This window comes from Camelus dromedarius, chromosome 13, assembly GCF_036321535.1.
Source record: "Camelus dromedarius isolate mCamDro1 chromosome 13, mCamDro1.pat, whole genome shotgun sequence".
Lineage (NCBI taxonomy): Eukaryota > Metazoa > Chordata > Mammalia > Artiodactyla > Camelidae > Camelus > Camelus dromedarius.
In genome coordinates, this window is record NC_087448.1 from 58,810,210 (window position 1) to 58,936,571 (window position 126,362).

Sequence of the window (126,362 nt, forward strand, 5' to 3'; positions counted from 1 at the left end):
ATGAGAAGGAATTGAAAGTCCAGTTAAGTCACTCCAAATAACATATGGCTTTTTCCTACGAAGATTAAGAACAGTTTATATGCCATTTGTTTTCCAAGGACAGGGGTTTTTTTTGTTTTTGTTTTTTTTTTTGTGTGTGTGTTAAACTGAAATCTAAAGTAAGGTACATTGATTTACAGGAAATTGTTCCTTTATACATGAATTCATCATTTACAAATACTATTTCAGGGGCCGGATTGAAGAAAGGCTTACATTTTTCAAGCCAACGATGTCATCAACCATCTCAGTATCTGTTTATAAACAGTCCTTCCCAATTTGAGGATCCAAGGCTCACAAAAATATTTGTTTTAAATCGTTTCAAATAAGCAGCATAGAATTCAGCCTTAGGGCTCACTTCCAGGGAAAGCTGTATTCACTTACATTTCACAGAAAAAGAGAAGGGCGGGTGGGGGTGGCGAGAGCATAAAAGGAGTTAGGAGGTTCACGCCGTTTTCCTCGGAAATTGGTGTTGGCTCCGACTAAAAAGGAATGATGTGTGTCCCCATCTCCTTTAATGTGAGAACTTTGAAAATCCCCCAGAATTTTCCATTTGCCACTCTGAGCTCACAGACAGCCCTTTTATTGCCTAGTATGTTTGTTTGCAGATCTTAAAATGTCCATATGTCATGGAAGATATGAGCCCGTGATGACAGGTACTGAGACATGTCCAAAACCCACTTTTCCAGGGCCCAGGGCCTGCGGTTCAGATTTAAGGGTGATGCATTCCTTGAGGGGAATCAACAGCGAGCATGGCCAGTGGCTGGGACAGGGCTCCGTCCTTTCTGTTTTGCCTGAGGTAAGATTGCAATCAGATCGAGACCGTCTCCATTTCCCATTCTCCTAATCCAAAGCCTTTTCTTCTTTTGGTGGGGAAAGTTTTCTGCTTTGGGGGAAAGGGCTCAAAGAAGGAAAATGTGTTGCGAACACCAAGAGGCGGGCGGATTCCCCGTCTTCAAGGGGCGTGTCCACCTGCTGCGCGTCCTTCAGGATGTGGGGTTATCAGCTAGTAGAGACACAGTGGCAGGAAGTTTAGGGGTGGAAGGCACCTATTTTACTTTTCTCTGTGTCTTTCCTTTTGAGTTTCAAAGAAAAATATTCAATATCCAATGCATGCGTAGTTCAAAAAGCCTGATGCCTTCCTGGAAGCCACAAACACTTCAACTGTGACCAAGAAACACCACAGTTTTGAAATTCCATGGAAGGTGACTGTGGCAGGGAAGGCATTTCCTGATATTCGACCAGGATGCTGGTGACTTAGATTTCATCTGCCTTCGCCTTGGCTATCTAATCCTATGCCAAAATGAAAAGAATGCAGGCGTCAATCGTCAGCCTCCATTCTGAAAGCTTATTTTTTTTTATTTGCATTGCCTTGAAAAGAAGATTTGATCTGGGTTGGTTTCCAGATCAGTACTTCATTATGCTTTGCTCCCCTGTGCCCGATCTCAGCACTGGGAGCGCAGGTACTATCACGGGCAGAGGAAGGCAGTACCGGTCCCCTGGCTTCGTTTAGGGCACAAGGAACAGTCCCTCTTACCCCATCCTCTGCACAGTCCACAGCCGACTCCACCTGAGAGAGAAGGAAAGGGCGAGGGAAGCTTCTGCCCCCTCCCACCCTGCCCACGTTCCCCAAATACAACCAGCAAGCTCCTATGCCAGTGGCTTCAGTGTCAGGGAGGAAAGATCCACCTTGTTCTGCTTTCCAGACAAATTGGACGGTTCTGATCCATGACTCATTGTGTTTCACTCGGTCCTCCCCAGAATCTCATCCTGCGTATTCTAGGACCAAGTTAAAAACTGCTCATTAAGATTGTGTTTGCAAGAAGCAACCAGATAACCATTTTGGCTTAACTGTCTGTGTTAATTCAATCTATTTGGTTGGGGAGGAAAGAGGCTTTTGTTTGTTTTAGTTCAGGTTGTTTTTTTTGTAACTCTAAATTAACTAGGTTTTTTTGGGGGGGGGGGTTAAACAGAATTTGCATAATTGAATTTACCTGAATTTTTAAAAATGGAATCCCATATATTTCCACTTCCTTCATCTTTTTTGCTTCTTTTCCTTCTTTTTGATTATGTCGCACTCCTGTTTACAGACTCACATAAATATCTCTTTTTTTCTCCTTTCTTTCAGGGTAAGACACGATAGGTTTGGGTTTTGCATTCTTTCATTTCAAGCCTCATGGACTTTAATTCTCTACCTAAGTGATGGTAACTCTGGCCCAGAATGGCCTCAGATTGCTCCATTTGTCTTTTCCAAACCTTTTTTATATATTACACTATGAAGACACCCTAGGAGGTAAATTAGTTTCTATTTCCTTCATTTCACAGATGGGGAGGCTGAAAGCAGGGAGAGACTGTGGGTAGAGACCAAACCAGAGGTAAGCAGTGATTCAAACTCCCAGCCGTTGCTTCTCACACAAGGGCGTCCAGCTGCCCCCCAAGTTCTCCATCGAGTCCCAGTGACTAATAGTCCCTTTGAGGACCAGTTTCTTCCAACTTCTACATGAGAAGATGCTCTATTCCAAAGCCCTGGGCACCAGACCTCTCCTTCAGTGTACACTGTTACGCTGGGACCCCATTTGGGTCCAGATAAAATTGTTCTTTAATTGGTCTTGGGTGGTTACTGTTTCAGGATCCCCGACATCCTTCCTCCCATCCCAGATCCCCAAGAGCCAAAAAACAACATGTTCCCTTCTGCCTGCTATTTCTTTATTTAACCTTCCTGCCAATCAGATGCTTACCATCCCTTTCAGGTCACGACAGAAAGTTTTAACTGCGGCGATTAGCACAGCTCATCAACGGCTACAAGAACCTGCTGGAATTTTCCTCAGAAATCAGTGCACTCAGCTGTGACGAGCTGATTGAGATAATGAGCTGCAAGATGAAAATTAAGGAATAATAGAATGGATGTCTTTTTTTCCCTCCCACTAAGACACAAAAGAAAAGCAAAGGGAAAAAGAGAAGGGGGAGGAAACTAGGATCGAAAGTTTGTTTTCTAAGACATTCCTCGCTTATTTTTTTTCCCACCTAAATCTGGTTAAGTCCACCTCCATCCCAGGCTTTTGCAAATTTCTACCAGTTGTGGTTTCCTGGGCTGACGAAGAATATCTTTGGAGGAATGTGACTTGAATTTGTCTTCGGCTGCGAGTCTTAAAGGTTCAGTGCCAACAGCTTTTCTCCAAATCCCTTTTCCTTCTACCCCTCCTCTTCCAAAGGATCAGCTTTACTATTGGCTTTTGTTTGGCCCCGGTACATTGTATTAGATGTCTGGGCTTTAGTCGTTGGCACGCAGACACGACCCACGGTGCTCATTTGCCATTGTCCCCCCAGAATTCCAGAGGCATCTGGGCCACCTGGCCCACTGTCCCCCTCAGGGGCACCCAGGCTTTCCACCTGGGGACCCAGTGAATCAAAACAAATTCCCACGGTGCCACGTCCCGGCCCAGCCCCCATCCTCAAAGCAGGATGGAGCTGGGTTAAGAGACAGGCTGTCTTGGAGATTTTGTTCTCTGAAGAAACAGCCTATCTCTTAGGGAGAGCAACAGAAGTGGAAATCTTCATCTTTTTTGCCTTTTCACACAGTGAACTTCAGTTATGAGAGTGTGAGGTTGCAGTGGAGGCTCAGGGAGATGCTGGGTGCACAGATGCTCTGTGCACATGTGTGTGTGTTGTGTGTGTGTGTGTGTGTGTGTGTGTTACTAAGGTGGATGCTAGTGAAGAAGATATAATTTCTGGTAAATATCTCAAAAAAGTTCTTTTGCAGTTGCAGACTGTTCACATTCAAGACACTTTAAATGCAGAGACAACACTTTCCTAATCTTAATTGACCCTGCGCCTTATTTACTGAATTGTCTTTCATCTTAATGGGTAACTTTATGTAAAGGCCCACATTAAACTTTTATGGTGTTTATTGCCCAGATAACTACACCGCTCACCTCCAAAATACAAAATGCATGTCCATATTTACCTACATAGATCAACAGCCTGAAATGAAATACATATATGTGTGTATATATATATATATATAGTCATCAACAGCTTGAAACTAATTAAAAGTGAGGCATAAATTGATTAAGTTTCACATGAAAAATATTGCTTTCCAAATGTCATTTAAAATACATATATAGTAAAACACATATATATGTATATATACACACACACACACACATATATAGAAAAAGAGAGAGGGGGAGGGAGAAAACATTAACGTTGTGTGCACATTTCCCCTTTTCTCATCTAGTTTTATGCTATTTTCTTCTTGCTTTACCAGTGAAAGACCCCACTGAAGAGACAAGGCAGCTGAGCAATGGGGGAAAAGCCCTGGACTGGGTCCCGGGGGTCTCCCCTACTACCTGCCCCAGCAAGGCTGGGTTCCGCTTCTTCAGTGACCTCACATTGGCTCCGTGGGTCACTCCTCCCTTATCCTCACTAGGAGTCGTCTTGTGAGACTTGAGACTCTTCCCTCCTCCAGAGCCACATTGCTGACGGGAGTGCTGTCCACAGCTCCATCTCTAACACTGGGGAGTTCTGCTCAGGAGGCCAACGTCTAGGCTACGTGTCTAAGTCCTTCAGTGCACTCGTCTCCAGGACAGATACAAAGAGGACACCATCACCTTCGTCCAACATGTCTAATATTACGTACCGCCAACCTCCTTCCTTTCCCGAGTTAGAGCTTCATCTAGCATCACCCCTCCTCATCCTGCTTTCTCTGTCTTCTCTCGTATCTAGCAATCTCCCCCACATGCAGTATCACATCTTCACCCTTACAGAGGCAACGGCCACCTGCATTCCTTTTATTCTCTATGAAGATTCTCCAAGAGCTGGAGTAGGTAGGAGAAGAGCAAGGGAAAAATAGAAGGAACGAGAGTCCTCCAACTACCCGCAAACAGGTCCTTTAAAAAATTGAGTTGTTTTCAAAACCTTCAACATTAAAAAAAGCATATAATACATATAATACATACCACTGTGAAGTTTTAACAGTTTCCCTTTTAAGCCAAGAGGAAACAATGTTTGGGAGCCAACAATTTAGAAACATTTGTCTTAATGGGTAAGTGCATCAAACAGCATTCTATTCCAGTGGTTCTCCACCAGGAGCAATTTTGCTCTGTACTCTGACCCCAACACACGTTGGCAACGTCTGGAGACTTTTTTGATGGTCACAACTTGGGGGGGGGGTGCTACTGACATCTAGTGGGTAGTGGCCAGGCACACTCCAAAAAATGATTTAATGCACTGGACAGCTCCCCAGGACTAAACGTGATCTGGTACCAAATGTCGATGGTGCCAACATCGAGAAATCCTCCTCTATCTTCTTTAGACAAACAACAAAAAGAGTAGGAACTGACTCGTTAGGAATTGCCTTCACAATCCTTAAAATGTGTCATTTCAACTCCAGATGAGTCACCTGCTCAGGGCTGGTCTCCTGGAGACAGACGTCAAGAGTCCAGTCTTCCTAGTCCTCTCTCCTTCACTCTTTGCCTTCTTAACTATGCCAGTTTCTCGAGGCACCATCTCCCCGAGCAACTGGACTAATTCTGCCCCCTACCTATGATTTAAACAGCTGGAAGTTTGACTTGATACGTAGAAATCAGGAGTCCTGAGGAAGCAACACTCTGTGCAGACACTTCAAAATAGCTTGGCGCGAAGTGTGTCAAGTGTCACTCTAATCATGAACATCAGGGAGTTCAACGTTCCAAGTAGAATCTGAAGATCTGACAGAAAGTCCTTTGTTGGTTTGACCTTACACGAAAATCAGAGTTAGAGGCAGTCAAGTTTACACCACTGATGTGTAAAAATTTTCAATAAGAACGCACTCCCCCTCATTTTAACGTTGAACCATCACCCCCACGGCGTTCGGGTCCTTTACACCGATTTACTACGATCGCGCTACTGCTTCACTCTCTCTCTTTTTTTTTTTTTTCTCCCTCCAATATAATGTGGGAAAAAGGCTTTTGTGGACATTCCTACTGTGAATATTTGCATTTTTGAACATTATCTGAGCAGCACCGTGCTCCTCGCACAACTGAGATCACAGAGGCTTGCAGGTGGCAATCAGGGTAATTTCATACAGACAGGAATTACTGTGCTGAGCAGGGAAACACAGCAATGGCACTCTACAGTGTGAAAGGGATCAGCCGGAGAAGTGCAGTAAGAAGCAAGCAATTGTCCAAGACAGTAAAAAAAAAAAAAAAAATGAATTTAGAGTTTTATTATTCTTATTAGAGCCATTTGTATTTTTCTTGTATATAAATGAAAGTTCATATGGGCGTGAATATATATACACACACGTGTATATATACCTATACATGCATATATATATTCCTTTTGAAGCTTTCCAGTTATTGATACTCAGATTCTTACCAGGAGTAACTGCACAATGTGCAGTAATGGGCATGATGAAAATGAGCCCCTAGTAAGTGGTCTGAGGCTTGTCAGAAGCTGGACCACTGATTCCAGACCTGGACTCACCACAGCTCTGAGAAGGAATCAGTCTCTTCTCAGTGCACACGACATAATTCCATACCAAAGTATTGTTCTTTAGAGTTTTTTTTCTTTTTCTGTCATCCTAGACCCCAAAGAAGGAGGTACAGTTGACTCTTGAACAGCACGGGTTTGAACGGCACGGTCCACTTGCACGAGGATGTCCTTCAGCAGTGAGCACTGCACTACCGCGCGATCCGCAGTCGGCTGGGTCCAAGGGTGTGGAACCTGCATCCGGAGGGCCGACTAGAAGCTGTACACGGACTTTCGACTGCACGCAGTGCTGGTGCCCCAGTCCCTGCGTTGTTCGAGAGTCACCTGCATAAGTTATCAATTCTCAAATTTCTAAGTCTTCCTTAATCATGTGAATAATCAATGAGGTACCTCTGCCCTAAAGAAAAGGAGAAAATACAGATGGTGACAAGGAACAGCTGTGAGAAGGGAGTGATGTCCAGCAGGACCTGATAGTAAAGACAAGGCCGCAATGTCAGAGGGGAACGTTTTCTAAAACAGATTTCAAAGCATCTGTATTTTACTTCAGCTTCCACCCCTCCCTTTCTTGGGATAAGCCACTTCTTTGAGTCTCAGTTTCCTTCCCTGTAAAACAGGCTAAGTAAATACACATGAGAGAGCTTTGGAAAGGCCGAGGAGGCGTGCATCCCCACCAGGTGACACTCAAATTGGGATTCTTGGAAGACTATGAACGCCTGCCAACTGCGTCTCATGGCCATCCTTGAAATGTTCTTTGCTGGTCACCCTTCATTTCACAGAATCAGCATTTCCACTTTCATGGAAAGGGCACGTCCCACCCCAATTTTGAGGACTCTCATCCAACTATCTTATGAGCCCCAGAGTCGGGGTGGGAGCACGACAGGGATGACATATACCTGAAGTGCAGTGGAGGGGGTGGCTCTCTCCGGGCACGGATCAAGGCCAGCAGGACCTGGGGGTCCTCCTCCCCAGACGTGGTCACTGGCAACTTGTCTTCTCCAGGAGCACAAGGCGCAAGACGCCCTTGCTCAGTGGTGACCTCTGGGTGCTGCCTAAGAAGCAGAGGAGTAGAAGGCTCAGAGGGCTTCCAGCGGGATGTCAGAAACCCTTGGCCTCAGAAACTTGTTAGACTCTATCACTTGGGCCGGGGGGACCTGGTTTAGTATGAAGAACATAGGTGTTGAAGTGACGTGGATTAAATTCTCTAACGTCACTGAGAGATGAGGTTCCTGGCCTCAGACAGGCAGTTATCGGAAGGACTAAACGTGACAGTGGACCTACAGCCCCCTTTTCACACTGATCACTGGGGGCTCCCCACCCCACGCTGGGCTTGTGGTTCATGATCTTCCCTTCATGCAATAGGCCCATTTTAAAGGACCTGTCTTAGCAGTGCACCCTCCTGGGGAACATCCACGATGCCTAGACCACACACCTGTGTCTCTCCTCACCTGCTACCTGGTACTTCCTCCCACTTCCTGCTTCCTCCTTTGCTTAACCGTGTAGCCTTTCTATCCTTGTCAAAGGAGAAGTTAGAAAAAATTAAAGTTCGGTGAAACTTCAACTAACCCACTAATCCAATGGCTAGCTGCTCACTTAAAAAGATTTACTGAATCAGGGAGGCCCCAAATTGGCCATTTTTTAAAAAAAGGTATATACAGATTTTCTTCATCAATGTTTTCTCTAACCTTCTTTACATTAAAAAAAAAAAAAAGGCTGATTTTCACATGAAACATCTGTAACAAAGCAAACGTAGAATTTCAAATGACAGATTTATCCTGAGAGGTCTCTCTGAAACAGTTAGCTTTTATGGACAAAGCCCCCTGAAAGTAAAACACACCAGGGCTTCGATACAAAATTATCAGCATCAAGAAGGCCCAGGCTCGAGTCACCTGCGCTTTCTGTGGTGTTACACCACGTAAACGGGCCGGCCTTGTGGATTATCTTCATTTCACTACAGAAGCTGTACTGAGTCATTTGCTATCTTGGTGCAGGATTTTCTTTCCTGTTTTCATATTTATAAATTTGTCCTCCTGGAAAATATCGAGGTCAGTTTCTGCCATTTGCTGCAAAATGCGGAAGATTTAACCGAAGGTGATGTTGACGATGCGTGCATCCAAATATAGATCTGGGTCTTAAATATTTATTTAAAAACTGAAAACACTTAGACGGGAACACATACAAAGGCACAAAGTAAGCAAAACAAAAAAATATGTTTTCTTAACCCTCAGTGTCATGCTGTCTGAGGCGGAAGGATCTAGTCTCTGTGAAAACTGGTTTTTGGTTAATAATAGATGAAAATACAAAGCTAGCACAACAGCTAACAAATTAAGTTTTCAAACAAACAGGGGTTTTTATTTAGTTGCTGTTTTGTTCTTCTGGGGATATACTTTTTTATTTTTTATTTTAAGAACAGAAATACTGAATCCAACTCCCAAACTATTTTGAAATGAAACCAAAAAATCACAGAAAGCTAAAGCTAAAATGGACCATTTACAAAGCTGCTTTTACGCAGTCGGGTTATAGCTCTGGATTTCCAGCAATTTCTTGGGCACAGCGAGGAGCACAGGATGGAACCCATTAGGTAAACGTGGGGAGGAGACATCCATGAACGGTGGTCACTAATCGTCCTGCTCCTTTTACAGAAACATGTAGTAGGAGACGATCTTCAAGTTAGAAATCAGACTCAATAAAACCTAAAAAACAGAGATCACCTAGAGAGGGTGACACATAAGGATGAAGGTGCAATGGAACGAGTAAGAAAGCGTTGGCTTGGAGGCTAGAGGTAAATGGAGAAATTCTGAGGAAAACAGAATGAACCACAATTCAGCAAAGGGCAATAAAAGACATCCCGGCACATGCAAGGACCCAGAAGATTTAGCATCCATGCATCCTTTCATAGAGAATATTATCTACTTAAACAAAGGAATAAATCAAGCGATAGACTAAGGAAGCAGTGGCTCCAACAATAGAACTGGGCAGGGAAACCCCTGGGTCCCTGGAGAGCAACACATCCCCGCATTAGAGAAGAGAAAGGAGGCCCCTGGGAGCAAGGTTTCCAGGAAAAAAAGGAAACTGATGGGTCAGCTGAGCTAATAAAACTTTTCTTCAGATTTGACTCCTTTTTAGCATTATTAATTTTTGTAGTAAAACATACATAACAGAAAATGTACCATTTTAGCCATTTTTAAATGTACATTTTTAAGCTCTGTAGTAATAAGTACATTCACATTATTATGCAACCAACAATAATCATCCAACTCCAAACGTTTTTCATCTTCTCCAATTGAAACTCTCTACCCATTAAACACTGACTCACCACTCACCTTTCCCTCAGATCAAGGTAACCATCATTTTACTCTCTGTCCCTTAGAGTTTGACTCCTCTGGGTACCACACAGAAGTGGACCCATATACTATTCACCCTGTTGTGCCAGGCTTATTTCACTTAGCAAAATGTCTTCAAGACTCATCCTTGCTGTCGCCTAGAATTTCCTCCCTTTTCAAGGCTGAATAATACTCCATTGTATGCATATACCACATTTTGTTTATCCATTCATCCACTGAAAGACACTTGGGTTGTTTCCACTTTTCGTGTATATTCTATAGATTTTCTTTGTGGCTACCGTAGGTTTACTATAACTAAATTTATAATAATCTATTTTAAATTGATACCAACTTAACTTCAGTCACACACAAAAGCTCCATTTGTAGCTCCATAATCACCTTATGTCATCGACGTCACAATCACATCTTTATGATGGTATTATGTAGTCATTAACATAGATTTATAATGATTTATTACACATTTGTCTTAAAATCCTATTAAAAGAAAGTGGAGTTACAAACCAAAATTACTATAATACTGTTTTTTATATTTATTCATTTATTTACTTTTACTGGAAAACTTAATATTTTTGTATGGCTTCAAGTTTCTTCTACTGTTCTTCTATATTAGCTTAAAGGACTCCTTTTAACATTTCCTATTGGGCAGGTCTGGCAGTAATGAACTCTCTCAGCTTTTGTCTGTCTAGGAATCTGTTCATTTTCCCTCATTTTTTAAAGACAGTTTGCCATACATAGAATTCTTGTTAGACAATTATTTTTTTTTTCTGTTGGCATTTTAAATACATTCTCTCATTGCCTCTGGCCTTCAAGGTTTCTGCTGAAAAATCTACTAGAAAATCTGATGCTCCCTTGTACATAATATAACTTTTCTCTTGCTACTTTCAAGACTCTGTCTTTAGCTTTTCACAGTTTGACTATAATGTGTCTGCAAGTAGGTCTCTTTGGATTTATCCAACTTAGATTTCAGTGAGCTTCTTCTAATAGTATATCCATGTATTTCCTCTAATTTTGGAAGTATTCAGCCACTAATTCCCCAAATAATCTGTCTTTTCTTTCTCTCTTCTTCTGGAGTTCCCATGATGCAAATATTGATCTTTTTTATGGTATCCTGTAAGTCCCTTAGGTGCTGTTCAATTTCTTTTTTTTTTCTTTTTGCTCTTCAAACTCAGTAATTTCAAATGACCTATCTTCACACTGATTATTCTTTTGCCGTTTGAGTTTGTCTTTAAATCTCTCTAGTACATTTTCAATCAAGTTATTGTATCTTTCAGCTTTGTTTGGTTGTTTTTAAATAATTTCTGCCTCCTTGTAGATGTTCGCATTTCATTCACACATCGTTCTCCTGATTTCCCTTCGCTCTTTGAGCATACTTAAGATGGTTGTATTAAAGTACGTCTAAAGCATATGCTTCTTTAGGGATTGTTTCTGCATATTTATTTTGTCCTTTTGAATGGGTCATATTTCCCTGTTTCTTTTCATACCTGTGATTTTTTGTTGAAAATTGGGCTAGAAAACAGCTACCTTTTCCAGTCTCTGCAAACTGGCATGGAAGACTTTTACTCATTTGCAAGCCCCTGAGCCTTTAGCTCAGTCGAGGATGATAACTTAAGTTCTGCCATCTAAGGACACAGTGAAAAGGGGACTGTGGACAAGCCAGGAAGGGAATCCTCACCAGAAGCTGACCGTGCTGGCACCTTGACCTTGGACTTCCAGCTTCCAGAAACTGTGAGAAAATAAATTTCTGATGTTTGTCATCTAGTCTATGGCATTTTGTTATGGTAACTCTGACTGACTAAGACAGTGTTTATTGAGCACTTGCTATGTGCCCAGTACTGGGATAAACAGTGAGCATGAAAGAAAAATAAGACATAGTCTTTGATCTTAGAAATCAGAGTCCGGCTTGGGCAACAGATATATAAACCAATAATTTCAATACAAAATGATTAATACTTCTGTAGACCAAAACAGAGCACCGTGGGAATACTGAGGAGGAAGCCTTTAAATCTGCTTATGACTGAATGGATCTATTTCATGTCTGAAGATGTTCTTAAGTCCTTTACAATTATGAAATCCCAAGGTCTTATATAATAGTTTCCATATTGTGAGTCTGAGGTCATTCTCTTCCTGTCCTTTAATGGGAGATGCTTCAGTGCATGAGTCAGCCTAATGGAGTGGTTCTGAGGATCAGATGAGGTAAGGCATGGGAAGCACATGGCACATGGTAAATGTTCATTAAATGTCAGCCTGAGTAAATGCACTGCAGAATCTTACCGGATAAGACGTGAATTAAGCAAGTCTTGCAGGGTGGAAAGTGGGGTGGAAACATTTTGTATGGGCATTGGAGGAAGATAAAATTAATCTGAAGGTAATCACAACTCTCACTATTGCCCCAACAGAAATTGGCTTAACACCGTTCAGGGGTGTGATTCAATAGGGTGCTTTTGTTTTTGTGTTTGTTTCTTTAATCCTTGATGGAGAAAAGGGCCAAAGCGAGTAGATTTGGTTGGACAGAAAGGTTTTGGCTACTGGTGGTGGGTTCTGAAAGGGTTTATTGATCCCTAACACTAGAGCGTTCATGTCCTGAGAAAAGGGCTCCCCTGAAACCTTGACAAGCCAGGCTGGCTATATTGCATAAACAGTCCAGTTTACTGTTAGTATATAAACAGTGCTTTGGCATTAATATAGAAAATCTGAATCAGAGGGTCCTATTCATAAATAAAATATTTGGATAAGAAGCGAAGCCATCACAGAGTTAATTTGTCTGTAAAGTCAAAAAGAAATGAGAGGAATAAACAGAAAAGCTGGCATCAGCATCGGGTAATACTTTGGATATATGGCAATTACCTGGTTAATGTAGTCAGTGTGGAAAAAATTCAAGAACTCCTCCAAACTGGCTTCCACACTGACTGAAGTATTCAAACAATGAACAAATCTCTACTCTGTGTTGGGTAGATGGGTCATGCTCAAAATATGTAACAAAATAGTACAGTACAGAAAGTAAAATTCAGAACAGACACTTGCCCAATCAGATTCAAGGTCATCTGCAAACCTGTGCTTCATCTGTACCTGTGTGTGCCCACCGACTCTCAGCGCTGGGGTAGGTACCATCTCTTGTCTCTTTTTCTTAACCACTCCTCCATGAAAATGGACTCAAGATGTTTTACCTAAAATTTCGATGATCCCAGCTGACCCTCTGTAACCAACAGTTTAACCACTTACCAACTAAAATGTCTCCATTCTTTTGTGGCAGAGATATCTGAGTGAGGAAGAAAGGATTTTTTAAATTATTAATGTTAATGCTCTGGGTCCTTTCAAAATAAGGCATTTAGAATACCATTGGAATTACAGAAAAACTGCAGAGTAGAACAACAGGGAGCAGAAACAGAACTGCAAGCTTCAGCCATGGCAAACTCGGAGGTATGTGTAATCCTGAAACATGGTACATACAGAGAGCTGACCAAAGCAGGAAGGACCAAGTACCCCGTGGGGATGCTCAGAGCTGCAGTTCTCAGTGACGCAACAAAGTTCAGCTCTGTGAATTCTGTCTCTTAGAGATACAAAATCAGCCATTTCTTGTCTGAAACAAGAAGCATGCACTTTAGCAAAAAATATACATAAATGATCAGTAAGCACATGCATAAGCCCTTAACATTGTTCGTTAGTCACTGGGGGGGTGCAAACTAAAACAATGAGATAACATTACTCCTCACCAGTTGAACAAAATTAGAAACTGAAAATTAAAAACAACACAGCAACTGTTGGTAAGGATATAGAACTGGAATTCTTATAAATTGTGGATGGGAATATGGTAAAAATCACTTTGGGCAAAGTTCTGGCAGTGTCTTGTAAAACCTGCACTCCTAAGTATTGACCTAGGAAAAATGACAGCTATATTCGCAGAACTACGTAGACGACACTGCTCACTGCAGCTTTATTCAAAATGTCTGCACCAGGGAAAAGCTTGTTGTCTGTTAATAACAGGAGACCAGGGGCTACTACTAAGCAGTAACAAGGGAAGAACTACTGACACAGGCACCAACATGGATAAGTCTCAAAAACAGGCTGAAAAAAACAACCTTGCACAACAGAGTGCATACTGTATGACTACATTACACGAGCTTCTGAAATAGGCAAAACTAACCTATGGTGAGAAAAAATCAGAATAGTGCTAGTCTCTGAGACTGAGTCAGAGGGGCGGGAGAGAAAATTCTGGGGTTAGGTTCATATTCTATATCTTGATAGGGTCTCAGTTACACATATGTGTGTATTCGTCAAAACCTAGCAAAGTATACTTACGATTTGATTTTTTTACTGTATGTAAATCTTTTACCAAAAGAAAAAATGGTAGCAAATATTTAACTATTTTACGATGTGTACATGAAATAGGGGGAGTGAACTGATGTTTGCAATTTACTTTGAAATGAGTCAACAAAGTAAATAAGATGAATTGCTGGATGGATAGAGAGATAGACATGTCATAAAACAAGCACAGTAAAGTGTTACTGGAGTCTCTAGGAGGTGAGTAAGCCTATTTGTTTCCCGTAAAATTATTTCAACTGTGTTCTGTTTAAAATTCACTACAGTAACATGTTGGCGAAAAAATTTATCTCAAGAAGCTAGAAAGTAAATGATAAAAGTAAAGCAGTAACAAAAGATATGATAAGTTTGAAAATTGAGATTCATCATTTCAAAAAAAAAGCAATACAGTTAATTAATTCAAGGGCTATATATTTTAAAAATAATAAAATGAATAAACAATTACCTAATAAAGAAAATAAGTATTAAGTAGAAATACACAAAATCAAAAGTAATAGAAAATGATCATAGATACAGACTTCAGTGGACTCAGACAAGAGTGGTTCAAATAAATTTGGGAACCAAGATGTAATGCCCATTTATTAAAATAAAAATTTCCAAAAATGACACCAGAAGAGATAAAAATCTAATTAATTTAAAAATGTTTCCATTATTTTATTCAACATTCTTACGTGCTATGTAATGCAAAATTGTTTTCAGATATATAACACACCATATTTTCATAAGTAGAAGTCTGTAAAAACTTCCTGCAAAGCTAGGCTATAAAAATTCCACAAAGATGACATGCAAAAAAAAGGAAACCCGCAGACCACAGTCACTTAAGAATACCAAGGCAATACCTTAAATAAAATATCAGCAAACAGAATCATCCAGTAATGCCTAGATCATTAAATATTAGGAAACCTACTACTATATAACTGTAGAGCATCAAATTAATTAGTTGAAAGAGAAACCTCATATTATTATCTCCATAGATGCTTAGATCCAAAGGTCTTTAACACAACATAATACCCATTCCAGATAAAAAATGTTAAATACGAAAATACTAAAAATAGCTGCTTCTTAACATGAATTACGCACACATACACATATCTGTATTTAATATCTATTTAGATATTGATATGTTATATACCTAGATACAGAGATAGAGAAAAAGAGAGAGGGAGGATGTATGAATGTGTGTGTGTGTGTGTGTGTGTGTGTGTATGTGTGTGTGTAGAAATACCACCCTTTGCTAAAGCATTATCTTTAAACTCTGGAACAAGAAACCATGTCCTTTGTCTGCAGTATTGTTTACAGTGTTCTACAGCGATCAGTCACTGTAGTTAGACAATAGAAAAAGATAGAGGTATAAAATTTAAGGAGACAGAATTATTTTTGCAGGTGATGGGACTGTTTCTCTGGAAACAATTATTTTCTCTGGAAAGCCTACGAAAATCAACTGAAAAATACATAATAAATAATAAGAGAATTCAGTAAAATAGCTGGGTAAAAAGAACAGTCTTCACTTATACAAAGAACAACCAGGCTGATGACATATTAATGAAAGTAGCTAGAAATAAGCCTTTAGGAAAACCTTAAAATGCTACTGAAAAGCATAAATAAAGACTTTAAAATATGAACATACAGTCAAATCTTGACTAGGAAGACAATAGTATAAAGATGTCAGTTCTTCCCTGGTCAATATATTCTAATTTAATTTATTCCCAACAAAAACACAAACAATATTTTTCACCACATAAGCCGATTCTCATGAACTATGAGAAATGTCTGAAAAAGTGATGAAGAAGGACAGAATCTAGCAGATACTAAAACACAATAAAAAGCTATATTAGTTAATTCATGAATTCAGTAGATTCTTGAATACCAGATTTATGGTTCTTGAAGAGTTAGATAACCGAGAAAAACATTACAAAGGCCAGAAATAATAAGGAGGGAAACAATGATAGCTAGTATTATATAGAGTTTATTATATAACAGGCAGCATTTTAAGCCCTGCACAATATTTCTCTTGCATTACTATGTTATCAGTAATCCTATGAAATTACTATATTTGTTCTCACTTATTGGATGAGGAAATTGAGGCAAAGAGATTAAATAATTTATTCAAGCCATTAGGTAGTGGAAGAGCTCAGGTTCAGACCCAGACAGATTGCCAAGCCCACACTTTCAAATGGTCGTTTACTGCCTAAACACATAGGACAACTGAGTGTCTGATAAAAGTGTACTTCAAATCATTGGGGAAAAGGTCAATTACTCAACACATCATATCTGGTTAAAAATAAAGTTGGTTCCCTGCCTCATCCATATAAGGAAAATCAATATCAGGTAAGTAAAATATTTAATATGTAAAAGATAAAAAATTGTAAGACCAAGTATATCACTACGGCATTATCAGTAATAACAAAAGCAAAATATCGATTACTTAAGAAGTAGATTATAAATTATAGTAAATCCATACTAAAGAATATGGTATAGTCACTTAAAATATTGGGCAGTATTTTATATACAGCTGTGGACTATTAGGCACAATTCTTCCACCCAGGAAGGAAGGAACTGAACACTGAATAGCATGCTATCATTCGTTTTCAGCACAAGTGTGAGGGTCCGAGTGCACGTGTACAGCTTCTGTCTAACGCGGGCACAGGAACCAGGCAACAAGGATTGCCTCTGGGGGAGAGAACTTTGATCATGAAGGATCTGGGTGAGGGGGAGACTGTATTTTCATTGTATGTCCTCGTGCACCTTTTATGTTTTTAATACACACGTGATTACCTATTAATAAATATTACAATTTAAAACCCACAACTTCAAGGGAGGACATTTTAATCATCCTCTGCATGATGCTATCTCTGCCAACTGAAGTAAGCAGCTTTTGTGACAACACAAAAGGGAATTGTGACGTTTAAGAGAAAAGGAAAGAGTGGCAGAGAAAAAAAGGTGGCGATAAATGGATCTTTAGGGCTTAACTTTCTTTAGGTCATTCTGTCTATTAACAATCTATGAAAATTAAAGTCATTTAGAAAACAACACACATTTAAGACAAGAATATCGATAATTAATAATAACTAACATTTAACTGGTGTTAGTTTGTCAGATACCACTTTAAGTGCTTTTAGTATATTATGTGTTTAATGTTCACAGCAACCCTACGTGCTATATGGGCATATGATTGTCTGCATTTTTCCGAAGAGTAAATCTGAGTTCCCATTTGGCTCATTCCCATCAAATAGAGTATGGTGTGGACGAGGGCAGATGACAAAACCATCTGGCCACACTTCTACAAGCCAGGGCACTGGGCAGAGTTTTCCAAGACCTCATCACCTCCCACACCTGGAATGGTTCCAGAAACACAGGGCTGTGCACAGGTCACAGGATGATGACGATGGTCCCTGGGGTGGCCTGACCTTGAGCAAGCGTCAACATTCAAAGACAATGTTGCTGATGGTGCAATTTCCTGCTTTGAGTGCTTCACATTCCTGAGCATTCACAGTGAGGGCTAAGAGAAAGATTCATCCAGGACCACATACTGAGTACAATGCAGTGGTGGACCAGTGAAGATGGAGAGGGCGATTGGGCACTCTGCTTACAGCTGGTTATTGAATAGCGGTGACAGCTGTCACACAGGGAAAGCTTTAAGCATGGCAAGTTAAGACAATCCCCCTCCATAATACCTTTTCTCCACGCCTCTTTCCTAAGTGCCTGAAATAATCCACAAGGAAGCATTGCTGTCTGCCAACTCCACTATTTAAATAAAAACAAAATTATATACATATATGTATATATTTGGCTAACACTAAATAGAAGAGTGAATTATTCTAAAAGTGCAAAAGCACAGAAGTAAAAAAAAAAAAGGTAAAAAATAAAAGCACAGAAGTGTCAGATATTTATTCTAAACTTTACTATGTCTTTTAATAACTCGGTGCCACTAGGCAAGTTTACTTAATCTGAGTTTGTTCCCATCTATAAAATGAGGCTACTAATTCTCATTTCACAGGGTTGTTGTGAGAAGTAAATACAGATACACACACACACTCCGTCTGATACAGAATCCAGTTCAGTGTTAAAGCATCCAGTTAAATGTTCCACTAACATCAGTTTCCTCCTACGCTTTCCTACCTAATTGACCCCATCTTCTTGGCAGGCAATGCAAAAGCACTTTGCTGAAACCAGACTTGACCCTCTTGCCTGGAACTGGCCCTCTGTGCAGTGACCACCACGCCCTTTTATTCACTCCACTCCCCTGACCCTTGACCCAGTCTGCTCACTACAGTTCGTAGCCTGCTGAGCTAATCTCACAGTGAAAAGAGACATTTCCTACCTTTGAAAAAAAATGGGCAGAGGACCAGCAGACTTGTGGTGCCTTCCATTTCCCATCTGTAAATTTCTCAAAATACTTTCCAGTAAGCAATCTCCAAGGGCTCGTAATGTGATTAGTAATATTGTGTCTCAGTCACTTTGGTATTTCAGACGAAAGAGTGTCTTAAGAAGGTACAGTTGTTGAATTATGAATGGGAAGCTGGGTGATCTGTCTTCCTTCTGTTCACCTGGATGCTAGAATCTCAGAAGGGTGACGGGAATCAACTGGTCACTTAACAAGTAAAAGTTTTGCTTCAATCTAGCAATGAACTAACAGTGCTGCTGTGGGTAAAATCCAGTGTCACCGCTGGCATCTGGAGACCTCAACTCAGCAGGGCTAAAGACAGTGGGCATCACAGAGTGGCTCTTCCTGGGGGCACTTTAAAACGTGATTCTCAGTTTCATGTTTGTCTGAAAATCCTTGCTGCCAGTTGAATCTCACAAGTGCAAGTGTGAGTGAGTCTGACTTTCTCTCTGCAGAACTTGCTTCACTACCCCTCTTACCCTACTGGGGCGGTCATTTTCTAGAGGTTGTTTTCTAGATTCCTAAACTGTCCAGTCCTCACAACCGTGCCCCCTGCCTCCGCTCCCCGCCCACTGTCATCAGAGCCACATGCCCTTTTCCGGGCTCCCCACTATTCTTCACCCCATGGCAGGCAAATTACAACAGGCAGAGCCGGTGCTCCAGACTCCCGCTTTATCTGCCTCCACACTTCTTCCTCTGCCTGTTCACGCCGCTGCAGAGGTCTGGACCAGTTTCCTGTAATCTTGGAGGGGAAACCTTGTCCTCCTGAGCCTCGTTGTTTGGGGTAGCTGATTTCCTCCTCTGTTCTCACTTGGGTTCACATAGCATCCTCTGCTCAGCCTGCTAGCCCTCCTCCAACAGTGAGGTAGGAGCCTCCTCTAAGCCCCAGGATTTAGGTGCGCTCCTCTGCTTCCTGCTGTCGGAGTGCAGGATTTCCGGAGCCAGGGATGTATACATCGTGGAGGCACTGCTGGGCTCTCTCCTGTCCGCACATCACAGGGATCAGCCCACTCTCTGTACAACACACTGTATTTATATCCCAGGGTGCGGAGGCCGGTCCTGGCTTTGATATATCATTTCCTTCATCCCCCAAAGCTGAGCAAAGCGGAAAATCCTTCATCCTCCAAGTACTACAGCCCCTGCTCTCTTCCTGCTTTGACTTAAGGGTGGCCTCTCTGCTTCAATCCCTGAGATGGACGATTTAGTTAAAATTAAGGATGAGTTAATAGCTAGAAAAGCGAAATGTTACAGGAGATATAATCTTTCAGCTGAAATCTCTTCTAAGTACCCTCAATATTTAAAACATCAAGTGACTTGAAAATAAAAGGGTTGGTAGATATACTTGAATTAGAATAAGTTCTCTGATCTTTTTGAATTCTGACAGAGAAATTTAAGTAGACACTTGTCAGTTTAAAATATGTACTGCATATATGAGAAAATTCCTGAATAGTAACTAGAAAATGACCATCGAGATAAGTCTACTTTAAATCTGGAGAGGTAACGTTTACCAGTGGAGACCTACAATAAAATATAAAATTCCTCACGTGGTCCTAAAGCAGGAAATCCAGTCCCACTACCTCCATCCCCCTACCATTTGCCCCAGTGTAGCCCGCAAGTCCCAGGTGCTATATGACAATCTGAAGGCAGCTCCTAGCTTCCCAGCCTTGCTACCAGAGCAGGGACTCAAATACGCCCCTCAAGGTCACCTTCTGTGCCACTGCAAGGCAACCGTCCTGCCACCAGACAGCCCAGAGAGGTCCTCTGGTGGCCGCGCAGTGGCCATGAAGCTGAAGCATACTGCCACGCTGAGGGCCCGAGGCGGGGCCTCCTCTCCAATTCCTGCGCGTTCTGTTGCCGACCATCAGTAAATTTCTCAATAATCCCCCTCTACTAGCCCAGTGGCCAAGGTGCTCTTGTCAGTGAGAATATTTATTTCTGTTTGAGAAATAAACGTTTCCTGACAAAGGGCATAGGATTGAACGATACAGCTTTGTCTCCACCTGCAGGAATGAAGAGACTGAATATTTTTGTTGTTACCTGAAAAAATGTAAGGCTTCTAGGATCACCATTAAAAACACGGAGCGTCATCAGTACTCGAGCTTTACCCACATTCTTCTATAACAAAGTAATGACTGGATCCAAACGTGAGCTAGTATGCTTCTTTTTTGTAACTTCTTACTGAACTTATTAATATACACAGAGAAAAATTCACCATGGCCAGCGTACAGTTTGATGAACTATTACGAAGTGAACACACTGGCAGCCATCATCCAGAACAAGAAACAGAACATCAGCAGCCCTGCAGAAGCTCCCTTACAAACTGCACTTATTTTTAAAGCCAGAATTGAAAACCTTAATCTTTAACCTGGCCATCAGTACATCCTAAGAAAGAGAGGAAGCTACGAGCCACAGACAGACTCTCGCTCCCTAAGCAGCCTGGTCCAGGAGGGGCCCCTGAGAGGCCATCGCCAGCCCTACAGTGAAGGGGCGAAGGCAGCTAGCTCCTGTTACTGTGGCTCCAAACATGGTCAGTTCATGGTCATGTGCAAGGATAGGTCTGCCCTCATCTTCATTAAGCTAAGATTCTGTCCTAAGACTCAGTCCCGATAAAAATGAGGCACATCAAGGTCTGTCCTCAGAAAAACCTCTCTCTCGTGTACTTCTTGCAGAATCTTGGCATGTAGCACTTGGGGAGGATGCCCAGCTGATCTAGACAAGAGTGGAGGTACCCACAGGTCACTACAATCAGAGTGGCCAACAAGCTACACCCACAGCAAGTTAAGAGATCCAACTTCTTTGTTTATGACCCAGACTACAACGTCTAACTAAAATAAATTTCCATCTGACTTGAATTATCCTAAGCTGCCTATTGTCCAGTGTCTTGAAACTATTATTTCATGCAGTTTTGGGGGTTTGTGGTTGCTTCAGACAGGAGAGCACATCCAGTCCCTGTCACTCCATGTTGGCCGGAAGCAGAAATCTGAAGAGTCAGTTACATTGTCAGTCCTCCAGCCTCTCAAGAAGAATAGGCTTCCCTAAATGCAGAGCATTTGGCAATTCTTGTGCTTTGCTGTACAGTGGGTACTGCTTTTCCACCCTTTACCAAATGCATGTGGTTGCTTGTTTTGTGACGACGTCTGCAGATATTGTCAGACTTAGATTTAAAGGCAATTAACTATCCCACTGATTCAGCTGGGGAAATAAACAAACTCACATCTCAATGTTAAGAACCTCAGGGAAAAGGAGACAAGAAGAGAGGAGGAGGAGAAGGGGGTTATGACTCACAACAAAACACGACAGGATCTGTTTTCTTTTTAGGTTTTAATTTCTAATATTCTTTAAAGTCATTGTAAAAAATGTATTTGGACAGCTGTCACTCAAAGAGTTAAGCCAGACTCCACGGGGCACTCAGGAGGCTGGTGACCCTGCCAGGTGCCTTGGATAAAAGGGAGGTGACAATGTGTCTAGTACATCCATATTGTGGGCGCACTTCAGCTACTCACACCCAGACAGAGGAAATGGGGTGGGGGGAGTGGAGGTGGGGGAGGGATGGGGCTGGGAAAATGAATAAAAAGAGAAAATGGCCCAAAACTCTGCTGTGGCTCTTCATGTGTTGAAAGCCTGCATTGTGTGAGGCTGTGAGTCAAACTAAGAAGGTTATTCAGCTATCACAGACTGCATCTGAAATATGAAATCGTTCTATTCCAGCCTCTTTGCTTCTCATACTGCGGAAAAAAAAAAAAAAAGCCCTTCTCATTAGCTACCACTTTTAAAATCATTCCACATTTTCAGGGAAAATAATTTAATTTTTTAAAACCTCTCTCCTCTAATCTGTCAACTGAATTTGCACATTCCGGTGAGTTGGGGTGAATGCTCGGTCTTAATTTGATGTTTGCCAAAACACCCTGTAACAAGCACCCATGGATTATGTGGGGAGCAGCCCTCACCTCCCCTTCTCTTCTCTAAAACAGCTCCCCATCCCCCAGATCCTTCACCGCCACCTCTTTTCCTTGGATGAGAGCCTCACAGTGAATAGGAAACATTTTTAAGAGAGGGGAGGAGGGGTTGTGAAAGAGACTGAGAGGCCAAATGGGGCCTTTGGAGGAAAAAGAATTCAGAATGGCTGGTATAACTCAATGGCACTCACTGTTGCAGAAAGGAACGGACTTTTTACTTAGTTAGCAGCAGTTCATCCCGTGTCCTCGTCTAATTGGAGGACATTTTCCAAGAAGAAAAGAAGGGTCGTGGTTCACAGGCACGCATCTGCGCACGGTGCGGGGCCGTCCGCCCTCCCTGCGTAGACCTTTGTGCGAGGAACGGGCTCCTCTCTTTGTTCCTCAGCCCGGTTCCCGGGTGGCATTCTTTCACGGGAATAAACACCGGGGGAAATTACATGGTTTGTAATCCACTTTAAAAAGGTAAATTTTGCCTGAAAATTATGTGCTAGAACTTGGTCATAATATTCCATATCCAGATATCTTCAGCTCTCCCTAAGTAATAGAGCACATAGAAAATTCCCAGTGTTGGTCCTGAAGCTGAGTCTTCCGTTAAGTTAGTGGAGAGCGTCCTATCTGGAGAAACTACATTAATACGAATATCAGACGAGAAATAAAAATTTTCACTTGTATTAAAATCTATAAATGACTTGGACACTGCCTTTGAATAGAAGGGACATTTCTTTCAGGGAAGGGGCAGCCACCATGCACGCACGCTGGAGGGTGACTTCCACGCTTCCTGGTGGTCTCGCCTTCCTTGTAACGAGTCATTATGTCGCTTTATATAGCAGAAGAAAAGCTCTGAACTTCTAACTTTGATTTGGTTAGTTACTGGGACTTGGGGTCTTTGCAAATCCTTTCAAACTTCTCTCGTTTTGAAGAAGTTCGCAAGCTCGCTGGTGTGGGGGCTGTACCTGTGAGGAGCGAGCAGTGATTTTGGTTTCTAGTTGGAACAGTCAGTGCATTTGTGAGTAAAAAGTTCAAAACTCTGTCCTCATCCAACTTCCTGACACGTGTTCTTGGAATATCACTGCGAATTTTGACTGTGGCAAATTAATCTCTCTAAGATCCTTCATGGGTTAAAATTCTACTCATTCTGTGGCCATCAGAGAGTTTCTTCCAATTAAGGAAATATTGTGGCTTGCTCACACTAGATACCTTAATAAATATTTATTAATTTGATTTCTCTAAGGACAATTTGGTAGCCAGGTTCCTGAACATCCCTGCACCATTTGTTCCTGATTGCTCAGTTCTCAGAGGTGGGACTGAGGTGGGACTGAGGTTGGTGATTTTGAAGTGGTTTCCGGCCCTGGATCCCTTTCCTGTGATGTCAGAGACACAGCTTTTGGCGGTGACTTCAGGACAGAGACCTGGAGAAGCCCTGGCTCAATGAAGCCACCCTAAGAATCTGAAAGGATCTATTCAAGGGTTCTTGGTTGGCTCCTACTGGCTCAGCTGAGACTTACACCTCCGATTTCTGCAGGACCCCTCGGTGCCATTTGATCTTCCTCATCTCCATGCCACTGAACCTGAGAAGTTACCTAGCCTGGCTGACTTTCCAGATCACGGCCTCTGGCAAGACAAGGATAACATGCTGCCTGGCCTGGACCCCGAGCCTAGGCAAGAAGAGCATCTAGGTTCATCAGAGGCCAACAGGAGGGTACAGCTCTGTTGCTTATAACAATGATCAATTTAAAGGGAGCCCGTGACTGATACCAGTATAAATTGTTCTCGCCTCCAGATGAGTTCCATCACACGCTAGAGGTCCGGAATAGAGTTAGTCATCAGCAACAGTTGCTAATGTTTACTGAACTCTTATTATACATCCTGTACTCTTTTTAAAAGGTCTTTAATTCACTTTATTCTTAAAACTCTATAAGGCAGATACAAATATTATTTCTATTTTACTGATGAGGAAACTGGAACACAGAGATCTTTAAGTAAATTGCCCAAGGTCACACAGCGTGATGGTGCATAACAAAGTTATGTGTACAATTCTTTGAAACTCCTCCCTTCAAAAAGTGGAGTATAATCTTCCCCTCCCTTGATTTGAATCAGACTTAGAGATTCAGTTCTAATGAACAGAATGTGGTATAAGAGATGGAACATGCTTCCTAGTCTAGGACAAAAGACATCGTCCTTTCTTCCTAGCTCTCTCTTGGATTGCCCATTCCGGGGAAAGCCAGTCATCACACCTTCAGGACTCTCACGCTGCCTGTACAGAGGCCCACGTGAGAGGACCGACAACTGGCACCAATATGCCTCCCGTGTAAGTGGGCCACCCTGGAAGTGGGTCCTTCTGCCCCAGTCAAGCCTTCAGATGACAGAAACCACAGGACACATCTTGAGCCAGAACTGCCCAGCTTAGTCACTTCTAACTCTCTGACCTACAGAAACTGCGAGATAGATGTGCACTGTTTTGAACTGCGAGGTCTGGGGGAATCTGTTATGCATCACAGATAACTAACACATGTCACTCTTGTAAGTGTCAGAGCCAAGATACCGACCCAGGGGAGCTGAAGGCAGAGCCCGCAGTTTACCACTATGTCATTCTGTCTCTTCTGATGCAAAGGAGATTATTTAATGAGCTTATAGTTTGAGAGAAAAGTGTTCAATAATTGGGAGGACTATTACATCCAAGCTGCAGGACAGTCTAATGTGTTTCTAAACACTTAGAAACTCGGTGATGGCAATGCACCCATCAGCTACAAATAGTCACTCCTTTCCTTGGATGTTCTGACTGAGACCTCTTGCCTTATCCTACTTCTTCTAAACTCCAGGCAGACATTGCCTTTCTATTACTTCAGACAAGCCTGTCACAATATAATTAATCAGACTGCAGCTTCTTTTAGTGCCATTTCCATCCTGGGGGCACACCAATAATTACCTTAATCAAATTGGACTTGTATCAAACCTATCAACCTCAAGCATCAGCCCTCTTTATCATCTACTACTTTTATGCTGGGAGGAAAATATAAGCAACTCATTACCTCTGCACGTGGTTCTTTCCCATTATGTGCTGATTAGGACTGCTTGGCTTTCAAGAGGTTGACTCTCTGCTGCCACCTTGCTGATACAGTAACTATTAAATGTCCCCAGCCCTGGGCTCTGCCCAGATTGGGTGCTCAGTAAGTGGCAGTTTGGTCTCTCTCCCATCACTCCCCACCTATGCTCTTAAGAGAAAGTCTGTCTTCCTCAGAAATTGTTAGACAGTTGTCAAATAACCATCATTTGACATAACCCCACTGGCCACAGCAAACATGTGTTCTCCAGGACCCACTTTTCAGTATCAAGGTGCCTGGAACATCCATTCAGAGATTTAGAAGGTACTTAGTAAGTAACTTCCTGATTACTTAAGAGTCAAGGGAGACAGATGACCTTAAATACATTCCAATCAAGAACAGCTAATCTGACCCTGGAACCCCAGTGCTCGCTGCCTCTCATCAGGACAGATGCCACAGCCACAGCCTCTCTGCGTCCACTCCTGGGTGTTTTCCACACAGAAGCCATGCCACCTTTCTGCTTCAAACCCACAACAAGGTCCACGTTTTCCACCAGGTAATAAAGAGCTTTCTACAATCTGACCCTGGCCTACGTTACCTCTTAACAATCCTTGTGTTTTTCAACTTAATAAGACTGAACTCTCTGATTTCTTGGGCAACCATCCTCTCTAACGCCACACACCCTTTCTAACTCTTTAAAGATCTGGTCTAGAGTTCATCCATCTGGGATATCATCCTCCCACTCCACTTGACCTCTGCCCTTGCCCCTTCCTCTTCACTGCTGGACCCTCATCCTTCATGCTCCAACAATACTCTAAAGATAGCCCCGTGCACTGGGTGTGCTATGTTGGCATTGTCTGTTTGAGTGATCGTTCCTTCCAGTACATTAGAAGCTCTCCGTCAGCAACTGCAGGATCATATTTAACCTTGCATTCCTGGTGTCTGGCAAATAGTAGGTGCTTAATAAGTGAGATAATGTACACAAAGGATTTAGCACAACACCTGATGTAGTAAGTTGTCAGTTCATGTTGTTGTTAATTTGTTGAATGAAACTTATGGTTACTGCTCATCTATCCACAAGCAAAAAAAAAAAAAAAAAAATCGCCTGCTTTCTTCCTGGCAAAAAATGAGGAAAGGCTGAATGAAAAGTAAAGAAAGAAACAAAAAATACACAAGGAAAACTGAAGAATCTAGAGACACTAAAGATAAGCAATTAAGTAGGCTAAATCAAATGAGATTAATGAGAAAGTCAAACAAAGCGAGGGGAATTTGTCAGACTTTCCTAGCAGGTCTAGAGATAGTCTCCACTTGGAAAGTGGCTTTGAGGGAAGCGGTAAATTTCCTTTAACCTGAGTCACTAAAAACTACACCAGACAAACCACTTAAAAGTATACAGCAGTAGACATGAGGGTACAGGCAAGGGTTACTGGGCTTTTTCATCTTTAATTTCTCTGATTCATTCATAAAATATTTATAATAAGGCTGCAAAACATTTGTTACATCTTTTCCTATTGTTCGCCTTCGTTTTTCCAGGGGGAAACATGCACGGTATTAATGTTTACTCTGCTAAGATTACCAGGCAAGGGGGCCGGGCAACTCCAGAGCGGCTCATATTTCACAATAACACTGGAAAAGATAAGAGACAGCCATTTTACTGGAAACTTTTTTGACACAACCTGATTATTTTGATTAGGTCTATATTGGGAAAAAAAAAAATCTTGGGGCAGATTGCTACTGGGTGTTTGTTGATTTTTTCTTTGAATAAAATTGGTCAGAATACATTTTCTTAAAATAACAGCCACACATGACACACAAGTCGGACGTTCCAGCTCTTGCTCCCTCACTGCCCCCCTCCCCCTCCCTCTGCCCCTTTGTTTCATCTAATGCTTCCTAGAAACAAAGCCAGAGGCCAGAATAAAAGAGCTGATATTACTATTCTCTTGCAGTTTGTTTTCTTAGCCTTTTAAATACAATCATATTTTCCCAACTCTTTGTTGATCAGAATTTTGCCTAAAAAAATATCTTCCAGAAGTATTTCTGAAAAGATTCTTTAGAATATTTCCAGCTCTCACTTTAGCTGGCATCTGGATGCTTTATTTTGTTTTGATATATTAAAATGCAATCCTACATTAAAAAGAACAAGTTCTTAAGGTTTTTTGACCCTTGCGAGCACTATCTAAGGATTGTTAGAGGTGAATGGGAACCGGGGGTCTCCAGCACAACCTTCTCCTCTTAGCGATGAGGAAACCCAGTCCTCGGATGTACAGGGGGGTCACAAAGCTAGTGTGAGTCAAAGCCAGGACCGGAACCCACATAGCCTCACTCTTCGTCTAGAACTTTTTCCGCTGTACCAAGGATGAAATGGGTAGAGATAATCGGACTGTGTGTTTTTTCTCTCCAATCTAAATTACACGAATGTGACTATAATGAAAAGAAGACCAGCTTGGGGGAGAGGGTGTAGCTCAGTGGTGGAGCACATGCTTAGCATGCACGAGGTCCTGGGTTCAATCCCCAGGACCTCCATCAAAAAATAGATAAATAAATAAACATAATTACCTCCCCGCCACAAAAAAGAAAAGAAGACCAGCTAATACCCCATGAATGCTTATTTGGTGCCCTGCATTATTCTACCCTTTTTATGTGTTGTAGTCTGAATCCCCAGACCATTATCCCCATCTCCCCAGTGAAGACAATGAAGCACAAAAAAGCTACATTATTTTCACAGGGTCACCTGCCTTAGGTAACGGATGACAGAGATAGGATGGGACTCCAGGCCTTGGCTCCATAGACCATGCACCTACCCATCACACCTGATGGCCTCTCAGTAAAAGCAGACCTTCCTCTGGGGCTGGAAAAGCAGTGGAAATGCCTATCCCCCTGTCTAAATTGATATTTCATTGATATTTCAGTGTCATAATTGTGGCTTTGCATTTTCATAACCCCTATTTTACGTAATCATTACTAATGAACTTGCAATCACTCTCTCAGAATTTCCTGAATATAATCATATTAATTTCTCAATAATGTGCAATTATGAACTTTGCAAATTTTGCATCTTTTTAAACTATCTAGATATAAAAATATTTAAAAGTTTGCCCCAAACAGCTGATAAAAAATAATGATAAAGATCTACAAAAGTATAAAAATCTATAGAAAAGAAATTTCTTAACGTTCAGAGCCACAGATCAAACAGAAGAGCTTCTGAGAAGAATATAAGTAGCACCAACACTAAATACAGTTTTCAGATTTTTTTCAAAACCATTATTTAATGTGTGTTACATTCTGTTCTAAACACCAGAAACAACCGGCAACAATTTACAAAAAGTAACTTTCTGTTAGAAGAAAGGAGCCTTCAAAACGTACATTTATAAAGTTTTAAAATTATATGAAGTTTAGGAAAGAATAGAGAATACAGGAGACTGAAAATTGAGACTAAGCTTTCCTTTGGCAGCTATGAACTTGGGGCTCACTGGTGTGTGCTCTATAAATAGCACGCTCAGATTTGCCCGTTAATACGGTTAGGGAAGCAGCTGGCTGGGCCCTTTCCTGCAATTGGACAATCTCGCTCTGGGAGCTCAGGGACCGCTTTGGGGTTTGTCCGCGCAGCTCTCACCGCACACGTGTGGGTGTTCACCTAGCCTTTTTACACTCATCGACCCAAGCTTCTTACAACCTTTATGTTCCCTTTTGTGATGAGCTCTTGGGTTCATTTCAGACAATAGTTAGAGATCATGGAGCAAACCAAAAAGTCAATGGATTCGTAAGTTCCATTTCCACGTTAGACTGGAGTACAGGGGTAAGTCTTACATGGGCTGCCACGGCATTTCTTATTCTAAGGAACGCATTTACTTTTAAATAATAAGCAGAGGATTATTAGGTGGATGCTTTTACAAAATGACCTGCCTTAAAAGAACCCTGACTGAAGTCAGCCTGGTGCAGAATTTCTGCATCCCAATGACTGCTCTAGACAGCGGGTAAGAGACGGTGGCCCAGCTCTTCGCGGACTAGGCACTGCCCATCTCAAATCAGACAATCTTCAGGTCAGAGTTTTTGTTTTGTTTTGTTTTTTTCTGGTTCTAATCAAAGCGTAGGTGGAAATGGATAATCAGCTTCTAATTACTGAAAAATCATGGTGTCCCTGGCCTCTTTGGTTGTTAGTGGAAAAACGTATAAATGGCATAAAAATCTTTCTCTTTTTCTGTCAGAAACCTCCTAAGCAAGCTCCAGGGCGCAAGGCTCTCACAGTCAGGGGTTCCAGATCACACGAAGCTCTGTCCCTTCAGACAGCCAGGGAAGTCCATTTGGAAAGTGCTCTGTGCCGCTGCAACCCGGGCCCAAAGACTCGTCCCAAGAAACAAGTATATATAAATATCCCAAATGAGCTGCACCCTGGGAAGACCAGTCTCCTTCCTCTGGTTGCCTTGGAGACAGATTTGCTATTTTTCCCTTCCTGTAGTGAGGATGGAGGAAGAGTGGAGAGGTAAGAAGAGCAGAGAGGGGCAGAATTGGCTTTGATCCTCGCTCTGCCACTGGGGGAAGCCGCCTCACGAACACGGATGCTTTGGAAAACCCTTCAGTTCCTCAACAGGGGCAAGGGGGCCCAAGATAATTGGAAGAGGGACATTTTTCTGTTTTCTAAAGGGACGGTAATGGGGGGTCAAGTACGGAACCATCCGTAAGAGGTCAAGAACTGAGATCTCAGGCCAACAAGGGGAGTGGGAGAAGGGTCCCCGAGCCAGGAAATAGGTGATAAATGGTGTGACTCCACAGTGCCGGGGAGCAACTTTAGAAAAGTCTGTTTCAGGTGTTTATTGAGAACTCCTCTGACATTCAGTGACCAAGTCAGTTCAACTATTCAGGGGCTGGTGTCCCTGCAACAAACCCAACGTGAGGCCCAACTCCTGCCCTCAAACAGCAGAGAGCTGAGGAAGTAAAGACCACAAGCTCCCTGAGGGCAAGAACCATGTCTATAAGGAAGGAAAGGGCTGGTGACGTTGTGTTTACTCCCCCAAGAGAACAGCCCAAATCAGGGCACAAATGGGGACTGTCCTGCAGAGACCAAAACCCGGGCCAACACACTTCCTCAACTCCGTGCTCCAGCGCCCAGTCACAGCTCGCTGTCATGACCGTGCAACAGGACCGACAGCAGGGCAGGGTCTCGCTGGGGAGACCCGGGGCAAGGCCAAGGCTCACCCCCGACTATACCTCCATCTGGATGCCGCCGGCACAAACACACCTGGCTGATCTTGCTCGACATCAAGGCGATGTACAGAGAAGCAAGGTGACCTGCAGGGCGAGTGCCTTTCAGCACCTGTGGGAAGTAAGCCAGAGAGACTACTGGATCTGTGACCTGCCGAGTGAGAGTCCGAGGGCAGGATGGGCCCTGAGTCACTGGGAATCGGGGTGGGTCTTGTCCCTCAGCCTTGTCTGGAGCGCCACAAGCAGTGGCAGGGCCATCCTCTCGCTCGCCCACGTGGGTGGTGGGGCCTGCAGCAGAGCCACAGCTCGGCCCGCACTGTCAGAGCCGCAGCTACAGATGACATGAGGTGCAGCCAATGCCTGAGCCCCAGAGAACACAGAGGGTTTTGTTTTGTTTTGTTTTGGTGACAGTGAACATTGAAAAGATGATTAACATTATCAAGTGAGGTCTTGTAGAAACAAGAGGCGAAGACAGCAAGGCAGTGGAAATTCTTGTAAAAAAGCCTCCCAGCAATGAAGTTGCAGGAACTACACGCTTCGATTGTCACCAAACTTTTCAGTAATTAAAACCTAACTGGGAGAAATTAACGCCCGTGATCTTAAGCCTTTTTCATTAGGAATAAGCATTTTAGAATTAATTCTTGAACCATCAAATTTGACAGCAAACTTTGTTCAGTATTCTGGCTAATGGCTATAGCCCCCTCTGGAGACACAAATGGATTTCTTTTTTGTTTTAATATAATCAAGTGGATTAAATAATATAGAAAGGAAAAATGAATAAACACACTGTGGAGCATTACACAGTAAGGCATGGTGAGGCAGTGGGGAAGGCACTGGATCCGGTGACAGAAGACTTGGACCTCAGTTCACAGATATTAGATACTGTACTCAAGTAGTTCCCCACTTTGCAGATGAGATAACTGAGGTTTAGAGAGAGCAACTCATTTTTCGAAGGTCCCGCAGCCAACGTCTGGAATTCATATCTAAAAAATGCTCTTAACTATTATGTCACATTGGACATAGACAGTTGGGAACCTGGAAAATTGCAAAAGATACTGCCTGGCTGCAGGGAAGCTGGCTCAACCATTTTGGAAAGCAATTTGGCACTCTCTTATAATCTTGAACGTTTGCATGCTCTACAATCCAGAAATTCCGCTCCAAGATAGAGAAATTCTCATGCACTTGCACTGGTATGCGTACACAGGAATGTTAGGGAACCACCGTTCACAATGCAAAACAAAACACAAACAAAATCTAGAAAAGCAAAAGCTCATTGGACAGGAGGATGAACAAATAACTCGTCTCACACTGGGACGTTAAACAACAGTGCATGTAAAAGAATTGCGACTTGATGGAGTTGCAAAGATGATTTTAAACATTACACTATGTGGAGAAGTGTGAGTTACGGAAGGGCCACCTATGGAATGACACCACTTCAGTAAAACTCAAAGTAAGCAAAGCTAACAAATAACAAATGAAGATATATAGGTGATAAAACTTAAAAAATCAAGTGAAAGGTAGCAACAAAATCTAAGCAAACAGCTCCCTTTAAGGGTAGGTGAGGCTGGAATAAGCAGCCACGCTGGATGCAGAAGTATTGGGAACGTTCTAGTTATTAAGTTGGGTGCTAAGTCCACGGTCACTGCTTTGTTACGCGTCTTGCTGCCATATTTTACTTTGAACAAAGTAGACATCACATAAGTAAAACCTTTTTAAAAGTTAACGCTAGGACTCACCAGCAAAGGTAGGCTGGGCACACAGGAGCCTCCGCCTTCCACCCCACCCCTGGGTACCTAAAGCCTAGATGACTGTAGGAAAAAAACACCAGACCAAGATGTATGGCCCTGATAATCCAAGTCTGTTTTTCTGGCCCTGGAAGGGCCAGAAAGCTAGAAGGGTACTTGGCGCTCTGGGGCCTGGATAAACAAGCCCGCCAGCACAGCAAAGCAGATGAGAAAGATCTAGGCCACCCACAGCAATCAAGAGCTCCACTGGGTGGGCCAGAAACGGCCACTGTCCCTTCCCTGTGGCAGCACTAGGCCACCTTTGGAGAGCAGCAGGGGCAGTAGGGGTGTCCTGTTCCAGTGCTCAGAAGCCCAGCCACCCAGCTGCCCCCGGGGGCCAGTGGGACATCCACACCAGGCTCTCCCGCTGAGGCAATTTAAGTGAGTGGATAATTGCACAAAATAGAGGTAAAATATAATTGCCTCATTAAAATGAGTTACTAAATCTCATTGTGCCTGGGTGTGAAGGAGGAAGACAGGCACACATGTGTTAAACTGCCAGAAAAAAATAAAATGGCATAAATGAATGTGAGTGGGAGTGATCTGGGAGTGCCTACCTGTGCCTTTGGGTTGGAGGAGCCCTTGGGGACGTGGAGTCCCCTGAAGGATGGGTTAGCTGCAGCGCAAGGCTGCTCTGCACAGTGATGGCTCAGAACTGGGACTGACTAGTGGTACCCAGGTCTCATCTCCCACTGATGCGTCTCCATTTTGGAAGATAAAGCTCTAGTCTTGTATAGGAAAGGTCCCTGTCCTTCCACTGCCTTCAGGGTTCGTCCCGGCATGGCTACCAAGCAAGCTATACAACTGGCACTTTTCATGCCTTCGTGGCTGAATTCAGAGGGGAAGTTGGGAGCTGTCTGCCTGTGCAACAGGGATTGATTCTGAGGATCAGAGAGTGACCACAGGGGGGAACACTCCCAAGAAGCCAGCCTGTAAGGAAGCCCCTACAAGTGACACCTTCCCCTCCTCCCCTGAAGTGTGCACACGACCAGGCTCCAGCTAGACCAGGAGATGCTCTCCCCATTAACACACAGGGCAACAGCGCTTTTCCTGCCTCCCAGCTGGTGCACCAACCTCAGTGCTTCCATTTCCACCCTCCAAACCTAAATGCCCCGTTCAAGAGTTCCTTCCTAAAGGGAGAAGACCCCAGCTTCTCACCTCTTCTGGAACATTTTAAAGAAAAAAAAAAAAAAAAACAGGTATTCCTGAAAGTAACTCTGAGTTTATTATCCCAAGAGCCACAAGTGATCATGCCTCACTTTGTTCTTAAGTTTCTAACAGACACTCAGTCTGGCAATCAGCACAACATAGGTGCAAAGTTAAGTTTTGTCTCAGAACGCTCACACAAAAAATGTCGAGACTAATGAGTGATTTTCTTTTCAGTATTAGAAAGAAGATAAACATTAACAATATGGTGTCAGTAAGGGCCTCTAATAAGACCCCAAACCTGCTGCAGAATCCCACAGTCCATGAGCGTTCGGCATAGGCGTAGCTTAGGCAAAGGATGGGAGACGACAAACAGAGGAGGAAGGGGAGAGAGAAGGCTTGCAAGCCCCAGCCCTACCCCGTGCCGAGAACGCTGACGGTGGCCCATCGCCCTCATCAGCCTGCGTGACTCACCTCTGCTGGTAAGCCCTTGACTTCTAATGCAGATTTGTTTCTATGCATGATTAAATACTCTCTTGATTCCTCAGATAAGTTCAGAAGTGCAAAAAAGGAGGAGGATAAGCTTTTTAATTACAAGCAATTCAGCCTGGCAAATAGGACTCTCAACCTGTCCAAGTCCTGGACTTCAGAACCTCGCCAAGATCCCCATCTGCTTCTTCTGTGGGGGCTTGAGGAGGGGGTGCTGATTCAAGTTCCCACAGAAAGAATTAGAAAATCTTGGACCAAGTGCTTAGCTCTAACAAATAAAGAGCCTCAGTTCTGGATAAAAGTCAAATTGTTAAGAAATTGCACTGCTCTGGTTTTTTTTTTTTTTTTTTTTTTTGGTTTGGGGAGGGTGTATTGTGAGACAGGGCAGGATGGGGAAGAGACAGAACCAGATTTCAGCTCATCTTGATAAAATTTAGGAGTTACAAAGGCTACTCTTGTTCCCTGTTTCCCCAGGTTTTTCTGGGTACAGGCCAGGGGTGCCTGGATGTCCTCAATCCCCTGTGTGGCTGTCCCTCTCGCACCCCGTGCGCAGTTTCCTTGAGTGCCAGAATACTCCAGAAGCCTCAGAATGGAGCCCTTGAAATGTTATGAAACAGGAATTGGCAGTCCTCTCCCTGCGAGCTGCCAAGCTGGAGAAGAGGCTCGGGGAGATGGAGGCACAGGAAAGGTGAACGCAATGTGTCAGCTGGTGTCATGAGTCAACTTGTAAGGTGCCTCCAACTGTGCACCCACCACTCCAGTGGCAGGCAGGTGGAGGGCAGATGGGCAGGAAGAGTGGGGACAGAGGCAGCACGGGGGAGAGTGTCTAGAAGCCGGTGGTGGCCGGGAGGCAGCTGCCAATTCTCAGCCAGGCTGGCACAGCGACCAGGAAGTCTGGAGTGCCACCCTCTGGTGAGTGAGCCAGGGGTTGGTTGCTAAACCCTGAAACAGAACTCTCCCTCCAGGCACTTGGCATTTGAGCCCTAATGGTTTTGGCACTTGGCCTAATTGCTCAGAACATGTGCTCAGTTAGAGAGTAACTCCTTCATCACACTCAGCAAGTGTCTGCACCCAGCACAGAAGCTGTGATATTTTCATTCCAATAATTTCTTTGCCGACCACCAAAATTCCATGAAAAATTCTCAGAAGCTACTGGATATAAACTAATGTGAAACTCAGTTTAAGTTTATGCTTCAGATTATGGATAGTTTTATAAACAGCAGAATGTCCACCAAGCAAGAAAACTGCCTCCTTATTTTGTTCAAGAAACTATCTAGAACGAATGTTGCCATGTTCAGTGATAAAAAGGGTTCACCTTTTACCACCTCAAACACCTGGGAGCTGGAAATCAAAGTGACTTACCTGCTTACACTTGTTAACGTGGTTATGTAACATAGCTCACTGTGAGATAAGGTCATTTTGGTTAATAAAATCAGATTACCTCCAGTATATAAGACACCAAGATGTCTTAGAGATTAAAGTCATAGGCTGGTATTCAAAAATCAGTAAGAGCCAACAGAATCCAAGTCACCCAACCCAGGGTTTGAGAGAGAAGGACAGAAGTGGAAAATACAAAAGTGAGGATTTACTTAATTTATTGTGGGATCAAAGTGACTGATGCTGCCACTAGTTTATACATCAGCTTAATTGGTAGTTCATTTTTATAACCGTGGAGTAGAACACAAAGAGTGGTACGTCAAAGGAGCACGGCAGAAAGAAATCTACCTCATCATCAATTATTCTTTCTAAAAGAATAAAATAAAATAAAAATAAAAATAAATTTTATTGCTTAATTCCCTTGCTAAAAATTTTAAGAGCAAAAATGCAAATAACATATTTCTAAGTAATTAATGGTTCAAAGAAAAAAAATTATAATGAATAAAATTTAAATATCTAGAAATGGCGTCAAAACATATAAAGCACAAACTGACAAAACTAAGAATTATAAGCCAATCCATAATCATAGTTAAAATTAAAAAAAAAATCTCAGAAGCTGATACAACCTTAGGTCAAAAATCAGGACTATAGATGATCTGACAAGACTAACAATGTTTATCCTTTTAACACATGTAGAACACTGCACCCAATAACCATAGAACACATCATCTTCAAGGACACAGGGGATATCATTCACTTAAATAGATCACATGCTAGAACCTAAAGTAACTACAAACAAGTAGAAAAGGACTGATATACAATATATATTTTCTGGGTACAGTGGAATTAAGCTCCAAATTAATAATAAAAAGATAACTAGGAAATCTAATGTATTTGGAAACATATTTCTAAATAATCCCTAAGCCAAAGAAGAAATCACAATGGAAATTAGAAAATACTTTGAAATGAAAGATACTAAAAATATGACATAAAAAGTTATGGATATAGGTAAGTTTGTGTTAGATGGAAATACAGATGAACATATTAAAATGAATATATTACAAAAGAAGAAAGTCTAAAAAAAGATGATATAAACTTTACTTCAAGAAGGAAGAAAAAGAAGAGCAAATAAAATACCAAGAATGTAGAAAGAAAGAAATGATACAGATAGAGGGAAAAAAATCAATGAAATAGAGAATAAACATAAAATGAAGATAATCATGTCAAAAACAGGTTCTTTGAAAAGACTAGCAAAGCCTAAAACTCTTAGCAAGATTAACAAACAAAAAAGAAAGAAAACACAAATTACTAATACTAGGTCCACAGACATTTAAAAAGATGACAATAAATTTAGATGAAATGGATGTATACCTTGAAAAATAGAATTGATCAAAACTGACACAAGAGGAAGTGGACCATATGAATAGTCCTATATCTATTTAAAAGTTGAATCTGTAATTTAAAACCTTCCCACAAAGACATCTCCAGGTAAGTTAGCTTCACTTAGAATTCTTCTAAACATCTGAGGAAGAAGTAACAACAACAAACTTACACAAAATATTCCAGACAAAAGAAGAAGGGAGAATATGTTCCACTTTGTTTTATGAGTTTAGTACAACCTTGTTACCAAAACTTGACAAGGACATTTTAAAAAGGAAAATTACAGAGCAATTTCTCTCATGAAGATAGATGCAAAAATTCTAAATAGGATATTAATATATCAAATCAAGAGATAGATAAAAAGAGATTGTACATTATGACCACTGGGTTTATTACAGGAATGCAAGGTTGTATTGACATTTTAAATTCTCCACATTAAGTAAATAATGGGGGGGGGGTACCATATGGCTATCTAAATAGATATAGAAAACATTTTTGATAAAATTTAATATTCATTCATGATATAAAATAATTATAACAAAACAGAAGGAAACTTAGTTTGATAAAGCTTATCTATAAAATATCTACCTAGTGAAAACTTTCCCTCCTTCCCCACATTTTGGAAAAAAGACAAGAGTGATCACTCTTACCACTTCTTTTCAAAACTTTAACATTGTACTGGTTGAACATTATACAGGGTCACAGAGCTAGAAAGGATAAAAAGAAGAAATAAAACTGTCATTAATCACAGACTATGTGTGGAATCTATAAAGTTCACAAAAAATCTAGATTTAAAGTTTAGAATTGGTAAATTGAGCAAGGTCACTTGTCAATATACAAAAATAAATAAAACTAAATCCAGCGGTTTATACAAAAAGATAAAATAATATGATCAATTTAGAATTATCCCAGGAATGCAAGAGTGGTTTAGCATCAGAAGAACTATAGATGTTGTTTATCACATTAACAAATAAAAGAAAAAAAGCCATATGCACATCTCAATAGATTCTGAAAGTCATTTAATAAAATTCAACACTTTTTCATAATTAATAACTAGAACATTAATAATTACGAATATAAAGAATTTTCTCTCTGATTAATCAACTGAAAACCTACAGCAAACGTAATTCTTAATGGTGAGATATTATGAGCATTATCTTAAAACTGGAATTAAGAAAAGTGTCCATTATCATTGCTGTTACATTGTGCTGGAGGTCCTAGTCAGCATATTAAAGCAAGAAAAAGAAATAAAGGGTATGTAGATTGCAAAGAAAGAAACAAAACTGTCATCTAATCTCAAATAATATAAATATCTATACAGAAAACCTAAGGCAAAATCACTGAAAGTAAATGAGTTAGGTGCTTGGATCGAATATAACCAACATACAAAAATCAATTCCATTTCTATATATTGCAGCCAATAATTTAAAAATGTAACTTAAAATAGATACCATTTACACTATAAATAAGAACTGTAAATTTCTTAGGGAAAAAATACCAACATTTTCTTAGTTTGTACAGAGAAAATTTCAAAATTTTCTAAAGGACACTGAAACTACCCTGACTTAGGAAAACTCAACACATTCATGAGTTGGATTATTTACTATCATAAAGATATTAATTCTATCCAAACTGATATATAGATTCAAAGTAATCTCAACCATACTCCCAGTTGCTCTTTAAGAAGTATAAGCTGATTTTAAAATCTAAGTGTAATAGCAAAAAGCCAAGAATGCCCAAAGCACTCTATGGTGAAGAAAATACAGTGGAGCATCCTACCTTATATCAAGACTTACTATAAAGCCATAATAATTGACATACTGGTTACTGGAGCAGGAAGAAACAAACCCATGAAAAGAATGCAAAAAAGATTCAGAAATGTATCCACTTACACGGGAATTTGATAAATGGCAGAGATGGCTCTAGCCTCAACCCACCATCATGACACACAGAAAGTAGGAAGCAATGCTAATTCGGCACCATCTCCCGAGACCTGCGGTTACCAAGAGCAACACATGGCTAATGATTTACCACTTGCAAAGAGAGTCTTTCGGTAAATCCTGAGTGAATTTTCACATTTTTTGGTTTCTGCACATTCCATTATGGCTTATTATTGTATGATTCATTACATTAACCTGTTACTATTCAGTAGATAAGTGATTTTCTTCTTTGAAAGATTCAGTAAGAAGGCAGGATACCTTGAGATGGTGTTTTTGTGTTTGTTGTTTATTTTCATTTTTAATGACAGCCTTCTCATTTTTGAATGCTTGTTTTGGTTACATGTTCGTTAAGAAAAGGATCTAATGCAGTTTTTAAGCAAGAAAGATTCCTGGTCTGCTATTAAATACATACAGCAAGTCTGTGGAATATTAATCAAATCTCTGGTTTCCTTTTTAAGACTTGGCAGCTAAGGCAAGTGCATTTTTCTACCTCAGTTCAATCCCCATTACCATTTTATATTCCACCGGAGGCCTGGCTAGCAGCAGCAGCCAGCTCCTCGGAATCCTGCAAGCTAGGCTCATACGCTTGATTACCCCTAGAAAGGCTCCTGCCATCTCAGCACAGGAGACCCAACTCTCGATGCTGGCCTGCATGAGAAAAATCACTCTTGTTTCTTGCCATTTTGCATTCAGTAGGCAAAAAACTAATGCTTGCTTCAGGGGAATTTCAGATCTTGACATTAATGGAACTAACAGAATACTCAAATTAATTTCCTGGTGGCAAAGCTATAAAGTTTGAAAACCCTAGGTTGGCTTGGACTTTCCACTGTTTCACTGTGACACAGTGACAAAACACTGTCAAAACTGATACATTCCCTCAGAGCAAGAAAATATTTCATAAGGATATTTTTGACTCAATCAAAACTTTTCCCCAATTCAGCTCATTTTATAAGCTTAGCACCATTTACTTTTTACCTATTAAATTATCAGTGCTAGGAAGGTTTTTATTTTTAACATTCACTGGCATTAATGTTAGAGGCATTTGATAGATTAGTGTGCTGTTATTAATATGATTATTCATTTCTTAAGCCAATTTATAGTAATTTTATATTTAGATCTGTAAAAATACATGATTATATTGCCTCCAAAAGCACATTCTGAGAAGTAAATATGTATTTTCAAGACAGTTGTGCTTAAATACAACTAGAGCCCCAAAGTAACCGTATGTAGGCCTATTTATAATTGCTAATGGCATACTTAACTAATCAGAAAAAATAAACTGATCTACTGCAAGCATTCAATATGATTATGTGCCTGCACTGTACTTGTATTTTTATTTAAAAATCCATGTTGTATAAAAGATAAAAACTTGTTGCTCAATGCAAGGCCAGAATGATTTACACTGATGTTTCCTCCTGGGAGTTTTAGTTTTAGCTTTTACATTTTGATAAATTTTAATTCTGAGTTAACTTCTGTATATGGTATGAAATATAGGTCCAGCTTCAATCTTTTGCATGTGGTTTTCTAGTTGTTCCAGTGCCTTTTGCTAAAAAATCTATTCTTTCCTTATTGAATGGTCTCAGAAGCCTTGTAAAAAAGTCAGTTGACGATGGAGGTATGAGTATATTTATGAACTCTAAATTTTATTACATTGAACTATATGTAACTGAACTATCTTTATGCCTGTATCACACTGTTTTGATTACCATGGGATTGTAAAAAGTTTTGAAATTGTTAAGATTCAAGACTGCTTTGACTATTCATGGTCCCCTCTATGTCCACACGGATTTTAGGATCAGCCTATTTCTGCAAAACAAAAAAGGCAAATGACATTATGACAGAGGTTGCATTGCAGCTGTAGATCAATTTGGGGGAATATTGCTATTTTAACAATATTAAGTCTTCCAATCCATGAACATCAAATGTCTTTCCATTTATTTAGGGCATCTTTAATTTCTTTCAATAGTGTTCTGCGGTTTTCAGTGGAAAAATATTTCATTTCCTTGCTTAAATCTAACCCTAAGTATTTTATTCTTTGTGGTGCCACTATAAATGGAATTTTTAAAATTTTAATTTCAGATTGCTTATTGCTAATGTTTAGAAATATAACACTTTTGCATATTGATCTTGCATATTGCCATGTTGCTGTATTATTAGTTCTGACAATTTGAGATTTTTTTTCACTCTTCAGTATTATATATATCTGACCATAATCATCTGCAAATAGACATAGTTTTATTTCTTCCTTCCTAACCTGTGTGCCTTTAATTAATTTTTCCTTACCTAATTGCTCTGGCTAGAATTTCTGGTACAATGTGGAATGTAAGTGGCAAGAGTGTACATTCTTATCTTGTTCATGGTCTTAGCACGAGAAGTTTTTAGCTTTTTATCATTAAGCATACTGTTAGTGGTGTGTTTCATAAATGTCTTGTCACTTGAAGAAATTCTCTTCTATTCCTAGTTTGTTGAGTGTTTTTATTTTAGAATGAAAGGGTGTTGAATTTTCCTGCATCTGTTGAGGTGATCATGTATTTCTTTTTCTTCATTTATTATATTAATACGGTATAGTACATGGATTGGCTTTCTATGTTAAACTGACCTTGCATTCCTGGAAGAAATCCACTGAATTGTAGCATATAATCCTTTAATATATTGCTAGATTCTTTCTGTTAGTATTTTACTGAGGATTTTGTGTCAATATTCACAAGGGATACTGGTCTGCAGTTTTACTTTTCCTGGCTTTATTATACCAATAACAAATACTGGCCTCTTAGAACGTTGGGACGTGTTCCCTCCTCCTCTTCTTCTTCTTTTTTTTTTTGGAAGAACTTGATAAAGATTAGTGTTAATCCTTTAAATACTTGGTAGAATTCACTAGTGAAGACATCTGTTTCTGGGCTTTTTAAAAATTAGACGTTTTTGATTACTGACTCAGTGTCTTTGCTATAGGCCTATTCAGATTTTCTATTTCTTCTTGAGTCAGTTTAGATAGTCTGTGTTTTTCTAGGTATTTGTCCATTTCATCTACATTATCTGTAGTATTGTTAGCATCTTTATTTCTGTAAGGTCAGTAGTAATGTCCCCTCTTTTCATACCTGATTTCAGCAATATGAGTCTTTTTTTTCTTGCTCCAGCTAAAGGTCAGTCAATTTTAAATACCCTTTTCAAAAAACCAACCTTTCTATTCCTTATATTCCTACTTTATATTTTTACATACATATTTAAACACCTCTCTACATGTGATGCTGAATGGTCAGCACATCCAGTGACTGAAATATTCTTCTCAGCATGATAAGCAGGGAGCACTCCTATAAACATCTTCGTACATATATGTCTTTAAACACCTGTCTGCATGCATCACACAATGGTCAGCACATACATTCTCAGAAATAACACTGCTCTCAACATGCTGTGTAAGATACAATTTTTTTTATAGTGAAAATTTTTATATTTAGAATTAGCCAGCTGGACTGAGTTTAGATGATTCCAAGTTTGTTGGCAACATCCAAAGCATCATAGTCAGGAGCCAGTCGTACATGTGCCTTCTTCTCTCCATCAGGCCTGATCAGGGTGTTGACTTTAGCCAAGTCAATGTCATAGAGCTTCTTCACAGCCTGTTTGACCTGGTGCTTGTTGGCCTTGACATCCACAACGAACACAAGTGTGTTGTCTTCTATCTTCTTCATAGCTGACTCGGTGGTCAGGCGGAACGCGATGATGGCATAGCGGTCAAGCTTGTCTCTCCGAGGGGCGCTCTTCCGAGGATATTTGGGCTGCTTCTGAGCCGCAGTGTTTTGGGCCATCGGAACATGGGTGACGTCTGGATCTTCTTTTTCATGTGGCTGTGGACGCCTTTCAGCACTGCTTTCTTGTCCTTCAAAGCCTTTGCTTTGGCTTTGGCTTTGGGAGGGGCGGTGGCTTCCTTCTTCGCTTTCGGCGCCATCTTCGTGAAAAGGTAAGACAATTTTTAAAACATCTTTTTCACATGTACTCAAACACTTCTCTACATGCATTACAGAATGGCTAGCACATTCATTTCCTGAAATAACATTTGTATTTCTGTTCTGCATTTTCTCCATGTCTGCTATAATCTTTACTGTTTCCTTCTTCTTGCTTTCAGTTTTGTGTGTTTTTTTTCTTCTAGATTTTTAAGGCTTAAAGTTAGGTTATTAATTTATTTCTTCTTTAATGTAGACTATAAATTTCCCTCTAAGCATTGTTTTTGCTGCAACCCATTAAGAACTGGTATGCTGTTTTACACCAAAATTTATATCTCAAGTTTTTCTCTAATCTCCTTTTTATTTCTTCTTAGACCCACTGGTTATTTAATTAAGAGTATATTGTTTAATTTCCACATATTTATTCATTTTCAAAATTTTCTTGTTACTGATTTCTAACTTCATGTCATTGTGGTTGGAGAATACATTTTAATCTTTTTAAATTTACTGAGACTTGTATTGTGGCCTAATATGGGCTCTGTCTTGGAGAGCACATGCCCTTGAGAGGACTCTTGGACTCTTGTTGGATGGAATGTTCTGTAGTTGTCTGTTAGGCCTCCCGGTTTCTAGTGTTGCCCAAGTCTTTGATTTCCTTGCTATTCTTTATTTCTTTGCTAATATGTGTTACTGTCAACTATCCTTTCATTTCAGCCTCAACAACTTAAACATTCCTTAAGCATCCTTCCTAAAACATTCATTTGTGACAGGTGTGATAGTTGTTACCTGAAAATGTCTTACTCTCTCCTATATTTTCACAGGCAGTTTTGCTGGATATAGAATTCTACCGTAACAGTCGTTCTTCCATTGTTTAGAATATGTCATCCAGTGCTTTCTGGCCTCTACAGCTTGACGAGAAAACAGGTTAAGTTATTCTTATTGAGGAATACTTAACAAACAACGAGTTCTCTCTCTTGTTGCTTTCAAGATTCGCTTAGTCTTTGGCTTTTGATTGTGATATGTCTCCGTGTGTATCTCTGAGTTTATCCAACATAGAGCTTAATGAATTTCTTGAGTGTGTATATTAAGTTTTCCATCAAATTTGTAAAGTTTCTTTAAATATTCTTTTGGCCTCTTTCTCCCTCTCTATTCCTTCTGAGACTTGTGTGATTGTTGATAATACCCCAAAGGTCTCTGAGGTTCTGTTTATTTTCTTTCATTCTTTTTCTTTCTGTTCTTCAAACTGGATAATCTCAATTGACCTGTCTTCAAATTTGCTGATTCCTTTTCCTGCCTGCTTGAACCTGCTGCTGAACTCCTACAGAACTTTAAGTTTCAGTTATTATACTTTACAACTCCAGAAAACTTTTTACAATTTTTATAAAATAACTTAGTAATTTTTATGATTATAACTTTATAAAAAATTTTGAAATTTCTGCTTTAGTGATATTCTCTATTTGGTGAGATAATGTTCTTATAATTTCAGTCCTTGAACATATTTAGAAGAGCTGTTTTAAAATCTGTCTAGGAAGTCCAACACCTGGGCTTCCTCAGGGACAGCTTCTACTGACTGATTTTTTTTTTCTTCTATGTATTGTCCATACTTTGGGGAACTTGCCAATTTTTTCTTAAAAAGTGGACATTTTTAGTATTATGTGCCCATTCTGATGTGCTGGGAAATCAGATTTTCTCACCTTATCCCACGGTTTGTGTGATTTTTATTGTGAGTGTTTCAGTAACTTCTCTAAACTAATTCTGTAAAATCTATACTTTGTTGTGTGTGACCAGTTAAAGTGGTCCATTAGCTTAGTTGTCAGCTAATGATTGGACAGAGATTTCCTTAAATGCCTGGAACCAAAATCTCCCCTTTGCTGAGATTTTCTGTGTGTGTTAGGGCATGCCTTCAACCTCCAGCGAGGCAGCTTCTAGCTTTCCTTCAGCCTTTACTTCCTGCTTGCACAAAGACTCAAGGTCAGCCAGACGTGAGAACTTAGGGTCTTCTGGTCTTTCCTGAGCATGCACAGTCCCAGGCATGTGCCTAGCCTTCTAGATTGCCAAGAACATGTCAGAGTTTTTCAAAACCCTTATAAGAACCTCATTTCTAACCTTTCTTCCCAAGCTTTTACCTTAGTCTATCATTGGTCCCAACTTCAGGCAGCAGGGAAATGTCCTCCCCCTGACTGGCCCCTCCCCCTGGGTAGGGGCTTTGGTACTGGGCAAGTTCCAAGTTAGGCAAAATAAAAATAAGGTTTTCAAATGGGTCTTCCAGGAAGACATGAAACAGGTCAAATAAGGAAAATCTTCACAAAATCGGCCCATTCTGCTTTCTTCAGTACCAGCTATGTGGGGTGTTATTTACAAGCCTATTGCTGCATTTGGGAGCAAAGTATAGGACTAGCTTAAGTTAAAATACCACAAAGCATGCTGTTCTCACCAAGATTCAGCCTGTTTTTTTTTTTTTTTAATATGCATAATCAGACCGCAGTGAGCTTTTAGTTTCAAGAGTTCTGAAATAGTTGATTTTGACAGTTTTTGGAGGCATTTTATTCTTTTAGGGAAAGGCAGAATTTCGGAATTCTTTAACCCAACATTGTTGTTGATGTCCCCATCCTATAACACAATTTTGCATCTTAGTCAAATAGCTAATTAATGTAACCCAGTCATTATGATCATCAAAGAATGAAAAATGTATGGTTGTTTTAAAACTTTTTTTCTGTGTCTCAGCCTCTTCAACCTCAAGTACATACATGTGGCTGTCATAAAGAATGATGTTAGTTCACTTTTTCCTCTAAAAGCACAAGCACCCTATCAAACTACATTGTATTTACTTAAAATACATGTGATTATCTCTGTGCAGAACAAGGAATTCAATGACAAAGCACATCTTAGTGAGCTTTTAAAACCCTGGTGCTTATCACAGAGCCTGCCCCCAGATGGTGCTTAATAAATGTGTTTAATAAACAAGCGTAATGTAAAACATTAGCTAACATATATTTAGTTCTAACTTTACCTCAGATCTGTGTTAAACAAAATTGTTAATTTTTAAAAATTGTGAGCTATGTAGACAAGAGTTCATGTAACATGTACATAAATTTTAGAGAATAAGCAAGTGAATCCTCAAATACCAACAATCTAGAGTAAAAATAGATCACTAGTAAGTTCTAAAACTCCTGTGAGATAATCCTGAATTCTATGCTAATCATTTCCTGTATTTCCTTACAGCTTTACCACATGTGTACCCATGAATAATGGGTTATTTTTGTTTTACCCTTTATTGGACTCATACTATATTATTCTGTGATTTTCTTTTCCTTTTTTTTTTTAAACATGTATTTGGAAATCATTTCATTTTTCACCACCATAGAGTATTCCACTATATAGATATATCTAAAGACATTTAAGCTAAGAGCAATCAGAAAAGGTTAGGCTATGCTGAGATAATAAAAGACTCCTAAGGGGAGGAAAAAAAATTGAGGACCAAGTCCTAGAGTATGCCAACTTTTAAAAGTTACAAAGAGGCAAAACAAAAACAAAAACAAAAAAACAGGGAGGGAGATTGAGAGGGGTTTGGCCAGTGAAGTGGAAGGAAAACTAGTAAAACATTGTGTCAGAGAAGCCTAGGAAATACAGTATTTCAAACAGAAGTGTGTGGATTGCTGTTGAGAGTTTAATAAAATAAGGGATGAGAAGAATTCATTGGGTTTGACAACACACAGTGCTATGAAGATCTCATCAGGGATAGTCGTGGTGATGCTGAACCCACATGGGGCTTATTTAAAGACATAACGGCAGCAGAAATAGAAGACGGCATGTGTAAACGACCATAAAAAACAGCAGAGAAATAAAGGTGTTAAGATCTGGGAGGTGGAAAGTTTTTAAGAAGAATATAGACACTAGAGCATTTGTGCATGCTGTCGAGAGTAATCCTACAGAGGTCACAAGCTGCTGGAGCAACATAAAGGTTTAACTCAGAGAGACAAGTCTCTGACGGTGAGAGACGGGAGCCAGAGTACAGAGAATGGGAACAGTGTCTCCAATACAATGGAGGACAGACGGAGAAGGTGAGTGCAATAATAGGAAGGTAGAAAAATGAGGGAGATTAACTGAACAGCTTCTGTTTTCTCAGTGAATTGTGAAGGTCATTAACTAAGGGTGGGGGGTGGAAAAATCATCTTGAAAAGTGAGGAGGTAAGTTTACGAGAGAGAGAAGAATTCCAAGGCAATACTGAGTGTCATCTGAAGACTGTGATCATGAATTGAAAAAGTCAATCAGTCCATTTGCATGATTTTTCTCAGGTAACATTCACCTGTTCAAGCACAAGCACAGAGAAAGAAATGGAAAAGTTCAACCAGAGAAGATTCTGGACAGGCAAGTATCTTTTTTCTCCGAAGGAAAGGCTGATGTGCTTTATTTACAGTTACACTTATGCCACCTCAAAACACAAAGTAGTTCAGATGCAAACGATGACACACATAGCAAACATAGTGTTATCCTAATGAACTAACACTTACAATCTTTTAATTTAGTTCTCAAGATCACACCAATACCACATTCTGCTCATCAATCTTCCACTGGTTATCTCAATTTGGCCCTATATTATACTTTCTTTTCTATTAGCATATTTTCTAAAAACACATTGATGAGAGGTATAAAAATAATACAACAATCACTGTTCTCAAGACAGTTTAATATTTTATTAGAAAAAACTAGGTAAAAAGCTAAATATACTTTTTCCCTAGAAAGCAAAGGAATTCACTAAAGATAAGCAATCTTCATAACAGATATAAATTATATAAAATTTAAGCTATTTACTTATATCATACTTTATTTTCTATCTTTTATATATCACACATATTCACTGAAGGAAAAAGACTTAAAATACAGATTAATACCAAAAGAGATGATATATCATCAGGTGCTCCAAAAAATCATATTAATATAAACAATTATAAATTTCAGATAGATGAATAGGCCAAGTTCTGTAAAAACTAATTTGTTACGTATTCTGTATTTGCTATATAAATATTAATTTTGTCTTACTATTTTCCAAAATATTTCAACCTAATCATTTTCCTTATGCCTCATTTTTCTCACTTATAATTTAGGGACTTACCTCTTTTTATAGATTTACCAGAGAATATTTCGCTAACAGCAACTGTCCTTAAAATCTCACCAACAAACGACAAGTCACATCAAACACATTTAGATTTTTTTTTACAAAAACAATGACTTTGAAGCTTACGCTTGGTAAAGTTCTAAAGTCAGAGCCAAACAATTCTTTGCAAGGGGCCACCACAGGGCTAGACGTACCATCAATGAGCTATTGCTACTCTGGCATTTTCCCTCCAGTGTTCGAGCAGACCATTATTTCTTGGTCGGAACACCATTTTGCAAATGGTGCATTTGGAGTCCACGTTGTGTAACTAAATACCTTCCTTTAAACACTAGACTTCCATGCAGCACAGGATGCCTACAAGTCTAACCCCCATCTGAAGTGCTGAACCTGACTGTGAATTCAGTTCATGCCATACAGACTAGAATCCACCTTTACACTACGTCTCTCTTTTCCTATTTTTACTGAATGTGTATTTCTGCTCCTCATTTTAAGTATACCTACTTACAATAACTAACAAAAAAGCAAATAAATCTTTAGGTATAGAGACATTTATTAGGTCATATCCTCAAACTAATTCTTAAGTTTAGATAATTTTTTAATGTACAGTTAATTTGGAGCTAATCTTGTAAAAAAATCTGATACTACTGTTTTTCCATATATTTATATTCCAGAATTGAGGGGAACCTGCAGAGCTGAAGAGACGGTTCGTAGAGAGCAGAGCATCTCCACGTGGAGCGCAGATACTGAGCAAGGCTGACTCAGGTCAACACCTGTTATGTAATTCATGTTATCGTGACCAAAGCAAAGCAATTATTGGGACCTACATTCTTATGTCACAAAGAAAATTTCAAACGTAAAGATTAACAGACTAAAAACCAAGAAAACCTTCAGTGTTTTAGGAACGCAGTATTTTGCTACCACAGTCAAAGAAAAGAATCACGAGAGAAGTGCCTGCACTTGCTGCGGTGATCGGTGCAGAATGCTCTCTGGATCCCTGTATCCGCTGGCCGGGTTCACTACGGCCGCGTACACGTCACCGTAGGCCCTGCAGACGAGCTCAGTAGACCGCTTTGTGATCTGCTCTCTGTTGATAAACAAACAACATGTGAACACACAATCTGAAGTGAGATGCTAAAAACTGTGAGAACGCTTCACACCTGAACCAACGCATTTCACTGTCATCATTATCACATGTATGTCATTAAAAATCACTGTGCACAAGTTAGTTATTTTGGCTTTGGAAAAAAAGGTTTTGCTTGTTTTTTTTTAAATCCTGTTTATTAAATCTTCCCTATTAGTTTGTAGGCTGTAGGAAGGCAAGGACTGTGTTTTGCTCACTGCTTTACCTTTAGGGCTAGAACAGTGCCTGATACGTAGTGGATTACTAGACAAGAAACAGAAACCGTGACCCACCATCAATGCATTGATTTTGCAAATGCGACTGATAACACAAAAGCCTTAAAGAAAGAGGCTTACAATTAGCCACATTTATCAACATTTCAAATCTCAGAATAACTTACAATAAATATACTGTCCTTTCACCTACTGCTTCTTACACTAGAAACCACACCTAGATGTCTCATCTCTCACAAAAATGTGACACCTGCCTACAGCAAATCACAGCATTTTCCCAAATACGCATTTTTATGTAAGCACGCAAAATAATAGAAATAGTTTTAAATAAACTGAAGCAAATGTTTAGAAAAATAGCATTGGTTCATTAAATCTGTGTGAACTCTTGCTGTTTTCACTTTTACTTCTTGTCATCCTCAGCTATTTCTGTATCACCATAGCTGGTGATGAAAACACACTACTTTTTTCTGATTTTCACAATAACTAAATTAAAAGTATGTCTTTCAAGCTTTACTCCCAAATGTACTTTTCTTGTTATGCTTCCTGTTTTTGTCAATAGTGTAGCCTTGGCTCATTACCTCAGTTCAGACCTAATGAACTTTGCCTGGAGGAAAGAAGAAAAACTCCGATCCCCATCCAGTCTCTTCCACATTCAGTGTATCATAAGCACCGCTGTTCATCTTGAAGCACACGTTTTACCATGTCTCTTCTTAACTGGGGCCTTTCTTCAAGGAGCTTCAGTGGTTTCTTCTGGTTTCAAGGTCAAAATTCCTTACCCTATCACTCAAATCCTTTACAAACCCTTCTGTAGCACTACTCGCATTCTGCTCCCGCCAGTTCTCTCTGCCCTGCTCTTGCTGACCCCCAAGCCTTTGCTCACTCACATACTTTGATTTGCCTAGAATGTCTGTCACCCACCTTTAAATGACCTTAATTCTCAGTAAAAATGTACTCTCATCCATGAAGTCTTCGCTGATCCTCAGAGCTAGAAACAATCACTGTTTTCAGAACATCCATGACCAAAGTAATACATTTGTGAGAGTATCTGTGAAAATATGTGTATCTGTGGTCTAGAAAAGAACAAAACTAGTTGGAAGGAATGAAGAGGACATCCACTTATGACCTTGGACCATCATCAGCACCCTGTTCTGATGGGATCTCAAACTCCTGGTGTGTTGGAGCAACCTGACATTTTCCAAAAATTGCTAAAGCTTCCAAAACGAGAGTGGGTAGAAGGAAGACACACCGAGTAAGTTCTCTGAGCGGAGCGGAGTAATGCTACTGGCTCAGCACTACCTTCTCTCGTTGAAGGGAGGATGGTAGAAACTGGTTTGGAAATCTACTTAGTTAGATGAGGCTCTGACATAATTTTTTGATCTATCATTGATTGGTGATCATTCATATAATTAATTGAGCTTAACAATAAATGCATCAAAATGATGCAAAAATTATTTTCCATAAATGAAACAGCTGAAAAATAATATTTTTAAAATTTGTTAAATTCAATATACATTTGATACCCATTTTGCAACAAGTTAAATGACCGATTTTAGATATGGCACTTTTAGTTCTTTAGTAAATGCAGTAGGATTTTTGGAGGTGTATAAGGCATTCATTACTCACACCTCAAACTCTAAAATCTATACTCAATCTGAACACAGTGTATACTTACACTACATAAGGAATACATAGAAACAAGGATAATCCTACTCGTAAGAAGTTTAAAATCAGAGTAAGGTATAACTAATATTAAATACATTAAAAAAATCCAGTTACCAACTGGTAAATGTAGAATGAATTATTGAAAATTCTGAAGTAATAAATTTTAAATTCTAATTTCAAGTACAAATGATGAAAAATTTTAAAGTTATTAAAGCTTAGCTGTAACTCAAGGCACATTTCTATTTATAAGCTAAACTAGCTTATAAAAATGTCTATAATTCACAATATAGCCAAAAAATCATTATAAATCTTCAATGGAGAAAACCAGAATATAGCAATATTGCTGAGACACAAATAATTAAATAAAATCAAGCCAATAAAACCAAGCAAGAGCTTCTCATTTATTTTAGATGTTGCTGTTTGATGCTATAGGGCTTCCCCATTCTGCTCCCCAGTTTAAGAAGCCACCAAGACAGGGGAGGGATTAAATTAAAAAACACAGCTGTGCTGAACAAAATGAGAGATATCAGAACTCACAGACAAAATGGTCTTTCATGTAGTGGGAAGGAAAAAGGGCAGGGGAAAGAACGGTTCCTCCTGGCCTGGCAGCTGCTAAAGCCAGCAGGATAGAAATGCAATGGAAAGGGAATCTGAGTCAAATTCAAGATGTAAAGAACAAAAACTGACTGATCGTGATTCCATATTCCTGGACAAATGTTGAGTTCATTTATCACTACCAAAGCCAGTGCAGGTCCACACCCTGATGCTCACTAACGTTTTTCTAATGAATTATACACGGTAGAGTTACAATGGTATCGTGAAGGACAATACTGTCAGAAAATCTTGACTCCAGTTAAGTTCTGCTACTTACTGCTGCCTTGAACACGTAATTTAACCTTTCCAGGACTAATTTCACGACGGTAAAACAAAATATTGAACTCGACAATCTTTATAAGACACTTTCAGCTTTTAAATTATATCACTTCATTGAGTTAAGAGCATTTTAATGAACTGTTTAAAAAAAATCTCCATGTGCCTATTTATACACATATGTACACACACACATAGATGTGTGAATATAGCAGTACACCACATATCAAAGATAATCATATAGCTAACGTGCGACCAAAAAAAGAAGAAATGGAGAAGATGAGCTTGTTACACAGTTTTACAGAAAGGCAACATATTTTAGTTACTTATGTATGGTAATACTATACATTAAGAAATTTAATTGTCCAATTATAAGTGTCATAATGCCATAAAAATCTAGTATTATAAATCTCAAAAATACTAATAAAGATTAAAGTATAGCTAAATGGAGATATCATTCTCATTTTAAAGTATGTTCAATGAAAATAAGTGTATTTGAAATAATTATTTAAAGTACTTGGCTGTGATAAGAAATGAACTGCTTACTTCCAGAATCAGTGAGCTTGTCATTAATCAGTACTTTAGGATTTTGGTTGCCATAACAACATGATACAACTTTCATCATTATCATAAACCCAGCACTTCTAAAAATAACATATTTCAACAGTCAGGTTCTGTGATCACTAAAATTGAGCTTATTACAGCACCACAGTTAAGAGTGCAATCAAACACACCATAGGATAAAAGGTTTAAGCCTGAAAAACTAAGGAAAAAAGATAATACACTTATGAATAGCAGATTGGTTTTAAAATGTACATTTCAATTCTTCTTTATCACAATATAAACACCAAAGATGTCATAATGGGATGAAAGATGTGATTCACAGTAGAATTAAAGCACATGTTAGATGAGACCAAGTCACACATCTCACAGGAGTCTCATCTACCACATATATCTAACATTTTTGAGCTTCTTCTAAACGTAATAAGACAATCCTAATATAGAAAGAGTTAATAAAAATACAGCACAGGCTAATGTTAAAGACAACAGGTTACAGAATCAGAAATATTGGATTCTAACCTTGGCTCTGCTTCTTGCTAAATTATCTGACCTTGTTTCAATTATTTACCCTTTCCAAAAAATGTCCTCTTCTGTAAAATGGAGATTCTAATTTATAGATTTATTGAGAGGATTAAGTGAAGCAATTCATTCAAGGATCACTCCAGCTGAAATGCTAAGATTAGATTGTAGAGGGTAGTACTGGGGTGGTGGAGAGGGCAAAGGCGAAAACAACAGTTTCAAGGCTAATGTGAAAACCCAGGCACAGACGATACTACGCTGGACCAGAGTGGTAACTGCAGAGATGGTCAAAAGTGACCAGAGTCTCCTCTCATATATTTTTTTCTACATACGTATTTAATAAAATGGTCCCATCGCAATTTTGAGTGGAGTTATGCTGAATTTACAGATTACTACATTACATACCTAGCTAAAGAAGAATACCACGTGACCATGTTGGAACATTGGAAATCTACAGCAAATGTCACACTCAATGATAAAACATCAGAAACACTGTCATTAAAGTTAACAATAAGATATGCATGCTACCACATCTACTATTCACTTTGGAGGGCCTAGCCAACAGAATGAGTTGAGTCATAAATGATAAAAAGAATTAATGAAATTCATTAATTTTAGATATCTGTACCAAAAACCAAAAAAAATCAAGGTAAACCACTGACATATAGGACTAAGAGTTTAGTTACCTGGCTAGATTCAAAATTAACATATAAAATTTAGTACTTTCCCTATATACCAGCAACATCTAAGTAGAACATGTAATGGAAAATAAATTATCACAATAGCTACAAGAATTGTTTCCTAGAAATGAGCCCAATAATATACATGGAAAATTGTATTAAGAAACTATAAATCTTTATTGAAAATTCTAAAAGCAGCTCTAAATAAACAAGCATACCATGTTCACAGATGGGGACATTCACTAGTGGCTTTCTTATTTTTTTTTTCATTCGTACATAGCCTGGTAAATGTTTCATACGCATTTAAAAAGAACGCTGTTTTCTGTAGTTGTGTGTGGTACTTTCTTTCTGTTGGGTTGAGCTGATTGGTGGCAGTTCAGTTCTTTTACACCAAACTAGTTTCCTGCCGGCTTTTTCTATCAATTACTGAGAGACAAGGGTTGAAATATCAAAATAAATGTGAATTTACCTATTTCTCAATTCTATGAGCTTATATTTCATGTTTTTTGAAGCTCTGGTATTAGAGGCCCATATTTACTACTATATCTTCTTTGTGAATTGATTCTATTATTATTGTGAAATGTCCCTCTTTTATCTGGTATTATTATCTGTCCATTTGTCTACTTTTTCTGATGTTAATATCAGAATATAGCTACTTCCACTTTGCTATGATTTTTATTTGCATGGTGTATCTTTTACCATCTTTTAAAACTATCTGTGTCCTTATATTTAAAATGGATTTCTTATAGACAGCAGACAGTTGGACACGCTTTTTCACCCAATCCAACAAGCTCTGCCTTTTAACTGGAGTGTGTAGTCCTTTCACATGTAATATAGGTACTTGTAAGACTGAATTTAACTCTAGCACCCTGTAACTCATTTTGTATGTGTCTCATCTGTTCTTTTTTTCTCCTTTTCTGCCTTCGATTTTTTTTTAACATTCTATTTTATCTTCTCTATTGGCATGTTAGATACTTTTTATTTGTTTTAGTGCCTGCTGTAAGGTTTACAATCTACCTTCAAACAAAATTATATATTTCATGGGTAACCTTATAACATCACAACACTATAATTCACTCCCACTCCATGTTTTGTGTCTTCATAGTCATAAACTTTCTCTTTGTTAAGAATGTCACAATTCACTGTTCGTATTTTTGTTTTAAACCGTCAAAACTATCTTTTATATTTAGCATTTCCTGTGCTTGTCATTTCTCTCTGCAGATAGTTCTATTCTGGTATCATTTTCCTTCAGCCTGAAGAATTTCCTTTATCATTTCCTGCAGTGCAGTATAGAAGTAATAAATCCTCTCTACTTTTGTTTACCTTATCTCAAAATGTATTTATTTCACTTTCAGTTTGAAAGATACTTTAGATGAATACACAAAGTCGAAACTGTTTTATCGGTCAGCCTTTTAAAGATGCTATTCTATTGTCTTCTGGCTTGAACTGTTTCTAACAGGAAGTCAGTAGTATACTTATCATTGTTCCTCACAAATAATATGTCTTTTTTTCCTCTGGCTCCTTAAGATTTTTTCTCTATATCATTGGCTCTCAATAATTTGATTATGGTGTACCTTGGTACGGTTTTTCTTGTAGTGGTTTATTTAGCTTTTGGGGTCTCTGGGTTCATGTTTTCCACACACATTTGAAAAACAAATATTTTACATCTCCAAATTTTTTATGCCTCAATCTCGCTGTGACACTCCAGTTATACCTACATTAGAATGCTTAACAGTACCCGACAATTCATCTAGACTCTTGTCACCTTTTCTCCAGCTTTTAATTTTTTCCTACATGTGCTTCAGTTTGGACAGTTTCTGTTGTCCTCTCTTCAAGTTGACTGATCTCTCTCCCTCTAGAATGTCCCACTGGCAGTTAAGTCCATCCAGTGAGTTTTGCATTTCAGACACTGTATTTCTCAGGTCTAGACTTCTCATTTTGAAAAATTTCTAATTTTTTCTCTCAATATAATGTTTTCCTTTAAGTCCTTAAACACATTTTAAATAGCTGTTTTAAAGACCATATTTGCTAATTCTGTAAACTCTGTCGTTTGTTTAAGTCTGTTTCTATTGACAGATTTTTTTTCTAGTTGTGGTTCCTATTTTCCTTCACCTATTTGTTATTTCTTTGCATGCTCAGCATTATAAATGCTGTACTACACTGTTGATTGTATTTGTTGTGATACTTACAAGTGCTAAGCTTTGTTCTGGAAGGCAGGTAATTTAGTACAGATCCATGTGATCTTTCAGAAGTTTGTTTTTAAGCTTTATTAGTGTGAGTCTAAAGTAGCCTTTACTGTAGGACAGAATAAGCACACTTTTAAGGCTTGGATTGATCAAGGTCTCTAAAGCACTGTGTGAGCTCCAGATATTTTTCAGCTCACAGGTTTCCAGTAATTGTTATTTCTCTGGTAGTCTCACCCTGCCACCACTCCCAAATTGGCTTTATTTTTGTTTATACATGTATTCCTGAGAGTTAAAGACAGGTGGCTTAAAAGAAGGCAGTTAAATAAAAGTGAGGAAAATTAAGTAGTTCTCTTTAAAGATATCTGCTCTATTTCTAGTATATATAATGGAGGAAGATTCCTGAATAAAAGAATTCTCAAAGCATATCCACTTTCCTACATGCTCACTTTAGGAAGCATCTATAGTCCCTTTATTTCTTACTCACAGAAATAATTCTGATTCAATAAAAAGACATTGAGAGTTCTTTATAAATATGCATAATTGTGGTTTCTGTAGTCCAACCTCTATTTTTATATCATTTAAAGGTGAAAATTGGAGTTTGGCATTGAAAAAAGAACGTCCTTCTAATTCATCAAAAGGAAGGAAGGAAGTATTATTTAAAACTATTTTCATTTTCTATTCCTTTCTTCATTTTCTATATAACCTTACTTCCTGCTACTTAAACTTATTCAATAATTTATTCCAAGGCTGAGGTGCTTAATCAAAATCTCCTTTGAAAGGCAGTCAAACTATCAGGAAGAAAAAGGGAGACAAGAATGATAGGTGTCCCAAAGGTACTGCAACCACAGAGACAAACAGTTCAGGCAAACAAAACAAAATGAGGTATGAATAAAAGAAAGTTTTACATTTCAAAGCTCTATTTCAAAGAAACAATCGACATTTTAAATACAATATGAATAGAAAGAAACTGAGAACATAAAGATACGAGATTATTTTTGCTTAAAAATGAATTACCATTTTGAAAAGGTTCAAAGTTAAACTAAATGAAAGTTATCTATTATGTCAAATGCTTTATAAATAAAAGCAAATATATACTATGCCTATACAGTAGCAGAAATAACAACACAAATTATTTCTGAGAATAACAACCTGTCACCAATCAAGAAAAGGGAGAAAAAGTAGAGTTAGAAAATCTGCTTTAATGTTGAATCTTAAATGCGTAAAATGCTTTATATTTTCATAGCAACTTGATTTTTAAAGTAAGTAGCCAAATTGATACCATAATTTCTTTTCTTCTAAAAAAAACTCTGAAAATATATTCATAGGTTACATTTAATTTTAGAATACTTTGCAAAAAAATTTTAGAAGTTGGCTGAATTAAAAAAGAGGTAAATAGGTACTGAACAATTTCTAATTCTTAGCTGTACTTTCATTGTTTACATAAACCATATGCATATCTCAATTTTTAAATGTCATTATAATCAGTATGAATTTATAACAGGATGACAGGTACATACTATAAAACCAAAACACTAAATTAAAAGTTTATTTTCTTAAGTAATGTACCAAAAACTATATTCATTTGACTTTATTAATAAAATAACAAAATTAAATTATCACTGTTAAACAATGGAATAAAAGTAAGTGAAAAGTTAAAATATGTTTTCAGTAACAGAACACAAACATTTGATTTGAAATGTTATTTAAGCTTTAGAAAATCTGATAAGTCCTCAGAGATTATGAATTCAGACAGATCCATATAATTCAGTTAACTTTATTTTTAAATTGTTACTAAGATTAAGAAAGGAAAAAAAAATCTATTAAGAGGTTATCCCTGAGCCCAAGGACATGTACTTACAAATAAATGTCTCCAAACTGCCCTCTAAAAGGAATGTACTAATTTATACTCTCACCAGCAGAGTATATAAAAATGCCCATTTTCTCAGACCATTCGATTAGAACATGACAACAAATTTTTTTTTCAGTCATCTGATAGGCAGAAATTCTCACTGCTGTTTTAATTTGCATGTTTTGATAATTATCATCTTCTCATAGATTTACTTGCCATTTACATTTCTTCTGTCAGCTGTCCAAATAGTGCATATTTGGTACTGATTTGTGGGATCTCATTCTCTATTAAGGATAATATACTAAGGATAATTGGTCTGTTACATAATTTGCAAATATTTTTCACATTATTGTTATATTTTAACTTTGTTTATATTGGCTTTTTCTGTAAAAACTTTAAAGTGTTATATACTCTGTCCATTTTTTCCTTTATGGCATCTGGACCATATATCATCCTTTAAATACATTAAAATTTCCCCTCAATCATTATACAGTCAGACCCTAGTATCCAAGGGGGGTAGGTTCCAGGATCCCCTCAGATATCAAAATCCAAAGATGCTCAAATCCCTTATATAAAATGGCATAGTATTTGCATATAAGCTCCACACACCCTCCCATATACTTTAAATCATCTCTAGATTACTTATAATACCTGATACAATATAAATGCTATGCAAATAGTTGCCCATGTGCAGCAAATTTACATTCTGCTTTTTAGAACTTCCCAGAATTTTTTTTGGCAAATATTTTTAATATGCAGTTGGCTGAATACATGGACATGGAACCTGCAGATATGGAGGGCTGAGTGTATTATGAAAAGAATAATGGTATGTTTTACATTTCGTGATGCTCCGAACAACTTAACATTTAAATATTAATTACTGAAACATGTGGTTAAATATAAAAGAACTCCAGGTATTTAGTTAAAAAATTAAATAATTTGGAAAACACACAATTTGCATCACAGCATAATAAAATTTGTTCTCTAATCTCTCAGATCTTTATATTTCTGGTTATATTGATAGTATGATTATCCTTTAAGACAATAAAATATAAAAGCCAAAGAAAAATTAAAATGATTTATGCTGGCCACACTTAATATGGGAATTTCCTAACTCCAAAAATGGCCCATCCCATTTCCAGTCGATTCTAATTGATATAAAATTCTTTCTCATCCTGAGCCAAAAGCCGCCTCCTTGCTCTATGTACTGCTCTCCAGAACAGAAAATAAGTGGACCACCTCTGTGCCAATACATCCCTTCAGACAGCTGAAGCATTTTTTCCAGGTTTGATAGTTCTTTATCATGCTTTTTAATATAAATATTTGTTTATGTGTGTAATTGACATGTCATTATAATTCCATGAAGACAGTCAAAATGTCTTTAAATCTTATTCCCTAGTGCCTGATACATAGAAAGCACTCGACATACTAGTGGAAAAAATGTACAGATTTCTAATTTCCTACTTGTGAACAATTTTGTCAGTATTTTTCTTAACAAATCACATAGTATAATCTCTTACTTTCTTCTAATTTGTAATATTCTAATATTTTAATGTGCAGTTCTTTGTCTCGAACACATTCCTGATAAATATGTGATACTGAACAATTTTATAATATATCTACAGAAACTGCTTAGGTCCAAAATAGTCTATACAGTAGGTCACCTATGTTGCACAATGAATATATTATTGATCTTTCATGACATAGTCAATGCCATTTTAACATGTGTTAATTTGGTATTATAACTATGCTCCAATTATACAATTCATATTATTTTAAAAAATCATTCACTAAAAATAGACGTTTTGGAGCTACATACATGTAAAGGGTAAGTATGAACAGGATAAGGTCAGATCTCTTAGGGGTGCTGACACAGAGAATAAGGTTAAGAACTACAGATCTTCAGTGGCAAATCTCCTATTCTTGAAAATAATTTTTTTCTAAGAAATGTGCTTGGTATTAAAAACGTGACTCTTTACCAACTAATTGGGACCAAAAAATACTTACTTCACTGTGGCACTTAGGAGAAAGTTCAGCTGTGGCATTAACAGGTTGTCTGGGGCTGACAGATAGCGATCAAACTGAACCTAAATGAAACAGAGATGCAAAACGCAAAGTGCATACAACTGTTAACAGACAGTCCAGGTAATCAGCTCTTTTAAGGAGCAAATCGGAGGAAAACTCCCACATTCCAAATAACGAGTTCTTTGTGATCAAAATGAGTTAGTTCTCACACCTTCTATCTAAAACTCACTGTCAACTCTTTAATATAGTCAGTATCAGCAATACCGGCTTTTAAGATTCCGAATCCAAGCCATTCATCTCAACGTCCCTCATCAAAACTTCTGAGTCATAATACTGAAAGTAAAGTCATGAGATCTCAAGTCTACCTTACTTTCTTAAATCCAATATATTTGTTAATTATTCACTCATCTATTCATTCAACTAATATTTATCAAGTGCCTGTTACTGGTAAGGTACCATGTAAGGTAACATGAATATAATGGCGAGCAAAAGAGGACCGTCTCTAGTTTCAGAGAGCTTATGGTCCAGTGAGAGAGGTACAATAATGTAAATAAATACATAATAACAAACTGTTAAACGCTATGAAGGAAAAACAAGGTACTATAAAAGCGTAAGTCAGGAGTCCAAGCCTAATCTGGGTGTTTGCCAAAGCATTTCTGAGGAAGGACAATGCAGTGAGATCTCAAAGATGAACAGGCATTAGGTTAAGTGTGTGTGTGTTGGGGACATGGATGAAGGCCTAGGTGAGAATGAGAGTGGCTACTAGAGATCAGTTCATGTAGGACTTGTGTGCTCTTCTAAGAGTTTAATTCTTATTGCAAAAGCATTAGGAAACCATTGAAGGAGAGAAATAATCTGATTTAAATTTTAAGAAGCTAAATCTGGCTGCAGCAAGAATGGAAGGGAAGGTTGCAGTAGCAGATGCAAGGTCACCGCAGAGGTAGCACTTTGCAGCATCTTAGACAACAAGGGAAGCGGGTGGAGAGAAGAGCAGATATCTGAGAGCGCTGGAGAGCAAAATCATCAAGATTTGGTTAGTGATAGGATGAAAGGGCTGGCTCCCAGATTTTGGATCTACGTAATTTAATTCACAGTATTACCACAGTTCATAACTGAATTCTTTATCCATTTATTTAGTCGTGTGATAACTGCATCCCTTACTAGATCATGTCTACTTTCACTCCAGTTCTTCGCATGGTGCCTACATGACAGAAGACCCTTGGTTAATAACTGTTGCAATAATAAGTGGATAGGTGCCCTTACACTTTCTGAGTTAAAAACACTTGGAAAAGGACCTGGGGTTGCAGGTGGCGGAGGAGAGTTAGAAGAGTTCCTTCTGGGACATGGTGAACCGATGTGCCTTGGAAGCTTCCAAGGTGGTGTACCAGACAGCTATATATAAAACAATGGATCACACATAAAACTCAATCAAGATTTTGTTCCTTTAGAGAGACTTAAGGTATTCAACTCAATTGTTTTTTAAAGACCAGGCTTACGTAAATCTGCAATGGGGTTTAAATACATTTTGTGGGTTTATACTGTGAACTGGATATGTGTCATTGGGGAAGGAAAAACAGGGAGGAAACACACATTTACTGAGTACTAACTAAGGTTATAGATCCTTGTGCAGAATGATGTCCTGATTTTTTGGGGGTGGGGGGTAAATACCATGAAGTGGAATTACTGGGTAGTATGCTGAGTGTATATTTAACTTTCTAAGAAACTTAACTTTTTTTCAACAAATCGAAAATTTACTCATTTTCATTTTTGAAATTTTAAAATTAAATCTTTGCATTTCCACAGTTTTACTGTCATGTTTGACATACAGAAGTAATGACATACTGTCTATACATACTTTTATCATATGTTTAGTTACGATATTTAGTGTTTTTAAAATCTACCTTGTCTAATATCAATTCTGTCAGCTCTGCATTCTTGGCATTTGTCAGGTATCTTATGGGCCTATTCCTTTATTTTCAGTTAAATTTAGCTCTGTCAGATGATAGCTAGGAAAGCCTTGGCATCAAAAAATTCACCCAAGAGAATTACTTTTTAAAGTCAAACCACTGTGGTAGTGAGAACTGAAACACTTAGGACAGGCAGTATGTACGGTAGGTAAGAGCACAAGTGCTGGGTTGACTGGGGCTGTCGGGGGATTAAAGAGTTAATACACAAAAAATGCTTGTCATACTCAACATACGTTAATGGTTGGTGTCATTACTCATCGTTGCTGTTATTACTACAAGCAGTGGTATAGTTATAAAGCTTCCAAAGGGGATCATTCTGATGAGGGCTAAATGTCACCCAATTGACAGCCATATACACACATGCACAGTATATACTTCAGATGTGGAGACACGCTACAGAGTGGCGCTCATGCAGAAAGGGATGGGCAAGCAAGCTCGTTACTAGAAAAGAAGGTAATAACGTGGAGATTCGGTGAGGATGACACTCAAGAGTAGCATATTATTTTAAGACTGGAATCCAATTTCAGTTATCATCTCAGGAAGAAGTCAAGAACTACAAGCCAAGGATGACTGACAGCTGGAAGTCTGTAATGACATATAGCCTAACTGCTTCATGTCTGTCATTCCCGGTTCTTCATCAGGTTAGGAGGAAAACTCTGAAACTGAAGAAAACCTAAACAGGAACGATGAAACCCTTAGGGTATGGTGGAATATTACTACAAACGTATGTCTTGGTCAGACCCCCTTAGTTAAAGGAATACGTGTGCAATCACTATGCCTGGACCCAATGTGAACACAGCATATCAAGAGGTAAAGTTAACACATGGGAGAAAATAAGAATAATGTTCCATAAGGAAACCTATATTGAAATGCTTTATTATGTACTTACCATTGCAGCCTTCAGTGCCACAGAATCCAGGTTGGGCAAATTAGCTAAGGAGCCCTAAAAAGACAGAAAGAGAAAAAAAAAAAAACCAAGAAAACAGGTGCTATACATTTCAGTTCACTTATGAAATACAGTCCATTAGTAATACAGTCCATGGCCCAAATTAAAAAATTTAGCTTATTTCCAAAGAACTCAAATGTCACATCTTCAACCTCAGTTAGAACAGGGACTCTTATCTGTTCGTTTTTGTATCACTAGCACAAAGGCACTCAGTAATACTTGCTGGAGGGAGTGAGAAGCATGTACGCTTATTAACAATGGAAATAGCAGGATACTTCAGATTAACTCCTAAGGAGAAGAAAAGGGGCGGTGAAGCCCAGAAACGGCAGTGCAACATGGGGGCTTTAGAAGTTTCACTTTGACAATTTTAGACAGTATAAAAGGCTGCAGAATTGGTTCCTACTGGTAGAAATTTGCTTACTACTTTAACAAAAGAAAAAATTCAAAATTTGTGATTTTTGAGAGCTTCGCTTAAGAGTTCCTGGGCTATAAAATATTCTTCATACTAATGTCATTTAAAATAGTTTTTCTGCTTTTTAAAGAAAGATACCTACATGGTTTTCTAGGGGTCACAGTACTCCACTTTCTAATTCTAAAGGAGTCCTATAACTTAAGATCCTATGCTAGCCCCAGAAGTATTTACTTTTCCAAAGTAATAGAACATGATTTGCTAAATTAAAAAGGGGATGACTGATATTTACACAGTAATCTAGACATTCAATTAACTGACAGTGATAAAGGACTCTGAAAATTTTACCAATATGAATATCCTTCAAATATTTTATAATACTAATTTTTGTATAAGTTCATTACTTTTAACCTGAACTATTTGTAGTAAAAAGGATAGTTAATACTTTGGGAAGCTTTACTATATCTTAGGTAGTCAAGAACTATACGTGTAATATCTCACTTAATCTTCAGAACAATCTATGATACACGTTATTACCTCCAATCTACAGATGAGGAAACACACACAGAGAGACAAGTCACTTTCCCAGTGAAAAACTGCTATTAAGCGGCAGAGCCAAGATTCACACCAGAGTCTGCTCTAGAACCCACACTCTGAACTGACGCATCCAATCAGGAACATCCTGTGCTTACCTGTTCAGGTTTGTGCTGCTGCACAGTGTTATAGATGTAACTCAGGCCTGCTCTAGTTAAAACGTAAGAGGCTTGCTCATTTATAAGCGTGTCCAAATGTGCTTCAATCTAAAATAAAACAAAATTGAAAGAAGTGTTTTAAAAGAAGAGTAAGACTGTGGAGAGCCGGCTGCTTCTACATAAAGGCTCCTCCTTCCTCCAAAGAGGAAGTCCTCTTACAAAAGGGAGGGAAAGTCTTACTTAAAATGATAACCAAAGAGGGTTCCAGGACTAGTCAAAAAATTTGAGTTGCTTCTCCGCTCTTTTAAAAGCTGGTATTAAGCAAATCACAAGCAAACAAATAAGAACTACTCATCAACAACAACAGCGTAAACCACACTACTCGGGAAGGGTTCTGGGAAGACAAGGACCTGAGGTTCCTCACCTGCGCACTGCCGCAGGCCCCCAGCCAAGCCAGCACGCCCTCCGGAGACACCTGGCAGAAATCCCACGGGGGCCGAGGCAGTGAGGCCTCGTGAGGACACGGCAGGCCTGTGACAATCAGGGGACTGCTGAAGACCCAGCAGAGCTGGTCAAAGGCTTCGGGCTGGGGAACCGCCCAAGACGGCCTGGCTGGCAGGGGTGAGCTGCACGTGCTCACCGGCTTTGTGCTGCCTTTGGGGAGGCCACCTAATGCTCCGGGGGCAGAAGCCGGGGAAGGAGACCCCCCTGGCGGGATGAAGCCCTTCCTAGCGGGGAGAAGTCTGCTGCCCCTTCCTCTTCCCAGCACAGGCCTGGAAGTCTTGAGGCCTTCCTTCTCCCCTCACCAGATAGTTCCCTGGGCTCTACCAGTTTGTCGGCCAGCAGCACAGGACAGATACTATCTGTTACCACCTGAATACTTGCCAGTGTCCAAGTAACTCCAGTAGCTGAGCCCCTCCCCTCAAAACTTACAACTGATTTAAAACAGGTAAGTAGGCACCAAGAGGAAACCCACCTGAACGATGGGAGCAAGTATTTTTTCCTGAGGCAACACTATTGAAAGACACAGAGTACTTTAATTTTTTTTTAAGTGCATGGCCAAGAAAGTACGATTAGAACCCTTACTTAATAGACTTAGTGGAAATCAAAGAAAAACAAGATTGCAAATATAAATATTTAAGGAAAGAGTTACTGCAAAGAACCAAATTAGTACCTGAAAGAAAAATGGAAGAATAGGAATACAGAGTAAATATCAAAGAAATACACTAAAGTGAAGAGATTTAAAAAGAAACTAAAAGACAGATTCAGGAGATAAAGCCAAGGACAGGAGCTTCAGAACATAAAAAGTAACAGATGGAGAAGTGATAATTAATTAAAGATAACAGGAAACTTCATTAAACTAAAGAAAGGGTTGAATCTTCACACTGACAGGACTCTGTAAAGTCCAAGATGGAAATAATAGAAAAAGAGATATACCAAAAAACACCGTGAGGAAATACATGAACTCAAAGGAAAATACTCATAAGCTTCCATATGAACAGAATAAGATAAGAATCACAAACAAAAGAGAATCAGATTAGGCTGAATTTCTTTTCTTTTTTTTTTTTAGGCTTAATTTCTTATTTTAAATACTGGAAGAAGCTAAGTAGAAGTGGAAGAAAATTAATAAACTATTGGCAGAAAAGGTCTGAAAATCAAGAATCTTTTAGTCAACATGGTAAACTGTTACTGCGGGGGCCGACGCCTTCCAGCATCCACATCCTGGCACAGTCCTCTCGCACACTGCCTGTGGGCTGGTCCACGCAACCAGCACTGGCCACCAGCCTCTCAGCAGGCATGACGCAAGTTCAGGCTTAATGAGCAATTACGTGGTGGGGCTTGTCCTCTTGGAATGCAAATAATGACTTTGGAATATTTAAGAAACAAAGATAATTGGTGACAAAATAGATTATTGAACACCTGATATATCTGCACATCTTGAGAACAAATTTAGACAAATGGCAGAGTTTGGAGTTGAATTAGTGATAAATACAGTAAAAAAACCAATGAATTTAAACAAAGTATTAATTACACATAAATTTAAAAAAAGCAAGAAAGGAAAACTAATCATACTTCATTATATTTCTTTTCAAAGAACTAGAAATTAGAAAATACCATAAATTTAGAGGTCTCAAAACTCATTCCTTTCAAAAACTCAAAACGTGACCAATCTGTACTATAGTCACTGCCAAACTGTCTATATACTGCTGATGACAAAGGAGATAACTTTTTGGTTTTTTTTAACATTAGATCTACCAAAAGTCACTATTTCAAAATCAGAAGCCAAGTATCTGGTAAATTTTATAAATGGCTTTGTTGTGACTCTTAAGTGATCCCATTTGGCTTATAGGACTGGAGCTCTCGGTACAACGAATTGTAATGTTTTGCCTAACACTGGTTTACACAAAGATAAAAATATATCTGTCCTCTGCAGCACCTTCTGCACTAGCTACACAGCTTGAAAAATGCAGCACATTATTCACAGTTCAGAAACTGAAATCTGCATACAGAATAATGGTTCACATTTGTCAGAAAAACTTCCTTCTACCATCCCATATTATGGCTTGAATAAAATATCTTACCCGTTACATATTTTGGCCCCTCCAAAACAACGGAAATACTGAACATGCTTGAGATGTGGCGGGGGTTGGGGGTTCTATCAGACTATCAAAAGGAATTCACAGAAATTAGGTCACTGAAATTAGCTTAAAGTCAGCAACTGAGATCACGGATAGGAAAAAGATTTCATCGCAGTGAGCAGGCGCTTTATGGCAAAACTAACCTGAAACTGTAGCATTTCCAGACGTCTGTCGGTGAATTCAAACAGCGCTAAAGTGGTCTTCATCATATACAGTGAATTGACCATGAACGTGGCCATGTCAGCTGTGCCTAAACTGCTGGCTGACACGGTACACATCTGGAGGAGAGGGTCCAGGACACATGATAAAACCTAGAAATGAAAAATAAAATTAAATGTTTTCTTTATTTCCCAAGAGTGAAACAGGTCTGTGTTAAGGGCACTTCAGATTGAATGCCAAATTAATAGGAAGGGGGCCAACTTACAGAAGCACATAAGAAAAAGATTAAATGGCATAATAACTGTAATAGTTTAAAAATAAGCATCCTCTGAACACTTTTTAAAGATAACTGGTTTAATATTTGAAATAAAAAGCAATGAGAGACTGTCAAAATATATGGGTTATAAAAGGTCAGAATTTCAATAGAATGTACAATACAGGAGCAGTAAGAATCACTACAAATGACTGTACAGTGTACCTGCACAAAGTCAGCCTGACGGGCATCCAGAGGTACGACCGAAGAGTCGTGAGATGCTAACACTTCACGCAACAGCATGAGCGTCTGATTTAACGCAGAACTTGGTCCAAGATCAGGTGGCGGGAGTTCAACCTAAAATAAAGGACGATTTACCCCCTATTTATATTTTTCTACTAAATTTTAGTGTCTAAATAAATGCCAGTTCACAGTAAAATAATACATATAAAAGACATAAAGCACTGGCTGACACATTTCAAAATCTATAATTTATCTGTAAGTTATCTTGTACTAATCAGCACAGAAAGCGACACAAAAGTTTTTTGTTATTTTACCTCACAATTAACATATCACAATTAGAAGTAAAGACTTGGTACTTCTAAAATTTAAAAAAAAAATTATGAGGAAACTTAGCAGCCTTTGAATTGTAGAATTATATTTTCATATGGATTTGAAATGACCCGGTTTTGTTTTTTAGATCAAGTCTTAAGAAAAAACCAGTCTAGAGACCAGCACTTCACAAACTATAATATAACTGAGAATCACCACCCATACTCATGCCCAAATCTCAGATATTTTGGCTCACTATGTATACGTATGGGGTCTAGAAATCTTTCAACAAGCACCTCAGGTGATTTTCAGGACACTGGTTCACGGGCCGCACACTTAACAGAAACAATACAACATTGCCACCGAAATCTCGGGTTCTGGAGTTAGAGATTAATTCTACGTTTTGTACCTACCACTTACTAGCTTGTGACCTTGGGAGAGTTATTTAAAATCACAGAGGTTCAGAGGGATTCTGTAAAGATTATAGGGGATCACTGCATCTCAACTACTGAATAACTGGCTAAGTTCATTACCTCTACTGGATGGTATCATGAGATCCAAGAGGTGCCTGTGATTTTTTTTAAAAACATTTTTCAATATACTTATAATATATATAGTCAGACTTTATAAATGAAACAAAAGCTAGTACTTAGAAATCCATGTAAGGCACCATACCCTTGTGTCAGGTACACAGGAAAGCATAAGAATTTTAAAATATCAGGATTTGTATTAAGAATGCTTTATGTATAAAAGTTAATACATTAAAAGTGACAGCAGGAATGGCAAAGTATGGACCTCCAAAAATCCTCCCTCCTTCCTAAAAGCAACAAAAACAAAAAATTATGAGACACGCCAACAAACAAAACACCACAGTCATTTACAGGAAAAAAAATCCCGATAATCAATAGAAACTTTCCCTGAGGAAGCCGAGATGTTGGAAATACTAGCCGAAGACTTTAAATCAGCTCTTTTAAATGTGTTCAAAACTAAAGGAAACCATGTTAATGAACTAAAGGAAAGTAAGAGAATAATGTCTTATAAAATAGAGAATATCAATAAAGAGAAATGGTAAACAAACAAACAAAAAAAACCTGCCAAATAGAAATACCGCAGTTGAGAAGCACAATAGCAAATAAAAAATTCACTATAGGGAGTCAACAGATTTGAGCAGAAAGAATAATAAGTGAACTTAAAAATAGGTCAATTAATATTGACCAATTTGAGGAACAGAAAGAAAAAAAAATGAAAGAAAATTAACAGAGCCTCAGAGACCTATGGGGCAACATTAACAACAGCAGTACAATGAGAATCTCAGGAGAAGAAATAAGGGAGGGAAGTGCAAAAAGAGTATTTGAAGAAATAGTAGCAGGAGATCTAGCAAGTCCAATTAAAAAAAAAAAAATTAAACTAAATACCCAAGAAGTTCATGAACTCAAAGCAGAACAAACTTAAATAGATTTACACTGAAATACATCATAATCAAACTTAAAAGACAAAGATAAAGAGAGAATCTTGAAATCAACAAGAGAGAAGTAACTCATTCTGAACAAAGGGTTCTCAATAAGATTAACAGTTGACTTCTCATCAGAAAACATGGAGACCAGAAGGCACTGGATGACACACTTGAGGGCTGAAAGAGACTGTCAATCAAGAATTCTATATCCAGCAAAACTATTCGTCAAGAATGAAGGAGAAATTAAGACCTACCCAATAAACAAAAACAAAAGCTTTTTACTAGCAAACCTGCTCTGCAAGAAATACTGGAGGGAATCCTTCAGGCTAAAATGAAGGGACATTAGACAGTAACTAAAATTTAAAAGTTGAAGAGAAATCTCTTTTATCTCCTTCAACTAAGGACTTTAAAAGCCATGCAAATTTAAAGGTCAGAGCTTTCCATAGTTAGAGCCAATGGTAAATGATACAGGGAATGCTACTTGAGCTCACTTCATTGAACAAACTGCCCTTCCATAAGGCACTTTTACACACACTCATAGGTGAGATCAGCAACAGGTCAGAATCACACGTCTAAAGCAAAGTGAAAATTATAGCAATTGTCAGATAAACAAGATTTCAGACTTTACAACTCTATCCTAGGAATAATGCAAAGGAAATCTAAAGAAGAGAATGTCTGATGAATATGCTTCCATTATTTCAATTTAATTTCATCTAAGTGAATTTTGTTTCTAACGGTTAAACATTACACAAAGTAAATCTTTCTCTATTTCTTCTGAAGTCCCTCTAATGCAATCCTGTGCTTACTTCATACTGACCTTCTATCATTTGTATCTACATATATTTTGTATTTATATATATGGCTGTAGAGCCCAAACACTAGAATTAAGTGGGCTTTGTGATTTAGAGAATCTACAAAAAAGTCGTAGCAATTGTTAAAAAACAAAGCCTATGAACTTCCTGTATAACAATAATTACAATACAGAAACTCCTATAAGCTTTGATCTGCGCAGCAAATACCAATCTATTTACAAGTACTTCCTCAGAAACCAGTCACCACTAGCAAGTGAGTGGCAGATGCATCCTCAGAGTATCATGAGTAGGAGGAAGAGGTGTTACTATTACAGCTACTTGGACTCAAGCTAACAATAGAAATTTTACACACTGGTGGAAAAACGTTGAAGAATATGTAAACTTTTGCCCTACAAAAAAAAATATCTCCCTCATGTTCTAGACTGTGTGCTATTAACACCAAGCATGTTAATGTCAGTAAATGGACACACATCACTGATTATGTTCAAAGCATACACCCTTAGGGACAATGAGCAAACACCTTAAAAAAAAAGCCAAAGAAGGTCGCTAAATTAGCTATGAAAGTGTGTAGCTCAACAAGGTCCTATTGTATAGCACAGGATCAATATCTTATAATAACCTATCATGAGAAAGTATACATATATAGTTATACATATACTACATATAACTATACTATATAACTATATATATAACTACATATATATCACTGAATCACTATACTGTACACCAGAAATTAACACAACATTGTAAATCGACATCATAAATTGACTATACTTCAATAAAAAAAATATATAACATTAGTAGTCTTCAGAAAAGTACAAATCAAAATGAAATACCACCACACAACTTCCACAATGGCTAAAATTAAAGACTAACAGTAACAAGCACTGGAGAGGATGTGGAGGAACTCAAATTCCCATACATTTCTGGTAGGATAAACTGGTACAACCGTTTTGCAAAAATGCTTGGTAGTAGCTATGAAAGCTATCAATCCTATACCCCAGATATTCTATTACTGTATATACACACAAGAGAAATGAATACCTACATCCACCAAAGGACATGTACAAGAATATTCACAGGGGCTTTATTTACAATATCGAAGAACTAGAAATAATATAAATGTCTAATAATAACCTGTAGTAAATTTATATAATAGAATTATTAAACAATGATTTAAAAAATGAACTACTGCTAAACACAACATGGATGAATCTTATACAATGTTAAATGAAAAAAGTCAGACTCAACAGAGTTCAACACTATGAATTTATTTAAATATATTTCAATAGCACACACAAATAGGAAAAAGAAGTCAAACGGTTGTTTACTCTGAGGGGTACCAACCGAGAAGGTGTGTGAAGAAGCTTTCTAAGGTGCTGGAGGTGTTTTATATGTTGATCTGGATAATGATTAGTGAACATACACAAATACAAAATTTTAATGAACTTTACACTTAAGGTCCGTGTACTCTTAAGTTTTATCTCCATTTACAATGAAAGTTCATTTGATCTTTTGTTGTTTATATTATATAAATATTGAGAATCAATGTTTTATAAAAATATCTAAAATTGATAAAAGTGATTAATAATAATTATAATGTACAAAAGAACTTTATGAAAGATATTTTCATAACTTTTATGTACATTTTCCAATTAAAAAAGCTGAAGTATAAGCAAAAATTTCACATTTAAAAGCATTTGGTCTCCTGGAAACTTCATATTCTATATATTAGAACCTCATTCTTCCTGTGTTTACTGTGATGCTTTGTATCCCTTTTGTAAATAGGGGCTTTGACTTTATTAGAGGAAAATGGAAAGGCTGCACCATAAAAACTCTAAAAACTGTTTTTACCACCTCATTCCACTGCCAACTTTAGCTTTATTCTTTCAAATATCTTCCATTTAAGGTCCCCTAATTTTCCGTACTGTAGCTTCTTAGGCCACTAACCCATCTGCTTTCAAAAAATAAAAACCAAGCCAAACAAACAAACCCTCATATTTTTAAACTAATTTCTTCATTCTGTATATAGATTCCTTATGCTCTGTCTCTAAATATACATATGTTTTAGAAATTGACAGGGAACAGAACTGAAGTTTTTTTAAACCACTTTATTGAGGTAAGATTGACATACAAAAAGCTATGAATATTTAATGTATGTAACTTAATGAAAGTATTGATACATGTATACCTGAAACCAAGTCTCCCTAAAACCGAGTTCCCTTACTCAGTTTATGATGAACTTCTCTAACCAAAACTGTATTCTCTTTCTTGTCCCACTCTCCTTCCCCTCAGGACTGAGGAGTATCAAAGAAGAGGGAGGATCAAAACCAAGCAGGATCCTGTGGGGCCTTCCCAGGTACAACAGGCCCTCCATACCCCCATTTCTTGTTTGTAGAACAAAACACTTTTAGTCCCCCCTAGGCCTAGGTCCCTGAGTACCAAACAGACCCAACTAGTTAAGGACTAGAATAACAGAGACACAGGACTCCGGGTTCCTCCTGAATCAGCAGGGTACAGATAACAATCTGATGCATATCTCTGAATTGTTCCGGAGAAACTAAGATCCCCCACCCAGGGAGAGGATGGTGAGCGCATGCTGACCATTAGCACCAGACACTAGACTGGTTGGAACGAGAAGGCTGAGATTCCCAAACATCACCTTGTTACCTCACTACCAGCCAATCAGGAGATCCACCAGCTCATCACGCATCCTAGGACCCTCTTCCCTAACACTGTCTTTAAACACTCTTGCCTGAAAGCCATCAGGGAGTTCTGGTCTTCTGAGCATGAGCTCTCCATCCTCCTTGCTTGGCACCCTGCAAATAAAACCTTACTTTGCTGCACTCACTGTCAGAGTTTGCCTTTCCAGACCGTGGGCCCATGAGCCTTTGCTCAGTAATATACCCTTGAAACCATCTCTACATCCTATGCTTAAAACATATCACCTCCAAGTTTCCTCTTATTTATTTATGGAATTAAAGTTTTTAAGTCAATCAAGTTATTCAAGATAAATCTAAGAGTGCAAGCTAACATTTGTTTGAAATAATTTCAAATAATTACAGCTTGTTTCACATACTTTTATTTAAAATTTAAAAAGCATTTCAGCTGAAAACATTTTGTTTTTCCTGGCAGAATAATCTACAAGAAATAATGTAAAACTCAAACTATCCATCTAAAACAGCACTTCTCAAACTTTAACAGGCATATGAAGGACCAGGGAATCCAGCTAAAGTGTATATTCTGATTCAGTAGGTCTGGGGCCTGAGATTTTTAATCTCAACTAAACTCATAAGCTCCTAGGTGATGTCCATGCTGCTGGCCCAAGTACTACAATTTAAATAGTGAAAAGAGATTCTAGGCAGTAACCATATCCTAGAATTTAAATCAAAATTTAAAGGACTGTTTAGGTTTTTTTTTTTTCAGTAAGCTGGGCAAATCAATCCTGACTATTATTAATTTGATAGGGGTTTCATTTATGACATACTGTATCTTTTAAATTAGAATTGTACTATTACTATAGTGAACAGAATTTTAGAAAATGTCTGTCTAGCTAAAATTGATACGACATTGTGTCTTTTGTAGTACAGAACATATTTCCTTTTAGACTTTGCTAGATTTGCAGTTATGAATGTTTCAGGAGAGCTTGATTAGGATGGGAATACACATACTTGAATACTCAAGTGCTTCAAACTGCTTTGTTAGGGAAAAGGTACATCGTTCAATAAAATGATGTCCTTGAATTTTTTTTTCATACTAGATAAAGAATTAGTTCCCAAATATGTCTTTTTAAAAGCACAGAAGGAACCATGAAAGGAGTTCATCTCTGGCTATACCTTTATTTTAAAAGCGGTTCTTTCCAACAACTTTACTATCCATTTAAAATTCTATTAACAAAAATTTCCACTTGGGTGCTTTGCTAATGAAGACCATTCTGCAATAAGTGTCATTTTCCTCATAAGGCTAGAATCTTTTTAAAAGAGATGAATGATTTACAAGGGGAAGAATAAGTGAAAGATATAATATAAAATATGGAACATTAAAATTTGGCAAAGAGAAGGTAACTCTTGAAAGAAACTGGAAATAGTTGTATATACAAGCAACACATAAGCTATAAAAAGTATTATATTCCAATCTCAATATTAAAATATCCCTAAATGTGACCCAATTCATATCCAAGAAAAACATTTCAGGGTACAATTACTAATGATAATGACAACAAAAATAATAACCAAAACCTATTCAATGCTACAAACTCAAAAAGGCTGCAGTATTAATTGGGACTTCATACTTTCAAATTAAAATTCTTTCTTTCCCTATTTTTACCCTATTATGTTCTAGGTTCTAACTGGAAGATTCAGTGTTTAAAACTTGCCTTTTATTAGTCATTACATTTTCCTATTTTCTTGCAACTTTAATTAACTGAAGAGAAATAAAGTATGTAAGAACTTAGTGGGTTTTTCTGAGTAAAAATAAAGTAAATGGATCAACACTTGTGAAAAATAAATAAATGCTTCCTTTCCAACATGGACAAAAATAAACTTCAGGTAGATTTAAAATTTTGATACAAAATTGAAACTACAGAAAACCTAAACATAAATTTAAATGAATTTATTAAATAATCTAACATTTTCCCACTGATACATGATTTGTAAATACTTTCTCCCACTCGTGGGTTGCCTTTTCCCTCTGTTGATAGTGTCTTTTAATGCCCCAAATCTCTTTAATTTTCACGAAGTTCAATGTATCTATTTTTCCTTTTGTCATCTGTGCTTTTGGTGTCATATCCAAGAAGTTACTAGATCCAATGTTGTAAAGCTTTTGCCCTATGTTTCTTTTAAGAATTTTTATAATTTTAGGTTTACATTTGAGTCTTTGATTCATTTGGGGCTAACCTGTATATAGTGTTAGATCAGGATCCAACTTCTTTCACACGTGGATCCCCAGTTTTCCCAGCACCATTTGTTGAAAAAGATTGTCCTTTTCCCATTGAATGGTCTTGAAACTCTTGTCAAAAAACATTTGATCATGTATGCAAGGGTTTATTCCTGTGCCCTCTATTCTATTTCACTGTTCTAGACATCTGTCTTTATTCCAGTACCACACTGTTCACTGTAGCTTTGTAGCAAGTTATGAAATCAGGAAGTGTCAGTCCTCCAGCTTTCCTCCTTTTTTTTTAAAACCCAAGATTGTTTTGGCTATTCAGGGTCCCTTAAGATTTCACGGGAATTGCAGAATGAGTTTTTCTACTTTTGCAAAACGTGTCATTGAGATTTTGAGAGGGATTGCACTGAATCTGTAGATTGCTTTATATAGAATTGAGATCTTAACAATATTAAGTCTTAAAATCCATGAACATGGGATGTCTTTCCATTTATTTGTATCTTCTTTAATTTCTTTCAGCAATGTTTTGCAGCTTTCAATGTGTAAGTCTTTCATCTCCTTGGTTAACTCCTAAGGATTTTATTCTTTTTGGTGCTATTATAAATTGAATTGTTTTTGACATTTCCTGTTTGGATTGTTCATTAGTGCACCAAAATGCAGCTTTTTGTGTGTGTGCTTACTTTGTATCCTGATATTTTGCTGAATTTATTTGTTAGTTCTAACAGTTTCTGTGTAACCAAAAATCTTTAGTGTTTTCTACATAGAAGATAGTATCTGCAAACAGAGATAATTTTACTTTTTCCTTTCCAATTTGGATGTCTCTAATTCCTCTTAACTACTTGCTCTGGCGAGAATTTCTAATACAGGCATACCTTAAAGATACTGCACGTTTGGTTCCAGGCCACTGCAATAAAGCAAGTATCTCAACAAAGCAAGTCACATGAATTTTTTGTTTCCCAGTGTATATAAAACTTATGTTTAAACTATGCTGTAGTCTATTAAGAGTATAGTAGCTTTATGTCTACAAAAACAATGTACATATCTTAATTTAAAAATACAAAGCAAAAAACAATTACAACGGTAATGCCCATATTGCAATTTGCCTCTTGTCCCCATCACATGAATAAAATTGTTATAAGTCATGGGTCATCTGTATACTGACAAAGGTAACAAACCTGCTATCCTCACTTTATGAGAATTCTTCATACAGTATCTATCATCAATCATGCCCTCCTTCTTGAAATTCTATTGGTTTTTCTGATGAAACTCTTCTCATTTTTTTCCTGCCTCTCATCATCCTTCCTCAGCATCCTCCCATGGTTGGGCTTATTTTCTTCTTTTAAATGTCAGTATTTCTCAAGACTGTCTGTCCTGGAAGATCTACTCTTATTAAACATGATTCCTAAAGACCTCATAAAAATCCATGGATTCAACAATCTTTTATATGCAAAACTCCCTGAATTCAAATGTATATAGCTCCGTACTAGATTAGACTTGACTGCAGGCTATCCCACATGTATCTTGTCTAACTTAGACAATAACATCTTTATCCCCCAAATTTCACACTCTCTCTTTATTCAAGTTACCTGGAATCAATACTCCCAGGTTGATAACACAGGAATTATTTTAGATCTCCTCCATCTCATTTACCCACATTCAATCAGTCACCAACTTTTGAAGATCTGCCTTTACCCCTCAAGAATCCGTCCCTTCATGGCTCTTCCCAGAGTCTCTGCCTTGGAACATGTATTTTCATAAAAACTACTTCGATATTCCCTTAATTATCCTGTCTGCAACCTAGCCTATTTACATGCCACACCACTTTCCAATGATTTTTTTTAATAAATGAAAAATTTGTTTATTGATTACCCATAGCTTGTGCTCTTGGATATTCTATCTGTCTCCTCTGCTTAGGATGACCTCTCCCTACCACCTTTCACCTACCTCATCTACTATGCCCTTCAAAGTTCAAGCCTTGTGGCTCCCTCTCTGGAAGGCTCCCTCTCTGTAAGTGTATACTATACATATCCTCCTCCTACTGTGCTAGCATAGCACCTCGGGCATGCCTTTCCTAAAACCTGTGATTCTACAGTAGTCACAGAATTTATTTGACAATTTTCCATGAAAAAAGAAGCAACCCAAGACCAGCAGACGGCTGTCTGCCCTTGTATTCTCATCAGCAAGTATGTGTCTGCTCATGTGCAAAGTCTGTACCACGTATGAATGATTTTAGAAAAACTGTGTCTAAATAAGAACTCATATAAACATATCTATAACTAGAGTTGATTGACTATTAGTAAACTGGTACAAACAGAGGTACAGAAAAATGTATAAGAGAAATATTCCAGCTCCACAAAATCATGCTGTTTTTCCAAAAAAATTTAAGTCATGCATGGGGATCAGAAAGCAGATCTTAATATCCTATTAAGGCTTCTCTAAGATTAAAAATGTAAAAATTGACCAGGTACTCTGGATTGGATTGCTATTGACTGTTCCACACTATATTACAAACCTGTGACTAATATAACCAAGTTGTTAGATAGAGTAGTATAATTAAAAAAAAAAAAAAAAAACCAGGATGGTGATTGTGATGCATCCTTGAAAAACTTTTCAGTCTTCAATAATCAAACAAAAATAAAGAAGGATTTGGTCATTGTAAATCCATTCCTTAAGGTCTTGCCAATTTATTCCTGCATAACACACAGCTCAATTTAAAATAGTAGCTCTCATAGAACTCTTCCAGGTTTTTGCTGTCATTGTTTATTTTTGTAGGAGTTTTCTGTTATCTTGCTTGTTTTCACAATTCATTATAGTATACAACTTGAAGGAACAAATTTCCTAAGGACAAAGCCGTAACAAGAGAGTGTAAAAATATAAGTAAGATGTTTAGAAAAAACAGTAAGTAAAAGTTCTAGTTTTCCAATCTATATGTCATTTTAGCCCTGACCTAAATATTGTAAGTCTGCTTGAATTACAAAATTTTGGTTATAGAAAAATGGTAGTGAAACTAGAGCTTGAGATTCTATCTCCAATTATGACTCAGAGTTACACTGTTCCAGGAACAGACTGTAAACCTAGATCCAGTAAGCCAGCTCAAAATGAATTTTGTTGTTCACAGGAAGAACTCGAAAGTACACTGTATGGAATGGGAAAAAACTGTCACCAATGTAAAAACAGTGAAACAGCATTTTTAAATGTGAAAGACTCACATTCACATAGTTTAAGAATTGCATTTTTCAAACATACCTTGTCCATTAATTTACTTGCATGAAGACTCAAGCTATTGAAGAATATTTTTTTGCTCAGCAAATGCATTTCTTCAATGGTAGTCAGTAATGTAGTTGCACTATTTCCAACAATGCCACTTAAAAGCAAAGAATATTTCAGATTGCAAAACATGCTAAAACAATTCAGTTCTTTAACTGAGTATAAGTGTTTAAAAAAAGATCTAGATTTAAACAAAAGTTTTTATATAGAATATAACCTGCAAGTTAAAAACAATTATTGTAGTTTCATATTAAAATGAGGCATTTTTTTCAAGTTAGGTGACAAACAAATGAAAACAAACTACAGTGTCTTCAATATTTCACAATCTCAAAAAAAAAAATTCACAATCTCTTTTAGAAAAGCAGTGGGTTAGAACACACTTACACTATGCAAACCCATGCTCCTGTTTTTCCTCTCTTATAGTAAATGTATGTCTTGATTATCCAAGAAGATCTCATTTTAAGGAAGCCATTCCCTCAACAGCTGTATTGAGAAAATATTTTATTTACTTAAATTTTTTTTTTGGGGTGGGGGTAATTAGGTATTTATTTCTATAGAGGTACTGGGGATCGAACCCAGGACTGCATGCATGCTATGCACTCACTGAGCTACATCCTCCCCTGAGAAAATATTTTCATTTTATTAATACTGAATTACTTTTTAAATTAAAACTGTTATGCTGTATCAACAACACACCAGTAAATTATAAAGTTTCTCATTTTTCATACTGCTGCCTAAATAGCAGTATATTTAGACTAATTATGAAAAATCTGGTATCATTTAAAAATAATTATTAGTACATTCCATAATTCTCTATTTGCTATCACAAGGATATTTCTTAGACCCATTCAGTAGGGTTTTCCCTTTTGGGCAGGATGTAAGACAGGCATGTATATAAAACAGTCCCCAATTTTATTCTCCTATTAATGTACTGAAAGTGATTTTAAAATATGTTTTTAGAGGAAAAGTTTTTTGTTGATGCAAAAATACACTGTAATCTGGTAGGAAATTATAATTTCTAAAGGCACAATAACATCTTACTATAACTACAAACATTCAGATTGCTGAAGTTAATATAATGGCACTAATACATATCGGTAGATAGTAAGCAAAACATACAGCAAATTTACTGAGAACTGATATATAACATGATACATTATAAAAGCAAGTACTATGTATTTCAATACATTTTAAAACTAAAATAAATTTGAATGAACTCGTACATGGTTAATGCAGACAAAGCAAATTATCAGTTTTATGTACTACATAAAACATGAAAGTATTTCAGTAAAAAATATTGTAAGCTTAACACGAAAATAAATTGGAAGGTGCTCCCACACATGCCTATTCATATAATAAAGTAAGTATGTCTTTGAATAAAAGAATGATACATCAAGCAAGGGGGGAAGAAGAGTGAATGAACACAAACAGCAACTGATATTTTAATGAAAAAACTGGAGAGACATCAAGATCCATTTACATTCATTTTTTAAAATGTGGAGTTATCAACCACATTTTGCAGGTACTCAGATCCAGAGTTTACTAATGTTTACTGAGTCCTCGCCAGGTCCCAGTCACTGGACTGAACACCTGTGGATGCTACTTGTATTCCCCTTCATATTCCTACCTAGTGTGCTTTTACTCCTATTGATTGTTCGGCTTTAGGGATTATACACAAACTCCCTGAGGCAGAAGACGAGTTAAATTATACAGAGCTCCTCCCCCATCACAATATACTCAAACCCCATCTTCCCCAGGCTTCCTAATACAGTTATACCCCAGGGCTCTGGTAAATAGTCAACGTTTACATTATTACAAGCGTGTAAATACTCATCAGGGAACCCAACACAAGGGAAAGAGCAGGCTGCTCAAGACGACAAACCTGAGTGACAGGTGCGTGGTAGGTCTAGAGAGCAGCCCGGGGAGACTGGAGACACAGGACAGGGGCTCCAAGGGGACGTGGGGAGAGGAGAGGGAGAGAAGCTGGGAGGACCACTTGATGTGCGGAGTCCACCTGGCAGTTTGGGACTGAAACCGCACTACGGGCAAGGAAAGCAAGCAAGCACAGACACCGAGCAATTTTCAACCACAGAGAGAGAATGTTTTACAGGAAAGGAAATGTAATCAAAGTACGCTGGATTTTTCCCACATCTCCCTTTTTGGGGTTTTGGCAGAATCTATCCTCTAGGAGTTTTAATGCAAAGGGGGCAAACATTTTTTGAGAACTTGAGTTTTTCCTACTTTCCCCAACCTCACTGGATATTCCTCCCCAGTTTTCTTTGTTTCTTCTCTTCTTAACCTCTAGACACTGATCTACGCTCACTTCTGATGTGATTTTACATGGTTCTATGGCTTCAAATACCTATACGCTGTAAGTTACCAAATTAATAGTTTCAGTCTTTTTTTTTTTTCCTGTGTTCTCTGCTCACTTGACATCTCCTACTGAATGTTCACAAGGACACAGAATCTGACTCAGCCAAAACTGCAGTGAACTCTTCATCGCCCACCCACCCCCGTCAACACGGTCCTCTCCAGCACTTCCAGTCTCAGCACATGACAATACCATTTTCATCTGGCTGTTCAAATCGAAAGCCAAGAACCTGACTCCTCACTCACTCCATCAGGTTGATATGTAAGTACTATTAGCTAGAACATAAAATATCTCCAGAACCAACTAGTTCTTACCACCTCCAAGTCTACCAACCTAGTCTGACTCGTCCTCACTTCTGCTCAGAACCACAAACTGCTTCCTAGGTACCTTCCCTGATCCCCTTTCGTCCCACTATGCTACACGATCCACACAGTACCCAGAGCCCCTTCCTTACATCATAAATCGCTCCCGTCACTCAGAATCCTCCCACATCATCTTTAACATACTGAGAATAAAATCTAACTCCTCACCATGGCCTACAGAGTCCTACATGTGTCTGGACTCTGCCTCCCTCTTTGATTTTATCTCCTCTTAACTCCTTCCAACTCACTCCCCTCCCACCTCTGGCATTCTTCTGGTCCCCTAGAGTCCAAGCTTTTCCTGGCCTTGGGCCCAGGGTGTGCCTCTGCCCAGGACACTCTCCTTCAAATGCTTTCCACACCCGGCTCCACGTCATTCAGGTCTCTGCTCAGTGGTCACCTGCACCAGCAGGCCCTCAAAGGCAGTCATGCTCACGTAACACCTACTCACACAAATCCCTCCCTGTGTTTTCTAATGCCTTTCTCCCGCTGTATTTCTCCTCAGTGCCCTTGCTGCTATTTAAAATTATTATTTGATACTTGCTTGTCTGCCCCATTAGAATGTAAGTTCAAGCTCTGTTTAGTTCACTGTCATTTCCTTAGCACCTAGAAAATGACATTTATAGTTAACTTTTCAGTTGACTACATGAGGAAATGTGTTAACAAGCAGAAAAAGTACATGCAAAAAATGTATCAAAAGATACTGTCATCTTCAAAATTATCATCTTCAAAGACAGAAAAATTATAATTCTCAGAGCCTAAAAAAACCTATCATCTTCAGAATCCAAATGATTTTATTCTTAGCACTCTCTTATCATTATCTTCAAGTAAGAAATTTCATGCAGCACCATCATGGCATAACTAAATAGATTATTTAAAAATTATTTTACCACTATCTTTTGCATAATACAGCATTAGCTATATTTCAGCTGCTCCTGTGTTTTCTAAATATGCATAATTTTCTTATTTTAGGAAGCCTAACACATTACAATTGAAACTAATTTATTGCTTTTGAGTCATGGACAGTGGTGATAATAAATATATATCTACAATGTTAGACAACTAACCCCAGTCCTATCTCTGATCAATTTTGTGGCCTGCAGCTTATTAGTTTTGTTGAAAAATCTATCAATAAGATATGAAATCTGACTCTTAGCTGTGAGTTTTGGGTGGCTAATCTCAGCCACCAGGAGGCAGGTAACACCACTGCCACATTCTTTTGGTGCTTCTTGAACTAGTGATCCCTGTGCCTCTTCTGGATCTGTTAGTTATAATAACCCTCTTGGATTTTAACAACTGGCCTTCTGTTCCTGATACTGGCATTCTTGATAACAAGTAATTTTAAAGCATTTTTTAGTAGACTAATATAAAGACTATCAAAAACAGAGCCTGGAAAAACACTGAACACAACTACACGTGTAACATGGTCTTATAGTGGCATTTTCAGTTAAGGCTCAAGTGTATGTACACCATCAACAGATATATGCAAAATGAAAATGAATGCAAATTTGGGAGTCAAAGGTCATATTTTAGATAAGGCAAGTGGTTCCTAATCAGATAAAGCTGCTTTTATTTAGAGGAGGTAAAGCAATGGTTTCTGTTTTATCACTAATGGAAAACTAAATGTTAAAGGTGAATTTATGTTATTTACATCCAGAATAAGACATTTCACTAATTACGCCCTATTCTGAGTATAATATGTAGTTGCTTTAGGTGTTGTGCATCTTTTACTAATACAGGAGGACTCAATAAACACTTGTACAGATTTACACCACTCCCTAAGTTGTGTGTGTGCTAGTGTGTGTGTCTGGTTAGGCTGGGAGAAGAAAGGGAGAAGGAAAGGCTGCACCTCAAAGTACAGCACGTATAATGCACAGAAGATGAGTCACATGGTGTGGAGGCTCCGCCAGCTGGTCATGCAAAGAGAATGTACACACAAAAAATATTACACTGGGTTCTAACTGAAATGAGGTATCACATCGGACTTAACGAGCACATTTAAACATTACACTTACCTGATTGTATGGTGGTAAAATTTAAGGAGGTTAGAAATTTTGTATAATAAAACTGCTCCAGGTTCAGCAACTATTACTTGTTCAATTCGAACCTATTAAAACATGTGAGAAAAAAATAAACATTTCTTAAAAGTGTAACTTCTCTTCATTAATCACATGTAGTATGAATAGCATTAAAAAAATTAAATTTTATCATTGCAGAAATCACAAAATTCCTTTCAAGTTATTTCTGAACGTTAAATTACAAAGCATGGTAAAATAACACAAACATTTTAACACAGATATACGCTACAAAAAAGTGATCCATTACCTACAGAATTTGGTTCAAGGCAGTTGCTATGAGAAACTCAACACAGTGATTAGATCATCTTTAAGTTTTTCACCAGCACATAAGGGACTTTAGCTCAGCACTAAACTGCAAAGAAGCTGTTACATTCTAAAAACAGATTATCAGTGAAAACGTACTGCTCTATGGACAAATATTCAGAAAAAATTTCTTTAATTCTTATCTTTAAACTACTATACCAAGTTTCTTTTTATATTAATTAGAGAATAAGAAAGCAGATAAATCTCAAATTAGCACTAACATAATCTGTCTAATTATACTACTACCAGGGCAATATCAGATCTAGTTCAAGATTAACTTGATCTGCTCAAGATTAACTACTCAGAGTCCTTTCTAATTAAACCCCATCCCTCACTAATCTTTCCCTTACTTTATATTCCCTAATTAGTAAATACAATCTAAACCACACCGGGTGTGCTTACTTACACATTCTATCTATGCTTAAGCTGCTGGTGACATTGTGTCTCCTTGTTTCCGACCTAGATTCTAAATAGACGTGTTTTCTGCTTCTCCTACATTTCTGCAGCATCTAATAGAACAGTACGTTTGCAACAGATGTTTAATAAACACGTTTGAAAGCACTTAGATCTTGAAGTATAATACCAATAAATGTGATCTGCTAAAATGGTATTTTATACATATTAAGTATATATGAGTGTACAAAAACCTGTTGTATAGAAACTGATCTCTACATTAACATGTTTATGAAACTGACACACCTTTCGGCATAAGGTAACAGATTAGTTAACTACCACAATATTATAAATCATGAATGGCATTTGAATTTAAAAACTGTAATTTTCACATTGTAATTTGTTTCTAGGTCCAAGGCCTCAATAGTGATTTAAATTATATATCTTATCAATAAAAGTGATATTTTCTGAATTTCAATATAACTATTAGGACAAAATATAAAGAGTGTTAATTGCAGACAGCTCTTCCCTAGCAGATTTATAACACCATCTCAGCTATCTGGCAACCTGCCTTCTAGAATTTTCAGGCATGGAGAAAATACTCTTCATTCCAACTTCCTTAAGAAGAGAGAAAGAAGAGGAGAGGGGGAAGGAAGAAAGAGAAAAAGAAAAGGAAAACAACATTCACCTCTTCACACATACTAATGGTTTGGGGGAAAGCGGCATCCTTTCAGCTGCAGTGAAAACAGAGCAAGGCTGAAAACTCAGGAGACTTATGTACGACGCACCAAGACTGGTTAGTTTACCCACTGCTTCAGGAGGATTATGTAAGAGACCAGACCATTTTCAGCAAAAATCAACAGTCACAGGAAAGACACAGGAGTTAAGAGAAACAAAAATAAACAAGTATAACAGACCAAATGGGACTCACGGTGGGGACGCCAGCAGAGGGAAACGGTCAGCTGAGCTTAAAAGCAGGGATGGGAGTAAGGGCTCAGCCAGGAGGTGCCTGCAACAGCTCCTGGCACAGAGTAAGCACTCGGCAAATCCTAACTGTGTTAGACGCAGCAAAGATGATAAAGGCAGACATCGAAAGCAGCACACATGGGCTGGATGGAATGTGACCACCTCGGGGAGAGGGGAAAGGCAGAGCAGGGCTCTCCACGCCCAGGCAGGCGGAGAGCGGCAGCAAAGGCGAGAGGAGAAGAGGCCGCACTTGTGGGGACGGGGCAAGGGAGAGGGAGGACTGAAAGGGACAAGGACAAACCCCCTTTACCAAAATCAGACAGCTGCTCAGGGCAGATGTTCGTCCCCAAGCTACATCAGCAATCCCAGGGCACTGGGACTGTCTCACACAGGCAGCTTTCACTGTCTGTTCCCTGCCATTTATCTTTGCATGCACACCTATTTTCACAGAAGCCACCATAGTTTAAGAAGGTCAGGAGCATACAATAGACTAAAGTTTTTATTGAAAGAGATAAAATTCAAATGTCAGCGATCTAGAACATTCACACAAAAGAAACAACATTTTACCTATGGACTTGAAAAATAAAGAGTAAGTACATTAATTTTGAGGTTTCTAGCTACAACTGTGAGGGAAGGTATCTGCGAAATCCCAGGCCTGACGCTGACGAGCCACAGAGCCCTCCCCTCAGTGCATGTGACTTCAAGTTCAGAGCACAGATTTTAAAACTGGAAGTAACTTTAGAGATCATGTCCTAACGCATATATTTACAACTATATAGTCTAGTACCTATGGAGTTTCACTTTGTTAACACTAAGAAAAGGTTAAATACAGGGGAGAGTAAAACAAATACACAGTTTTGCAAGGATATCATCCCATCACTACAACATTTTCTTTGTTTCAAACTCTCATCTGCTTTGAAAAGAATTCATTACCACAAAGACAAACGGTTGAATAATAGAAATTTAGCCAGAACATCCAATATTACATGCCACTATGAAAAGTTTAGCCACTTACCAATTAGGAAAAATTTTTGGAATGTAAAAGCAGGGAAGTCACTAAGAAAAATATTCCAAATTATAATTGAAAAAGAAAATATTAAACTAAGCTTTTTCTCAGCTAACAACTGTATCATTGAGAGCATCAGATACCCAAATGAGGTCATACAGAAAGAACTGTTAGTATAGTGTAACACTGTCTACAAGTGCACAGAGGAAGGGAAGAGTTGCTGGATCATGTACCGCGTCACTGCGTCACTGCTAACTTGACGTGTACCTACTAGTGAACACCTGTTAAATATTCCCTGGAGTGTGCAATAAACAGATACTACCACATGGAAAGAGCTAAGGTTCTGTCACTTAAAAAACTGAAGGGATTTTTCATCATTTTACCATAAAAATATCTTTGCTTGCTTACTAGTTTTCTTCACCCTTTCATAGCTTACATTAATATTTCACAGAAAGTCACAATAATGCCCTACAATTGTTACTGATACCTTTCTGGGCACACACATTGAAGGAAAATGAAATGAGTTCTAAGTACATTTTAAAACAGAGGCTGACTGGTATATAATTTCTTTATATAAGCAGTGGGTGTTATTTTAAATGTTTTTAACATCATAACATTTCTTACTCAGCCCAAGACAGAAAACTCTAAGGTTCATTTCAACCCTCAGATTCTAGAATTACATTTTATACAATTACTTCATTAAAAAAAAGAAAAGAAGGAGTAAGCAATATAAGGAATATAATACCGTAAGTAAGGTGCGTTGAGAGGATGAAGATAAGGCAGATAAACTACAACTTATCACCAAAAAGACCAGCAGTTTCTTTCAACCATGTAGTTATAGAAAGGATGAAAAGTATAGAAAAAGAAACTTCTCTTTATTCTCCTTTTCTACTTTTATCTTTTCAATAACTGCTAGTATACAAAACAAGCAACATTTATGAGTACAAATGTCTAAAAGTCAACTATGGCAAGTAAATGTTTCATTTGGGAGAATTAAAATCAGTTCAAAATATTTTGCTATGTATTTACTGAATATGCAATTGGACCCTAGGATAATCAAGTTATAGTAGTAATTTAACTTGCAAATATAATCAATTGTCACAGATATGCCACTGGGATTTCCTTGCCTAGGACCAAATAGCAAAGAAAATCGTAGAAACAACAAAACTTGGTTTTAAAATTTAGTTCTTGGTAAGAATAAACCATAAAACTCCTGGATTAAAATTTCCATATAGTAAATTGAAGTCAGTCAACAAGGAAAAGTAAAAGAACAACTGCAAAATATTCTGGAACTATTCATAAAGAAGAATAACATTTGCTGCATGCATAGGAGGTGCCAGGAACCGTGCACATCACCTACACACGTCTCACACTGACTCCTCACAGCCCTTGATGGCAGGTATTTTTATGTACCGGTTCAACATGAGCAAATTAAGATGCAGAAAAGTGAGGCAATTAGAACAAATAAACGTAATTAAGTGGCAAAGTAGACATTCTAACCCAACTTTGACTTCAAATTCTGTTCCTGTACTATAAGCAGTATTGATAGTAATACTTACACACATTATTTTATCCTTATCATTATTTATTGTTAGAATAAACAAAAACATTTACTATGCTTGAAGCAATAAAGTAAATAAAATATGTTTTTAGTAAATTTCTGTTTAGAGTTCATAGATTCATTATTTCAATTTAATAGACATTTTCTCAACTGATTAACATAAATTATTATAGGAAACAAAATATGTACAAAATAAGTGAATATATGCAAACTAAGAATATTTCAAATTTTCTTAGGGAGAAAACTGGCAATGATTAGTTTAAAATGTGTTTTATTATCCTACACTAATGTGTTAATTTGACAAAGTTAAGCAAAAATTCAAGCTGCTATGAATTTCTTTAAACTCAGAATAAGGCAATAATTTAACCAGATACCATAAAACATATTTAAAAACAAAATATTTTACCTTTAGAGGTCTGCACACACCCTCAGTAATATGTCCAACAACTTCCTGAATATTCTCCTCAACACCTACAATTATATGACATAACTGAAATTTTTTTCTGTATTACACTGCTTCACGTAAGTTCAAAAAAATAACAAACACTCATACATATGACTCATGGCATTAATAACATTGAAAATAACCATAATAATATTTAAGTTCAAAATCTTTTAGGACTTTAATTACGTTAATGAGTTGAGGGTCCTGTTAATTCATTTGACTGTTGATTAGTGAACATTTTTCTTTGTGAAAAAGAATAAATATTATGAACCACAGGAAAAAAAGACTCTGAAATATATTAACTGAAGGAGGTGATGTGAAGATGTGCAAGCTTTTGTTCCACAAACACCTTATTCTAGACAGTAGTGCTAAGCACACAAACTGAAGGTATAAAGATGGAAAACACACCTTGCAATCTAATGGAAAAACTGACATTTACTAATTACCGACGATTAAGGTCTTGGTATACACTGCTTGTAACCACCTTCATTTTTACAGATGAAGAAACTGAGGTTTAGAAGAATTCATGCCATTTCCACAGAATAACCTATTTCATCTAACTCCAATTATTTTCTTCCCACTTCTTAATACTGCCTCTCATGCATACTTTACTAACATTTTTAAAGAAATACATTCTTTTAAACTGGTAATTAGGGTAACAGAAGACAACTTTTAAAAGTTCAGACTTTGTGCCAATCAGTCATATATGCTGAACCTAATCTCAATATAAGAGTTAAAAACAAGGAGGTTAAGTCCTGCCACCAATTTGTACACTGGTCTCTCCTGCAGATGCGCTGAACCGGGATGATGGGGGGCCAAGCTATGCAAAATAGCCAAGTGACACCAGTCACAATAGCTCTCTTCATTTCCTATCAAAAACAGAACATCTTAACCATCCACTAACTCCTTCTACAAAAGGCATCTTAAGGTAGTCACAACTAAGAAGATTTGAAATTCTGTAAACAGACATTAGCAACTCAAAAATAATAATTTTTTTCTCTTGAAATCAAGACCAAAATTTTAAGTACATTTAGTACATAGGTAATTATTCAAAAAACTTTAAAATACTCAAGTGAGAATGAAAAAAGGGGTTGAGCAGTAGAAATGAAAGAAGTAGCAGCTTAATGCCCTTCAGTCACTTGGCCTGTGGACTCACACATAAAATGAAAATAACACCACCTTTTGACTTTAAAAGGTGGCGGCACAGGAGATCTGAGATATTCTACCCTAGGCACTCCAGAAAGGCCGCAGCAGGGAAGCAGAAGGGTCTGGGCTTACTGTGCAGGGTCCCTAGGGTTCAGTATTAAAGTATGATCAGCTGTGTGACAAGAGGAAAATGACAGAGAACAAAGTCTCGGGGGGGAGGGGGCAGGAGAGGTGGGAAGATAATCGGGATGCTTACTGTGTTACCTATGTGTGAGGACTTAACCCCCACGAAGAAAAGAGCAGTAAGAACAGAAACAGAGACGTCCCGTGCGACTGACCACATTCAGGCATTAGCAGTACCAATCGGAAGACCCACCTTGTGTAGTTACGTGCTTTAAGAGAGCTTCAAGGTGTTCTTTTTCAGAAGCAGTAGCCTGATGGAGCCAAGCCAACATATCTCCTACATATCTAATAAAGAACTAAATGTTAGTAAAAACGTCCTTCAGGAAAACATCAAATACTCCAATGCTGTCTGACTACTATACCTCAAAGGATCATGGGAGTGCATTTCAATGGGTCTAGGTGTGCCTCCTGGGCCCCCTCTTGTAAGAGCATCAATAAATCCACGAACAACTGTACTTCTTCTGGCTGTTCCAAACTCATCTAAAGTATACCTAGAAGAAACAAGTTATATGAAAAACAGTGATTTTTCTTTCTAACGGTTACATCAAACTATTCATGAAATTTCCGAGATGAGCAAGGCATCTGAAGCCTCTTTAAGCAATACTGTTTTAAACAACAAAATATACTTATGAAATAACTTTATCATAATGAAAATGCAATCTAGAGGCCCATCTTTTTACTCCTAAGAAAGAATGCTGGGATTTGGGAACAGTAACAGAGGCGGTGGCAAAAAGGGACAGAGCAGTAGACTTGGTAAAAGTAAAAATCAGGGCAAGGAAGCAATCCTGGACTTGAAGGTTTCAGAGCCCCTCTCGTCCAAAACATGATGCTCCACTGTCACAGAGGCCGTGATACCTAATTCTCAGAGGCTAGTTACAGTTAGAACCTTGCAAACTGAAATTAAGACTTTTCCTTCCACATTTAGGAATTCTCATTTATATATTTTTTACCATTAAAATTTGCCCAAAATATACTATCCATATTTAAAAGCTTATTTTGACTCCAATATTAAATTACATGTTCCTTAAATTTACTGACTATGTATATAGAGCAAATAGTTTCTTTTACAAGTCATTCATTGTGGTTGGAAAAAAAAAGACATTAGAAGTTGAGGAATCTGTAGGGAAGGAAAGTTTTGACCTGGAGGATCAGACAATTTGGGGTGAAATCATAGGATGGCTTAGAGTTGTCAAGAATGCCTGTTTCTTTGACTAGAATCAGCCTTTGTTTCCCGTTATCACCACTCAATGCCCAACTGAAAGTTCTGTTATAAAAGTACACAGGAAAGCAAAATATTTTTTCATAGTCCAATGTCAGCAGATTCCGGACCAATTAACTTTTAAATCTCTAAACAGTATTCTCCTAAATGCTGAGAATTATTTCATTATGCCACATATAAACAAAGTTACCAAAATTTCCCAAAGGTTTCCAAAATAATTAATTTCTTAGGCTATACTGTTTTCTTTAATATGCAACTGATTTAATGAAAAAGCCACAGTTTTTAAATATAAGAAAGCTGGAAGAGAGAATATTTTCAAATAACGGGAAAAGCGTGAAGAAGTGGTCAATAGCTCTAAATTTTGAAGACGCTGAACCTTTTTAAAGGACTGTTCTCTAGTAACCAGATCATGTTTATTTGCGGTTTTCTCTATTTTTGGTTAAAACGAAATGGTTTTGAAATTCCCTGCAGTGACATACCAGCAGTATGTCAAGATGAAAACGCAGAATCAAACTAAGTTGTGCTGAAGTGCACAACTGCCTTCTGTTCACTTTCTATTTTTTAAAATAAATTAGAACCAAAATGCTTACTTCTATTTTTAACTCATGCTCTTAAATTATAAATGTTTATTTTGAAGAATTCATTCCTTTAAATGATCAATTCTATGAAATGACTTATGATCAGATGACTCCTTATCATAGCACAAAATTCACAAACTTTTAACTTCTTAAATATATAAAACTAACTTGCACTCTCAGGACCCAACTGGCTACACAATAAATGAAAACAATGTAATCCCTGTTTCCAGGACTATTCATTGTGACCACAAGTTACATCAAAAACCAGTGAATCCACTGGCATTTTAAATGGGAGGGGGGGCAATTTCAAAAGCCTGATAAACACTAGAATCTAATCTATATAATATAAAAAATAAACACACATAAACATTAATGCTAATCCTCCTGAACAGATATAATTTGAAGAACAGCATGAATTAAAATGAACCTTCAATGATATCTGAAGACATGAAACATCTTGAGATCACAAGACACACGAAAATTTCTTTGACCAAAAACAGATTCTTTTCCAACAAAGGTCAAAAACTGAAAATGTAGCTTTACTAAGGTGAATGTTACAATTACATAAACATTCTAAAATGCTTCTAGTTAAAATAAAAATTTTTAACTCTCCTTTTTTATGTCTAGCCATAGCAAAAAAAAAGAAAAATTCTGGTCAAAAAGCAAATTAAAAGATGAAAAATTTTTGTCAAAAAAATTAGAAGATAAAAAGAATAGTGTAAAAGCCTCCGTAAGAAATGTAACAAAGAGTGAAGAAAAATCAGCGTTGTTCATTGTACTACATTCTTTAATAACTTATGCACTGAAGGAAAGACATTATCAATTTGTTCATCCTACTTAAATTTCTTCCTGAAATTTCTGTACTTGATTTATTAAAAGTTAAAATAAGGCATTCACATCCCAGTTACATAATACCTAAGAAAAACAAGAGTATGGCAGCTTTCCCCAAAGACTTCGGTAGCTGACATTTTCTTGTACGTGATACCTACACATTTGAGACACAATAATGAATAGTGAAGCTTTTGCAAATTACTTAAATCAAGGGCATGTAGCGCCATCTGGTGGTTAACATGAAAATTGTTAACATAACAATTTTCCCAAATTGAAAGAAAACACCACTTTGAAAATAGATGATTACTGAAGATGAAAGGCCAATTTTCTCTTTTTTAGCACTCATCTTACAGTAATCAACTGGCACTAAAATCCTCCTTCTTCCCCATTCAACCTCAAATGCCTCTTACAACCTTCCACATTGCACCACTGCCCCCACCCCCAACAGGTCCCTGTGGAGGCAAGTCTTCACCTATTTTAGCTCTATTCTTTCTTTCATGCGTTTTGCCTCACTGTCACGTAGGCCCTAAGTACTCCTCTCGTCAGCTGACAACCTTCCATCTCTTTTCAAAATAAAAATAGTAGCTAATATTTTGTGATGAGTAAAGCATTATGCAAAACACCTTATGTGAATGTTCTAATTTAATCTTCACAACAACCCAGAAAGATAGGCACTATTTTTATCCTCATTTTACAGCTTAAGGAAACTGAAGTGCAGGGGCTTGTCAAGAAATCTAATTTAGAGCCCACCTTTTAGATCATTATGCAATATTGCTCCTTTCCAAGCATTGATCAAGAAATAAAATTTAGAAAAAACATATCTACATGGTTCGAAGTCAGCTGATCTTCCCAGAAGCCCAGTAAACACAAAGGCATTTTTTTAAAAAGATTAACCTCCTTGTGAACAAATATGAATCTGCAGACAATGTAACACATCATTAAACAAACACCAAATCAAACACCAAGTATTTCAAATAGAAAAAGATTCTCATTATCAAACAGCAATACCTTATGGTGAAAAAGCTGAGACAGAAACGTGCAGGTCGGTAAAGGTCGCTGAGCCGGTGCTGCACGAGGAACGCCAGCCGATCACGGCGCCGCGCAGCCTGCGGGCGGGGACGCGCCAGCCCCTGCGGCCGACCCCCTGTGCAAGCTTTGGCCGTTTCCTAAAGGCACATGTTCCTCCTCAAACCACACCTTTGCAACCTGCTCTTCCCTTGCCTGAGATGTTCTCTCTTCCCTTCTTTTCCTGGAAAATGCTTGTTAAACCTTCAGCACTCCCTTTACACCTATTTCCTGGAGGAAAGTTTCCTTTCCCCTCTAGTGTTCACCTCCTTCTCCACCACAGAATACTTGAGTCATAAGCAGTTCAGACAGGACTTTCAGAAAAGCAAATAATATATCCAATAAAGTGGATCTGTTTATGTCTGGTTCTATAAAATACAGCAATTTGAAGGCAATGTTTTATTGATGTTAAGTCTGTTGCACTTAGAACTGTGCTTAACTCATAGTAGTAACTCCTCGGTAAGTGCACTGGAATGTTGTATTTTATGCAGCTGTCCCAGCACTGGTGTCTTGGAATCTTATTACAGGACAAGTAATGTTCCAATCAGAAAACAAAGTAAGAAGGAAGTCCTCTAAAAATATGTAAGCATCTGAAAGGCATGACTCAGAGCAGGACTGAACACCTATGCAGGAGTACCCTGGCTTTCTGCTTCCTGAATTTTAACTCCCCACTTGGTTTTCCTATTTTCATACTATCCCACGCATTAAAAATAAAAAAAGTATTTACTTCTATTTTATATGAAAAATAAAATTAAAATACAGAATAATAAAAAAAAAAATGTATGTTAATAATGCGTAAGATCCTTAACCTAAAGCATTATCACCCATCTCTTGGCTGGCATAACTTACAGAATCAAAAACCTGAACTCTTTCTTATCTTGAGTTCTACGATGGAGTCCTGATTTTAAATTTCTTTTTTCATCTCTGAGTAATTACATTTTTCAGTCTATTTAACCTCCTTCTCTCCGAAGCAAGGATGATACAGGAGTTTTAATTACACACATTTCCAAGTTGTTAATGAGAAGACAGACTGGGGAAAAGCCCTTGACCTCTACATAAATAAGTAGTCTCCATAAAAGGACCCCTTGGTTTTTGTCTCCATGTTGCATTCTACAGCATGTAATATGCAAATAAGCTGATGCTCCAATGGTTCCCAGATGAGACAAAAACATCACTGTAAATTACTGTATTGCTCAAACTACTGTATATGAATTTGATAATACTGAAAGTTAATATAAATTATCAAAGAAAAGGTAGGGTTTTTTTTAATCAGGAAAAAACCACTCACTTATATAAGACAGGTCTATCCTGCAGGGCTTCCATTGCCTGAGTTAGTACTGGAGAAATGTCACATGATTCTTGTGTCAATGTTCTGCATTCACCTGGAAAATAGTTAACATTGTATTATAACACATGTTAAATTAAAACTAGGTCTCTATTATGTCCCTCATACGCCCGAGTCTAAATACTGCACGAAAAAAATCCTCGGAAAAATCTAGAGGACACGTCAATCAAAATCTAGCCCATGCTATTAAACTAAAAATTTAACCTTAAATATTTATAAAACTTCAAATGACCACATTTGCTATCTGATATACCACATATTTTATTATTATAAAAAACTACAGTTCTGAAGAAACCAGTAAATGGACAAATATGCACTAAATAACTGCAATACATGTGGCAAAGTCAAGGAGGGAAGGGAGAACTAAATATACTATCAGTTCCTTACCTTGGGAGCAATCTGTAAGCAGTCTGCTCAAACTGTTTATATGGGCAACTAATATATAGTAATAGGATAATTTCAAAGTAGTTTAGACTTTAAACTTTTAAAAATCTCAACATGTTCTTTATTTTACTATTTTAATTTTATCCATAAAATGCTTATTAAATATCTATTCTGTTGAAAGATCTTATAACTTGTTCAGAAATTCCCAAACTTTTGGTATATGAGGAACTCACACTAGCAGTGTATTTCCTAGTGTGTACTGACTGAGAAAAATATAATCCATGTATGGAACTGGAGATATCTCATGATGACTCCAGAGTCCCTAGGAGTCAGAAAGCCACAGTCTGGAACTATCATGTTAGATAGATGTCATCGGAGCACAAAGAAATGTGAGGCAATGTCCTTGCCTTTAAGAAAACAGAAATCTAACTGGAGAGCTAAGACATACATATATGACAAGTTAAGTATAGAGTAGTAAATTGTGAAATACCAAATAAATATTTTCAGCAGTTAGTGTTCGGAGATGGGAAAAATCACTGATTTAATGTAGTCATGGAGAGTTCCAAGAAGATATGAAACCCAAGCTTCACTATGAAGATCGAGGGAGGGTTTGGATATAAAGAGAGAAAGCCAGACAACACTCCAAATAGGAGTAAATAGCACAAACAAGAGAGGGAGAAAAATAAACAGGTTTCAAAGCTAAAGAGTAAATCACGTGAAACAGATAATAAAGTTTTCCAGTCTAGCACAAGTGCCAGGTAACTGGATTTAATCCCAACTCCTTCCAACAGTCAGCTGGTAGCACCTATTAAAATATCACGTGCATGTGTTCCATTCTTTGTCTTAACTACCTACTTTGTTTTCAACAGGTAATTCTGTGAACAGACTACTGAAACATTTTAAAACAAAGCTAAAGTAAATAAACCATTTGTGGTAGGCAAAATAATGGTCGTCCAAGGATCCCTAATCCCTGAAACCTGTGAATATGTTATCTTACGTGGCAAAAGGGACTTAGCAGATGGAATTAAGATGACAGATCTAAAAATATGGACATTTTCCCAGATTACCCAAGTAGGTTCAAGGTAATCATATAGATCTTAAAAGTGGAAGAGGCTAGCAGAAGTGTCAGCTACAGATATGAGATGGAAGAAGAGGCAGGAGAGATTCAAAGTGAGAAAGTGACTCATTGCTGGCTTCGAAGATGGAGGAAGGGGCTGCAAGCCAAAGGATGCAGGGAGCCTCTGGAAGCTGGGAAAAGCCTGCAGTGACACCAGCAAGGAGACTCAGAGCTCGGTCCTCAGACTCAAAGAACTAAATTATGCCAACAAACTGAATGACTAGGAAACAGATTATTCCTTAGAGCCTGCAGCCCTGCACACATTTGAATTTTAGCATAGTGATTTCTGACCTCCAGAACTATAAGATAATAAATGTGTGTGTTTTAAGCCATCAAGATTGTATTAAATTTGTTACAGCAGCAACAGAAAATTAATTCACCATTTATAACACAGTTATGTAAATAAGAGAAGTCTAATCAACTTTAAGATAATCTGGAGCAGAAATATTGACTTTTTAAAATTCCCAACCTTAATTATATATAGTGCTTGAATGAGAGCAGATGCTTATGGGACAAAGACAAAGACAATATGCTCAAATATAAAGTTTTTCTTTTTAAAAATAATTTTTGATTACTAAGATCAAAATATGGTATCAAATAAAGACAAAGTGAAATAACAAAATCAAACACTAACATTCAGGAATCTAGACAGCACAGAAGAAACCACCTACTTTGAGCCCATCGGTAAAGCCTTTCATAAGCCGTTTCTTGAAGCAAGGCCATCTGTTCCATAATTTCTAAACTAAAAAAATTGAAGATTCATTATAACTTATTAAAAAGTTTTAGCCAATAGCTACATCCAAGAACCTAATTATTTTGTTTAATTACAGAATGATTTTTGGCCTTATCATTTTGTGGAATAATTTTCAGTAATTTTTTATAATTAAATAAATGCTGTCAGGTTTTAAAGCCATCACTTAGGTAGCCGACTGCTGTTTTACTCTAACCATATAGTTTTACTCCTTATCCAAAGATACATAAAGATTACACTTCTATTTCACAACATGTCATAATGTTAAGTACTTTAAAAAGAACTGAGAACGTCTTCAAAATTTTGGAAATACAAGAGGTAAACACAATTATGAATTGAAAAGGCTACTCACCCTGCTGTTTGTTGGTTTGTACGCAAGAGAACTTTGACATCATTATGAATCTGTTTTACTCTTCCTAGGGCCTTGAAAAAATCCTTTAAAATTAAGAATGTAACTTTAAAATTTTCATGTTTTCAGGTAAAATTACATTACTCTAAATCGAAATATCACTGCAAAGGACAAATTATTTCACTTACTCTAATGAAGTCTTCCTATACTAATCTCAACTTTCTCTAAGTTTCTATAAAAAGTTAACAGATATTTATTCACATTTTAAGACATACTAATTCAATGTCTACTATGTGTCAGATAGTGTGCTAAGATGCAGATACAAAATTTATAAAGATAAACCCCTGTCTTCAAGAAGTACACAGTTTTGCAAAAGAGAAATGCAAACCTAAAGATTGTCACATAAAGAAAAACATGCTATATATTACACAGCTTATGACTTAATTCAGCATGGCTTTATTATCATCGAAGATGATGGTTTATGAGTTTATTATATATCCACTATTGCCCCCTCATCCAAAAGCAGAATGCAAAGTTGGATGTATAAAAGATGCTCATTAAATATACAGGAATTGACTGCTGAACTACCAGGTTTTTTTTTTTTTTGCTTTAGAGAAAGGTACTGGAACCTCAGTTTCTAGACAGCCATAAGCAGTGTTCTAACCATGAAAATTATGGATGAGTTATTTTCCTTTAATGAACAAATTTTTAAAAAATCTCTTCTAATACTGTTTACTATTTCTGCCAGGGGGAAAAATGGTGAGATGTCAAATATTTCAAATGTGCCAAGTTCCTCAAACTACAAGGGCAATAAATACTAATAAGTAATGCCCCTACCAGTTCTCTCACCTACTCAATGCCCTACGCCCAGGACTGGTTCCACTCCAGCCCCGGCAGTAGGATAACAGTGACATCTATCAGGAGCCACTCAGTAAACCTCCCCACAACCCCACCTCAAGAACTCCTCCTGCCCTCAGGCCCCACAATGACGGCAGCAGGCACAGGTTTACAGGTCCCCCAGTTAGGACACTGAAACTCTTTTCAGGAAAAACTAAACATTTTCAAGGCAAGAAAAAAAAAAAAAAAAAGGAATGACACCTTTCCCTGTTGTTCAGCATCTGGGGAGGTTTTATAGTTTGTATGTTTAGAAAGAGAATGGCCTGGGTTCAGAAATTAACCAAATGAAAAGATAAGGAAATTCTAATTCCAGGAAAGACAGAAAGTTGTAAAAGAAAGAACACAAACTCATAATGTCACTGTGATGGAAACAGAACATGTCACATAACTGTATTGCGAGGTCAGAAGGAAGGGAAGGTGTAAGTGTGAAGGACGAGGGGGCCCTGGAGGAAGAGGCTAAATCCTCACAGTTCATGATAGGAAATCAACAGAAAGTAGTTGACACAGATAATCAAAGCATGTTCTTTCTAACTATAGAGCTAGAATATAGAATTCAAAAAAGAAGCAATCAACAAACTTGAAAATGGTGACAAGAAGGGAAGGAATGGAAAAGGTGATGCAGGCTTTTTTTTATAAGCCTTGACTTCTAAAAACAAAAACAAAAAGTATATATACTGCTTTGAAAAAACAAATTAAAGTAATTTAAAATAAGCACCCAAATTTAAAAACATTTTTAAATCAAAAAAAAATTTTAGGTGGTAAAATAAAACCTTAGCAAAGAGTGAGTTCTCTGTAACATCTGTAACTGCTGCACCTTTGGTGAGTTTAGCTGAACAAAATACCTCCGTAATAGGTCCTTCTCTTGTACCTCGGAGAAGACTCATTTCATCAGCAGTCAGCTGGAATTTGGATAAGAAGGCATCTGCAACTTGTGCTCTTATTTCTAATCTTTGACTGTAATATTGGGGAAAAAAGGCAATAAAAAAAAATCAAGCACACTACGCATTTGCACAGCTTTAAAGCAAGTTACATCTCTGATATAGCTTTTAAAACAAAAGTGTGAGAGTCTTAACATCTTCAAAAGCCTCATTTCTCCCTCAAATATTAGAAGCTCATCAGGCATGTAGGTGATAAACTGGCTGATACTATTCTACTGCAGGAGAGGCCACAGTAAAAGGAGTTAATCATTAGGTAAAAGAAATAAGTTCACAAACAGTCCAGGCATTACAAATCCCTAGCCACTTACATGGACTTGAACAATTCACCTTGTAATAACAAGGTTATCTTACAGGAGAGAAATATGCCAATTAATTTCTTCTCAGTCACTAAAAAATCTTAAGCCTCTGAAGCTTGTACATGAAGTACACAACAACCAAAAAAAAGGTCTATTTTTTTCATTTTAGTTTAGAAACAGAAGTCAAGAATTCATTTAATAACTCCTCATTAATCCAAAAAAATCACTCTTCCACTTTGCCTTCCCCACCTTTTCTGCACACTATTATAATTTTTAAAAAAGTCTTTTAAATACACTGTCTGAATATAACCTATCTAGAACAGTTGACAATTAGGAAAGGGCACACTCCAGTCTGGAACTCAATCTGCAGGGACCCGAAGGACTCAGCAGGGTTACCAAGTAGAGGCAGGTTAGGAACACAAACTACGTGAGCAGAAATTCAACATCCCTGGCTTCTAGATCTCAGATTTGAAGATACACAAACAAAATCATACGTGTTTCACTAGTAGCATTCACTGGGCAGTAATATTCTACAATCTAACAATATTCCAATGGAACTGAACAAAGATAAACATTAACACCATTTGAACAGACGGTATAATGCACGCCAGCCTTGTTTTGTTTGTAGTCTCGGGTTGTGAGCTTTTAAATTCACAAAGTCAAATGCTCCCATGAATGACAAAAAGTCAGAAAGGAAAAGTCCTCCAGGTGGCAGTCATGTTCTGCTTGTCTCAAATGATAATGTAAATCACCTAATTAAATCTTGAATTTAAATACAGATTTAAATAGTGCATGTCTTTAATCATCTCATTAAATACTAGTAACTAAAAGTTACCTTACAGGTTTTTATACTTTTAGATAAAGTCCCAATCATTATCACATAGGATTTAAAGTAATTATTAACACTTTATAAAATTCCTTGAGACTATACAAAATAACCATTTTAATTAAAACCTTTTGGGAGTTTCTTTTGGATCTATCTTTACAGTCAATTTATTAGGCATGCTGGAAAATTAATCTCTTTAGTGTATTGTTCCCTTTTGTTTTACCTAAACCTAGTACAGCTGACCTTTGAACAAGATGATTTTAAAACACTTACCAAACTATTATGTTTAAGAATGGAAATAATATCTGATAATTTATGAAACTGAGGTTGGCTCATTCATAAGAAAAAATATGCTGCCACCATTAAACAAACATGACTTTTCTAAATAAGAGGTAGAGGAAAATGCACAAGATATACTACGTAAGTATAGTAAAATATAACTACGCACACATACTAACTGTGGGAGAAAATATACCAGATTGTTAACAGTGGCTGTCTGGGTGGTAAAGTCATGTCTGATTGCAATTGTCTTCCTTAAATTTTACATCCACGAATGGAAGGAGAAAGAAGAAAGATGTGATGCTCCCCTGCCTTCTCCTAACCTTTTATCAGGCAAGGAAAGAATATATATCACATATACTCTATATTTTGACATGTATATTTGTACAAAATAAATAGTATATTTTTATGTTACCAATTTCAAAACCTAAATTTAAGTAGTTTATAACAAATAACACAATTAAAATAAAACCATTAAAAATAAAATAGTAAGAAAAAATAAGACTGTAAATAACACAGCTGAGGAAAGCTATTGCCATTAAGCACAGAACAGCCTAAGCTTCCCGGCCACCGATGCCAACGTGGAACGAGACGCGCTACGCGGCTTTGTCTAATCAAAGGGGAGGAAGCTGGGGGGTTCTGCTCCTTGAGGTTTGTCAGACGTGTTCAGCCTCCTACACAAATCACTTAATCACCACAGCAACCCTGTGACATCGTTTATTATTCAGATAGTTTATTTTTTCAGATGTGGTAACTGAGACTGAGAGAGATTAAGAAATGTTATTTGTACAAAATTAAAAATCTAATGAGCTCTTACCCAAGATTTAGACTAGAATTCAGCTCTCCAAGGCCTACATTCTTTCCACTCTAACACACTACACCTCAAAAACAAACAGAAACATTCACCAGAAGCTGTTATTTTCCTGAGCACAGAGAAATGTGAACGGCAGGCCTTTATAGGAGACAATAAAATACTGATCAGAGCTTTCAGTGGTATTAAAAGACACGAAGACATATTCATTCGGATACAGTCTTTCCTAGTCATCAGTGAAACCCAACTTCTGACCACCAATTAAATATTAAGGGGAAATGTCAAGCTGCAGTTCTCTGGAGACAATTCTACATCCAACTTTACCTATTAGAGCATTAGCTATCAAAATGACCTCCTTCTTAACCCAGCTGGAAAAAATATTCATATCACTTATACATTTGTCTGAATATCATGTTATCCAAATAAGCCTATAGAATTTCTATTTCTAAAGCTAATTGCTTGTTTAACTAAGTTTCTTGTTAAAAAGAAAAGGTTAGTTTTTAAAAACAGAAAAACAGCTCTCTGCTAGTTCCCAGGAGACTGTGGTCATCATTTCTGCTATGTAATTTTTCTAAAATACATCCACACAAATGTTCACTTGGCACATTCCCATCTACAGTTCTTCGGACACTAGAATGTCATAAATGCTTGCTTCCCAAAAACACACCAGGCCAAAACACTTTCACAGGCTTATTAAAATAATGAACATAAACAACATTGCTTAAATAGTTTTGAGAATATATGAAAAATAGAAGCACATTGTTCTAATATTGCCTCCGGCAGACATTCATCAGAGTCTGACACATGTTGCAAGCTCCAATACAATGCCTATTTTTCAGTTTTCATTTTATGTTCCTTTCCTGACATTAGAATAGTTATATTTCATATTCATTCACTCAAAATTATGTATTGAATCTACAATGTGTTAAGCACTGGAGACACAAAAAGAGAGTAAGAAATTGTCAGTGTTCTCAATGAGCTCACCATTTAGTAGGAAAAGAGAGTTAATCAAACCGACAATCAGTTACAAGAGACTGCACTACATACACACTACAGCAAAGAGGGCAATGGATTTAACTCAGACCAGAAAGGGTTTGAATAAACACAGGACTGGTGATGGTGATCTGTTACTCTCTTGGTTTTAGTCACAATTTTCAATTGGATCCATACGTGCTTTTCTGGTCAGCCAACAATAACTCAAGACAAAAATTCATGCTGGGGGTCTTTAACTGGGAATTTATTTTTTAGAAACTTTTCTTTCAAAAAACTTATTGTTGTACTAAGAACATTCTAATTTTATGCTAAAGGCACATGTTTATTTCTGAATACAGAAATTCAGCCACTGCCTCTCCTTATCGAGTTGGCTGTCCTGATCTTTTCACATCAGCTTAGTCTGCAGCTTTCCTCACCACAGTCCACCCACTGATGGGAGAGATCTGTGTGGCGATGAAATGGTTCTATATCTTGACTGTAGCAGGGTGCATAATAATAGGTTAAAAAATAAAAGACTGGGGGGATTATCACTAAAAACTTGAAAAACCCATATTTTAAAAAGCAATCATTTTTTAATTCTATAGCAAACAAACAACACATCACCACTTCCAAAGAGGGATAATCTCTCAACCCCAATTATCAACATTCCTAAACTTATGTTTTATGCTTATTTTACTCTTGGAGAATAGCTTAGAACCTTATATGTTGTATATGTTGTATCATTTTTTTAAACGTTTTTCATTATTTTAACTTTGGAGTTATCTATAATTTTCTATTCAAGTAATCTCCAAATTAGTGAAGAGTTGATTATGTAAGGAAAAACTTACCTTTCGGCTTGAAGCTTAGTGGTTTTTACTATTAAATCTTGAGTCTGCTCCTTTGCAGCCTAAAATTATAAACATATCTAAATCAGTGTATTTCAATTTTATTATACTTCAGAAACTACTTCCACTTATTTGAGTTCAGACTACAACAAATGAGACCACACTCTAGAACTCAAACGTGTATAAAAGGCCCAAGTACTTGAAATAGACATATCGAGGCTCATACATTACCTTTATTAAGAGGAACACACTCAGAATTCTCAGTATACACGTAATGCTAAGGCTTACAAGAAAAGAAAAAGGTATCACGATGCTGAGGAAAGAATTTAACAGTTCCTGATGCCTTTCAGTGAAACAGAAGCACTGCCAGAGCCCGCTAAGGATGAAGAACAGGACTTCAGTTATGGACACGCTGAGCTGGATGCTCTGAATCCTCCTAATGAAGTCGTGAGTCAAGTCACTGATACGCTGGTGTGGAACTCAACAGAAATACCCAAGGTGGAGATAAACATTTGAGTTAGAATACACCAAAAAAACCCTCACCTAGGGTTCTGGTGAAGATTAGAGATAGCCCCATCTAAAGGACACTGGGCTGTTTCTGACCAAGTCACAATAAGCAAGCCTCCCTTCCCCAAGCCAGAGCTTAAAGGATCAGGAGTGAAAACTTGGTGGAGAGGTTATTTTATCCAAAGATTAGGAAAATGTTTATAAAGTGAATTGAAACCAACTACAAGGATAGCCATGAGGTTCTCTCTCAAAGATGTGAACTGGGGAATACTACAAAAATAAGGCAGTTAGTAACGAGAGGAGAAACAAGCAAGTGGTTGTGAGGCAGGCAGAGACACAGAGGCCATGCCTTGAAGGGGCATGAAGTGAGTCAGAAGTGTGTATAAATAAACCCAGTAGCAAGCGGAAACCACGAAGCAGACAAAAACACACCAAGAGGAGGGTCAGTATTTTAAAGAGGAGACGCCAGAGCAAATACGTGCAGATCACTGTCATGCTGGAACACCACAACGAAGAGACACGCTTCTGCTGCCTTCTGCTGCCAACGCTTCCAGGCTGCCTCAGATCTTGAACACCACCATCCACCCCTCCACACCCCCCTCGCCCAACACAGGTTCTGGATTCTGCCTAATCCTCCAAACTCCCAGATTTTCAATAAAATTTTGTGTTATTGCTTCATACACAACCCATCAATAAGGCAGCCCCACCCCCATATCTAGTGAAGCTATTTTGAGTCTGTGCCCTTTCCAAACAAATTATGTGCCTAGCAAGTAGTGGATGTTTTCAAGAAAACAGATTTGAAGCTGTATCTTCAGCAGACCACTAACTTTCAAGAAACAGCACTGAACATGATGGCTCCCGTGTTACTCTTCTAAAATTATTATTCTTTAAGTCCAGTAACTTCTTCTAATCTTATCCTTCCTAATGTCACTTTGCTTTAAAGATCCACTTCCACCCTTATCATTGCCTTGTATAATTTTTGAACTATAGCATTTCCTCAATTCTAAAAGATATTTAATTTTAATATTTGTGGAAAAAAAGAATGCTTCATGAAATTAGTATCAATAAATGTTTGCCAGCTTCTTTTTACCGTCAGTCATTATTAAATTGAAGGTGTATGCTACAAACAACACTATTAATCACTGTAACATGATACCTGAGTACAATGTTATGCAGTAAGATTTTTGCATATTTCCTGATTAATTTATAAATTGTAGTAATGATTACCAAGTAATGTTTAATATTAGTGAAGATTATTATCCTAAAACAATCTTCAATTTATCTTAAATGTTAAAGACAAGTATTTCTCATTAAAAAACATGTACCTCTAAACGAAATTTATCCAACCAAAACCACAGCCAAAAGGATAAACTATAGTATATTAAAAAAAATCACTGATTAAATTTCTAAATGTATCTCATTATGAAAACTTGTAAAATTTCCCTAATCTGAAGTATTATAGAAAATATTAACTAAGTCCTTATAACATCCAATAATGAAAAAAACAGGGGAAGATATTCCATAAAATACTTTTCTTTATGAATCAATAAATTCAAAATATTATTCTAGAGTTGATAGGAGTGTACAATTAAGATTCCATTAACATGATATCCAAATAAATTAGTGTCAGTGGATGAATAAAACTTTCAAAATCATGAATCTAATCCCTACTACTCTAAGAATCAAAAATGAATGTAAACAATAGGTACTGTAAAATATTTTTAAATATTCAATTACACAGCTGTGAGGGAATCCTGCATGTGATAAAAATGTTCTACATCTTGATCATGGGGGTTGTTTCATGGGTGTATACAACTGTCAAAGTGCACTGACTTGTACGCTTCTAATGGATGCAGTTTATTGTTACACATAAATTATTGCCTAATAAGGTTGATATAAAAATATAAAAAAGAACCACGCCATTATAGGGGAAAAACAGGATGTGGGGATGCAAAGAAAATACAAAGGACAAAATAGAAGATGACACTCTGTGATTTAAAATACCTAGGAACTGTTTTGAAAATAGCATGAAGAATAAAAATATTCTGATCTTTTTACACTTAAAAATAGGTATCATAAAGAGAATAAAAATATAATGAAGATAAAAATGAGAAAACAAGAGGCGCTACCACTAAAAACAGAGGAAACTGAGTAATGCAATATAACACAAGAGACAACATGCGTATTACAATGTAGGTACAAGAGTACAGTATAGAAAACATTACAGAGTGTAGTTTGAGAAAAGGCGTTAATTCTGAAAGCTAGAAGATGAGAAAAGGAAATAAAGAAAAAGTTGAAGAAAAACAATAGTCAAAATCATTTACTAAGCAACAAAAGTAGTCTCTGCAAAAAAAATGTGAAATGGCAATAACTGACAAAGATACATGATTATTTAAGCATTATATAATTAACAAAGATCCAAAGGCTGGACAATAAATATGCCAGTAATGTCTGATACATTAGTGACAATAAGAAGTTAGAGAAGACTAGGATAGCTAAAATTTTAGAGAACAGGAAATTGACTAGTTCTACAGTTAGACAAAAGTAGCTTATGATTGATCCACAGAATATTACAGATTAATGATTCTTCCTAGAATCACTGTAGCTGTCAATAGTTCCAGGACAATCTTGGGGTATTAAGTTTGAGACAACAATGCAAAGGTGACAGAAATAATCATGACTGATTCAGGAGGAACCTATCCTATTTATCCCAAAATTACATGAATGAGCATAATTAGGTCAAATGCTAACTCTGCAGCCAAACGACAGGCTTAGAACTGCTTTAATGAACAGACCTAAATTTATACATATTTTCCTCAGATGTTTTTTAGGCTAAGCATAAATCATATTTAAGCTGGGTCTTTACTGGGCATAAAGTCTGGAATTATTCCTAAGGTTTTCTACTAAGGAATTCATTTCTGCTGGACTTGTGAAATATTATGGGATTGAAAGGTTTATCAAAATTCTACAGTTATCTCTATACCAGCAAAATAAAAATATGAAGGCTTCTGAAGTTAACTGCACAATATTAATAAACCAAACATTCAAAAAGAAAGACAAAGACATAGTTTAAAAAAAATAGGTATAATATTCCATAAACTTCCTAGAGGGCCCATGATATATTAGATATCCATATATTTTTTAGATCTATCTAGCAATTTCTAAAAGCTTACTCTGTACAGGAACTATGCTAAAATCCAGCCATTATATAGTACCTGGAGGCGACTTGTCATATCTTGACAACAGTTGCTCATTGCTTGAACATCTTCATTTATGCTTTCAAGCTCCTGAAAAGGAAAAGAGTAACATCAAGCATTATATACACAGAAATTCCTCTTCTCTTAACCAATTCCTTATTTTTGTCCCATGATTTTTCTTTTTTTGCCAAAACATGACAAAAGATCCCATACTTAACATTGAAAATGGTAACAAGAATATCAAAAAAAGATGTTAAAAAAAAAAACCTAGTATATTCTTTTTAGACGGTCTGACAATAGGAAAATGACAAATGCTTTATGAAATATTCATAAAGATATTCAGAAATTCTCATGCTAAGAATTTATCCTAAGAAATCAATCAGACAAGTTTGTAACAATATACGTAAGAGGATGATCAACACAGTTGCCTAAAACAAATGGAAAATATGAAACATTTCCAACCACACAATGGAAATCTGTGCATACATTAACAATGATAAAGTCTCTGTGTGTGTGTATTAGCACAGAAGGATGTCTATATAAGATTAAAAAAGGGTTATAAAACAATACATATAATCCTGCACCACTGAGAACTCATGGACTTCTATACGTTTGATGTGTCTCAGTCCACTGCAGTTATTCTTATTGATGCTTGAATCATCCTATCTTTGGCCAGTGGAAGCCTCTTAAGTTAGCTCCAGAGTCCTTCTGAGGCTTCCCAGTAGTCTTATATGGCTCCTTTGTTTTGATGCTTCCTTTCAGTGGGAGATGTGTTTAGAAGGTGCAATTTAGACGTGCTCATCACTCTCTCTCCCTATTTTTATGAACACTACCAAACCTTCCAACTTTCTAGATTATTAGCCTTCAGCCAATGAAATCTTACTAAACTGCTAAAAGTAATCTGTGTTTATTAAGCACTCCTGGAACCATGAGTGACACTTTTATACAACTCACACAGAAGTATCAACTATGTAATATTACTCTGTAATATTAACATAATTAACAAAATATTGCATAGTAAATAAATAAAATATAAATAAAATTCATTTTCCCCTAAGGTGAGTAGACTGCTCACTCAAGTATAATGAATCATTATTTATTAACTGAAGTAACTGATCTTAATCTGAAAATTTCATGATTTGGGATGCAGTAAAGTAACTCAATCCTAATCAATCTCCAATGGAGAAGGGGGTTATCCAAGGGAGGTTTATTCAATGAGGGTCTATTTCTAGTGGAAAACCACTGAAAGAAATGGGTTTTTTGTTTGTTTAAAAAGCTTAAATTCCTAAAAGAATATCCTGGAACAAATGTTACAGCTTTCTAAGAAGCAATGTTAGTGGAGGTTACAGATTCAGAAATCACACTAATGCAAAGAAAGATCTAGATGTTGTTGAAGTAGTTAAATTTTCTATTTGAAATGGTACGAGAATAGCAAACATATCAACCTAATTCATTAAGAACCTTAGCCCAGAACCAGGCATACAGTAAGCTCTCAATAAATATTAAGTGACAAGAGTTTACATACTTCCTTCACTTCCTTGAAAATGCTTACAAACTCTTCATTGATGGATAAACTTCTGCGTTCAATATCTCCACGTAAATTTCTTCGAGTCCGCAAACTATTTTCAACAAAAAAGGCTGAGAGTGCTTTGAGAGCTTCCAACATTTCCTATATAATTGATAATAAAAGAACATTATTGGGACCAATTTTCAAATGTTTTTCTAATCTCAAGCAAAAATTTACTGAAATCATTTTCAAAAAATTTGTTTTCCACCAGACAATTTAAAAAATACCAGATGACTTTCACATTACTGAACAGTAAACTTATTTCTGAAACACAATAAGGACCTACTTGTGTATTGTGGCATATATACAAGGTTATTCATTGCAGAATTGTTTGGAATTGCAAAGATTAGAAATAACCTTAAGGTACAAATAAAAAGGAGTGGTTAAAGACATTAGGATATATCCATTGGAGAAAAGTGGAAATTCTTCCTGTACTCACATACTAAGCTTCAAGGTATGGTAAGTGAAACAACAAGGTACAGAAACCATTATAATATCAACTGTTGATAAAGGACTACATGCATGCATAAACTCTCTCTGGAAGTATATATATATAAAATAAGTACCACTGGTAATGACCAGGCTAGGAACAGAGTAACTGGGAGCAGAACTTAGACTTGAGAGAGGAAGGCCTCTGTGAGGTGACTTCTGAACTGACATATGACCGGTAGGAAAGAACCACCCATGGGGACAAAGCCTTTCACAGGCAGAGGGAACAGTGAGTACAAAGACCGACCCTAAAGCACCAGAAAGGAAGCCAGTGTGACTAAAGCTATGGGAAACTACTAGAGTTTTTAAGCAAAGGAGTATTGTAATATGCTTTCTAGATTTAAAAGTTTACTCCAATTTAGTGAGAAGAATGGATGGTAGAGGAGGGCAAGGAAGGAAGCAGAGAGGAAATAACTAAAATAATCCAAGCAAGATTTAACAGTGGCTTAGACCAAGACGGCAGCATTGCAGATAAAAAGATGGGGAGATATCCCAAAAAACTGCTTTTCAAGGTGGAGCCTATAGGACAAGTTAATGGACTGGATGTGGGATGTGAAAAAAAAAAATGACAGGAATAAAAAATTACTCAAAAGTTTCCTGCTTAATGGGTAAAGGGTGATGTTCCTTATTAACAGAGGGGCAGAACCATCTTGGAGAAAAATCAAGAGCTCTGGCCATGTTAAAACTTTATGATGTTGATCAGGTATCCAATTGGAGGTGTCATATAGACAACTGATAGTACAAATGTGGAGTTCAGCTGAGGTTACTGGTAATAACCCCAATTGAGAAATTTAACATAAGCTTAGAGAAGTTAAGGGACTTACTCAAACCCTAATGCGCCCATTTGGTGGTTATATCTAATAAGTGGCCCCAGAGCCCGTCTTTCTTACTCATTACATGATAATATTTTTACATTCAATTTCTTATTGACAGTCTATTTGCAGTTACCTACAAATTGATCTGTAAAACTCTTACTTCTAAATATATATTTTTTCCTTTATGCCACAATACCTAGCGACTCATTGAAGAGATAACCAGCCATCACCCAAGCTGGAACGGCCCATCTAAGTTTCAGGAGGTACTTGGGAGAAAATGTGGACAGTTTACCTTGTAAAAAAACACAGCATGAGCCCATACATACATTCTAGCCTGTGCTTAGCTAACAACAAAAACTAGTAGGTATTTCATTTGAGCCATGAGCAGCGGCAGCCCTTCAGCGCTGCAAATTAGTTGTTTTCACCTGTCCCTGGAAAGGCTCAGTGAAGCCTAGCCCTGCCCTCCGGTTCCTCCCGAACGCACCCCATTCGTGCTGCCTTATCTTGTAGCTTGCTCCTTCGCACCAGTTTCTTATCCTGCCCGGGGCCCTCTCTCCCCCTCCCTGCTGACACCCCTGAACACCTGCGGGGGCAGGGGGCTCCACCATTCGCCTTCCGGATCCAGACCCTTCAAGGAATTGTTTTAATTAAACAGGGGTACCACCCAGGAAACCTCTTCGCTTTTCCAGGGGCTGTTCGGCCTACCCCTTCCCAAACACCCCCACCCCCACCCCGCGGCGGCTCTGGGGTCCTCTCCGCGGCGGGGACAAGGGATTGGGTACCGGACAGACGCCGCCCCCAGCCCGGCTCAGCCCACGGGACCCTCGGCCCCGTCAGCCCCGGTCACCTTGTCGTTGTCCAGCCGCGTGTCCAGAATCTTACGCAGCTTCCGCGACAGCGGGTTGTTGGTCTGCGCTGAGGTCCCGCCGGCCCCATTGTTGAGGCCGTTGGCAGGCCCGGTCGCGGGCACGGCGACCACCTCCCCACTGCCCTCGGCCATTGCGCCGCGCGCCCCGCCCCCGGCTCGGAGCCGGCCACCTCAGCCCGCGACGCGGACGCGCCTGCCGCGCGAGTGGCGCGCGTGCGCACACCCGCTGCGCATGCGCCCTCGAGAGGCTCTGCCCGGAAGACGCCAGCTCAGCCAGGCTCGTAGAAGCGATGGGAGCCGGTGGAAGCGGGCGGCGGAGCAGGGCCCTCGGGTGGGAGGAGGAGGCTGACGCGAGCCTGTGCGAAGTGGGCTGAAATTCACGTCCCGTTTGGAGGAGTTTGGGGATAATGGTTTATGACATTGAGGACTTCGGAATCCTGAATCCGTGAAAGTCTGAGCTGGGCGTAAGTAAGATACCCCGAGACCTGTACCTGCACTTAGACGTTCAGTAAAAGTTAATTGTAGTTAAGTTCACTTTAGAGTCCAAGGCAGCTGTTGGCTGCTCTGAAGATTTAAATGCAGATGTGCAAAGAATTCCAAAATATAGTTTGTGAAAAAAGTAAGGCGCATTAGTGTGTATGGTGTGGTTACTTGTGTGTATGACCGAAATACGTGTAAATTCAGGCTTTTTTTTTGTCCTGGATGGCGTTCCTGTGGAAGGAAGGCTTCCACTTTTCATTTTACGAACAGATTGAAATTTTCTAAACTTACCCATGTGTTACTGAATCTATTAACGGAAGTTATTAAGGTAGGGTAATTATGGCCCACTTTTCTGCGTTTGTTTTGTAGTTCACTGAATTTGCAATTGTAAAAAAAGGAAATAAAATAATTTGAAAATTAGAATGATATGTAGTAGTATGAAGACAAGGAAATTATTGTAAAATTGAAACATATAAAGCAATTTTTTTTTAGTTTTTTGGAGGGGTTGGTAATTAGGTTTATTTATTTGTTTGTTTGTTTGTTTATAGAGCCGCGGTCCTGGGGATAGAACCTAGGACCTTGTGCATGTTAAGCATGTGCTCTACACTTGAGCTTTATTTTTATGTTTTTTATGTTCACTTACCATTTTTATAAGGCTAACTATAAATTATAAGCTAAGGGCTTAAAATCAATATTTTTCAACAGTTCAAATCAGTTTTTTTCCAACAGTTAAAATAAATGTTCAGGTAAGCCTCATCAGAGACCTGTGTTTTATATATGTATACAATTACATATGTATAAATATAATATTTTATTTATATAACAATTCTTATTGAAGGTAAGGTTTTCTTTTAGTGAAAATGTAAAACGTATTTATGTATACTGAACTTCATAATATACTAGAACAGTGAAAGAATTAAAAGACAGACTCTGACCAAGATATTTTAATTTAACGGGAGAATACATGCACGTAAAAGAGTAAAGCGTTTTTACGTTAACTACAGAAGAACCAGACTGAAGCGTGAAATGTGGACATTCTTACCTTCCAAATAGCAGCTGAAAGGAGGGCCTCCCCTATTTCCCCTTTATCCCCTTTGGATGGTTATTTATGTTTTCCTGCTCTTTGGCCTCTGAAATCAGTAGAAGTCCCATTATACTGCTCACTGTGACTTCATCAAAATATATATGGCTTTTATTAAAGCCTTGTCTGGAGAACCATAGAATAGAATGTTAAGCCCTCTACATTTTTCACTATATTAATAACAGTAACTGCTGCTACTTAGCATGCAGGTTAATTGAGAGTCAGACTCAGTGCTGGATGCTTTTAATACACTATTATTGTCACAACTACCTTGCAACACAGGGATCATGACCATGTGATCATGTCATTAGTATTGTGTTTATGATGAATAATCCAAGGCTAAGAAATCTTTCCAAGGATATATGGCCAACCCCAAATCACATAGTTACCAGCTAAGTTGGCATTAGTTATCAAATTCTATTACTGCTTCCTCGGTTTTCATTTTGAGTTGGAATGTAGGCAAACACTTTTGCAGCTGAACTGTCAAATGTGTTCTATGTTGGTGTTGCATTGACACGGTTTACTACCTTTACATTGACACCACCCTTATTTTTCTAAAACAGATACGATCCTATTACTTTTTTGCTTTAAAAACCACGATGACAACTATTGAATAAAATAACTTTTCAGTATGGTGTACACACACTTCATAAACAGACCTTCATGATCAGGTCTCAGGGTATCACTCTAGTCTTATTTCTGGGCACTTGCTTGTGATCACAACACTCAAGCCACCTGTATTTTCTGGGCCACAAATACATCACAAACTCTAAGTCTCCAAACATTGTCTCCTACAAGCCACTCTTCCAGGAATGTCTGCTCCTAGGGAACTGGTGAAATCCTATTTGCCCTTCTGGCTGCACTCAAATATCCGTTCTCATCTGTGCCTTCACACAGCTCCTCATCTGTCCTTGGGCAGAGCTGATTGATCCCTGACGCAAATTCCGTAGCAGTTAATACATACCACCTCTTACAACTTGTGTCATATGATTATTTAAAAAATTTATTTACATATTTGTTGTCCCCCTCCCCAGACTCTTAAGCACGTGGATGATGGGGACTATGTCACTCATCTTTGCCTTCCTAGTTTCCAACACAATATCTTGCACAACATATGTGCTTACTAAAGGCTTCCTGAATAAAAGCAATGAAATGAAGTTTTATGGCTTTATAAGTTAGAGTTCTTAATTGCAACTTATAGGAGCTGACTGGGGATGATTTAAATAGAAGTTTACTTAACAAGAGGATTCAGGATATGTCCCAGAATTAATAACAAAGAAGAAGGAACACACTTGGAAGAGAGACTGTAACGAAGGAAGCTGGGGACAGATAGCCATCACCAAAATCACTCCAGAGAGCAGCTCCTCGTGGAGCCCATTGTCCTTATTGCCGAAGCCTGGATCCACAGGTCACTTCAGCCACACTTCTGACCCTGGTTGTAAGGTGCCTCCATGGTCCAATGCCAGTGCCGTCTGGAGACCATGCTGTTTAAAACCCTACCACCTCCTGAGGCGATCTCCCCTGTCTGTGCTTCATGTATCACTTTCTCCTGATTAAAAATCTAGGACAGATGCTGTTTATTGGCAGAGGTTAGATAACAGATTGTGCCCACTGCCAGGGGAGCTGAGAAAGTGGACAATTACTTGAATATAAAATGAGAATTCCTATACCATGCAACCCACACTCCCACCAATAAATAGGTAGATAGATATTTAGATAGACAGACAGACAGATAGATAGATAAATGGCAGTTGTCCACCACAGTGTACACCTTCAGTTATATAATATCAACATATACTTTTCTTCCCATTCTTAACGGTTCAAAAATATTTTCCCTAATAGAATGCAGTGTATTTACCACATAACCAAAATCGCACTTACTTTATCCTCTAAGGAACAAGCAGAAATCTAATCTTTTTTTCTTTCCTACTTGGCTCAAAGTCCAATTTTCACTAGTTTTATCATAGCCTTTCTTCAATATCATGTAACTTATGGACCAAACTGTAAAGAAACGACCAACAACCCATTCTGTATAAAGCGTCATTCAAGGGAGAAAAGACAGAATAGAACACAGGGTTGTGTCACATTTTTAATTTCCACAACTGTCACAAAGCTGTTGTTGGAATGCATGATTTCTGTCCTTTCTATGATCCTTTTGTCTTCAGCCAATACATCAGCTGATGAAAGTTCCTTATCTGGTGAGGTGACCCAAAAGAACATAGACCTTTGATAGTTCTGGCTATATGAAGTTCCTGTATTTTCCTCTTAATTTTGCTGCAGGACATGAAAATCCCAGGAAATACTCAGATGATTATCTAGGTTCTGTCCTGTGCCTTTCTGACTGTCCTCTTACTCGGTAGCAAAAACCCAACTTCCCCTTTGTTCAGGGTCAGGAGCAGTCACTCTGCAAACCACATAAATAACTCTCCTTTTTTAATCTGTTTGGGCAGTGTCACAAGTTCAACAGGACCCCTCATCATCCAATTCATGGGACTGCTGTTGCTGCTCCTGATATAAGTTCTCTTTCTGAGGCCCTGACACCTTTAATCACAAGACCTAGACTCTGCAGTTCCATGTGTCTGTGTGCTTTCAGGAGACAGTAGGGGTTTAAGCAACACAGAGTTCCGGAGGCAGCATCGGCAGGGGTGCCAGACTTCCGGAGACAAAGAAGATTTTTACAAGTGAGTAATTTGGTGAGAGGTGTCCACCCACCCAGCTGTCTTCCCAGATCAGACTGTGGGAGAAACAGGACCAATACCAACCTCTAGTTTCAAGAACAGCGTGCGCCTGAACTCAGGTGGTGGTGTCTGGTTGCTGCAGGAGCGGCTCATTAATAGCTTCTATCACTGTTTTGTTATTGCTTCTTCTTAATGGAATATGTAATAAGACTAATGGATTCCGTCAGGATTACAATACCTCTTTCACTGTAAAGCGATTTCCTAGGGAAGAAGCAATGTGTGTGCAAAATTACGGTGGTAAATAACGCGTTCAGTAAGTCAATGGCTGACAGAAAAAGAAGGCTAATACAAGTAGGATTCTAGTTCAGTAGAAGACAGTATTTCCCAGCATGAGAGGGAAGGAATCTAATTGTGCAGTGGCTGGAGAATGTGCTGGAAGCTCAGGCTTGGCTGCAGCTGGCAGACTGGGCACTCAGCAGTTTCGGTAGCCCAGTAAAAGGAAGTCCGTGTTTTGAGCCTATGTCCTTGTCACCATTTGACTTCATTCATGGGCCAGTGAGCAAGGGGGTGGTTAGGAAGGATGACTGACATCCACAGAGTTGGTCACTTTGTTCAGCTGATGCTTAGGGACTGTGTGGTCCTCCAAAGCCTCGCCATGAATAGGCCTGATCTCTCAGAGTGACCACAGGTGATAATCTGATGAATTTTTTAGTTATTGTGTCCTATAGGCTGCCCACATCTATCCCTTATTACTGGCCAGTTTTACTGTTTTCAGCACCTATCAGACCAGAGAGTAAATCCTGGATTCCCCCATCATTTCTTGAGAATTAGTTATATTGGACAGATCAAAGACTCTCCGTGAAGACTGGAGAATCAAGCTCAGGAGATAGAAACAAAGGGAAGCTACGTTGCCAGAACTGTGGTCCAAATTACTCCCCAGGACCAGATTGTTGAGCTCACTGGCCTCCAGGCTGAGCCGTGGATTCCGCAGCTGATGGTGTGCGTTGCTCTGACCTCTGGCCACCTTGGCTCCAATGCCCCTGGAAACTTGTAGGCCACAAACACCACTTCCCAGGAAAACTCCCCGCAGCACCAGTTTCTTTGTGTCTTTGAATCCTGTTCTCATGCTTGTGTGCCTGGCTAGTTGATCCTAAAGCACATCCCATGCTCTCGTTTCTAGAAAAGCTGAGAAATTGAGTATGAAACTTTTAGCTTTCATTTTTCCTTGTCAGTTTCTCCGTAGAAGTCCTTGTAACATGTGCTGTCTTTCTCACGCGTTCCCCTCAGGGTCTTTGAAGTAGTGAGCGCACGTTTCTTATCTCTGTTTAATCAGGACACCCTGAAGCCCTTCCTTTGTACCTTCTATGATCTGCTGTACTGCCTAGTCCTCAAGTTTTAGGTGTTGAGGCTTCTCACGTGGAAATATTTCCTGATTTCTCTCTTTTCTTTGAAACCTCATGAATTTTAAAAGCTGCCTCAAGTTTCTCTCTCTCTCTTTTTTTTTTTTAATTCAGACATTTTCTGCGATAGATCTCATCTTTCTGTGTGTCCTTAAAATTCTCTGGTTTTAAGGTTTCGTTACTGAAACCTTTAGCGGTCATGAATGGAGTGATTTCAAACCTTTTAGCAATAAGAGGATTTCAAACCTTCTTAAAATGAAATCTTCAGAACGAGTAACAGTGTGGTCAGTCTGACCGAAGCCTGGGTAAGGCCTGAAGCCCTTTCTTTGCTGAGTACACCTTCCCTGTCACCTCTGCAGCCTCCCCTTGGCTGCCTGTACCAGTTGGAACCTTGGGTTGCAAAGTAACAGACATGGTAGTTTGTTAGGGTGGGTATGGGACATCGTGCACCCCAACTAGGCAATTTATGAAGGGGTTATGGTAAGAGTTGTGTCATAAGTTATAGTAAAGAAACAAAATGACTAAGAAGTAACTAGATGAAACTGTTTTCAAGAAAAGGCAAAGGATTGAAAAGCCTCCTTTCTACATGAAGAGGGTTGGTGTATTAGTAGGTAGCTCAGGTAGAATTATTCTGGAAACTGCCCCTACTTCCAGCATCCTGTCCGGAATCTCTAACCACAACCTGAAATTTTTTGAGTAAAGAGATGATAAATGACTTAGCAACTCCAGGAAGATGTAAAAGGCAGCACAGAGAAAATAACGATAAAATCAAATCCTTGCAATCAATATTTTCATACCAATTTGGAATGTTAGGGGCAAATCTAGGTGACCACAGCTGCAGAAAATAAATCAGAAAGAAAATGGGAAATTTGAACAGTGTATAATTGTCTGAAAAATACAAGTTGTTTTGTTTTTAAATCTAACAGGAACTTGTAACTTAAAAATGTTTTTTGTGTGATTGTAATTTAAAAAGATTTAATATTATTTGGTAAGTTTTTAACAGAATTTGTGAGTTTAGATCTGAATCATCAAATCTTTGTTAGGTTTTTAAGTATCATTTGAGTACTTAAGAATATTTTGTGTGTTTGATTTGTAATTCTACCTTCTTATCTGTTTGAAGTCCTTTACAAAACCAGTTATTTATTTTACATTAAAAGTTTTAGATACATCAATCACACTTACAAAGATTTTTAAATACTTAGGAGACCATAATTTGCATTACTTTAATGAGATGTTTAAAATAATACATGAATTAAATTTATAAGTTGTACTTAAATACTTGGGGAAATGTAATATCTTAAATTTAGAAACAAATTGAGTAATTAATAATCATGAGATTTGTAAGTAGATTTACTTGATACTTAAGTTGTGTCTTCAACTTAAAATCAAAATTTTAATATGTTAACTATTAGTGAAAATGAATGTGATGTAAACACACAAAAGCTATCTTTATAATCTTATTTTTTTAAAAAACCCTCAATTATCAAATGATAATTCTCCAAAAAGATACTGATATGTTGAAACCACAGATAAAGTGCCCTGGTCTTGGAGTCAGAAAACCTGGTTCGAATCGCAGCTCTGCCACCCGGGGCAACTCCCATTTTGCCTCCACTCATCCTCCCCCCCCCCCACCGCTATCTAACCTCCCCCAGGACAGTGGGAAGGAAAGCTGACTGGGTTGGAATTCAGCAAATGATACTATGAGCTCTCAGAAAGTGCTGACTTTTTCTCCTTGGCACAGATGCAGTGAGTCTCTTAAGAGTGAAGAGGAGGAAAATCCAGGTTAAAAAGGAAAGAAAGGAAGAAGGAAGGAAGGAAAATGGGAAGAAGGAAGGAAGAGAGGGAAGAAAGGAAAGGAAATGCTTATAAAGGAAGAAAGAAAATGCTCCCCAGGAAATTTTTACTACGCACCAATTTTGGGAGTCTCTCATCCAGTGGTTTTTCAGTGTTTCCTCAACCAGGAACTTCAGCGTCACCTGGAAACTTGTTGGAAATGCAGCATCTCCAGCCCCGCCGTAGGCCCGCTGAATGGGAAATCCTGAGGATGAGGCCCAGCACTGTGTTTTAACAAGCCCTCCAGGGGATTCTGACAGTCACTAAAGTTTGTGTCCTGCTGTCCTGGCCGAAAGCACGTTTGTTTTTCAGTAAAGGCGCATCCAAATATGACAGGCCCCAAAGAGAAGTGTCATCTCTCTGGAAGTTTTGTTGCTCTTTCTCTGGTTCTCACAACACCGGGAAGAGTGGGCAAAACTAAATTAATAAAAAGTGGCATTTGTACTCTGGTTATTGCATACATACCTCATCAGTTTCCTAACTTACAGTAAAATACCTTTGAGGTGAATACATGTGTTATTTATCTGCATACCTCACAGCAAAAATTAGTATAATGCCTCATACAGTCAGTAAACATTTGTTAATGAACAAAATAAACTGTCTTCTTATAAAAATCAAGTTTTCTGTTTGGAAGTTACAAAGGCATCCAGGTCAGATGATGGCTCTTTAATTACTATCTGTGGGCACATGTTCATCTAATATTGCAAATATGATGTATGTGCTTACAGCTAAATGGAATTTAATTTTCACAATCAAGGTAAACAAGAAAAATTAAGTATTCTACTAATTTCAGGTCAACAGCATCCTTTTCCTATACTAAAGAATCTTCCAAGCAGAAAAGTTGATTTTTATAAGAGAACAGTTTATTAGTTCAGTCCAGATTCTTAAAACATACTCGGTAAATCATGACTGATGATGATTATGTTGATATCAGGGTTATCATGTCTTTTGATAAAGACCTCACTGGGAGGGTGGGGTATAGCACGTGCTCAGCATATGCAAGGTCCTGGGTTCAATCCCCAGTACCTCCATTTAAAAAAAAAAAGTCATTGGGAAATTTTATGTCATTCCTGACAACCTAAAACACATTTATGCTGGTCAGAAATTGGAAAACCAGAAAAAGTACATTACGTGTTATTACTGAAACATGATGAATTTTGAAAATGCTAAGAAAGACCATAAAATCAAACAGAGGTGGCCAAGAGCAATTTCTTTCTTGACCACAGACCTATAGGGCTCAGTTCATCAATATTTGAATTGTATGTGTGTAGCTCAATGGTTGTTAAGCTGTTTCTCTACAGACTACAAATTAATATTAATGAGAAATTCAGTGGCATTCAGCAGCAGCATTCTGTCACTGTGCTAGAGTAATCATTGATTTTAATTTAAAATATTAATGCAATGCAGTTTTTTGTCAGCTTAAAGCTACAATTGCACAGAAACAGCAAGTCCCAAGTCAGTGAGACTCTATTATAGGAGATTGAAAGCAAAACTGTCAACGGTGACTGGTTAGTAAGAAATGAACTGCTCTCCAGCAATTGGCCTATGATTATGAATGATTACATCCTTCCTAATGAATAACTGACCCCTGGGGTTATTTGCTTTGCAGTTTTAGACCAATCTGTTTAAAGAGCTGAAGGGCTGCCTGGTGTCAGAGGTGGAATGGTTCATTCTGAACAAGAAATTCAATCACGAGGCCGAGGAATAGAGCCACCCAAACCAGCTGGCACTTTATGCCAGAGGAGAGAAGAGCCAGTAGAAGAACTTGGGAAGGCATGAGAGCAGGTGAGCAGCAACCTTTGTGAAGAAGCAGCGTCTTGGTGTGATAGGCCTGATGGGACGTTGACGAGTGTTACGGACCCAGCCCTACTCTTTACGTCTGAAGGAGCAAAAACAGCGTGTTCTAGTGATCTCAGAGTAGAGAAAAAAGACTTTTCTTAAAAGGAAGCTCTTTAATCAAGATATAATTCCGAAGCCTAATTAGCAGAAACCAGACTCAGTCTCTCTTTGGGACCTCAGACCAAAAACTGTATCAAATGAATGACAATATACAAGGAGAGATCCTCTCTCTTTCTCTTGCCTAACTCCAGGCTGCTTCTTGGTGTCCTGTTTCTAAAGCCTATTTCCTATTTCTTAGGGTAAAGGATAAGCCCTGTTATTAATTTTGTTATTAACACTAAAAGGCTTATAAATCACCTGCCTCTGATAGGAAATCAACATCGAAATAATTTCTGGTGAAGTATATGTCTGGATATTTTGCCATGCCTGACACAAAGTTATGATGACGGAGTTTGAAGTGAAAATTTCTTTTGAAGTCATTGAATTGGTGTTCCTCATTCCCACTTAACTTTATAAAGCAACATACACATTTGTAAATTTTATTTTTTCATAAAGAAAAAAATGAAAATGCCGTTGGCTTTAATTCTACATGTTAATTAAACTTGATTTCTGAAGCAATAGATGTCAATTTACAGGGTAATTTTCTTAAAAAATAAAAAGCAAACAATTATTTGTTGAAATTATGCTATCCTTCAAAAGGTAAGGGCTAAGTTAAATTCAGTTTAACAAAGGAACACCTAATTAATTGCCTGTAACTCCATATAAGCAATAACATTAATGATGTAATAATGAGATTTTTCCCCAGCAGAGATAGGAAGGTAAGATGTAGGTATTGAACAGAAAAATAAATGCATGTTATTGAGCCTAGTATTTCTATTTGCTTCCAGTAGGTACAAACAGTATACTCTGAAAAGCCTTATGTTTAATTCAAAGAAAGTACTGTTTCTCCAAATATTCAAATGTGATGAAAAGTGAAACTGTTAACACTATTTCTACCTTTAAAAATGCTGTATTTACAAAAAGCTATGTATGTTTGTATAATATTTTGAATGTCCATGCACTATATGGAGCATGGATTACATTGGCAAAAATGCTACATTATGTGTATTTTGGGAACAAGATAGAGTAGAAATATTAAAATTAATAAGAATGAGAATATTAATATGAACATGTTTTACACATCTCTATAAATTTTCATTTTATATACATGAATGATTAAATACACATTATGCATTTATAAATGGTAATATAAATAGAAAAATAACCACGGGCAGAAGGGGGAATGCATTAAAAAAAGGCTTCACAAAAAACCGACGACAGTATATGTACTTATTTACATAAAATTATAAATGTGTGGGTAGAAAAATTAGACGTAAAAATTCCAACAGTAGCTATTGACTTATAGAAAGTCCATGACAAATTGTCAATGAAAAATATTAGAGTTTAAAGTCTATGAATTATATTCTATAATGGATAAAAGCAAACAGTGAAACAAGAAAGAGAAACCAGAGGCATTTGTGTATAGATGATTATATTTGCCTGTTTAACTAGGAGACGATATGAAAGGATGCAGACTGGCCCGTTAACAGTGGATACCCCAGAAGACAAGGAAGCCGGGCGAGGTGTTAGCATTTCCTTTACACATCTGTGTATTATTCCACTTATGTAAACATGCACTAGCAATTTTTTCACATTTAAATCTTTTGTTGAAATAAAACAGAAAACTGCACATATCCTGAGTGTTCAGCTCAATAAGTTATCACAACCCTGAAACCACCGCACAGATAAAGAAAAAACAAGCACTAGCATCTCCGAAGGCTCCCTCAAGCCCCTCCTCAAGTCACTACTTCCAGGACCTCTTTTGACCTCTAGCTCCATAGACTAGTTTCATCCATTTTTCAACTTTTTGTAAGTGAAACTATATATTTTCTGTATCTGGATGCAATCATTTAACCTTAGATTTGTAAGATTCATCCATGTTGTTTTATGGAACAGTGCATCCCTTTTCTTTCAGTTTTGAATAGACCGTAATTTACTTATACACCGTTGATGGGCACTTAAATTTTTCACAATCTTGCGATAGTACAAATAATATGAATACTGCCACAGAACTTCCTGTCCATGTTTTTGCTGGTCACACACGCTATTCCTTTAGGTATACATCAGGGTTCTGTTTGCAGTGAGCGACCTTGAGGGATGAGGCAATGTTCTGGGCTAAGAGTAGGCTCATTGCTATAAAACAGCAGGTTCCCCGAGTTCGGTATTTCTTCCTTATTACAGCCCACTGCACGTGCAGGGGCCATCTGGGCCCTCTGTCTTGCGCTCCTGGGACTTCGGGGAAAAAGGGACAAATACAAATGATTTTCACACTGTTTCCTGTGCCATGAGTAATAAAATCCTTTGTCTCTGATCCAAGCCTCTTTTGTCTTCTGCCAGCATCTGTGAAATAGGAACAGGCTAACTGATTAGCTTGTCATATGGTTAAAATCAAATCCCACTCTGACACCCATCACATCCAATACATTTATATTTCTCACAAACGTGACCACAACAAAGACATCAAAGTCAGGAAAATAACTTTGAGAATGTACTGGCTGTGTAAATGTCCTGGCTCTTTGTGTTGCCAGCAGCACCACCACGTCCTCTGAGGACATCCACCTGTACAGGGAGTAGAGGTGAGAATTTTCTAGCGGGTGAGAATTCGGAAGACCTGCCCGGTCGCTGGCGGGGAGGCAGCGTGACCCGGCTGCACGCATCGCGGCTTCCGCACCCGGTGCATCCTACATCGGGACGTCGGCCACGGCGCGCCAGGGCAGCCGCTCCGGTTCTGGCTCCGGCTCGGCTCCTCAACCCTCCGGGACCCCGTGGGACCCGGCGGCCCCTGGCGCGGACGTGGCGGGCGCCCTCTACAGGCTGGGGCGCCAGACAGGCCAGCACAGGATGCGCAGCTGAGTGCTCGCGACCAAGGTGTCCGGGCTGCGCGGGCGGCCAATGCCTGCCCTCCTGACGGCCGCTGAGTGCACGCTGAAGTCCCTGCTGGTCCCTTGTGCCACCCCTGGGCTTGGAGCTGCCGGATGCGGGGAGGAGGCACAGACGCTGGAGGGAGGAGGGAAGGAAGCCCCGCAGGAGCCCAACCAGCCTAGGGACAGTGGACAGAGGTGACCGCAGACACCCTCCCCCCAACCACGGACGCCTTGGGCAGACTGTCGTGGACTGTCCCAGACGCCACCGGCACCCCAGTTGTTTACTCTCCTCCTAAACCTGTCCTGGCCCTTTGGCCACACGCTGAATCGTGATAAATTATTTGCTGATCTTGAAAAAAAAAAATCCTCAGAGCCCATTTAAGTTTCACCAAAGATCACCAAAGACATAGTTCAGAATCACAGGATGTCTTTATTTGTCACGTGTCTTTATTCTCCTTCAGTCTGGGACAGTTTCTCAACCTTTCTTAATGTTTATGACTTTGACACTTGTGAAGATCCTGGCCAGTCACTTTATAGAATGTCCCTCAACTTCACTTTCTTTGATTTTCCTGACGATGAGATTCACTATGAGTTATTGATGGGAACATCACTGTGCTTGATGCTCAGTTGTTATTGCATCTTACCAGGTGGTACAGAATTTTAATTTGTCCAGTGACTGGTGATGTTCACTTTGATCTTTGGATTAAGGTGATGCCTGCCAGAATTCTTCACTGTAAATTATGCCTTTCTCATTTCTGTTTAATAAAGGTTTCATGGAAAGTCATTTGCAGCTATGTAAATATCCCATTTTTCATCAAACAAGTTTAAAATTTGTTTGTTTAGGACTCATAGTTTCCTATTTTATTCAGAGTCATGATCCATTTTCATTATTATTTATTTTTTATGCTCCAGTTGTCTCAGACTTGGCCAGAGGGAGGCTCTCCAGACTGGCTTCTGTGTCCTTTTGGTACAATTACATCATTGAGTATTTATTTTCTTCCTGTCATAATAATATGTTCCAGGTTTATCCCATGATTTTTCCTCCCTACAGAGGTATCTACATATCCATCTATATATATATATATATATCGAAAACCACAAGTTTACATAGATCTTTCCATTTCCAGTCAACACCGCAGGATTTATTTTGTTTTCTTCCTTCCTGTGAAAATAACTCCCTCTCAAACAGTAAGCAACTTGGTTTCTGTTAGCCTTAGTATATTTGTTCAATCCCCTCTATGTAACCTAACAGAAACTGGGCAAAGGATCTGGACAGAAAATTCACAAAAGAGAATATTTAATTGTCAATAAACATACGAAAAGGCACTCAACATGATTAATAATCAGAAAAAAACAAATTAAAACACAATGAAGTTTCATTGCACACTCGAATGTGGGTGAGCATGGAGAGTATAAGGTCACATTCCGCTAGTCAAGTATCAATTAGTACAAGGACTTTGGAGAAGATTTTGGAATTCTTTCTTTACAAACTTGATAGAACAATCCCACTGTGGAAGGACATCCAAAGAGAATGTCTGTGACATATGAACAGGAAATCAGTAGTAACATTCTTTGTAATGGATCACACTGGAAACTAACTCAAAGTTCATCAACTGAATACATGAATAAATTGTGGAATATTCATACAAATAAATATTATACAGTATTGAGCACATACAGAAATGATCATGAAGTAGAAGTTTTAATTTTAGACCCTAACACGTAGCTTTTAGCTGTTTTCTGTCCTGAGTGGCTTGTACCTCCAGTCTTACGTGCTATGTCGGTTTCCTTCTAGCCTCATGTCTTACTATGCAGCAGGTTAAAGGATCTAATGTAATTATTTACATTAAGGGTTACGTCTCTAATGACAACTTACTATGTTACTTTCTAAGAGATAATTGCATTTTGAATAGAGAACACCCTTTTAATTCAGAAGAAGGGTGGTCAGCAGTGGAATTTCTGAAATCAGCCCCAGGTTGATAAGGCAAACGTTTCTTCAAGAAAGCTCTCAAAGCAATACTTTCTTTTGATACGAATCTTGACAGGTTCTTTAAATCAGAGGCTGCAAACTGGCATATGTAAGCCAAACTGGGGCCACACACATCTCACTGAGCCAGCCCAGAATTTTAACTAAAGCTAAGCCAAAACTTAAAGACTGGTTTCATATAAAAATTCAACTTGCCAGCTTTTCTTGAATTAAAAAAAAAAAAGAAAAATGTTTATCGATACTGTCCTTGAATTTCCTCAAGGCAACACTTGCTCGAAACAAAACAGTTCTACCCCTTTAAACATGCCACGCGCTTTCCTGTTTGCCACAATCCATGCCTCTCTCCTGTTCCCCTGCAAATACTGAGGCCAAATGTCAGTTACCACTTAACATCAAGTACCATTTTTCCTATAGTAGAAAAATAACAGTTTTTGTAGGTCTTAAAAAAGTGAGAGAATAAGAGACAGAGGCCAACTGACTTTTCTGTCTACTTTAACCGTTTATATTCCTTTGCTGGTCTCTTCAGACACTTGAGTTTGAGACTTTTAACTTAAGGCATTTAACATGCCCATCCACAATGAGCCATTTGGCTAGGGAAAAAAATATTTGACGGTTGAATATGGATAGAAAAAGATAAAAGGAGAGTTGGGAGAGTCATTTCATATATAGCAAAATATGAATGTGTATTTTTAATATTTATTCCCCCCAAACAAACAAACAAAAGAGGCAGTTAAAAGTACTACAGAGGTACAGAGTTTGGAGACGCGTGCTCTGTGTACCTAGAGGGGAGCCTGGAGGAAGGACCTGTACAGTCATTCTTGAGCCAAGCCTCAAAGAATGAGAGGGATTTTTCTTGGCAGAGAGAATGTTATTACTTCATGATGAAGTCTGGGAGTAAATATTGGAACTCTGACTTTTTCTTTCCCGTTTCATTTTTCTTCCTTACAGCATTTATTACTATTTTTCACACTCAAATCACTCGTCGGGAGAACGTGAGTACATGAAATCTAACAATCTCGTGTCAATCACTCCCACTATGATTGTGTCAGTCACTCCCAACAGAACAGCTACCATTAGAACTTAAAAGTGAGAAGCTTGGAAGGTGTAGAAAGAGTCCCGGAGGGGAGCCACCAGTCCTGGGTGGCGTCTGGCTCAGCTTCTTACTCCTTGAGAACTGTGAGGAGGATAGAACTTCTGAGTCTCTGCTTCCCCGTCTATACACTGGAGACAGAAATAGTCCCATCTGCCTGCCTCGCAGGCTGCCAGGGACGTTTAAATGAACGTATATGAAAACATGTTTTAGTCAGTGACATGTTCCTCAAATATGAAGTGTTGTCCTCAAGAATGTCCTGCATAAAAAATGGACGTCCACGAGGGGAGGATATAACTTAGCATGCATGAGGTCCTGGGTTCAATCCCCAGTACCTCCTCTAAAAATAAATAAATAAGCCTAATTACCTCCCCCGCCAAAAAACACCCCAAAATGGGCATCGAGCAAATACTTAACACTTTAAAAAAAATAAAGTGTTTTGTTTTGGAGCACTTGGAAATGTACCGAAAATTTACAAAGATTGTACAGGGTATTCTCATAGACCCCTCATCCAGTTTCAGTTTCCCCTAGTGTTTCATCTTACATACTGTGGTGCATTTGTCAAAACTAAGAAACCAACATGGGTGTCTTACAATTGACTAAACCCCAGACTTTATTTGGGTTTCACCAGTTTTTCCACGAATGTCCTTTTTCTGTTCAGGATCCCATCCGGGAGGCCACACTGCATTGAGTCACGGTGTCTCCTTAGTGTACTCTGATCTGTGACGGTGTCTCAGTCTTCCCTCATTTTTCATGACCTTGACAGTTATGAAGAGCACTGATCAGGCATTTTGTAGAATGACCCCCAACATGGTTTGGTTGGGTGTGGTTAGACAGAGGTGGTGGGTTTTGGGGAAGAATCCCATGGAAGAAAAGTATGCTCTGCTCACATCACATCAGGGGCACCTTGTATCCACACATCACCGGCGATGTTCACCTTGGTCACCTGGTTAAGGTGTTGTCCATCAGACATCTTCCCACTCTAAAATTATTTTTCTCTTTCCATACATTATTCTTTGTGAGTCTTTGAATCCACCCACCCTCCAGAGAGTGGGGGAGGGGATAATTCCACATCCTGGGTGGGAGTGGGGAGTGTCTACACATATTATCTAGAATTCTAAAGACCTAGAAAATCCACAAAATAGGAAATAGTTTCCTGCTAAGAGTTAACTAAGTGTGATTCAGTGCCAAAGAACAGAGCTTCCTAATGGGGCAGACCATACTCCTGGGTTACCAGCAGATGTCGCTATTAACAGGCATGTAGTTTCCAGCTCGCAGGGTCTTTACCTAAATATTCAATAATTAACTGCAGACTGAAGAAGTCACGTGCCATAACCATTACTGTACTTCTGCCCTGGAGGGATGTTTTTATTTTTTAATAATCAAAGTAACATTTATGTGGTTTCTGAAAACTGATCAAGATAAAATGATGTCTGGGGGTTTCTGCCTCAATTCTAAAGTCTGAAGTATATTTTAGTGGGAACAACTTTCTCTTGGGTTTGTTCTCAGATAGATATCTCTGTTCTCACAATGGTCAGTAATGTGAAGAACTGAAAGGTCATTGATATTATTGCAGACTAGTATATTCTGTATTTTATCCACA

The 126,362-nt window shown here is 38.0% G+C and overlaps 1 protein-coding gene, 2 long non-coding RNA genes and 1 pseudogene across 3 annotated transcripts; 1 reads left to right on the forward strand and 3 right to left on the reverse strand.

Annotated features, from left to right (window-relative positions):
- Positions 1 to 6,226: 6,226 nt before the first annotated feature.
- Positions 6,227 to 13,466, reverse strand: LOC135322781 (uncharacterized). Its single transcript, XR_010383632.1, has 4 exons — positions 13,068 to 13,466; positions 11,521 to 11,571; positions 7,401 to 7,556; positions 6,227 to 6,904 (listed from the first exon to the last, which is right to left on the reverse strand). It is a non-coding gene; the product is annotated as an uncharacterized LOC135322781 (long non-coding RNA).
- Positions 13,467 to 36,691: 23,225 nt separating this feature from the next.
- On the reverse strand, positions 36,692 to 42,904 carry LOC116157187 (large ribosomal subunit protein uL23-like; annotated as a pseudogene).
- A 4,271-nt stretch (positions 42,905 to 47,175) lies between these two features.
- On the reverse strand, positions 47,176 to 109,607 carry COG6 (component of oligomeric golgi complex 6). Its single transcript, XM_010982417.3, has 19 exons — positions 109,388 to 109,607; positions 107,195 to 107,338; positions 105,688 to 105,759; positions 101,969 to 102,027; positions 97,841 to 97,952; positions 96,105 to 96,187; positions 95,673 to 95,743; positions 93,444 to 93,537; positions 88,825 to 88,953; positions 88,656 to 88,747; positions 87,095 to 87,159; positions 82,397 to 82,488; positions 77,631 to 77,748; positions 66,909 to 67,040; positions 66,415 to 66,582; positions 63,633 to 63,740; positions 62,475 to 62,528; positions 59,601 to 59,680; positions 47,176 to 48,997 (listed from the first exon to the last, which is right to left on the reverse strand). Exons 1-19 carry the CDS (start codon positions 109,538 to 109,540, stop codon positions 48,850 to 48,852), a joined length of 1,974 nt encoding a protein of 657 aa, XP_010980719.1. The 5' UTR covers positions 109,541 to 109,607; the 3' UTR covers positions 47,176 to 48,849.
- A 66-nt stretch (positions 109,608 to 109,673) lies between these two features.
- Positions 109,674 to 121,129, forward strand: LOC105091006 (uncharacterized). The gene is made up of 4 exons (XR_010383633.1): positions 109,674 to 109,872; positions 113,420 to 113,650; positions 116,789 to 117,383; positions 118,490 to 121,129. It is a non-coding gene; the product is annotated as an uncharacterized LOC105091006 (long non-coding RNA).
- Positions 121,130 to 126,362: the final 5,233 nt, after the last annotated feature.

Excerpts from the sequence above, each read along its gene's own strand:
- COG6 (XM_010982417.3), bottom strand. The coding sequence starts at position 109,540 with ATGGCCGAGGGCAGTGGGGAGGTGGTCGCCGTGCCCGCGACCGGGCCT. Across the intron at positions 102,028-105,687 it reads ATATGACAAGTCGCCTCCAG|GCTGCAAAGGAGCAGACTCA; the intron begins GTACTATATAAT and ends TTATAATTTTAG. Across the intron at positions 59,681-62,474 it reads TGGCACTGAAGGCTGCAATG|GTTCAGTTTGATCGCTATCT; the intron begins GTAAGTACATAA and ends TGTTTCATTTAG.